Source organism: Plecotus auritus (assembly GCF_963455305.1).
Source record: "Plecotus auritus genome assembly, chromosome: 8".
In the NCBI taxonomy this organism is placed as follows: Eukaryota; Metazoa; Chordata; class Mammalia; order Chiroptera; family Vespertilionidae; genus Plecotus; species Plecotus auritus.
In genome coordinates, this window is record NC_137782.1 from 164,043,651 (window position 1) to 164,164,379 (window position 120,729).

Genomic DNA, 120,729 nt, shown 5'->3' on the forward strand with positions numbered 1-120,729 from the left:
TCATTGCTTTTGGCAGAAACATATCAGTTCAAAAATCATTTGGATCAGGATTCACATGGATTCATGAAAGTTCATTCCAATATCTGCATATTTTCAAAAGGTCCAGAGTTTCTACAGCTGAAGGGTTTCATCACTGTTTCTGTGGAGTGTTGAGCTGCTTGGACTTTGAAATGGAATATCCACTGTTGCAAAGAATTATCTCAAGCTTGCCATATTTCACAGCTAAGTTTCTAGATGAAAAAGACTATGAAATGCTGGCTAGCGGTTAAGGACATTGCCACAGACTAGAGAAGGGACAAACCTAATAAGCTTTTGTTCTACCGTGATGGGGACAAAATAGAATGTCACCATGTTCCAGAGTTTCCAGGACACAGACATTCTGTCATCATTTTGCTGAATGAGCAGTGCTATTTGATAAGGACTTCATCTGCTCATCAACGGCAGAAAGAATACTGTGCATGCTGCTTTGACTAGAGTATTATTTCAGGTAAACTTGAGTAAATTGAGAGAAGAGTTCAGGAAGATGAGCCCATAGAGTTTTATGAACTCTCAAGATCATCTCCCAGTTGTACATGCATGGATCTGACCCTAAATAGCATACCATAGACTTAGAACTGCTCTAAGGAATAGGTCATCCCCCGGGTCGCAGACTGGCCACTGGGTGGCACATATATGCAGTAGATCTGAATAGAACTGTAAAGACTTGAAGAGGGAACTGATGTTGAAAACAATCCACACTAGGTTGGTCAGAACTTGTGACCTGAACCAAAACAAGTCAATTGCCTCCTAAACACAAAAATATCAACATTTTCCATAAGGTTTAAACAACATCCATGGTCTCATATGTCCAGGATATAATCCAAAATTACTTTGCATATGAAGAATCAGGAAATCTCAACTTACATGTGAAAAAAATAAATCAACAAACATCAATGCTCAAATGCCACAGATGCTGGAATTTATCAGAAAAAGACATTAAAGCAACTATTCTAAAAATGTCATTGGTAAATATGAACACTCTTGGAATTAATGAAAAGTTACAGTGATGAAATAGAAAATAAAAAGAACTGAATAAAAATATTAGAACTGAAAAATATAATAACCCAACATTTTTAGACTACTGCCTGGGCTCTGAATTAATTTTCTATTGCTGCTGTAACAAATTACTACAAATATGGCTTAACACAAAGCAAATATAGTATTTTACTGTTCGAGGGTCAGAAGTCTGAAATAAAACTTACAGAGTTAAAATCAAGATGTCATCGGCATTGCATTTTTCTGGAGACTGCAGGGAAGAATCCACCTCCTTGCCTTTTCCAGCTTCTGCATTCCTTGGCTCATGGTCCCTTACTCCATCTTCAAAGCCCATCACTCCAATCTCTGTTGTAGATCTCCTTTTTTTTTTTTTTTTTGTCTCTCATACCTGTCTCCCTTTTATAAGGACCTTGTGATTTTATTGGGCCCACTAAGATAATCCAGGATAATCTCCCATCTCAAACCCTTAACTGAACATCTGTTGTTCACAACAGGGAGAAAAAAAGATAGAAAAACTGAACAAAGTCATGGTGGGGGGTGTCTATGGGAAAATACCAAAAATCCTAAAATTTGTGTCATTTGAGCCCAAGAAAGAGAAGAGAAGGAATATGGGGCAGGAAAAAATATTTGAAAAGATAATGGCTGAAATGCTCAAATTTGAGGGAAAACATAAACCTGTAGAAGAAGCTCAGTGAATCCAAAACAAGATGAGTCTAAAGCAGTGGTGGGCAAACTGCAGCTCGCGAGCCGCGGTTTGCCGCTCTGTTGATTAATGAGTTTGCTGACCACTGGTCTAAAGAATGCCCAACTTAGACACATCATAACTGCTAAAGATAAAGATTAAAAAAAAAAAAATCGCCCTAACTGGTTTGGCTCAGTGGATAGAGCGTCGGCCTGTGGACTCAAGGGTCCCAGGTTCGATTCCGGCCAAGGGCATGTACCTTGGTTGCAGGCACCTACCCAGTAGGGAGTGTGCAGGAGGCAGCTTATCGATGTTTCTCTCTCATCGATGTTTCTAACTCTCTATCCTTCTCCCTTCCTCTCTGTTAAAAATCAATAAAATATATTTAAAAAAAAAATCTTGAAAGCAGCCAAGGAGAAATAATACATCATTTGCAGGGAGGAAATGAATCAAATGACTGGGTTTTGCATCAGAAACCATGAAAGCCAGACACACGTGCAGGCGTGAATCTCAGGTTTTCTTTTTCAGACCTGGGCTTCACAGGCGCACAGCCCCGTGGTCGCTCCCAGGGCTGGGGGTCTCTCTGGACGGTCAAATTACCATCCCTGCCTTCCCAGGACTGGACTCATCAAGACTGATCTCACCCTAGCCGGTTTTTCTCAGTGGGTAGAGCACCAGCCTGTGGGCTGAAGGGGCCTGGGTTCAATTCCAGTCAAGGGCACATCAATGTTTCTCTCTGTGTGTTTCTCCCCCTCCCTTCAACGCTCTCTAAAATTCAATGGAAAAATACCCTCGGGTGAGGATTAACAATATTAATAAAATAAGACGGATCTTACCTGAGAAAGAAACGTAGAAGAAGAGAGAGCGGAGCCAGAAACCGAGAAGAGAACCCAAGGGGTGTGGCCATGGAATTCTCTCAGGAGGAGCGGGAATGCCTGGACCCTGCTCAGAGAACCTTGTCCAGAGACATGATGTTGGAACTACAGGAACCTTCTCTCCTTGCGTAACTTCCTTCCAGAAACTGCAGGGATTCATCATCTTGCACTCATGGTCACTCTTCATTACTGTATTCTTGGCAGTTTCATTGCACCTGCACATGTATGGACAGAGTGAATTCATTCATTCATTCTCCTTTTGATGGTCATTTCCAGAACCATGCTTTTGATGCCTCATAAGAGCATTTTTATACATGTTTCATGGAATATGTATGTAGCACTCGAGTATATGCCTACAAGGATAGAAATCCAAGGATATTAAATTTCAGGGGAAATCCTATATAATAAAAGACTAATATGCTAAGTGGCCAGTTGGCTGTTCAAACAATCAAAGCGAATATGCTAATGATATGCTAAGGCCTCTCAACAGCTCACTATGACATGCACTGACTACCAGGGGGCAGACTCTCCAACCTGTAGGTTAGCTTGCTGCTGGGGTCTGGTCGATTGGGACTGAGAGACAGGCCGGACACGCCCTGGAGCCCTCCTGCGGTCCCTCCCCAGCTGGCCAACCTACCACATCCCTCCCAGGCCCCAGTCCGTGCACCGTGGGGTCCCTTGGCCTGGCCTGTGCTCTCTCACAATCTGGGACCCCCTTGGGGGATATTGGAGAGCCGGTTTCAGCCCGATCCCACAGGCCAGGCCCAGAGACCCCACTGGTGCATGAATTCGTGCACCAGGCCTCTAGTATTATAATAAAGTTAGACCTATATTCCTTTAAAGAAAAGAAAAACCGTGAATGCCAGAAGGAAGTGAAACAACATTTGTAAAGTACTACAAAGGCCATCTAATTTAACTCCTTCATTTTATTGACATGAAACTGAAGTCTAGAAAGATGAAGTGGTTGTCTTGAATCACATGAGACCCTTTAATCCCGTATCTTAAATAATGACCACTTTTCCACCATCACAGCTTCCTTGGCTATTCTGAGCATGTGTCAACACACATTCCTTTAGCTGCAAATAACAGAAACATGGTCTCACTCTCTCAAGCAAAAAGGGAAATTATGAAAAGAAGTTGGGCTCTCTGATGGAATTCAAGATCAGGAGGTTCGAATGAGCATCAGGAATAAAATAAAGTTAAATCAAGGGATTCCATGTTTGTTTGTCTGCACTTTAGCTTCACTTTTCCTTTGAGCTCAGACCATTTCTCCATCCTCATGACAGAAAACCAATAGCTGCTGAGTTTTACATGTTGCGGGTCCAACTTCAGGCTCTCACTAGGTCCCAGTTATAAAATTGCTGCAGTCAGGGGGCTGGGTAACCTGTATAAAATGATTTCCACGGTAAACTGTAATTATGGGTAAAGGACAGTTTCTAGGAAGTGAGTCAGAAAATAAGTGGGGGGGAAAAAAGGAAAGAAAGCAAGTGGAACATAAGCAGAAAGAGCAGGTTTCCCGTACACATACCTACTATTTTTTGCCCTTGACACATACTTTTGTAAGGCTTCTAACAAGGTGTTCAGAAATATTTTCTAGGTTTACCAATTTTATAAAATTTGCCTATTTGTATATTTTGTCATCAGTTAAATGATGTTTTTTCCGCTTTCTCACTAGAATATTAAGTTTTGTTGTAATCACTACTGCATGGTGTTAGCTAGGAATGCTTATTCCTTTTTCTTTTCTCCCTTCCGCAGAGGGGAGGGAACTTCTACTCCCAGAGCGATGGAGACTTTATCCCCTCTCCCTTTTCCCCAAGCAAAATGTGACGTATCTGACGGGGAAGACAAGGAGAATGAACTCTGGGTGCTCCCTCTTTTGAAGGGTCCAGTCCTCCAGGCTCATTGTCAGCTCCCCCTTCCCCAAAAGGGAGGCCTGGAGATGGCCCGCTGTGTCAGTGTCTGGGTAAGTAAATTCAGTTCAGGGTGGAATGACTGGGAGGTGCATCTGGCTGAGATTTAAACCACCTTCTCCTACCCAGCTTTCCAGTAATGACGCTGATTTTGGTCTCCAGCTGGCTGACTCCAGCTTTTCCATTAGTTACATTTTCTCAAACCTGAACCTCTAGTTCTTTGCTCATAGAGGGAAAAAAAATCATTCTTTCATGGAGTAATATTACCATTTTGTAGTCTTTTGTGATTTGTATAAGATATCTCACATTCTTCATACTCAAAGCAGTCATCTTATCCTATATATTTTCAGGATTTCAATTCATGCTAAGCTAAGCCACCTTACACCTCCAAAATTATAAAATTATTTTAATAGATGGGTCTACATAGATAGGGGATGTTGCTTAACAGATACTCAAGCTTATTAAGATTTTGATAGCCTGAATTATACATTAAAATCAGATAGGCCCCTGGTTTAGAGGATTTGAAATTATTTTACCCAGAAGAAAGAATTGTGTTCTGTTCTAATGTCCTGGTCTTCCCCACATCTTGTAGGAATCAAAGATAACATCAGAAATTCCATGAGTTTCTTCAACTTCTCTAAGCTGTGCTTTGGGGCAAATACTTGAACATAAATGCTGACTCAGGGTTTCCTATACTATTCCGGACAGCAAGTATGGGGTCTCATTCTAGGACCAGAGTTAGATGCCGAAGTCATATGAGATCAGGAATTCTTACTGCCCTATCTGAATCATTTTATACCACTTTAAGTTTTTGGTTTTTTTTAGAGTAGATTTATTAAAACGGGGGACAAAAAAACAAGGAAGAGCTTAGGCTAGAAGAAGCAACAGAAGTGCTGAGGTGGGGCTGCTCTGGCTCACTGAAAGGTCAGAGAACAGGAGGCCCTGGAGACAGGTGCACGGGTTTAGCTGCCGCTGCCCATCGCTCCCCTGGTTGCAAGTCTGGTGGGAACCCTGAGTTGAGGAGCTGCACAGAGGGAAGAAAGGCGCGTGCATGCTCTTGAGAGGCAGAGCACTTTAAATTTTTGATGTCATAAGTGTCGTTTTTTTATGAAGAGATATATAGCACCTGGCTTTATGTTAAAGTGCCTCTTGTTGTCACATATTTCACAGATCACGCATTTCATGGCATCAAACAATTTTTTTTCTTTTTCTCTTTTTGGCATCAAACAATCTTTTTTAAAAAAAATATATTTTATTGATTTTTACAGAGAGGAAGGAGAGGAATAGAGTTAGAAACATCGATGAGAGAGAAACATCAATCAGCTGCCTCCTGCACACCCCCTACTGGGGATGTGCCTACAACCAAGGTGCATGCCCTTGACCGGAATCAAACCTGGGACCCTTCAGTCAGCAGGCTGACGCTCTATCCACTGAGCCAAACCGGTTAGGGCTGGCATCAAACAATCTTAAACAAGTACTTTCTATATTAGAACTTTCTGTCTCCCCCCCGCACTGATTAGCTAATTAGCTGTTACTGTAATTGGGTAAACAGCTGTGTACTTTCTGTTCCTCTGCACACTGTCAAAATACCATATTTCATAACTGTCATGATCACTGTGCCCAAATCATATTTTGACAAATGCACCAAGGTACATTCAGTCGTGGGGTCAGTAGTGTGTGTTAAGTGACACGTGTGTGAGAGTTCTCTCTCCTAGCTTCCTGACTCCTTTTTTTAAAAAAAATTAATCTTTATTGTTGAGATTATTACAGATGTCCCTCTTTTTTCCCCCTATTTCCCCTCCATCCAGTTCCCACCCCACCCCAGTCCCTCGCCACCCTATTGTCTGTGTCCATAGGTAATGCATACATGCATATAATATCTTTAATCTCTTCCCACACACACCCACACCCCCTTCCCTCTGAGAATCGTCAGTCTGTTCCATTTCCCTGACTCCTTTTTAAGTGAGGTTTTATTTATTAATTTTCACAAATACAATATGATCTTTTACATATTGCTCTTATATCCTTTTAACTTTGCTGAACTTTAATTAGTACTAATAGTTTTTTGAGTGGATTCCTTGGGATGTTCTAAATATAAGATCATGTTATCTGTGATTAAATATAATTTTACTTTTATTTTCCAATCTGGATGCCTTTTAGTTCTTTTTCTTGCCTAATGGATCCAGCTACACCCTTCAATACAATATCTCTATGGCCTTTGGTTCCTTGTAGATCGCAGCTGTGTTCCAAATGGTCCATTTGCTGAAGTAAGGACTTCTAGATAAGTAAGGTATTCATGAGGTGATTTTCCATACAGCTTTTTGAAGTACTGCCTTCCTTGAGAATCAAATTCTATCTTATATAATTTTTTAATCCATTTTTGAAGCCAGAATTTTTTATTATTCTATCTTTAAAATGCTCTATCTTAATTCCCTCCATCTAGATTCTCTAGACTCCAAGTCAGAAGACCTGGCTTCAGTCTCTCAGTCCTGCCATTTCCTAGCCGTGTGATATCTGACCAGTCAGTTTCCCCTCTTGGCTCCTTTTCCTTTTCTGTGAAGTGAGAGCTGAAGTGGATGGTATCTCAGCTAAGGTCCCGTCCCACTCTAACCATCTATCGTTTAATATTCTAATAACTTAATGCCATAAATAAGAAGTTAGGATTCATATGGGATAAAGGTCGAAGCAACTTTTATTAGTTAGTAGCCTGTTAATAGTTTACATAGTAAAGGAAGTTTAAAGATAACTTGTTCAGATACAGATAAGAGAAGCCTGGATTGCAAACCTTTGCTATCAAAGACCCAGCTGACATGGCCTGAGGATCAAAGCAGAGAAGAATAGAAAGGGGACTGTCTTTGACCAGGGTGCAACTCAGAGCTCAGAGAAGCTGTCAGCAGAGGGAAAAAATTACTGGTTTCCAAATATCATTCTATATGTAGAGAGACAAAGGTCATTAGCCTTACGGTTGACCGTGGACTTGGAAGTAGGTAGGTGGCAGCAATAAGTACCTGTTTGTCTGAACCCCACCCTAGGCCTAAGCCCTGATTCATCCCTGTGGGTACTTCCTGACAACCGGTGACACCTGGGCATAATTGAAGGACTCTGAACTTGGTCGGTGTATGAGAAAGAAGTTGAGACTGTAAAATCTGATATTTTTATTAAGATTTTCCCCATTATGGAACACAAAATTGAAAAATACAGAAAAGTAGAAAAAGATATAAATCCTACCATTTAGTTACAACCACTGTTAATGTCTTGATGGGTTTCATTCATTTAATACAAATATTACTTAAGGTCTCTTACAGCTACTTCCCCCAATGTTCTCTGTTTGGAAATTCCGTATTTACTTAACCTATCCCTTTGGAATGGAGATAACTCATTTGCTTCCACAAACAACTCTGCCTTGAATATCCTTATACACATTTTTGTGCTTATGTGCAAGTACATTTTTGTCAACACTGAATATAATCAATATCTTGTCTTTTGATAATTGGTAGCTGACAATATTTTCTTATTATTTGCATCTTTATATCTTTTTTATAATATACTAGAGGCCTGTTGCACAATATTCGTGCAAGAACAGGCCTTCCTTCCCCTGGCTTCACTCCCAGTTGCCCGGGAGCCGGCACATCCCCACTCCCCCCCTGCCCAGGATCGGCAAATCGTTGCTTCTGTCCAGAGCACCGTTCCTGTAGCTCCCTCCACCACCCCCGCACCAACCTCATAGCAGGCATCCCGCCCCTCCCGGCCGCTCCGTGCCTGCATATGCAAATTAACCTGCCACCTTTGTTGGGTTAATTTGCCTACTCACTCTGATTGGCTATGGGCGTAGCAGAGGTATGGTCAATTTACATGTTTGTCTGTTATTAGGTAAGATTTTTATTGATTTCAGAGAGGAAGGGAGAGAAAGAAAGAAAGATGGAAACATCAATGATGATAGAGAATCATTGATTGGCTGCCTCCTACATGCCCCTTACTGAGGATCGAGCCCGCAACCCGGACATATGCCCTTGACTGGAATCGAATCTGGGAACTTTTAGTCCACAGGCCAATGCTCTATCCACTGAGCCAAACTGGCTAGGGTTACATTTTTGTATCTTAAGTTGGATGTTTTATATGTTTATCAAATTATTTATATTTCTTTTTAAGTAAACTGACTGTTCCTATTTTTTACTTATTTTCTGTCTTTCTGTTGTGTAAAATAAAAATTACCAGGAAGACAGAAGATTAGCCCTTTCAAATGAAACGAAAAAAACAAATGAGACTACATCAAACTAAAAAGTTTTTGCACAGCAAAGGAAACCATGCACAAAACAAAAAGACAACTTACTGAATGGGAGAAGATATTCACCAATGATACATCTGATAAGAAGTTAATATCTAAAATATATAAAGAATTTATACAACTTAACACCAAAACAAACAATCCAATTAAGAAGTGGGCAGAGGAACTGAATAGACACATCTCTGAAGAGGACATATAAATGGCCAACAGACATATTAAAACATTCTCAACATCACTAACCATCAGAGAACTATAAATTAAAACCACAATGAAATAGTGCCTCATAGCTATCAAAATGCCTACCTTCAATAAATCAACAAACAAGTGTTGGTGAGGATGTGGAGAAAAGGGAGCCCTCATGCACTGTTGGTGGGATTACAAATTGGTAGAGATACTGAGGTAAACAGTGTAGAGGTTCCTCAAAAACTTAAAAAATAGAACTACCTTATGACTCAGCAATTTCACTTCTGGGTATTTTATCGGAAGAATTCCAAAACACTAATTCACAAAGATATGTACATCCCTTTGTTCATCACAGCATTATTTACAATAGCCAAGATATGGAAGCAACGTAAGTGTCCATCAGTGAACGATTGGATAAAGAAGAAGTGGTACATATATACAAAGGAATATTACTCGGCTATGAAAAAGAATGAGATCTTACTCTTGTAACAACATGGATGGACCTAGAGGATTGTTATGGTAAGTAAGATAAGTCAGACAGAGAAATACAAATACCATATGATTTATCTTATATGTGGAATCCAAAAAACAAAGTACACAAACAAAACAGAAACAGACTCATAGATACAGAGAACAGGTTGCCAGGTGGGATGAGGGGTAGCAGGGCTGGGTGAAAAAGGTGAAGGGATTAAGAGGTACAAACTGGCAATTAGAAGCTAGACACGTGGATGTAAAGTACAGCATAAGGGATATATTGTACTATGTATGATGCCCGGTGTGTCCCAAACTTAACAGGGAGGTCACTTCGTAAGCTATATAAATGCCTAACCACTCCGCTGTACACCTGAAACTAATATACTATTGAATGTCAACTGTAATTGAAAAATAAAACAAGTAAGATTAGCCCTTATGTAATCATTATGCTAGAAATCTGTTGTCTTTTGCCTTTCTACCTTATCATCCTTTTCAGCCCAAATTGAAATCTTGTTAGACCGTCTAATTTATTCCATTCTGGCTTCTGGGTTTTGTATCTTGTTTAAAAAAGGCTTCTTCACTTCAAAATCATTTTGTGAAATTACTTGATACTTTTTCCTAGTATTTTTCCAGATTTTTTGTTACACTTCAGTTTCTAGTCTATCTGGAAATTATTTGAGGATAACCATCAGCTCTAACGTTTGTCTTTTCTAACCTTGACTCTGTGCTCAATGATCCAGCTTCCTGGGAGTTTCAGAACAACCCAGATCTCCCAGATCCTTGGAGATGTGACCGAACTTGACTTGTCGATACATTGCTGGTTGTGATCTAGAAACCCTAAGTCCTCTCCTACTCACCGAGTCCTTGGCCCTGACCCCAGGGGGAATCTGGACAGACTCCTCTCATGGGGGAATGGGGGCTCCAGGTGGCCCCACAGTGACCTGGGCACCCATTTGTCTCAGTCACGGGCTGTAGCACTTCCTCTGCACAGTCAGCCCTGGCTCCCTTCCACTCTTCCCTCCCTTCCCATCTGCGCACTGTCCGGCCAGCTCTTCTCAGAGGAAATTTGCATCATGCAGCAGAGGGAGGGCTCCTGAGGACTGCTTCACTGAGCCATGGTCTGTTCGGCTGCCCCCGTGCTACTGCTGGCCATGACTCTCCCCCTTGTGGGGCCACCAGTTGCCCGAGCATCCCAACCTGTGAGTAAGATTGGGGTAAGGACCCTGGGAAAGTCTGCAGAGGCAACAATGGGGACCCCTGGTGTGAGAGGCAGTGAGGTGTGGGGTGAAATGATAGGTGGAGGGGAAAGGGTTGGAGATCTGGTTGGTTTTCAGGTCTCTGGGACTTCAGTCTTATACTCTGGAGTGTGGGGATAGCTTTGTTTCTTTATTTGAGTCCCTGTGAACTCCAGTGATGCCTGCCCACTTTGGATAAAGGCTGTTCCAGTCAAGCTTACAATTGTGAAAACGAAAAGAAAAACTTTCCAGATTTGGGACCCACTGGCATAGAGGACAGGAGAGAATCTGGGAAAGATGGCTGAGTCTAGATTCGTACTTTTTCATCTTTGTTTGCTCCCAGGTGGCTGTCTCTGTTTCTGTCTCTATCTCTGTCTCCTTGTCTCTATCTATATCTGTTTTTAGGTAGATATCCACATACATATAAAATTTTGAACAAAGCGGGAGTTGGTGAGGAATAATTTACAGGAACCAGAGACTGAGGGAAGATGCTGCCTCTGCTCACCCCAGTGGCAAATCCTATGGAGGGAATGGAAGCCCAAGCCTCTAGGCCAGCCTTGGGCAAACTAAGGCCCGCGGGCCGGATCCGGCTGTTCTATCCGGTTCTCTTGCTCTCCCCTCCGCTCCTTTACTTTGAATTTATATTAGTTCACACAAACGCTCCATCCATGCTTTTGTTCCAGCCCTCCGGTCCAGTTTAAGAACCCATTGTGGCCCTCGAGTAAAAAAGTTTGCCCACCCCTGCTCTAGGCCCAGCCAGCTCTGCCCAGCCCTCCCCCTGGAGCCCCAGACCCAGCCATTTCAATTAGCCTAGAGGCCCAGGGGCAGGTAAACTCAGGAAAAAATTAAGCAAAGCATGTTGACTCTCTGGGGTGTGCCTGGTTCCTGGGTTCCGGCCCTGGCAGGTCCCTGGGGCTCCATCCCTCACACCTCCTGCCAGCAGCCTACTTTCTCCTCCCAATGTTCCGCTTAATTCCAGGAAAAAGAAGAGGACCTTCAAAGGGACTGTATCCTGCCAGATTAGCCAGGCTGGCCCCTGAGCCACTTGGAGAAGAAAGTGTCCCTCAGAGAGGTGTCAGCCTCTCCTAGGAAGTCTCTCCTCTCTGCTCTGTCCTAGGGACCCAGTCAGGCAGGAGGGGAATCTGGGCAGCAGCTGGACCAAGGGAGTGGAGCAGGTGGTGAGTGGATAGAGGAGGAGGAGGAGAGGGAGCAGGAAATGAGGCAAGAGAGGCCTGGAAGAGGCCATGAAGGGTGGGCAAGGGGGGTCAAAGAGAGAGCACTGGGTCTGAGCTGGTCAGGTAGGTCCCTATGCTGCCTCTCTCGCTGTGAGGCCTGGAGAAAATCATTCATCTTTAAGTGGGGGTTGTTGGGAGGGTGACATAAAACAGATGTTTCATAGCTAGATGAGGCGGTAATATCCCCGAGTCCTGACTGGGCTGTGGGAGGTGTGATCTGCTCCGGGTTCTTGGCAGAGATGAGCTCAGTGTGGGATGCAAAGGGGAGCTGGCCCATGGCCTTGCTGCCTCCTCTCCAGCTGCCCCGCTTCTCCTGCAGAATCAGTCCTGCTCTCGGTCTATGTCCAGCTGGTCTTTTCAAATGGGAGCTGGCCAGCAGCACTCTCCAGGCCCCTGCCTCTGCCCCCTGCCTCCGCTTCCTCTTCCCGGAGAACTCTCACTGGCCTCAGCCTCACTACAGGTAGGGCAAGTTCACGGCCTCCTGCCTCTCACTGCCTCCACTGCACGGGCAGGGGCTCAGAGTAAAGGGAATGTGGGTGCCCAGCCCTCCCGCAGCCAGCTGGCCGATGCCCCCTATTTCCTGGAGTGTCTGCATGGCCCAGCTTCTCCCTCCCCTCCCACCAGACAGACCCTGCCCCTCCTGATCCATCTTCTAAATGGGGGGCCCAAGGCACAGACAGTGGTGGGCCTGGACTTCTCCACCACACCCCTGATGCTTTGAAACCTGGCTGAGGAGGCAGTCCCAGGTGGGTGGGTGTGGCTGAGGGGCCTGTGACTTGGGGATTATTCCGGATACCCAGCCCCAGAGCCTCTCAGGCATCAGGCAGTTGTGGATCCTGTTGAGCAGGCTTCCCCAGACAGCCTGCCCCCTTGCCCTCCCCCTTCCCTCTGTTGCAGAGTGTAATGTCAAGCCGGATGGGTTTACCTATTGTGCCTGCCTGTCTGGATACCAGTGGAATGCCAGCATCTGCTCCCGTCACCAGCTTTGCCAGCCCGCCTACAATCACCGGCCCTGTGGCTGTCTGGTCTTCAGCCCTCCTGGAGCTGGGTACTGCCAGGTGCTGCCACCTGGTGAGGAGAGTTGAGAACTTGAAACTTTCTCTGTTTTTTCCTCTCTGACTCTGCATTTCTGCCAGCTGGCCCAAGCCCAGCGGCCCTCCGGGTGGGAGAAGGCTCCAGCCATCACAGCAGATCAGAGGCCGAGCTTGGGTCCTGAGTAGGGAGGCTCACGAACAGCAGGGCTCTGGAGACAAACCGACACGGAGAGAAAGCTTCCTCGCTGGGAGAGGGGAAGTCATAGGCCAACAAGTTCCCCGTTTGGTTCCCAATGACGGATGGGTCTTCCCGGCAGCAGCCACACTCCTCCAGGAACAAAGCAAAACAAAAAATGCTAGGTGGGGAGGGAGAGAGGAGGGATGGGCTTCAGAAGATGGAGAAGCCAGTAGGCGTCAGGGACAGGAAGAGCTTAACCAAAGAACATAGATGTATATATGCATCACCCATGGACATAGACAATAGTATGGGGAAGGCCTGGGTGAGGCAGGGGTTGGGTGGAGGCGGGCAAAAAGGGAGAAAATAGGAGACATCTGTAATACTGTCAACACAATCAATCAATCAGTCAAATGATGGAGAAGCGTTACAGCTTAGCTGCACGTAAGCCCACAAGTTCCCGCCACAGACCCCTGTCTCCTGCCTCCCTGCAGTCCCGGGCAGCCTGAGCCTGAACACCTGGCTGCAGATGCCTGGCCACACGCTGAACCTGACCCTCCTCACAAGCCAGGAGACCACCAACCTGCACTGGTTCCTGTGGCGGCACACAGGGAGCCCCAGACCCATCCCTCTGCAGCCAGGGACACAGGTGTCCCTGACGTCTAGCCAGGGCCAGGCTGTCCTCAGCATCCGCAACGTCTCCCATGAGTGGGAAGGTAGCCAGCCTGTTCTTCCCTCCTCCTCTCCTCTCCACCTCCTCCTCCCTCTCTCCTCCTCCCTTCTTCTCTTTTCTCCTCCTCTTTTCCCTTTCCATCTTTCCATTTATTCATTCTGGGACATAATGGCGAAGAGGCCTGTTGACATGGACATTTATAAAGGAAGAAAGTAGGGTCTCAGTTTTAACTGAGAACAGATGAGTGCTTTTCTTCCAGCTGTTGAAATGGCAGGGAGGGGGCAGGAAGGGCATCTACTGGAGGGAGGGAGGTGCACTTTAGGATTCTTGGCAACCGGCTCATCAAAAAGGGTCAGGGGCCTCTTCTCCAGACTTCTTCCCTCCTAGGAATCCCTTTGCGGGCAGGGGTCTTTCTTGCTGACGTTAGCAGAAGCTAGACTAAAATGGTCACCCTAGGTTGTAGCTTGGGAAGCAGCAGAGCTTCTGTGGTGCAGGTGGGGGCCAGAGGAGCCCAGAGCCACAGTAGGTGTGTGTGTGTCTGCAGGTGAGTACATGTGCTGCTTCGAGGCCCAGGGATTCCGGTGGGAGCTGTACCAGGTGGTGAGGGTGCCCCTGCAGGCGACAGATGTGGCTCGGCTTCCAGACCAGCTCTCCATCTCCTGTGCCACCTCCCCGGGCTTCCAGCTGAGCTGCTGCATCCCCTACACACCCCTGGGCTACATGGCTTCCTGGAGCCCTGCAGAGGGCAGCGAAGGTACGAAAGGCCCCGGCTGTCAGGGGCAGGGGAGAGGGCAGCTGGTCTCCGCCAGGCAGCCGGCTCTCCACCTCAGCAGAAGCAGAGGCTGCAGTTCCACCTGGGAGTTCTGGGTCCAAGTCCAACACTGTGCTTGCCGACAGAGCAGTGATTTTCAACCTTTTCCATCCCATGGCACATAAACTAGTCCCTAAAATTCTATGGCACACCCAAAAATACATGCTATATTTTGCTGGTCTGATTTAAAAAAAAAAATAGGTATAATTTTTATTCATTCACACCCGGTGGCTATTGTGTTGGTGGTTGTCATTTTTTATTTGACAATCTAAGAGAAAAGAGGTCAGTGCCCCTGATTAAATAGGTATTGCATGTTTTAAAATCCCTGCGGCACACCAGTTGAGAATCTCTGCTATAGAGCAATGCCAATTCTATCAATACAACAATAACCACCACTGCAAAATGCCCTTATCCACACAATCTCCTTACACGCTCGAAGTACACTCTCTGAGGTTCACTTGATGACAGTTCATTTGACAGACGAGGAAACTGTGGCTTCAAGCCCCCGGGCGATTTAGAGATCCCCAGAGTGTCCTTCACCAAAATCCGAGCTCTGTCTTGGGTAATTGGGTGCCCTCGGACTACTCTGCTCTTCCCCTGCTGAATCTACTTCTGAAATTGCTAGAAAGGCTGAAACGACAAATCTGGGCCCGCTGGGTTCTGGGTCTGTTCCTGGCCTGTGACTGCTCCCTTCTCTTGTCTCACCCTCAGCCTCCTTATTCAGCACACCAGGTGACCAGTGCCTTGTGCTGGCCACTCAGCACTGCCCTGCAGCTGACATCACATACACTTGTGACCTGCAGAGCCCAGGACTGACTCCTCTCAGGGTCCCCGTCTCTGTCACCATCATCCAGGGTATGTGGGGCTTAAGGTCCAGCTGGCCGACCTCTCACGTGCTTGCCCTGGGAGCGGCCCCTTGGCATTTCGGGGCCGGGTTCCAGAGCCTGCATGGGTTTCTGCCCAAAGAAAGCCTTGGGCGAGACTGCGGTTGCTGAGCTCTCCCTGATAACATTCTTCAGATGGAGACACTACCTGTCCTGAGGACTCCGCCGTTGTTGCCTGGAATGTCACCAAGGCTGGCCATGTGGCACAGGCCCCCTGTCCTGTGAACAGGACGGGCATGGTGAAGAGGACTTGTGGGCCTGATGGGGCCTGGGGGCCCGTCCACAGCAGCTGCACAGACACAAGGCTCCTGGCCTTGCTTCGGAGAGCCCAGGTAAAGCTTCTGTCCCTGCTGCCCCCATGCCGCAGCCTCCATGAGCCACCCTTCCTCACTCAGGACCCAGCTCTAGAATCCCTCCTCCTGAGGCCCAGCCCAGAGGTTGTTCAGCTTCTCTGAACTGGATCCCTAGCAGAGCCAGGAAGTAGGTGTGGGGGCTTAGAGGGGCCAGGACTCTCATGGCGGGAGTGTGCCATTCTCAAACCTTAATCTATCAAGGGTCCATCCCACTAACATTGGTGTCAGCTCCTTCCACATGGCTTACTCCGCTCTCTGCTTCCTGATCCCCTGGGAAGGGGTGTGGCTACCGGGAGGAAGGACTGGATGGGGGAGGAAGTGGTCCCTTTCTCCTGAGGATTGCCATCCCTCCTCTGCTGTCCTGTCTGGATCAGCTACTGTGGGCAGGCCAGGGCTGGCCTGCTGAAGAGGTGCCACAGAGCCTGGCACAGCTGCTGGAGCAGACAGAGGTGGTGAGCTCACCCTCTGACTTATTGGCACTGCTGGGCACCATGACATTCCTGGCCAAGGTGGTGGCAGACACCGGAACACCGCTTTACCGCAGTGCCCTGGAGGTAAGCTCTCTGAGCCACAGTGGGAGCCAGCTGGGTAGAGGAGGTAGAAGCTCTTCATCGTTGGCACTCTGTCCCTCTGACATCACCATGGGCTGTCACACGACAGACCTTTCTAGAGCGCAAGTGTCTGCTCCTGGGGTCCATCTCTCCTCTTTGGACGCCAGTCTCTAAGGCCATGGAATGTGGAGAAGGTTTGATGCTGGGAGCACCTGGGAGGTGGAGAGAGGGTAGGAAGGGATGTGTAGACATGAGTTCAGAGGCGTACATTCCATTCACATGCAGACATGTGGATGTGATGTGAATCCCCCGTACACACATACGTGCACACACAAGTACCTGCATGAAGAAACTAACACAGTTGGCTTTGCTGGACTCCCCTAAGCCAGCTCTCAGTATAGGCATCAATTGGTGACCCGTAGGCCACAGACAAAAGAATAACTAAGAGTTATGACACTACACACTCTTCATGTCTGGGAATATGTGTTACATGTTGGTATACAGACATGCACATGGCTCTGATTTAAAACATTGTGCCTCTACCACATTCCTAGCTTACAGACTGGTAGGGGTCAAGAAATTAAAGAGGGGCCCCCTTAAGGTCTTGGTGACCTGGTGACCCCAAGGGATGGAGGGGGAAGAAGCGTTGTCAGATGGAGGGATAGAACGTGCTTCAGGAGACACAAAGTTGAAGATTCCCCAGTGGTTAGCTCAACAGCCTCCCCTTCTTCCTGTACAGAAACTCTCCTTTCATAGGCCTGTCTTCTCCCCTTTCTCTCCAACCTTGGGTCTTGCAGTGAACAAGGAAATGTAGGTTTGGGGGTCTGTAGTTCCCAGTGCCCCGGGTCAGTGCTTTGGGTGCTAGCAGCTAGGCCTCATCTCTCTGTTGGGTGCCACAGGCTCTCCTGAAAACCACAGACAAGGTCCTAGACATGGACACCAGTTCTCTGTGGACCCCCACCCAGATCCAGAAGCCCTCGGCAGCCTCAGATCTCCTGCTGGCGGTGGAGACCCTGGCACACAGCCTGTGCCCACAGGATCACCCCTTCTCCTTCATCTTGCCCAATGTGCAGCTGCAGACCCAGCTCCTCACGCCCACACTTCCTGCTGACTACAGAGTCTCCTTCTCCACTCAGCCCCCACTATGGGCACAGATTCCCAGACGCTCACTGGCCCCACTGGTTACTAGCAATAGTAACTTCACGATTACTAGCCTGGTGCTGCGAAAACTGGACCACCTCCTACCCTCAAACTATGGACCAGAGCTGGGGGACTCCATCTACGCCACTCCTGGTCTGGTCCTCTCTATCTCCATCATGGCAGGTGGCCAGGCCTTCAACCAGGGAGAAGTCATCATGGACTTTGGGGACAGAGATGACCCCTTTCACTGTGTCTTCTGGGATCACCATCTTTTCCAGGGCAACGGGGGCTGGTCAGGTGAAGGGTGCCAGGTGCAGGCAGCCAATGCCAGCGCCACCACTCAGTGCATCTGTCGGCATCTCACTGCCTTCTCCATCCTCATGTCCCGACACACTGTCCCAGGAAACCCCACCCTGGAGCTGTTGAGTCAGGTGGGCTTGGGGGCCTCCATTCTGGCACTGCTTGTGTGCCTGTGCGTGTACAGGCTGGTGTGGAGAGTCGTGGTACGGAACAAAGTTGCCTACTTGCGCCACGCAGCCCTGCTCAACGTGGTGCTCTGCCTGCTGGCCGCGGACACCTGCTTCCTGGGAGCCCCCCTGCTTCCTCCAGGGCCCCGAAGCCCACTCTGCCTGGCTGCTGCCTTCCTCTGTCATTTCCTCTACCTGGCCACCTTTTTCTGGATGCTGGCTCAGGCCCTGATGTTGGCCCACCAGTTGCTTTTTGTCTTCCATCAGCTGTCCAAGCGCCGAGTCCTCTCTCTGATGGTGGTTCTCGGCTACCTTTGCCCGATGGGGTTTGCAGGTGCCGCCCTGGGCCTCTATCTACCCCGAGGGCAATACCTGGGGGAGGGGGCATGCTGGTTGGATGGGAAGGGAGGGGCGCTCTACACCTTCGTGGGGCCAGTGCTGGTCATCGTGGGCCTGAACGGGCTGGTACTAGCCATGGCCATGCTGAAGCTGTTGAGACCTTCGCTCTCAGAGGGACCCCAGGTGGAGCAGCGCCAAGCCCTTCTAGGGGTGATCAAAGCCCTGCTCGTTCTCACACCCATCTTCGGCCTCACCTGGGGGCTGGGCCTGGCCACTCTGCTCGAGGAAGTCTCCATCGTCCCTCACTACATCTTCACGATTCTCAACACCTCCCAGGTGGGTGGCTGTGCTTGCTGCCATTTTGCCACTGCCACTCCCTTCTCAAGGTGGCATCATGACGGGGCAGAAGAAACATAGCTGGGAGTTTTAGAAGGCGGAGGTTTGGATCCCAGCTCCTCCTGGGTAACTTTGGACAAACCTTTCTGGGCTTCGGTTTTCTTATCTGTAAAATAATATCTGGTTTTGCCAGAGAAGTCGGGGAATTGTCAGTACCCCATCCTCTTTGCACCGTGCGCAGTAAGAAGAGCACTGGAAGGTCCTGCACACCAATGATGCTGATGTCCAAAACCCGAGGCAGGGCCTCAGCACCAAAATGGACAGGAGGGAGGAGCACGAAGAGGAGAGGAATGTGTTGATTCCTTCCTCCTCGACTCACCCCCATATCCCTCTTTTCAGGGTGTCTTCATTTTGCTGTTTGGTTGCCTGATGGACAAGAAAGTGAGTCTGCCCACTGAATCCCCGCCTGACTCACATCCGAAGGCAGGGACTTTGGCTGCCATAACCAGGCATTTCTCTCTCCTGCAGGTACAAGAGGCTTTACTCAAACGCTTTGGCCGTGCCCACGCCCCCAACTCCACCATCTCCCTGGTGAGTTGCTGCCTTCAAATCCTTAGTTCTCTCCCCCCAACCCCCCCACCGACACACGCACCCACCACCACCGCCCCCGAGAGCAGGTCAGAAGCAGGCGTTCTGCAGCCTTCCTAGAGGAGATGGGCCCAACCAGGAGCTGAGAGAAGATCGGGTTGTTTTCTAGAATGAGCATTGTTCCGGGTTCAAGCTCTCCACAATGCAGATAGCAGCCCTGTCCGAAAAGTCAGGTTCTTGGGTCCCTGATTACAACCTGGACGCCGGGTGACTCTCTTGTCCCTGGTTTGTCCGTCTGAAAATCTGCCTCCCGTCACTATGTGAAGGGGAAAGCTAGGATGGGTACGCATGGGCATCACTGTAGCTGAGAGCAAAGTTCCTAGGATTACCGTGGTCCCGGCAGAAGGGCGGGTGAGGATGTGAAAACGGACACAACCTTGTTAAAGGGGAGTCAACAATCCTAACTATCACCCTGCAATTGGGCCTTTTCACCCCTTCCTAGGCCACAAATGAAAGCCACATCCTGGAACCCAGCAAAGGGAGAAGTGAAAATGCCAGGTGAGGACGAGGTGTTCTTGGGAAGGGCGTGAGCGGCTTCCTGGCGAAGCTCTTGACAGAAAGCCCCCCTACGCCTGCTCCAGCCCAAAGGGTGGATGGAGAACAGACTTGGCCAGGGTAGACATTTCTAGATGAGCCAGGAAGGTGAAGGCCGTAGAGCAGAAATTGTAGCTTCTACTATTGCTTTCCCAGAAAGCTGCAGGGAGTTGGACCACCAACAACCCTCGCCTCAGTTCACCCTGAAGATTCCTTTTCACACTATCAAATGTTTAATTATCCTGAAAAATCCTCGTTTTCAAGGAATTACCATTGGTGAGCTTGGTGTCTAGAAGGGAGGGCAATCTGCAAAGGTGGGGCAAGGTCTCCTCCCAGCAGCCCCTGGCGACAGGGCACGATCTTGTGGGGAAGGCAAGAGCTTTGAGAGACCACACACAGAACCCGTGTTCCCCCAAGGCAGTGAGGGGTGTGTGCTTGAATCCACCAGGAGGGGCCTTGGCCCAATGCCCTGCACCCTTCCCCACTCCCAGAATTCAGCCCTCCCAAAAGTCAGGCTATGCTTCCATTAGTCACACTCATTTCTCTTGCACTCATCTGTCCCCACCCCTACACTACCCAAGCAAGAACAGCAGGAAAAACTAGTTGAAGCTATCAAATGAACAAAGCTGCCTTTGCTGTAAAAATAATGACGATATCAAAGTTCAAAATAATTGCAAGTAAAACTGTCTCAACCAATTTTTAACTAGTCAACTGTTTATGTTACAGATATTGTTGATAAAAAATGGTTTAACTAGTCAGTGATGTCTGATTATTTCTTCTCTACAGTTATGAAGAAAAGATGACTTAATTGACAGGAACTCTGATCTTCCAAACATTGGAGGTGAAGGACAGAATTTGGTTTGCTTATTTTCAAAATTTAGGAAAAGTGAAGTTAATGAGACCTCCTTCTTTAACTTTTAAAAATATCAATATAAATTAAGTTTCGTAGACATACGCATGTATACAAAAAGTCACTGATATGAGCGTATTTGTAAGAAAGCACCAGAAATTTTAAAGTAGAGAGAAAGGTATCCCAGACTGCCACAAATCACGAAGACAAGATGAAACACATTTAAAGTGGTAGGATCAAGCTAAGACTAGACATAGAGAAGAAAGATTTCAGAAAAGCCTCTGGCAGACACCAAGACATCAAGCTGAATTAATTTATGGAATTCACATGCGGTAATGACAGGATTCAGAAAAAATGTTAAACTAGGTAAATGGAAAAATGTTGATAAATGAATGTGTAAATTATAAACTTCATGAATATTTTTATAAAATGGAATAGGGACATTTTCTGTTGAAATAAAAATGAATACCACATGCTGTTGAACACATTTTATTTTTAAAATACATTTTATTGATTTTTTTTTTACAGAGGAAGGGAGAGGGATAGAGAGTTAGAAACATCGATGAGAGGGAAACATCCATCAGCTGCCTCCTGCAAACTCCCCACCCAGTATGTGCCCTCAACCAAGGTACATGCCCTTGACCGGAATCGAACCTGGGACCCTTGAGTCCGCAGGCCGACGCGCTATCCACTGAGCCAAACCAGTTGGGCAGTTGAACACATTTTTTAACAAACATTATTTGTGTGAATTTTTTTTTTGCGTGTGTGAATGTTTTAATTGTGTATAAACTGGCCTAAGTAGATTTGATTATTCTTCCAATAGAAGATAACAATTCACTAGGACAGTTACGGTGTTTCTATGCCTCCGTCTAGTTTCAGCCCCCAGGGAGGCAGGCAGCCACTAAACAGTGAACACTCTGCCTTGCTGGTTTCCTGGGTAACATGTCTCAATGTCACTATCACTTCATTAGTGTTTACAGTCTTGATTTTTTTTTAAATAATTCAAATATTACAATTTAAAAGCAGCAGACTCCTTTTCTGAGTATGCTTTGTAGAAATGTATTTTCATTTTCCTTCTCAAACGATTGCACATACTCAATATATGCTTTGCTATAAAGTGTAAAAACACTTTAGAATCCATAAATGAAATGACATGAAGCCTTTGTTCACTTGGCTCCCTCATTTAAAAAAAAAAAAAAAAGACTGAAAAGAAGGCTCCAGAAGTAACTATAAGTGAGATTTAGCAGCAATTCCATTTCTAGAAAGTTATCTTCTTAGAAGAAATGTCTGTTCAAATTCCTTGCCCATTTTAAGAGTTGTTTTTCAGGTTATTAAATTGTAGGTTTTCTTTATATATTCTGGATATTAACCCCTTATTGAATATATGATTTGCAAATATTTTCTCCTATTCCAAAGGTTGCCTTTTCACTCCATCCTTTGATGCAATTTTTATCTATTTTCTTCCTTTCTTTCCTGTGTTTTTGGTGTCATATCCAACAATTCTGATGTCATGTAGCTTTTCACATTTTCTTTTAAGAGTTTTATAAGTTTAACTCTTACATTTAGGTCTTTGATCCATTTTGAGCTAATTTTTGGATATGGTGAAAGGTAGGAGTCCAACTTCATTCTTTTGCAGGTGGCTATACAATTTTCCCAACATGACTTCCTGACAACTGTTCTTGTTAGTTTTGACAGTCTTGTCAAAAAATAATTTGACCGTACATGTGAGGCTTTTAAAAAAAAACACAACTATTAACTAACTCCAGATTTATTCAGATTTCATCAGCTTTTCCATTAATGTCCTTTTTCTAGTTCAGAATACAGCCCAAGACACGTTACATTTAGTTGTCATGTCTCCTTAGCCCCCTCTGGTGTGTGACCGGTTCTCAGCCTTCTTACTTTTCATGACCTTGGGTCGTTCTGAGTAAGGTCAAGATGTTTTCTCATGATTCAACTGGGTTAGAGGTATTTGGAGAGAATACCACTGAGGTGAAGCGGCCCCTTGATTGCATCATATCAGGAGGTATGTGATAGCCACATGATGGCGCTGATAATGTTGACCCGGGCACTTGGTTAATCTGGTGCTTGCCATGTTTCTCCACTGTGGGGTAACTTGTTTTCCTCTTCACACTCTAGTCACTGGAATTGAGTGACTGAGTCCAGCCCACATTCAAGTGGGGAGGATCATGCTCCCTACTTGAGCATGGTGTCTACATATATTATTTGGAATTCTTTACGAATTAATCCTAGAAATGTACTTAGTTTTGCTTGTTTTTGAAACTTCCCTGTCCATGAACATTATTTACAATATTTTGCTATTAAAGAGCAATGCTGCGATCTCCTGCTACTAGTCATGTGCAAAGTTCTGTAGGAAATATACCTAAGAGTAGAAATGCTGGGTTATAGGCCGTGTTATATTCAAATATACAAGTCAGTGCCACACTGTTTTCCCAAGTGTTGTATCGAGTTGCATTCTCACCAGCAGTGTATAAAAGTTCCTATTGTTCCACATCCTCACTAACATTGGTATTCTTGGTCTTACTCATTTTTGCCGGTCTGGTAGGCATAAAATGATATCTTATTATGATCTTAATTTGGTTTTTCTAAATTACCAATGAGCATCTTTTCATGTTTATTCTCCATTTGTACATTTTCTAAAAAATACCTGTTAATATCTTTTGCCATTTTTTACGAGTTATCTTTCTCCTTATTGATTATAAGAATTCTTTCTAGTGCTTGCTTCAGCAGCACACATACTAAAATTGGAGCAATAGAGATTAGCACGGCCCCTGAGCAAGGATGACACACATGCATGAAGCGTTCCATAAAATAAATTCTCTATCCTGTATCCTTTGTAAGCTACATCTCTATCATATATGATATGTATATATGATAGAGATGTATCTTTCATAAGATACATCCTTCATAAGATACATCATTATCTTTGCCCCACTTCTGGCTTGTCTATTCTATCATATAAAATACAAAAGTTTTCATTTTGACATTTATAGCTCTTTTATGATAGCACTTAAATGTCTTAAGAAATCCTCCAGGGGTGGGAGGGGAGGGCCGAGGGGATCAACAGGGAAAATATCACTAATACTTTTAACAATTAAGATAAATTTAAAAAATAAAAGAGGTCGAATTGTTTTAAACAGAAAAAAAAATCCCAATCTAAGGTCATAATGTTACTTTCTTCTAAATTTTAATACATTTTTATAGTTATTTGTAGTTGATTTTTGTAATATGTATGTAAATATAAAGGTTTTCAGTAATAAAATTTCACATTATGTTGAAATTACCAATGAAATCATGGAGGGAATGATGCTGGAACTCTCAAATGCTCTTTTAAGAGGTTAGCACTTACTCCCTTGCCCAATCCGTCCCTGCACTAGAGGATGATTCTGATTGCCAGTGACTTTCATAGACCTTAGCAACATTCACATAAAGATTGCAATTTAGACTTTTGCTCCTTCAAAGCACTAGTATACAAAATTTCTTTACACTTCATTTAAATTGTGGCAAACAGAAGCATCTCCTAATAGTGAAATAAATTTACTTCAATTCAGCAATGGGGGGGAGGGGTATTAAAGTAGAGTCCTCTTTATGTTCCTAACAGCCTCCTGGTTGACTAAAATAGTTACAAGTTACAAATGAGGAATCAAAGGCAAAAATCTGCCCTTAAGCCAAGAAAACCAACTTCTTTCTCAATAAAAAATAAGGCAAACAGTTCTCCAATACCTCTCCACTTTATTAAGGTTAACCAACATAGTATTTAAAGTACCCAAACATTTACTGTAAGTTTTCAGTCATGTTTATATTCTGAATTATCTTTCCATAATTAAGTCAATACAGGCACATTGGTAATTTATAGAAAACACTTAGCTTTAGGAATAGGAATGAGTATAATTTGCAAATGTTACAAAAATGATTCCAGATCTCAACTAAACTCTTTTCCAAATTACCACTTGTTTAGTCTTTAATGAAAATACGGCCCAAAAACAAATGCTTAAATACATTCCATGTGAGAGTCTGGTGATTAAGAAATCCCTGAAGGAGTATAAGCCATATTATTGGAAAGCTCAGAGCACTGGCAAGGCTTAATTGCAAAGCACTTAACAGAAGGCCACAAATTTTGTTTTCCTAAGAGGAGCTAGGAACTATAGGTGTCATTTAGTAATGCATTGAAATGGCATTGCCTCTTGTTGAGTGTTGCACAAAAACTCCAGGTCGCTGCTTCTTGATCTATTATTTTGGATAAGCTTCCACTATCATAGCATGGCCCTGTGAAGGAAGAATAAGTTCAGTTAGAGAAATGAACAATACATCCAGCCAGTACAGAGGCAGCAGAGAACAACGGGAAAAGTACAGGCGTTGCGAGTTTGAGGTTGGCTCTGCCATTCAAATGCTGGGTGTCTAGTATAGTCTAATTCCTAGTAGATACTCCATAAGTGATTGCCATTAAAACGAGAAGCCACAGGGGTCTTTTTTAGCTGTATAAAAATAAACATAATGCAACTAGAGGCCTGGTGCACGAAATTCATGCATGGGTAGGGTCTCTCTGTCTGGCCGGCGATCAGGGCCAATCAGGGCCTTCCTTCCCTCAGCTGCTGGCTGTTGGCCAGGGCCTTCCTTCATTCCACACTGCCCCTGGTGGTCAGCGCACATTATAGTGGGCAGTCGAACTCCTGGTCGGTCCAACTCCCGAGGGGATAATTTGCATATTAGCCCTTCATTATATAGGATGAATGCCAACAACAGTACATTTCTAGATTAGAAAACTGAGGCTTTGAGAGGTTAAGTTGCTCAACTAGTCTACAATACTGTCCGGCTGGCATGGTCCAGTGGTTGAGTGTCAACCTATGAACCAGGAGGTCAGGGTTTGATTCCCGGTCATGGCATATGCCCAGGTTGCGGGCTCAATCCCCAGTGCGGGTGTGTGCAGGAGGCAGCCAGTCAATGGTTCTCTCTCATCATTGATGTTTCTATCTCTCTCTTCCTCTCCCTTCCTCTCTGAAATAAATAAAAGTATATTTTTTAAAAAATAAATAAATCTACACTATTAAATAACAGGGCCAGGATTTGAAACCAGTTCTAGATGGACCCAAAGCCAAAGACTCTTCTTCCCTAACCCACTCAGGTGAAGAGCCCACAAAGGTAAGAAGGTAGAAAATTCCTTCTCCAGCACTATGCATGGTGCTGTGCACTAGTTACCTCCCTAGTTAAAACCATGCATAGAAACTTATAATTTCATGAGTCTAAATCCGATCTGATAATCACAGCCAGTCTATTTTTCAGACTGGGATCAAACCATTTAATAGCCTAACTACTGGTGGGCTACCTGGTTCAATCCCCATCAATATTTATTAACAAACTATTGTTTCTAAGCTGCACACTATGTGGGTACAAAGCTTTCCTACATGGTGCCTGTCCTCAATTTATTACACACTATAATTCAAACCAAACCAAGTACCTTGATACAGGGACAAGGAAACAAAAAGGAACAGGGATAGAGAGATTTGACCTGTTGGGATTACCCTTGTTGGGCTCATGATAAGGCAGAAATTTCCTTCTCCAGCTTTATTTAAAATGCATTGGTTTCATGTTCCCCATCTTTCAGATTGCTCTAAATCAGTGGTTCTTGACTGGAGGCGTTTTGCTCCTTACCCTCCCCAGAGGACATTTAGCAATGTCTGGAGATGTTTCTGGCTGTCCCAACTGTGTGTACCTATATGGGGCGGGGGGTGTTGCTACTGGTATCTAGTGGGTAGAGACCATGCTCAACATCCTACAACACATAGCATACTTCCCACAACAAAGAATTATCTGGCCCAAAATGTTTCTACGTACTGCTGAAGCCGAAACCCTGCTCTAGATTCACAATGACGGATTTCTTCTCTGATTGAATCATGCTTATCTCACTCATTTGCTCTGGATGAAACAACGCCGAATTTAGTCGAGTTTCTAAGTCATCTTTCTCCTTATTATACTGTAAACTTCTAGAGGGTTTGTTCACCCACAAAAGCATCTAGTATTGTGTTATTCATACTCTATGTGTGAGATAAAAGGTTTGGGGACAAATACTGAAAACCAAAGGACATTAACCTACTTGACTATGCACTACACACAGTGCTGTGCTCTAGCTATCTTCTTCGTTTAAGCCTGGCACGGAAAGATAAGAGGGAGGGCTCGGTCCTAACTGACTATGGCTTTCTGTAAAAAAGTTACACAGATTACAAAACGCTTTTGATCATGAAGTCTAAAATGTTCCAACCTATAAATAACTGACCCCTCGATTCTTCAAAGTCTCGGAGGAAAAGCCATAAATAAAGGCTTGTAAATGTAAAAAGTTTATACTTTTACATATCTTATTTCTTCATCTTGATCAGCAACAGTAAGTTTCTATAATCTGAAGGAAAAGCAAATCTGTTTTGATCATGTTTTAAATAAAAAGATTATAGGCAGCCTTCCTTTTGGGTTTTATTCCCAGAGTGAAATGGTATAGCAGATAGGAAGTTGCCTCTGTACTACAAAAGTAAAGCAGGTAGAAAAAAATCTGTAGAATAATATCATTTCCCCCAGCTAAATAAGAAGTAAATTAATTCTCCAATTAAGGTATTGTTCAGTTCTCAAGATAGTTTGCCTTTGGAGAAATTTTAATTTCTCATATAGAGAAGTGACTAGATAAATAAAATTTTATTATTAAAGAAGAAAACATATCAAAGTGTGAATAATGAATGTCTGATGAGGGAATGATAGGTGATCTAATTTTTTCTATATATTTTCTATATTTTCCATAATTATCATAATGAGCACATACTACTTTTATACACAAAAAAATGTAGACATTACTTTAGGGGAAAAAATAGCTCCTGTTTAATTAGCATCTTCTTTCCAAGGTACTGTCAGAATTAAAGCTGTATCCCCTCCCTGCAAAAACAGCCTGCTTTTTTTCTGGTGGCCTGTCAGCAGAAATACTGTTCTAAGAATGTTTCTAAATAAACTCAGTCAAACAGTCTTAGATGAGCTTGTTTGGTTTTCAAGAAAAGGACTTTCTAGAGCTCCTGTCAGGCTGCTGTGATATACCTGTCCTCCAGCTGCACATGCAGCCACCAAACCAAACTGGCCTCCTTCCTTCCGTAATCTGTTGGCAGCTGCCATGACCAACCGACAGCCAGTGGCTCCAAATGGGTGTCCCAGGGACAGTGATCCACCCCAGTTATTAAACTTCTCCAAGGGAGGCGTTCCAACCTGGTCATATAAAAACAGACACAAATATAATAAAAATGAGTTTACTTAAGATAAGCATTAGGCCAAGCCCTAAGTAAAAAGCAACAGAACTAGAGAGAAATAACTAACAAGATGCATCACAAATTATTTTACTGCAAAAGAAAAATTCTAGGTCAATTCTGAAAGCCAAGAGTACATTTCTTTTTATTATTTTTTTATGGGATGTCTTCATAGATTTCATCTCAGTACTCCCAAATTTATGTATTTCATTTCTTTTTCATCTAACATCAGAATGGGAAGAATGAAAAACAACCTAAAATTTTGCTTTTTATTTTTCCTAAAGAATTTCCAGGAATATTTTGCAGCTAAGAAACATTATTTAATGAACCACTAAATTCTTCATAGGAGAAGCTTTCCACTTCATACTCTTACTGTCAGGTAAATAAGCTCCGAATATTAAAGTGCTTTGGAAATTCAAACATATTTTTATTTACTTTTTAAGCATATTTTTATTTTTAAAATATTTATTGTTGAAAGTATTACATATGTCCCCTTCAAGCATATTTTTAATCAGACTTACCTTGGTTTTTCTACCCATGTAGTTTTGTGCAAACCAATCAGAATCCATGGCTTTAAAATTAGCCAAAATCTGACCCTAGAAGGGAAAAGAATTCAATAGGACCTTGTTATTAATGTCTCTCGAGGCTTTCTTTTACGCATGAGTTATCTAACTTTAAAGCTGAGCAAATTTTTAAATCAGTTTTCACTGAAAATTTTCTAAAGAAAAAATTTGGTACTTTTGAAGGTCCTTTAAGGGATAGCCTCAAAAGGTAGGTCTTTCTGTACATGTGGCCCTGGATTCTCTCCCCTTGCACCTCTGCCAGCAGTGTAAGTTGGTACTGCAGAGATAAAGCTCCACTTCATTTTATTCATACTGTAAACCACACCATGCTATCTCCCACAAGGACCATTTTATTATTACAGTTCTTTAAATGACTTACTGAGAAAGCTTCATGAAATTCAAAAGCATCAATATCCTTCAGTGTTAATCCTGCCTTTTCTAGAACTTTTGGAGTAGCATATGTTGGTCTGAAAAGAAAAAATAAGCAGTATGTTAAAACTTTAACTTTCAACCTAAGAGCTCCTTCATAGTCCCCAAACTGAATTTTACATAGGTATGAGAATGTCTCCACTGGTCCATGAATTCTACTGTACAAATATTAATTAGGTGCTGGAGCTGTAACAGTGCACTGACTAGACATGCCTCTACCCCATGCAGTTTATATTCCAGTCAGGGAGATGGATAATAAGCAAACAATGAAAGAGAAAGATGAACTGAACTAATAATGTGAAGAGCTAGAACAGAGTTCAAAAGGCAAAGCACAGGAAAGGGCATGGCTAGTTTGAAGAACATAATGGAGGCCAATTAGGTAGAGTCTTGTGAGGGAGGGGGTATTCTAAAATGAGGAGGCTTTTCATAAAAGGCTCTTTTGAAGATTGTACAGCACAGTATGTAGCAATATGAAAAAAATACTTATAACTATAAGAAGAAATTATAGGAACAAGTGGAAAAGAATTCAAAACTATAAAGTGATATACCAACATTGCTTCTTGGCTTCTTGTTAAGATCAAGTATAAAATGACATACCAATATAGAGGATTATTATTGTTTTTTAAAATCCAACACACAGTAGCGGAGGGGGGGTTAGAGAGCAAGCAAAGGACTTGTATGCATGCATATTAGCATAACCAATGGACACAGACACTGGGGCGGTGGGGGCTTGCCTGGGGTGGGAATGGCTGGGGAGGGGTGTCAATTGGGGAAAAAGAAGACATATGTAAAACTTTAGACAATAAAAAAAAATCCAACACACAAACCAATTATGAACTCAGCACTTAACATAGTTTAAAATCTGTGTAATAAATATGGGTAATCAAATACTTTTGATTATAGTCCAAAGATTTATACACTGCCACCTACCCAAGTAAAAGTTGATCTTTTGGATCTTGAGACACGTACACAAAATCCCTAGGTAAAAAACAGAGAGGTTAGCTCCAGTAATAACATGAAGAAACCAGAGGTAATTTATTTAAACATTTACTTTACCTCAAATACGCCTTTGGCTTATAACCCATGGCCAGCGCTTTTTCCTCTGCCATAATCAGCATTGCAGATGCACCATCGGTCTAAAATGTTAATGAGAACAATAATGTTAAATTCTTCAGCCTGTCTGGAGGTCTTTGTATAGCTTCTTCTATGTCCTTTTCTGAATCTACCAACTAATTATAGTTATATGGTGATTCTATATAACAAAACCTTTTCATTTTATCCATCATTAAATCACAATTCAAACACCCACATTACAGTGTTTGACCCATTTTTGGAAGATGTTCAAAAAGTACCATAATTACCAAAATAGGCAAAGAAAATAGGTATAAATATATACATATTTAGAAAAATGTATTCATAATAAACTTAAACCAAAAATTTTGCTTTTGGCACAGAATATGAGAAATTTTATGCATTAAAACAATCTCTGATTTACTTATTTATTTTTACATTTTTTGGACTGTTTCTAAGCTGCTTCCTGCCTGTAGCTTCTAGGTGATATTCTTCTACTAATAGTTTCCAAAACAAGCAAACCAATAGGAGAACAAAAACAGGCAGGCTAAGAACATCAGAACCATGGTCTTCTCTCAATGAACACGCCCCATATGCTTTTTCCCAACTGTTAACTGAGAAGTTGGGGAACAAAGAGTAACCACTGAAAAAAGCCCTTTACCATGACTTCAAAAGAGCTTGACTTCAAAAGAGCTAAAAAACAAAAACACCAAAATTCCAGAGAAAAAGAAACTACTCTGTAGAGTTGGCAAAATAAAAACAATTTCTACCACATTCTACCACCTATATATATAAAAGTCTAAGCAATCGTTCGACCGGTAGCTATGACATGCATGGACCAGCAGGGGGCAGATGCTCAATGCACAGGCATGGAAACATGGAACAGACTGACGAATCTCAGAGAAAAGGGGAGAGTGGGAAGGGTGGGAAGAGATTAACCAAAGATCTTATATGCATACTAGAGGCCCGGTGCACACATTCATGCACCAGTGGGGTCCCTCAGCCTGGCCTATGGGGATCGGGCCGAAACTGGCTCTCGGACTTCCCCCGAGGGGTCCTGGATTATGAGAGGGTGCAGGCCAGGCCAAGGGACCCCACCACTGCAGGAATGCGTGCACCAGGTCTGTAGTATTGTTATAACTCTGAAGAGACTATGTAGGCAATATCAATAGGGTAGCCACAGAGTCTGGAAATATAGTTTACTATACATATATAGTTTTTGGACATTACATTAACAATATGTTCAATGCACCACTGGGCAAAATTACAATAAATGTATTACATTAACACATTTCCAGAAACCATCTATGATGTATTATCTCTGATGATTTGTTTTTCTGATTTTCAATAAAGAGACCAGCACACTCCAGAAGTAATCAAGGGGAATCAGATCTGGCAAGAGTGTAGCCCATGCCACATGGCCCTGTCATATCCAATTTGGTTTTGGAAATGACCACCTCACCAGCCCTTCACCACTCAGGCTTAACAGGGTGGTGCACCATCCTGTTGGAACTACCCTCGGTACCCTTTCCCTAGACTAAGCATGTCAAACTCACAGCTTGTAGGTCACACGTGGCCCACAACAAATATTTTTGCAGCCCAGTCAATATAACGGTATGTAAGAAACGTTTTAATAAAAATTTCATAACTTAATTTTTACAATCACCTATTCTTTTATCTCCAGTGCCTAGCATAGGCAATCAACACTTTCTGGTTAAGTGTTTGAAGAGAACAGCTTTTTGTATCAGAATGGTGGCTGGATCAGATGACTTCTAAGGCCTAAAAAATTCTGATTCCATTTTAATACAATCTTTTTAATGAATTTCTTTTAAGCCTCTATTACTAATACAAGCAGATAAGGCCTACTTTCGGCTTTTCTATTGAGAATACACAAATATAAGTCCTGGCTGGCTAACTCTTGGTTGGATTATCATCCCAATGTGCCACGTTCGATCCCCGGTCAGGACACATATAGGACTCAACCGATGAATGCATAAATGGGTGGAACAATGAATCGATTGTTTGGAGATGATTTCTCTCTCTCCAAAAAAAAAAAAAAAGAGAGAGAGAGAGAGAGATACACAAACATAAAAGTCACTGGCAAACACATAAAACACATAGAGCACTCATTTACCAGGAAAGAGGAGTTTGCAGCTGTCACTGTGCCATAGGGCTTGACGAATGCAGGTTTTAGTTTGGCCATCTGCTCCAGGGAGGAAGGTCGGATGCCATTATCTTTGGTAACTGTATCTTTTCCTATAAAAACATAAACTTTTTAACTCTAAGAAACTACAAGCATTAATATCTTCTCTAGAGGAAAATGCTTTAAAAAATTACAAGAACAAATGAAATGCAAACCATACCAATTCACTAAAAAGAAAGCCTTTTATTAGTATAGTTATCAAGATATCAAATTTTAAACTAAATTCTTCAGATATCTGGGGAAAAAAATCTAAATAATTTAACAAAAAGAGACACTCTATTTTCTTAAGATATTCATTCACATTTGGCTATTGTGTACAGAAATCATATGAACAAAGAATTTAAAAAATAGATATGTACATAAGAACTAAAATGTATCAGGAAGATGTCGAAGAAACTCTTATAAAAACTTCTCTTTAAAATGTTTACCTACTCTGAAACATAAATTAAAACTTGAGTCCCTGCTTATGCATAGAAGGGTGAGTATTTTGGACACAGAACCAAAATACTGAAAAGTCACTTGGGGTTTTTGGAGTTTTAAAGCAATTCAGACCACCCTAACAAGTATCTCGAAGCAGTCCCCTTTACATGGAGTTTTAGGAGCCGTTCACACCACCCTGACAAGTATAATGAAGCAGTCCCTTTACAAAGTAGAGCAAACTGTTTTACCTGGTACTTTGAAGGGTACAACATCAGAAAGGAGTCCTTCATCCTGTGCCTTCTTGGCCAGCCTATGCGAGCGCAGTGCATACTCATCCTGCTCCAGCCGAGAAACAGCAAAGGAAGCAGCCAGCCGGTCTGCAGAGTGGCCCATGGTCTCACTGGTGGAGAACTCGGCCACCGCAGGGAGCTGGGAAAGGAGACACACAGAATCAGGTACACTGTTAACAGGTGTTATTCCACACGGATGGTTATTTGGGAACGTTAAAATCTTTCAGTCAAGACCAAGACAAAAGAAGCTCTATGGTTTCAGAGATCTCTAAAGAGGGCTTACAAATTCAAATTCAAATTTTCCAACCACTATCTTCTTTCCCCACCTTAACCAAACAATTAACCATGCCCTGTAACTATTAGAGCATAACTGAACCCAGGCTGTCATACCTAATTCTAAATCTCTGCAGTGGGATGCTTTGGAAACACAAGTCTTTATGTAAAAGTTCGCAAGTCTTACCTCAGGTGTTAGGAAATTCAATCTGAATTTAGAGATTAAAGATAGTCGTTGACCCAGAGTCTTGGCTTTGTTGAGATCAAGCATCATTTTCCTCATTTTCCTTGAATGACGAATAGGGACGTCGGACATTAACTCTACACCACCTGCCACAATCACATCAGACTGGCCAGAAGCAATCAAACCAACACCTACAGGGCACAGGTCAATGTACATGAACATATTTTGCAGAAAGTCACAGGCCATGATAATTTAAGCTTCCTGATTTAAAAGTTGTGACAGTCAACAGCATTGTACAACATCTGTAATTGAGGTTTTTATCTTTTCAGGGGGATTAAGATGATTTTTTAAAAAAATATTTGTATTGATTTTAGAAAGGAAGGGAGAGGGAGAGAAGAGACAGAAATACCGATGAGAGAGAAACATTGATCGACTGCCTCCCACACACCCCCCACCGGGAAATCAAGCCTACACTCAGGCATGTGCCCAAGGATCAAATAAAAGACAAACTTGAATTACCATGTACCCTCTTCTTTCAGAAAAACATACCTGTGGTCATGGCTTGATTGGCAGAGATGCAAGCCATGGTGACAGTGTGAGCAGGAGTCTTGTCAGAGAAGCCAGCTCCAAGGGCAGCCTTCAGAAAACAGTGAGTGACATCATGTTATAGGTAAGTGACATTTTGAGTGTTACTTCTCTGTGTGGTGAACCGGGAAAGGGTTTGAGTTTAATATTCTACACAGTAATATTTAAAATAAAATTAAGCCCATCACAGAAATGTTTTACTCATTTTTCATCTAGCTATTAATTGACAATCACTCTGCAAAATTCTTGGTAGTTAATTTCTAGTATGATGTACAAACCTACATCTCACCCAATTTCTTAGCAATGCTTTGCTCAGAGCCCTTAAAGATATCAATACATAATTTGATTTCAATGTATTTAAATTTTCAAATAAACAAAGTAAACCTGTTAAAAACATATATCATGTCATATGTATCATTGGGTGGGCTCCTCAAACACGAACATAAGTTCTAAAGAACTGACCACTCATAAACGGTTCTCACTACATCCATGCCCATTTTATACTCGTCTCCACTCACTGTCAGCCAGTCCCGCTCACTGACTGATACTTCAGAAGGCACTCTGTAGTTTCAATGCAAAGTCAAATGGAAAAACTTGCCAAATATGCAGGAGTTCAAGTCGATTAAAGGAACTTTGAGAAACTGCCTTAGCCACAGTGAGCCTCTGACAAATAAGGGTAGACCAGTTAATAACTGGAAAAGAGAAAACTGGCCAGGATGATGACACAATAGGTCCTTGAAAAGCAGTTTGAGGGACCTTGAGAAAAACTGAGACCCTCTGTGAATTTCGAAAAAATGGCCTCTGTTATGATGGCACAGTAAAGTTAAACATGAAATGGACTCATATTATTTTATCATACTATTTATTGGGGCTATCAGGCTGCCAATAAACCAATCAATGCCAGATTCCACTGTTTATGTAAAGAATTAATGCATATGTACAACAATAAAATACTTATTTTTATAATTAAAGTTTCATTATAAAAATAACACTCTCAACTCCCCCTGCTCTTCCTACTACCATTTACTATGAAATTCTCATTTCCATTCAGGAAATTCATTTTTAGTGGTCTTTTTCTGAAACTATTTAACGATCATCAGAATCCAAGCTCTCCTATAATTTGGTAAAATAAACATGTTTTCAAAGTCTAGATTAAAGAGGTTCAATGTTACCTTCCTTTATATTTACACTATCTGTACAGTATTTACCATAATCTATCGAAATATAAATATGCTACAGTATTATACATGCAACATGATCTTATTCTGGTCTTCCCAGACAGGCCTGATACTAAGTACCCAACCTATTTTGCTGGAAACTACTCCCTGCCAACTGCACATCAACCTCTCCATGTAAACCAATCCAAAATGAAGAGAGGCAACTCTTCAGGGGGCAGGGGAGAACGCCCTAGTGGGGCAAGTGTAAAGGGCACTCAGGTCACAACAGCCAATGCTCACGAGGTCCTTTCTAGCATGTGTAATACCCTTGGCCCCAGCTGCCTCTCCGGACAGAAGGAGCTGTAAATAGAAGTGGTTGCTGGTGAGCCTTGTCCACATGCTTCTTCTATTTAAAGTTTAAGTAGCTCTGACAGCAAACTTAGGCTCTAGAATAGTACACTAAGGAGAAAGGGGAAAGGTGCCTCCTAGTTAAGTTGGAGAGAGCTTCAGTAAAGTCAGGCTCATGTGAACTCAGCACAGAAGCTTTTTAGGATTTCATATTAATTTTGTTAATACAGACAACAGGTCCTAAAGAAATTCTCTAGCTTGAAGTTATGTTGGCTGTTAGGTTACATATCTCCTCATCTCAATCTTTCCCTGCATCCACGGCAAAAGTTACCCGCAGTGCAATGCAACTGGTGTCAGTATAGGGCAGCGAAAGGGAATCTACCTCATTAATCAATAGCTGAGACCTGCATATGGATATAAAATCTCCAGAAAAATTTCAGGGAAAAACATTATGGCTTTAGAGTTAGGACAAAATAGGAATATTCAGAAATGGGAACAGTTTTAATATTTATTTTTTAAGTGCTCTTATAGGAGTCAGCTTGTTTTTTCAGAATGTAAAAGTTGAAATGTATTATGAATAGCTTGATGTACTAATGAAATTACCATATTCAATACATTTAAAAATGTGAAGGCTGGGAAAAACATAAAAACCAGAGGAGGGGGACAAAACAACCACCTCTTAACCTCTTCCTGTTCTTACTTCTTTCCTGACAACAAACAGTTGATTTTTGTGGGCTGCAGTAACGCCAGGCCCTCCATAGTTACAGCTTTACTGACAGGGGAAAGGTGAGGCAGAACAAACACTGCAGTCCTGCCCATTTTCCCATCTCTGGGCTGACAGTGATGAAGTAATTGGCCTTACAACTATACTGAACACAATAGCATAGCAGGCAGAGCCTAGAAATCAAGAAAATGGTTAGCACACTGAAATGTGCTTTGGAGCCAATGTTACCCAAGTAAGCACTGTCAAATTTGGGAGCTCAAAGACCTGTTAGACATGTCACACAAATTCCATTATCTTGGTTACTCAATAAACACTACATGGAGTCATGCCAACTAGGGCAAAAGCAAACTCCTGTGAAATAGTTTTTTTGTAACCACTCCTACGTATCATCTAGTCAATGGAAAAAAAAAAAAGAGTAAGCAAGGCTCTAACAAAAACCATGTTATCAGATAAGTTATTTGCAAAATGTTAAAACTTTAAGTTAATTAGAAGCTATGCTCTAACATTATTAAAAACTCCCATCAGCCACACTCTGCCATAATATATATTCCCAAACCAGCTCAAATGATTTGATTGTTGTGTAGCATAAATATATACCAGTAGACTACAGTGTACATCATTTGATTTATACACTAACTAGAGGCCCGATGCATGAAATTCATGCAAGGGGCTCGGCCCTCGCAGCCGCGGTGGCTGCCCTCAGCCTTTGCTGCTGCGGCAGCAGCAGCCCCCGCTTCAGCCCCAGCTTCATCCAGAAGGTCATTCGGCTGTCCGGTCTAATTAGCACATTATGCTATTATTATTATAGATTCTTTTAAATATAAGTAACATTCATTATTCAAGTTATAAAATCACATTATAAGTCAAATAAAACTTTACTTAATGGACTTTAATAGCTTTTAAAGAGTAAATTTTATTAGTTGAAATACAAATTGACTCTTGTATCAATCTCTTTAAACAACATAAAGTTTGTTTTACTCACCTCTCTAGCCACATTGCTTGTTTTCACTTCCTGTATAACTGTGCCAAAGATAATATAATCAACAACTTCCTTTGGGACATTGGTCTGATGCAATAAACTCCTGAGAGCAGAATCAGTCCAAAGCAAACAAATAATTAACACATCAAGGTAGTGTGATAGATCATTTAAAACATTGCACTTTTTTCAAAAGATTAACCTTGAATTTAAAAGGGCAGAAATTGTATCTTTTCCTTAATTTGACAAGCACGTGGCTGGCACCTTATCAAAGAAGAAATGAATGAAAGAGCGATTTAAAAAGTCAACATGTGAAAAACCAAGATGGCGGCATAGGTAAGCACCTAAACTGCTGCCTCGCACAACAATTTCAAAACTACAACTAAAAGACAGAACGGACACCATCCAGAACCACAGGAAAGCTGGCTGAGTGAAAATTCTACAACTAGAAGGAAAGAGAAAAGCTCACAGAGAATTGGAGGTACGACAAAGGGTCTTTGTGCACGCAGAGAGGAAGGGTGGCTGAGAGCCTGGCTGACTTTCTCTGGCGGAAGGGGGAAGGAAGCCCCCGACCGCAATGAACCCCAGTTCTGACTGCACTGAACCCCAGTACCGGGCGGAACCCCGTGGACCCAGGCTCATACAGGGGGAGTCTGGACTGTCAGGTAGAGAGAAAGGCACCCGGAGACTCGGAGACCTGGGGGAGAGCCGGGGGAGGCCCGGCAGGCAGGGTTCTGGAGGTGCACGAGCCAGTGTGTACAAAGGCTGCGGAGGTTGCCACAGGCTTTCCCTAGCAGAAGGGAGTCCAAAGCTCCTGACTGCACTGAACCCCAATTCTGACTGCACTGAACCCCAGTTCCAGGCGAGCCCCTGGGGACCCGCGCTCTTATGAGGGGGGATCTGGACTCTCGGGCAGAGACTCGGGAGCCGGGGAAGACAGAGGTCTGCAGGCACGCGCATGCCAGTGCGCACAAAGGCTGCGGAGGTTGCCACAGGCTTTCCCTAGTGGAAGGGAGTCAGAAGCTCCTGACTGCACTGAGCCCCAGTTCTGACTGCACTGAACCCCAGTTCCAGGCGAGCCCCTGGGGACCCACGCTCTTATGGGGGGAATCTAAACTCTCGGGCGGAGACTCGGGAGCCGGGGAAGGCAGAGGTCTGCAGGCACGCACGCGCGCAAGGGCAAGGCTGACTAGAAGCCAAGACTGTCTGCTCCACCCTGAGACTCCACCCCATCCAAGCTGAGCACAGAGGTTATTGCAATTTGGCAAGTCTAATCCTATAAGGCTGTCTCCAGCACCGAACTTCTCCCAGCGTAGACACAGCTGATCCTTACAGCCAACTGGCCTGGGGGTCAATTCCTCCCAGTGATACCAACAACAATCAAGACTTAACTACAACAAGGCTGTACACACAGTCCACAAAGGGGTGCACCAAGAGTGTCCACCTCAGGTTAACTGAGGAGGCCAACCCACTGGGCCATATAGGAAACCTAGCACACAAATCTACCCTACCAACTCAGGGAAGCAGTGAAAATGCGGCGTCAAAGAAACAGATCACAAACGAAAGAAATGGAGGAAAACAAACGACTGGATATAGAATTCAAAACCATGGTTATAAGGCTTTTCAAGAATATCCTAGAAAAGGCCGATAAATATAACGAGATCCTCGAAGATATAAAAAAGGACCAACTAGAAATTAAACATACACTGACTGAAATAAAAAATATTATACAGAGACCCAACAACAGACTAGAGGAACACAAGAATCAAGTCAAAGAATTGAAATACAAAGAAGCAAAAAACACTCAACCGAAAAAGCAAAAAGAAAAAAAAATCCAAAAAGTTGAAGATAGTGTAAGAAGACTCTGGGACAACTTCAAGCATACCAACATCAGAATTATGGGGGTGCCAGAAGAAGAGAGAGAGCAAGATACTGAAAACCTATTTGAAGAAATAATGACCGAAAACTTCCCCCACCTGGTGAAAGAAATAGACTTACAAGTCCAGGAAGCGCACAGAACCCCAAACAAAAGGAATCCAAAGAGGACCACACCAAGATACATCATAATTAAAATGCCAAGAGCAAAAGACAAAGAGAGAATATTAAAAGCAGCAAGAGAAAAACAGTTAATTACCTACAAGGGAGCACCCATATGACTGTCAGCTGATTTCTCAACAGAAACTATGCAGGCCAGACGGGAGTGGCAAGAAATTTTCAATGTGATGAATAGCAAGAACCTACAACCAAGATTACTCTACCCAGCAAAGCTATCATTCAGAATTGAAGGGCAAATAAAGAGCTTCACAGATAAGAAAAAGCTAAAGGAGTTCATCACCACCAAACCAGTATTATATGAAATGCTGAAAGGTATTCTTAAAGAAAAGAAGAAAAAAGTAAAGATAAAAATTATGAACAACAAATACATATCTATCAACAAGTGAACCTAAAAATCAAGTGAATTAAAAACCTGAGGAACAGAATAATCTGGTGAATATAATAGAATCAGGGGCATAGAAAGGGAGTGGACTGATAATTCTCAGGGGGAAAGGGGTATGGGGGCGTTCAGGAAGAGACTGGACAAAAATCATACACCCATGGATGAGGACAGTGTGGGGGAGGTAAGGGCAGAAGGTGGGGTGGGAACCAGGTGGAGGGGAGCTATGGGGGGAAAAAGGAGAAACAATTGTAATAATCTGAATAAAGGTTTATTAAAAAAAAAAGTCAACATGTGATGCTCAACTGGCAATGAGAAGTTATACAAAGAGAATAAAAAATAATATGGAATAAAATAAAACAGATAAGTAAACAAAGTAATGTTGGGAACCAAGTTTTCAGAGAAAAAGAGACAAATATAAAATAAAAAAGAAGTAAAATCCAGGTATGTTAAATTTAAATTTGAAATATCAATATAAATGCAGGATTTAAATAATATATAATAATACAGTTCTTTCAATTTTATTGTGCATTTGACATTTTTTAAAATAAAAAGTTTAGGAAAAGCTTACAAATTCCAGCCTGGGACCATAATAGAAATAGGAAAATAAGCTGGAAAAGATCATTTGATCATTTGAGGAAAAGATCATTTTTATTTTTGCTATGTTTAGCCTGAGGTAGCAAAGAAAGTTAAATTTAGAGATTTGTGAGTCTTCTACATAAAAGAATAAAGATTAAAGAGATGAAATATTTAAGAAAAAACATGTACACAAAGACATGCAAAGCTCTAAGGACTGAAATTTGCAAAACACTTTAAAAAAGAGAGAGGAAGAATTCTAGATTTAAAAAAAAAAATAGAGAAGAATCTGTCAGGAGATGGAAAGGAAATCAAAGACATAACATTAAGACGTCAAAGAAAGACAATTTCAAGTGGTAGTGTCAAACGCTATCCTATATAATGAGAGGAATATGCTGATTATCCATTATGCCGTGAGGCGTAATGACCAGTTTGGGGCAGGGCAGCAAGCAAGCAGGAGGCGGAGAGCTACAGGAGGGGGCAGGGCAGCAAGCTATGGGGGTGGGGGGAGCTACAGGAAGGCTGCTGCGACCTACTGGCGCACGGATTCATGCACAGGGCTACTAGTAGAATATAAAGAGAGTGATGCCTCAGAAAAGACTGGTGCATTTCACGATCACAAAGTCATTAGTATTAAGAGAAGCTTCCAAAGTATAATTACTATAGATTAATGGGAATGGAAATGATTATTATGAGATTAAGGAGAATAAATGGAATAGTAGGAAAAGAGAAGCAACTGTTGCTTTCATTCATTCTTTTATTTTTTTTAATATACTTTTATTGATTTCAGAGGGGAAGGAAGAGGGAAAGAGAAACATCAGTGAGAGGGAACCATTGATAAGCTGCCTCTTGCATGCCCTACACTGAGGATCAAGCCTGTAACCTGGGCATGTGCCCTGATCAAGAACTGAACCCTGAATTCCTGGTATATAGGTTGATGCTCAACCATTGAGCCACACGGACTGGGCACTTTCATTCATCTGAAAGTCTGGCAGGAAGAAAAGAATCAGAACAGATGGGCAGAAAGGTCAAATGAAGGGTGGCTGGCTGAAGACACAAAGGCAAAGCATCAATGGACAATGAATGAGATAATGCCTTACATCCATCAGCTGCTTGAATTTGTGCAGCGCATATGGCTGAAATCAAGAATAAATGAATCTTGTAAAAGCTAATAAGTGTTTTCTATTATGACCACATGAAAGTCAATATATCCTAGATAAGGAAATTCTCTTAAACATGCTATTTCAAGTGTGAAAACTGGAGAAAGGTGCTTTAATGAAACTGCATTTACTTACGAAAGTGCTGCTCTAGCCAAATCATGTGGCATCAGGTCTTTATATCTGGGGAAAGACGATAAATAATTTAAACCCAAAGCCTAGACTTTTACTAATTTGTTTTTCATTTTATTTGAAATATCTAAAGAGATCTTCTAACATATGCCGCTGCAGATGCATTTAACTTTATTATCCTAGGCAGTCCATCACTTCTAATGAAGAAATAGTGTGATTTTTACTACTTGTCATCCTTAAATATTTGGCAAGCCTTAACGCAGACTGAGCTGGCTAAGAATCTAACAAAATTTTACCCAATATCTTATTGTTCAGCATAACATATGTTAAATATTCTTTAAATCCCATCTTTTGAGTTCTCCTTTTTAAAAATATAGAATTTATTGATTGATTGATGCCTAAAGAGACATGAAGGATATATTAGGACATTTTAAGAAACTTTTTATTTTGAAGTAATTTGAGATTTACAAAAAAAAAAAAAAAAAAAAAAATGGAAATAGGAAAGAGGTCCTGTATACCCTTTACTCCTCTTCCACTAATATCCTAAATATATAACCATGAAGCACTTGTCAAAACTAAAAAATTAACATGGGCACGATACAGTCACTAAGCTACTAACTTTATCTGGATCTCACTAGCACCTTTTTACTGTTCTGTCCCAGAATCTAATCCGTGCATTTTGTTTTCATGCCTCCTTAGTCTCCTCCAATCTATGACAGTTTCTCAATCTTTCCTTATCTTTCATGACCTGACACTTGAAGATTAGGGTTATGGATTTGGGGAAAGAATATCACCGAGGTAATGTGCTCTTCTTATTGCTTCATATCAGGGTGTACATACTATCAATATGACTTATTAATGTTGATGTTAACTTGATTACTTGCCTAAAGTGGTCTTTGCCAGTTTCCGGGCTGGTCTAGTACCATTCTGGTTCTATATTCTTGGGGTTGTGCTATTCTGAGGTTTGGACCAGTCCATCGACTTCAATTCTGATAATTTCCAAGAGGCCAAAGCAGTGGATTAAAGGCCCTTCAGAATGCCCATGGTCCCACATCCTCAGTACTCAAATTCTGAAGAGGCACAGAAACAATGTGCTAATCTCCAGACAGGAAAGGATATCTCTGCTAGAAGCAAGGTATCTGGACTCGCACTAGGTTTTCATACTAGGCTTGTTCATGAGAAAGGATGAAAAACAAATTTGCCATATTTTTTTACCAGTGGCTTGACTTATTCTGTATTAATTTCTGAAAATGTTATCCCTATATTAAGTAGTCCACTAACAACAATATTACCTACTGGGTTACATTTACAAAGACCACTTTTTAAAATACATATTTTTTTATTGACTTCAGAGAGGAAGGGAGAGGGAAAGAGAGAGAAACATTGAGGAGAGAATCACTGTTCAGCTGCCTCCTGCATGCCCCACACTGGGGATTGAGCCAACAACCCGGGCATATGCCCTGACTGGGAATTGAACCATGACCTCCTGGTCGACATAGGTTGACAATCACAGAGCCACACTGGCTGGGCAAAGACCACTTTTAAGGAATACATAAACTGTGTGGACTGATAGATGTGTTAATTAACTTGATTGTGGTAATCATTTCACAATGTATATTAAATTATCTCATTGTATACTTTTTAAAAAATCACAACCTAAATTGATACCGTTTTTATGTGTCAATAAAGATCGGGGTAGGGGTGACATAAATTCATTTCATACTTACGAAGTGCCTGACAGCAAAAATGGAATGCGAACACCATCCACCACCACGATATTTCTCACGTTGGGTTTTGCCAAGGTTTTCTTCGTATTAGTCTGAACAGCTTTAAAACAAAGTTCAAAGAACTATTAGTTAACATACATGAAGTCAGATGACTTTTTACATTTTCATTTTTTTATTTTTTAAGGATAGCAGCTGGTTTAATGATGTATTAGTTAGCTTTGCTGTAGTAACAAACCCCCAAATCTCAGTACCATTACCACAAGCATTTATTCCTCATTCATGTTACAATCCGTGGCTGCAGGGCAGCTGCTGCAGCTCTGCTCCACTGTCTTACCCTTCTGGTACCCCAGCTGAAGGAACAGCCCTAATCTGGGAAACATGTTTTCATGGCAAAGGAAAAAGAACATGAACCTTCCACACCATGGCTCTTCAGGGAAGTACACTCCTCGCCAGGGGAAGGGGTGGACACTGCAAGAAGTCCCATGGCTACAGGTAAGGACATATAAAGCCCTCTAGGTACAACTTATGACAGTAACTCAACATGCCAAAAGCTTTTCCAGTTTAAAAGGCACAAAATCCTAAAATGTGAAAAACTGAGGAAGAATGCAGAGTCCACTGTCCAAGTGTATCATAGTCCTCCATAATGCAAAGATCAGGAAAACTGGCAAACCTTTTAGGGGATCTGGAGAATGCCAGATTGTAGGTGTTTACAGATGTAGAAACAGGACCCAGTTTTCCTGGCCCCCTCTTACACCAAGGTATCTTCAGTATCTACACCGAGCAACCCTCCATGCTCATGAAGTAACTAGAGGTCAGTCTCAGCTTTAGTGCCTTAAAATTACATGCATGGTTTGTATATATGCAGTCTGAGGGGTAGCTTCTCCAAAGCCTTTAACTCCACAAAGGTTCAGAACCAGGTCACTAGATCCTGAGTCAGTCCAGTGAGTTCCGTGGGTCAGTTGCTGTGGTAACTGCAACACATGGTCCCTTCAAAGAGGTAGGCTGGTAGTTAGCACAGCTCAGAGTCCTTAAGGATGCCTTGACCAAGGCAGAGAGTTTTGTATCAACAGAGGAGAATGAAGGCTAGCTGAGGCTCAGCACTTTGATCAGAGCGGCTGCAGCTCAAGGAAGTCAGCAGCTCTTCCCCAACCACAATGTGGAAGGACTGTCTCCAGGGTGACAGAAAAAAAAGTGTTGGATTCTAAGAGTATGTCCAGCTGATTCAAGTATGCTGTATTCCAGGCAGAGGCGGGTCTGGGAGGAGATCCAGGTGGCCTGGCTCCGCAGCCTGGCTCAGTCACTTTACCTGGTGCACCTTTCTCCCCCGGAGATAATTTCTACAAAAAGGAGAGGATTCCACAGACCAAAAATGCTGGTTGTCAGGGTTTTTACAAAGTACCTGGGCAGCGTGGCTCAGTGGTTGAGCATCAACCTATGAACCAGGAGGTCATGGTTCGATTCCTGGTCAGGCCACATGCCTGGGCTGCACGTCCAATCCCCGTAGGGGTCGTGCAGGAGGCAGCTGATCAATGACTCATCAATGTTTCTCTCTCTCTCCCTTCCTCTCTGGGGTGCTGTAGCACCTACAGCAAGGTGCTCTTAGGAGGCACCCGGTACAGTTCTGCCCTGTCCTCATCTTCAAAGTAGACCTCTAAATTATCAGGGCAGTATTTTTGCTCTAAGTCCCAAGAGGGTGTTTCACCAAACATCACGATTAGATGATCAATAAACCTGGAGTCCTTATGAAAAGCAGAGATGAAGTCCGACTGGGCATACCCCGGGTACAGAAAGAGCACAGGCCAGCTCAGTCTGCCCTGGTCATCTACACTCAGCCTGGTGCCCTAGGGGTTCTCAAAGCTGAGCCCATCCAGGAATGTACTGAATCTTCATCCTCACTGGCAGCTTCAGAGACTAGCCTGATGTTCCTAGCCTTGATGGCCTGACGTAAAGCCTCATTCTGATTCTGCTCCTTCTCTTTCAGCTTTGCTTTCCTTATATCCCTCTGTTCAGTTCACTTTAGTCTGTCTGCTTTAATCCTCATTTCCAGAAGCTTCTTCTCTTTGGCATCTATCTGCAGCCCCTCATCACACCAGTTCACAGCCTGAGCAAAGTTTTTCAGTTCCAGATGGCATAAGGCACCTCTTACTATTGCTTTGAGGTGGCAGGGTTTTAGCTTTCTGGCAGCCGTCACATCATCGAGAGCAGAACGAAAATTGCCCAGAAAGTACTGTGCTGCTGCCCAGTTGGTATAAAGAACAACGTTCAAATCAGGGTCTGCACGTTTTCTCTTTAAGCCTTCAGTGTATGAAATCACAGCTTTTTCACAGTCTTTTTCTTTAAAGTATTCATTGCCCTCATCTTTAGAGGTCTTGGCCTGTTCTTCTGGAGGTCGCTCGTCATCAAAAATAATTGACTGGAGGCAAGCCAGGTCAGGATTCTCCTTGGGATCAATTTTTGACGGTGCTTTCTTCATAAACAGGGGGATCTTTTCAAATTCCTCTTCCCACCGGTCCTCACGGAAGCGGCCACGGTAAGCTGGCTCTGGAACTTCTCCAGGAAAGAGTCCATGGCGTCCTCAGAGGAGGCGTCCCGTCTCGGGCCACTCCATGGCATCTCCGGGGCCCTACCACCACCACCCCGTGGTCCCCACCCGGCTTCCAGCGGTGCGAGCGCCCTCCCCTAAGTCCTCTGGGAGGCGCCTGTGACTTTTTACATTTTTAAAGATAGACATTCTAAGAAGAAGTACATCATTCAATGTAATTCACTAAAACACGTGCGTGTGTGTGTGTGTGTGTGTGTGTGTGTGTGTGTGTGTGTAAAGGCTAAGAAACTAACATTACAATATATTTAAGGTAAATAAAGTAATTTTTATCATATAAATCCAAATATTTAAGGTAAATACAGAGATTATACCTAATGGTGAGGGTATTTATGCCATTAATAAACTTGTTTCTTTTTATCAAGTGTTTGACAATCTATTACAGTGTAGATTACACTGACAGCAACCAATGTGACACGTAAGCCTGACCTTAATATTGGAAGTCAAAATAAGTGATGTTGTTTCTCTTTACATCCTATCTAATAAAAGGCTAATATGCAAATTGATCATACGGTGGAACAACCAGTCGCTATGACGCACACTGACCACCAGGGGGCAGATGCTCAATGCAGGAGGAGTGCCGCTCAGCCAGAAGCCCTGAGCTGGGCTCACGGCTGGCAAGCACAGCAGCGGTGGCGGGAGCCTCTCCTGCCTCCGCAGCAGCACTAAGCCGGCAGGCAGATATCAACTGAGGGCTTCCTGACTGCAAGGAGGACACAGGCCGGGCTGAGGGACCACCCCAAGTGCATGAATTTCATGCACTGGGCCTCTAGTATCTTAATATTCTTGCTTTTATATGTAGAAACAAAGGCCATTTGGTTGATGACTATTGTCACTCTGCAAAAACCTAAATGCTTCCTGATTCTGTTTGACTCAAATTGTCTAATTATTTTCTATCATCAAAACAGTAACCTTCCTCTAATTTTTTAATTAAAAAATAAAACATGAATATATGCTTGAGGTAAAAAAAGAACAAAAGTGAACCATACTAAAATATGGAGAGTAAAACCTTTTTATGCCCTCCTCCACCAAATTATTTCCTTCCCAGAAGTAAATCCTATTAACTTGGTGTATATTCTTTCAAACTTTTGTTCTTTTAATTCATATACATGTACACACTTGTGTATTATGTATATTTTTCTGACTTACTATAACTTGACAATCTTTTTGTGTTGATCTAAAGCTATCTCATTCTTTCGTTGTTATATTGAAATTTACCTGCTATCATCATTTCTTCATTATCAGAGATAGAGAAAATTTCTAAATTGCTGGGAATAAAATGTTAGCAATCACCTTAACACACCCACTAATATCATAGAGAACTATTTATGATAAATATCTACAACCAAATTGAAGGAAATAGTAGTCAAAACTAAGAGTCGCAAGAAAATGGGGTATAAAGATTCTCCTGACAGCTCTAATGGAGATGTGTTGGTAAGGGAGATAAAGGCAACAGGGAGATGAGTGAGGAGACTATAGGAAATTCAAGCACAGGTACTAATGCCAGGATAAAAGCAATACCAATGTGAATGGAAAGGAAGGGGTCAATACAAGAGATTTTATAAAGGAAGTTACCTTAATGACCAATCAGATATAGAAAGAAAAGAAAACAGGATTGCACATCTTAGAGAGTGAGAAAACCTAGCTATTCTAGAAAGAGTAAGAACTAGTTTTGGAAGAAAGATGATTTTATGTTTAAACATGCTACCTTTAAGGTGATGGAGAGACAGCCAAGTGGATATGTCCCTTTGACAGGTAGCTAGAGATGCAAACTAAAGCTTGAAGCAAAGTGAGGTGTAGATGGGATATTCATGAGCTATTTGCGGTGTAGAACACAGAAGCAAAGCAGAGACCTATTTTGAAGTGCCTGCTCACCCAGTGCCTTCTCTAAAGGGTGCTGTCCTGCTTACAGTCCCTGCCAGGGATAGCCATACACATCATGTCCCTAAGTCCATAGCCAAAGTTGATTAGATTCAGGATGGGTAATGGGCCCATCCACAGAGTAGTCAGCCAGTAAGCCATGTCATCTACCTATAAGTGATAAACTGTGCCAGTCAGGTTCTTTCTCTTAGGAATCTAAGCAAAAAAAGCATAGAGAGAAATGCCAATTAGTTGAAGCTGAAAGGATGCTATGAGGAAGAAGCAGGCTTTTTGCTGCCCCATAACTGTAGCTTACAGTTTACCAGTCTGTTCAAAAGCTGATGATGGACTTCAGCAACTGCATTCAAACTAAATGAAACATTAGTCCTGTTTTTCTGTTCACGAATTGAATAAGCAGTCACTAACTTGAAAACATGCTGGGGAATGTTAGACATCAGCCAAAATAACGAGACTCGGTCAGATTGACAAAAGTAAAATTATTGTTTTTTTAGACAATGAAACTAAAGCACAAGGAAGTAAAGTGACCAGTTCAAGGCCACACTGCCAGAAAGAGGTAGAACTGAAAGAGAGTAGAGATCTCCTGAATTCTGGTAAGGAGCTTTTTCTATTAAGCTATCATCCAAGTAGAAATACCATTACTAAAACCAAAATCAGAAGTCACAGGTTGATACAGAACCTGGCAAGGAGAATATCAGTATGAATTTGTCAGGATGTTTTTTAGCATTGGGTTTACCAAGGGGCTAAATGACCATGTATAATCAACAAATTTTCTTACTTCTTCATTTGATATTGACCAAACAATCTTCTTTTATTAACTAGTTTCCCAGTTACCCCTATTCCAAGAATGGTTCCTCTTGTATATGGGGCAAGAAGATATCCACTAATAGAGAAGCCTGTCACTAATTGCAGATTTAAAATGTTAGCTTTTAGCTCTACAACAGTCTCAAGAGCGTTAGCAAATCATCTCTAGGATGGACAGCCAGTAGGTGAATAAACCAACCAGCAAGGTTCATGGAATCTCCATGACTCCATTAGGTTCGAACCCTAGAAAGCAGCCTCCTGTCAACATCCTTGAACCCAACCCTACACCATGTAATAGCATTATTGATTGGCCTTACATTATTTGAACTGAAAGGCAATGGTGTTAGTCATGTTGCTCATAAAAGAGGGAAATCTAGGAAATTAATTTTGGTTTTCATTAAGAATTCACAAATCTCAAATCTAATATTTAAATTAGAAATGTTTATTTTACAAATTACTATACCTGGGGCAGCTCGTAGCTGGGAGGAGCAGCTCAAGGGTCTTAGAGCTAGAAGACAAAATACAGTGTTTACAAAAAGCAATACAATCCGATTTCTGTGTAAGATACTGATAAATCCAAATCTAATGCTAAAAAAGAAAGAACAAATTAAACTTACAAAATCTGAGGGCCCATGTTGAACTGGGAAGGTTTTTAAAAGTGTAAGTCAAGATGGAAGTCATTTTGAAATCTGAAAAAAAGGACAAAAATATATCCAGGGTTATTTGTTTCTGTATAAAATATCCCTAGAAGTAGAAATAAGATGTTAAAATAAAGGATGGCTGGAAGGAAGGAAACTGAGTAACTAGGGGATCAGGTGTAAGAAAGACTTGCCATCGTATACTTCTCAATTTTGAAACATGTTTTAACCTAGAAAAAGAAAAGAATAAACTGGCAAGTTTTACCTATGAAGGCTGTGGGAGCCAGCCTCTAAGATAGCATGCCCCATAAAACAATCTCCGCATTTTATAATTCAACCCTTGTACAGTCACCTCCCACAGTGCCACAATTGGTCTGTGTAAACAAAAGAATATGTCAGAAGGGATGGTATGCTACTTCTGAGATTAGGCTGCAGTGGTCAGCAAACTGCGGCTCGCGAGCCGCGGTTTGCCGCTCTGTTGACTAATGAGTTTGCCGACCACTGGGCTATAGGAAATACTGCAGCTTCAGTCTCGGTCACTCTCTTAGATCATTGGCTTGGGGGAAGCCAGCTGGCTTGTCTCCCCCTGCACCAGCCCTATGAAGAGGCTCATGTGGTGAGGAACTGCTGCCTCCTGCCAACAGCCATGTGAGTGCGCTTGGAAGTGGATCCTCTAGCACAGGCAAGCTTTCAGATGACAACAGCCTTGGCTGACTACAACCTCATGAGAAACTCTACATTAGAACAATGCAGTTAACTTGCCACCAGAAACCATGAGGTAATACATTTTTATTGTTTTAAGCTGCTAAATTATGGGGTAAATTGTACACCATAATTACCCCAAATATAATAGATAACATAAAAGCCATGTTTAAATTCCCTTGGTTAGACTAAAAAGAGGATACTCTATGGCTTCAAAAATGAATATATATTTTTCCAAATATGTTGGATTGCAAAGAGATGAAGGGATCCAAGCTGTAGGCTCATCAGCCTAGGGATGGATATTCAAGGGACTCTGGCCAGGGAGATACGAATTGGCACCACTGTTTCCAGGAGCTACATATGATGCCACATGAGTCCGATACACAAATTTCCTTAAATAAAGTTCATCATGAAATAAAATTCATAAAAATAGTCAAGAACATGTTGATAAAGAAAAAGGGGGACTTTACACTAATAGATATCAAAACTTTCTATAAAACACCAGTAATTCAGCAGTGCAATTCTGGCACAGGGATAAATAAAACTAGTCAACAGAATGGGCTGTAGCAAGTTTGGAAGCATACTCATGTGCATGAGAATTTAGTTTATAATAGGGATAACATTTCAATAAGTGGGAGATGAATTATTCAATAGATTTGTTGGAGAAATGGTTAACCATTTGGGAAAAAATTTAGGTCCATAAATCACACCTTAAGTACAAATAAATTCCAGATGGACTAATCTAAATATCTATCTATTTTAAACTACAAAAGTACTCAAAGCTATTAGAGAATATTCTTTATAATTTTAGATGGGGAAAGGCTTCCAACATATAGCATAAAACCCAGAGACCATCATAGAGAAGACTAACTACTGGATCTGATTAGATACACATTTACAATATCTACACAGCAAAAGACACTAAAAGTTAAAAGTAGAACAACAGATTCAGAGAAAATATTTGTAACATGTAAAACACAAAAAGGGTTCATACTCATATTCATAACGAATTTTTTAAGTTATAGGAAAAACACTCTATAATGAAATCTCTGATTTTTCACCCCAATATCCACTTCACCCCATTATACTAGTATAGTTGCCATATGTGGTTTACATGGGATTGAATCCAGCCCAACTCCAGGGTTTAAACCAATCAGAATAACTTAATTATCTTTGCCAAGGTCACTGGTTCAGGTAATGAATGTCAAACAATCCTGCATGTTCTGTATCTCTCTTGTCCCTTGCTCTCTGAAATCAATAAAAATTTTAAAAATAAGTTAAAACAACCCTGCATGTATTGCTTTGATCACTGGTATTGATTTGGGAATAGTTAACCTGACATTCAAATCTTCCGCCTGGAATTCTGGAACACAAATCTTTCCTTCTGAGGCATCCAGCTATAGCAGTAAGAAAACATGAAAAAAAGCTATCCTAAGGATAGAAGTGACCACAAAAGAAGACAGAACCAAGAATCTCAGAAAAAGAAACTAGAGCGCTGACTGAGTCATATCTAAAACTCATCCTCCCACTGTGTCAATAAATTCCCTTTAATAAGTCAGTTTGAATAGAATTTACTCTTATTTACATGTGAAAACTCCTTCCTGATATATGACCAAAAGGAAAATGAGCAACTCACAGAAGAAATAAAGTCAAATGAACAAAATTTTAAATGTCCAACCTCACTAACAATAAAAAAATTAAAACAAGGCATCATTTTGAGTTTATCAGATTAGCAAAAATTTTAAATATGGTTAATATACAATTCTAATAAGAATGGATTTGTTTAGGCACTTCTAAATTCAGCTGATAGAAGTGTAAACTGCTAAGGCCTTTTTGGAAGGCAATTTTTAGTTGTCTATCAAAATTTAAATTGTGATTTTCTGAGCCCAATAATTCCTCTTATGGTCTTTAAATTATAGAAATATTCAAGATATATGTGTAGCATACATGGATCTCTAACAATAGAAATACTTAAGATACTCATTGTAACATTGTTTACATTTGTGGAAAACTGAAACTAATCTAAATGCACATCAGTAGGAAATGGTTAAATAAATTATAGTACTGAAACTAATACAAAATAATATTGAATGTAAACTGTAACATAATTTTAAAAATTATATAAATTATATTATAAATTATTTATTTTTAAAAATAAAATTTAGAAAATTATAGTATAAACATAATATGAAATACTGTGCAGCAGCAGTTTGGAAAGAAAATTGAAACATAATGATATACATGTATGTACTGACATGGAAAGATAGCCACAATATATATTAAATGAAAAAGCAAGCTGCAAAGCAGTATGTACAGTAAGACTCGATATGACACACACAGAGAGAGAAGAAAGCCCATAAAGCTGAGTCTAGCCCGACAGGCGTGGCTCAGTGGTTGAGCATCAACCTATGAACCAGATCACGGTTCGGTTTGCAGTCAGGGCACATATCCAGTTAGCAGTTTGTGGGCTCGATCCCCCAGTGTGGGGCGTGTAGGAGGCAGCAGATCAATGATTCTCTCTCATCATTGATGTTTCTACCTGTCTCTGAAATCAATAAAAATGTATTTTTTTTTTAAAAAGCTGAGTCTGTACATGGAGGGGATAAAGCAAGCGGGGCTTTCATTTTTATATTCTTCTGCCTTCTTTAAGTTTTTTATAATGAGAATTTTATTTTTATGTACAGTATAATTTTTATTTAAAATCTATGTATATTAATATTTATCTAGATATGTAAAAATATAGAAATGCATAAAAATGTTCAAAAAATACATATCAAAATGTTACTGTTATCTCTGAGTGGTGGAATTATAAGTGTATTTTTCTTTAGACTTTTCTGTAGTTTCTGAAAAAAATTATATAGAATATATATTCCATCAATAATAAATAAGGAGATATTTTAAAAGAAAGGGACTAAGCAAACTACTCTATGGGAAGACTGACTCTTACTGTCACTTGCTCTAAGGTTTAGGAAATAAACATTCTGACCTGAGGATAAAGTAGGTTCTGCTGAATGTGGAACTATGGGAAGATGCATGAAGTTGCAGGGACCTGGGAACCAGGGAAAGAAGGAGCCTGGCAAGTAATGAAAACAAGATAAATTGGCTCCAACAGCTCATGATTACAATATCATTGAGACACAATGTTCCTGGCCTGTGGGGCTCCATTGGTTGAGCGTCCTTCCACGCACCAAAAGGTCACCAGTTCAATTCCCAGACAAGGCACATGCCCTGGTTTGGGGCTTGATCCCCAGGAGCGCAGGAGTCAGCTGATGGATGTTTCCCTCTCCCTCTCCCTTTCTCTCTCTCTCAAATCAATAAAAGTATATTTTATAATTATAATAATAATAATAATAATAATAAACACACACTGTGATGCCCTGACCTTAAGCAAGTTACTTAACCTTTCCTCTGCTTTAGAATTAAGATACAGAGCCCTAGCCAGTGTGGCTCAGCGGAGCCTGTGCAGGAGGCAACCAATCCATGTTTCTCTTCTCTGTCTCTCCCCTCTTTCTAGAAATTAATGGGAAAATATCCTCAGGTGAGGAGTAACAAAACAAAACAAAACAAAAATCTGTAAAATGAATCTGTAAGATGTAGGTAATTCCAGTACTTACCTCAGAGGATTGTTGAGGAATAACTAAATTAATGCATATAAAGCACTTAGAACAGTACCTGACACATAGTAAGGGGCATCCATGTATTTGCTACTAAAATCAGTGGGTGGTGTAGTTTCCCTCTAAGTACACCATAGTGAGAAACATAACATTTCTGCCTTACTATTTTGTTGCAAATACAGGGAACAAAAAAGTCAAGAGCCAAACTACAATCCATGGGTCTCTAGCTAATAATAGTTGTTACATTTTTAAAGAGATGCAGAACAAAACAAAAATATATACATATGACAAGAGAGCACCGTGGGTTTGCAAAGCTACTCACTATTTGGCCCTTTACAGAAAAAGTTTGCCAGCCCTGATGTAAGCAATAGGTGCTACAGAAATCTTCTGAGTTGGAGGGCCTTTGGAGGTCACCAAGAATCCTTTCTGAAAATTAAACGATCACTGGTCATCCAGTTGCTGCTTAAAGGGCTCAGAGTGATGGAGGGCAGTTTGACCCGAGCTTTAAACAAAAACCTCTCTTCTTTCTTTCCACGCTCATTTCAGTCTCAACTTCCTTGCCCTTTTCCCCTGCTCCTTCTTGCTTCCTCCGTGAGCCTCCGACTTACGTCTTAATCCTGGCTCTGCCGCCTACCAGAAAATTTACATAAACTCAAACTTTTATCTAGAAAATGCAAATAACAATTTGGGGATTGTGAGGATTAAATGAGATGGCGTGAAAGCGCCTAGAGGGCCCTCAATGTTACTTGCTTTGAGAACCCATCAACTACTTTGAGGACTTAAGCCCATCTTTCCAGAACAAAAACCGCTATTATCCAATGCTGAGCTCTTGACTAGAAGTTAGTAAAACATGAAAGCTCTAGTCCTGATTCTACCACCTGCGGCCGTGAGCAAAATTACTCAGGATGTGATTCATGGGCTTGTTTTCTCACCGATAAAATGAAGGGATGAATGACCAGATAAATGGCCAGGTCCCTTCTGGGTTAGAAAATCCTCTGAAACACTGGATTTCCGAACAGGATGGAGGAATGTCTCCTTCCACACTCGAGTCCCAAAGTTCAAAGGACCGAGTCTCACCCATGGTAGCAGGATTCGGGGTATACCGTGGGCCCGTTGTGGCTACCGGCAAAGTAGGTGAAACCGTAACAAATACTGCAACATAGCCCAGCGCTTTAAGCACACACACACACACACACACACACACACACACACACCCCACCCCCGAACAGTTCGTTCACGCGCGGTGATAAATTAACCAGTCCAAGTTACTGCACTAATTGCTTTAGTATAGGGACCTCGTCCGGGAGCTTCCTTCCGCTGGCTGAGCTCCACTCCCCCAGGGAGGGGGGCAGCCGCAGGCACTGGCGCCGCGGGTGGGAAAGAAGTGCGGATTTCGCCGAGGGGGAAAAGGCCGGGCGAAGAGCCCAGCGCGCCCTCCGTCTCACCTGCGTTCGCGTCCGCTAAGGCTCCCGCAGTTGGCAAGGTTCGCACCCTAATGACAGAATTCGGAGGGGCCGAGGGGCGGGTCCAGCCTGGAAAGGACCCCTCACGTCAGCCGGCGGTTCCGAGGGCTTCGCTGGTCTCGCGGCTGCCCGCTGGCCGCCTGACTGGAAAACCCGTCACTGTACCCTCTTCCGATGGGCCGCCTTCCTTCCAGCAAGGAAAGGGTCCTTTTCGTCCCATTATCCGGGAGCGAAGGGCAGGGTTAAGCGGCCCGAGGCAACTTAGCGTCGGGATTTTAGTCAGGCAATGCGTCGGGCGCCTGCCCGGGGCCGGGCTACGGGAAAGAAAAGTCTTCGGCCTGGCCCCCCAGCACTTGAAGCTCTTTCCACTTTCGTCCTCTTCTGCTCAAGATGGTGGCCTCCCGCGCAATCGGTTGCCTCAGACGCTTCACAAATGCCTCCAGGACGCTCCACTGCTCAGGTGAGGCCTGGCTGAGGATGCCCGGACCCCCGGGTATAACGCCTGCGGAGATTAGGGCGGCCTCGGACCCGCGTCTCCCACTCGCTGCCCCCTCCCTGACCCCGCCCGGAGCCCCAGCCCTGCATTAGGGGGGGGCAGGGGAGATGCTGCCCTGCGACCCGGTCTTCTGTGTCCTTGAGAAAGGACTGTCACTTCCTCTCTCATGACCCCGAGTCGTGTATGGATTTCAGGCTTCGTAACCTCTAACGTTTCTGAGTCCTGTGCACCGGTCTGGCACTTGCCGCACGTCTCCCCGTCGCACCGCTGGGCTCACGCCCCTCTTATCTTCCTTAACGATGGCCTTGAACCTGTCCCTGCTAGACCGGGAGTTCCAGGACTGGGACACTCCAGTAGGTCACACCTTTATGCCTCCACGACAACTCGCCCATACCAAGAGCTATCTTAAAAGCTTCTTGGATGGAATTAACCAGCCTTTTTTTTTTTTTTTTTAACCACTTTTTAATAGGGAGCTCCACTGTTGCAGTTCAATAATCCCAGTGTGTTGAATTTCAAGGGGAGGTTCTGCAACTTGCTATAAGAAACATTTTAAAAATACGCCAACACGTGTATCTTATGGAATAAAATGTGATACCCCGTTAAGCTTTCATTAGCTTTATCTTTTTCTCTTCATACTGGTAATGAAAAGAGTGAAAGTGGGTAATTGTGGAAATTCAAGCATTTTCCTTTCATATCAGATCTGTAAGCTGAAATGTTGTAACTTTTTTCATTGTTATACTGAATGCTGATGATTTAACTAGAGATTTAATTTGTAATGTGCCTTCCTCCCTAATCACAGGGGTAGAATGCTGATTTTAGACAGGTAGCAGGAGTTTCCCTTTACTTTAAGGGATTAATTTTGAATGATTGAACTTTTTTTTTTTTCTATTTCCTTATTTCAACCACCATTTTTAGTCTGCACAGGACAGCTCTGTGTGTGTGAGGGTGTGTGTGTGCGCGTGCGTGTGCATGTGTGTGCACAAGCCTGTGTGGGTGCACACCAGTCACAATAACAAAATTGAAATATAAAGATTGGGGAAAGGGATTCAGAAAAAAGAACCACCCATTCTCTTACTATTCACATAGCTACTGTTAGCATTTGGCCATGTTACCTTACAGTTTTGTTTCCTGTTTTCCACATTTATGGCTTAACACTTTAGAAAAATTGAATGTGTATATTTTAACCTGCACTTGCTTTGGTTTTAAGGTACTTCTTATGGATTAGCAGTGGGTATAACACTGAGCTGATAATCAAGTCGTGTGTTTTCTAGTCACTAGCTGTGTGACTGGCCAAATACCTTAATGTAATGGGTTTTATTTTCTTCAACTGTAAAATGAATGATTGAGACTATGGATTTACTTTGAAAGGAGAAAGTATGACACAGGAGTTTGGATTTCAATCTGGCTCTGCCTTTTACGCTCTGATGACCTTGGGCAGTTTCTATCTGTAAAACAGAGAATAATCTCACCTTGTGAGTTTTAAAGGAGTTATTCTAGATGTAAAGCAGTTTTTTATGAAGTACTCAGTAAATGTTAGCTATTAACTAACTTCGGCCCTGAGAAACTAGGATTCTATATATCTGAGAATTTTTAAAATAATTTTTACACTTTACATGTGCAACTGAAAGTTACAAGCTTAGTTTTTTATATTTTAATATAGAAATATATACACATATAAATATTTACATGTTTTCACCAGTAAGAAACTATGGCTCATCCTATATAATAAAAGCCTAATATGCAAATCGACTGAACAGTGGATCGACTGGTGGAACGACCGGTCGCTATGACATGCACTGACCACCAGGGGCAGACGCTCAACACAGGAGCTGCCCGCAAGCCCCAAGCCAGCCGAGGCGAGTGCCAGCAGGAGGCCCCTCTCCCCCTCCCCCGATTGCCCTGCTGGTCACCCCACAGAGGGAAGCAACTGGTGGGGGGGGACGGGTCCAGCGAGCAGGCGGTGCCAGGCCAGCCAAGGCGGGTGCCAGCAGGGACCCCCCCGATCATCCCTCTGGTCGCCCCACAGATCAGCCCTGATCGCTGGCCAGGCCTAGGGACCCTACCCATGCACAAATTTTGTGCACCGGGCCTCTAGTTATAGATAATTCCCCTTTTAACAGCAATTTATAAACTTTGGAAAAACTGTCTAGAAAGTGAATTTAAATTTACCTACACAACGGATTGCCATTTAGACTCTATTGAGTCCTTCATCCTACAAGTCTGTGCAAGTTGTAATGAGATCATGACATTTACTGGTAGGTGATTAAAATCTCTTGAAACTGATTTATAATTCTTGAAGTTTTATTTATTTTTTAAAAATATATTTTTTTTATTGATTTCAGAGAGAAAGGGAAGGAGAGATAAAAACACCAACAATGAGAGAGAATCATTAATTGGCTGTCCTGCATGCCCCCTACTGGGGATCAAGCCTGCAACCTGGGCATGTGTCCCGACCAGGAATTGAACCTGTGACCTCCTGGTTCATAGGCCAATGCTCCATCACTGAGCCACCCCGGCTGCACTAATTCTTGGAGTTTTAAACCCATTCCCTCTCTACAAGTGCTATAATCCTATATAATAAAAGCCTAATAGCAAATCGACCAAACAGTGGAACGACTGGTCAGCGGGGGGTGGGGCCGATGAGTGGGCGACACCAGGCCAGCCAAGGCAGGTGCCAGTGGGCAGAGGGAGGGGACAGCGATTGGCGGGGGGAGGGGGTGGTGAACAGCGACTGTGGAGGGGTGATTGGGGGGCAGGGCCAGCTGCTTGCAGAGGGAGGCCACGGGTGGTAGTGGCCCGATGGGGGGCAGGGCTGGCCGCTCACTGGCCAGCGCCATCCCCTAATCAGCCTGCCAGTCACCTCCCGCAGAGGGAGGCCAGACTGCAGCTTAGGCCTGCTCTCCGCAGGGAGCATCAGTGGGACATCCCCTGAGGGCTCCCAGACTGTAAGAGGGCACAGGCCGGGCTGAGTGACACCCCCCCCCCCAGAACACGAATTTTCATGCACCAGGCCTCTAGTTCTGAATATAACTATCTAATGAAAAAATCACATCTGGACCAGAGTATCTTGTTTAATTTCCACACCTACCCTAAATCTAAATTCCTAATTACATAAATGGTCAAATAATTTCATAGGAAATGGATTAGAGGCAAATACTTTAGAACAGTGGTTCTCAACCTTTCTAATGGCGCGACCCTTTAATACAGTTACTCATGTTGAGACCCACAGGTTGAGAACTGCTAGCAGGGTCGCCTAAGACCATCGGAAAACACAGATATTTACATTACGATTCATTAACAGTAGCAAAATTACAGTTATGAAGTAGCAACGAAAATAATTTTATGGTTGGGGTCACCACAACATGAGGAACTGTATTAAAGGGTCACGGCATTAGAAAGGTTGAGAACCACTGCTTTAGAAGATAGTGTATATTTAAATTTGACTCTCACTTCCTTAGTTCTATCCCTTTTTTTTTTTTTCTATCCCTTTCTTGACCCTATCCCCTTGAATATTGAGAAAACCTGTTGTTACAACCAGTGTAACATTTTCATATTTGAAATTTGTGTTAGCATAATCCAACTTTCTCCACTGCTATAGTTTCAGATCTTGTAGGTATCTTTTTTGTGTGACATTATTAAAATGGTTAAAAAGTAGGACAAAGGTTTCTCTCTCTTTTGCTGGCTTAGTAAATATAGGCTAAAGTTCACCCAGTGGCTCTGACATAAGCTCTGCTGATTAGGTAGTAGGTAAGGCTACATTCCAAAAGCAAAGCTGCCTTGTACTCCAAGTTGATTTAGTTAACTGTGGTTTGGAATTCTTTTCCAGGTTTGTTTGTTTTTTTTAACATGTACTGATTTTTCTCTTTGCTTTTTGTCTGGGTTGATTTAGAGGAGGTTTTATGTATATGCTCATAGGTGTGTGTGCAGCAAAGGTAGATTAGTGGGTAAGAGTTTAAAATGTGTTCATCTATAAGCTAATGAGCACAACCTGTTTTATTTACATATTTGTTTTTTTTTTTTTTTTTTTTGGTCTGTCTGTATTTATCCCTCCCACTGTGCGTTCCCAATCAGTTCGTTCCCACTCTTATCCACTTTACCCTATTTAGCTAGACCTGCCTATTCCTTGGCTCCCCTCCCACTGGAATTTGTACTTTATAGGCAAATTCCTTTTTATGCCAGCCTTATTCTCACCTCTTATTTATCTCTACTGAGTATGAATTAATTCTTCCTAGATATCGTTTCACCTGCTGCCATACAATGTAAAGTCCACAAAGACAGGGATTTTTGTCTTTGTTTACTCCAAGCGCCTAGAATGTCTGGCGTTTGGTAGGCCACAATAAATTTTTTGCTGAATGAAAAATGACCGAGCTGATGGTGGAAGAGATTATGGTTTAGTTGGGGAAGCACCTGCTACAGATGCAATGATTAGAGAACAAAACAAAGTTAATAAAGATAAAAAATTTTAGCAGAGACGAGAAAGATCGTTGTAGACGGAATCTCAAAATAAGGCGTTGTGGAAAAGGTTGGAGCCATGTTATAAATATAAAGAAGGAAGAGTGATAAATACAGATGATACAGATTTCAAATGATAGAAAAGCAAAGAAGGGAAGTGTATCATTAGTGAAGTGGAAGCACAAGGAATTGAGGAGATAGCTGGCTTCTCTTAATTTACTTGGTGTAGCACTTTGACTTACAGGTACTTTTATAATCATTACATCATTTTTACTTCTATCTATAAGAACACTGAAATGCACTGAAAGAGTTGTTCGTGGCCATTCAACTAGTAAATTATAAACCTGATGGTTAAGTCTTTTGACACTCAGGTTCTTTGTCTTTTTTTTTTTTTTTTTTTTTTAACATATTTTATTGATATTTTACAGAGAGGAAGGGAGAGGGATAGAGAGCTAGAAACATCGATGAGAGAGAAACATCGATCAGCTGCCTCCTGCACACCCCCCACTGGGGATGTGCCTGCAACCCAGGTACATGCCCTTGACCGGAATCGAACCCGGGACCCCTCAGTCCGCAGGCCGACGCTCTATCCACTGAGCCAAACCGGTTTTGGCCAGGTTCTTTGTCTTTAGCGGCTGACTTGGATTGCTTAAAGAAGCAATGCAAATGAAATCAGAGATCACCCCATTGTGATTCTGGTACCCTCTACACTGTTTTCTTTTCTTTTTAAATAATATATTGCTTTGCCTTTCAAACCAGCAAGATCCTTGGCCACTATTTATGGTCCTCTCCTAATTTACTCCACCACCAGTGGGTTCAAATCAGTGGTTCCCATGAGCCCATATGTTTGCTGTACTAGTATACCTCAGTTACCTTTTTTAAAAATGCAGATGCTGAGGCTCAGCCCCTTTAAATTCTGATTCCATGATTCCAGGTGGTTTGTCACTCAGGAATTTGTGAGTATACCTAATTCTAATACCCAACATAGTTCTGGAATCACTTTTCAGTACTGCCAAGTGAATCCCACTTCAGCTGGATATTTGAATAGTCTTACGTATAATAGTTCACTCCAGAAGGGTCGCAACCTCCTGGTCAAATTTCTTACTTGGAAACTGAGTATGGTTCTAAAGTTTGTTTGTAAACCATGTAGAAAATATTTTATTTTTAAACCCAGAGAAAACTTTTTCCTAAGATTATTGGACAAAACTTGGAAGATGTAGGTAGGGAGAAGGAGTTAGAGGTGCATAGGAGATATGGTTGGTCATGAATATGAAAACAAGGGAAGAAAGAGCAGAGTGTTGTTTTTTTACATTGAAAGTTGTGCCCTAGCTGGTTTGGCTCAGTGGATAGAGCGTCGGCCTGCAGACCGAAGAGTCCCCGGTTCAATTCCAGTCAAGGGCACGTACCTTGGTTGCAGGCTCCTCCCAGACCCAGGCCCTGGTCCAGGCGCATGCAGGAGGCAGCCAATCAATGTGTTTCTCTCACATCGATATTTCTGTCTTTCCCTCTCTCTTCACTCTCTCTAAAAAATCAGTGGAAAGATACCTTCAGGTGAGGATTAAAAAGAATAAATAAATTGGAAGTTATAATTAAGGGATGTTGAGCCTGTGCTAGCCTCCAGAACAGCTTAGTTACAACCTACAGCAAAGTGTTTGGATGAGAGCAGGGCAAAGGTGAGTGTTTAATGCTAGATTGCCTAGAATTCCCCCAGTGTTCCTTATTTCTATCCAGAGTCCAAATTGAAAGACCCTCTGTTGGGACTTTTGTTGTGATGGCTGTTGCTCAAAAGATCATCTCATCATCATGCTGGAGAGCCACAAGTAGTGAAGTGGTTGGGAAGGAGGAAGAATAGCTGGTCTTTGTTATTCCCAGAGCAGGGGTATTCTTGGTGGAGTGCACTATAGACTTTTTCTGTTAGAAAGGCTTAAAATAACATGTGATGTGGGCTGTTTTATTTATAACTAGAGGCCCAATGCACAAAAATTCGTGCAAGAGTAGGCCTTCCTTCCCCCCCTGCTGCTGGTACCAGCTTCCTTCCAGGACCTGGGCTGCCAGCACCGGCTTCCCTTCGGCACCCGGGGCCCGGGCTGGCTTCCTTCTGGCCCCAGCTTCAACAGTAAGGACGTCCAGAAGAATTCCGGTCTGATTAGCACATTACCCTTCTATTATTATAGACTAGAGGCCCGGTGCACGAAATTCGTGCACGGGGGAGGGGGGTGTCCCTCAGTCAAGTCTGCACCCTCTCCAATCTTGGATCCCTCACAATCCAGGACTGCTGGCTCCCAACTGACTGCTCGCCTGCCTGCCTTCATGATTGCCCCTAACTGCTTTTGCCTGCCAGCCTGATCACCCCCTAACCACTCCCCTGCCAGCCTGATTGATGCCTAACTGCTCCCCTGCCAGCCTGTTTGCCCCTAACTGCCCTCCCCTGCAGGCCTGGTCCCCCCCAACTGCCCTCCCCTGCAGGCCTGGTCCCCCCCAACTGCCCTCCCCTGCAGGCCTGGTCCCCCCCCAACTGCTCTCCCCTGCAGGTCTGGGTCCCCTCCAACTGCCCTTCCCTGCAGGCCAGGTCGCCCACAACGTCCCTTCTCTGCCGGCCTGGTCACCCCTAACTGCCCTCCACTGCAGGCTTGATTGTCCCCAACTGCCCTCCCTGGCAGGCCTGGTCCCTCCCAGTTGCCCTCCTCTGCTGGCCTGATCACCCACAACTGCCCTCCCTTGCAGACCTGGTCCTTCCCAACTGCCCTTCCCTGCTGGCCATCTTGTGGTGGCCATCTTGTGTCCACATGGGGTCAGTCATCTTTGACCACATGGGGCAGCCATCTTGTGTGTTGGAGTGATGGTCAATTTGCATATTATTCTTTTATTAGATAGGATAGAGGCCTGGTGCATGGGTGGGGGCCGACTGGTTTGCCCTGAAGGGTGTCCCGGATCAGGGTGGGGGTTCCAGCGTGGGGCAGTCTGGGCGATGGGCCTGTGGTGGTTTGCAGGCTGGCCACGCCCCCTGGCAACCCAAGCGGAGGCCCTGGTATCTGGGATTTATTTATCTTCTATAATTGAAACTTTGTAGACTTGAGCGGAGCCAATACTCCTGCTTGCTCCGTGGCCGCAGCCATCTTGGTTGGGTTAATTTGCTTACTCGCTCCTGATTGGCTGGTGGGTGTGGCTGGTGGGTGTAGCAGAGATACAGTCAATTTGCATATTACTATTTTATTAGATAGGCTATTCACTAGTGCTCTTTGATTTGATAACATTGGAAACTCCATCTCTCCATAAAAATGAAAGCAGATGTGGCTGAGGAACATGGTTGAGATATATTTGGAATACATTTGGAACTGAGATTACAGATTGTTTTGTAGATAACTTATTTCTTAGTGTATGCATTTTCTATCGTTGCCATAATAAATTTCCACAAACTTAGTGTCTTAAACAATGCAAACACTAATTTATTCTCTTTCAGTTATGTCAGAAATGAGTCTCACTGGGCTAAAACCAATGGTGTTGGCAAGGCTGTGTTCATTCTGGATGCTGTAAGGGAGAATCTGTTTCTTTGCCTTTTCTAGAGGCTGCCTGCATTTCTCGACTTCTTCAAAACCAGCAAAATGGGACCAAGTTCTTTTCATGCTGCCATCTCTCTGGTTCTCTTTGCCTCTCTCTTCCCTTTAGTGATTACATTGGGCCCAACTGGATAACCCAGGATAATCTTCCTATGTTAAGGTCAGCTAATTAGCAACCTTAATTCCATTTGCAGCCTTTATTCCCCTTTGCCATGTAACCTAACATATTCACAGTTACTAGGGATGTGGGCATTTTTGAGGAGCTATTCTTCCACCTCCCACATTTAGTATCCAGATGACCTGGTAATTGAAACAAACAAACAAAAGATATGGTAGTGGTCATAATAATAGCCTAGAACACATTGTTCTAATTTTGTTTTTCTGTTGTTATAAATTCCAGCTTTGTTATATATAACAAGTACTACAGAAATACTGTTTTGTAAAATAATTAATTTTGAAATCCCTTTTTCTTATAGGTTATATTTGCCGCAACTTTACAGGGTCCTCTGCTTTGCTGGGTGAGTTTAATTTCTTGTTAACATGTTTAGATCGCTTTTCAGATTTATTTTGCAATAAAAATGTTTACAAATAAATTTTTCTTCTCTTTTTAGCTAGAACCCATATTAACTATGGAATCAAAGATGATGTGGCAGTTATTCGAATTAACTCACCCAACTCAAAGGTACCTACTTTAACTTGTTGCAGTTTATTTCTACTAACTACATTCATGAATCCAGTCTTGAATGGCAAGGAAATAAATCCACCAATCTGGCAGTAATCTTATCATATAAACTTACACTTTTGATAGTTAAATTAGTTTGACAAGTTGCCCAAGGAATAGAGTTTTCTGAAGCAGAGGTCCTTAATCAAGAATTCCTTCTAGTTGCCCTAGCTGGTTTGGCTCAGTGGATAGAGCATCAGCCTGCGAACTGAAGGGTCCTAGGTTCGATTCCGGTCAAGGCACATGCCCAGGTTGCGGCTTGATCCCCAATAGGGGGCATGCAGGAGGCAGCCGATCAATGATTCTGATAATTGATGTTTCTCTCTCTCCCCTTTTCTCTCTGAAATCAATAAAAATATATTTTTTAAAAAAATTTTTTTTCTAGTTGACCTTAGGTGTCAGATTACAATCAAGGATTAATAAAACTAGCCTTCTGTCATAGTGTAGAATGATAACTTATTAGATAACAACCAAAATATAAGCTTTGTTTATAAGAATCAAACTACCCATCTTAACTATGAGGTTACTGAATCTGGTTTCTTCATTACCTGCTTGACATTAGTTATTACCTATAAGTTAGCTGGGTTAAAAGTGGTTGTTAAGCTTCCTGAGGGACATGAATGACTTGGTACTGTTCACATATTGGAGGTCAAGTTCTGTTCAAAGTGGAGCTTTATTTGTTTTGGGCAACTTCAACAAAGCAGACAGCATTAATCCAGTCTTTTGCCAAGAGGAGCTTTATTGTAGGAGCTCACAGTTTTCCCCCCATCTAAAATTGGTGTAAAGGTTTTACATTCAGAAATCTTGTTACCAGAAGCCCAGATGAACTAGGAAGATCTAGATGGAAGCAATGAACAACTATCACAAATTAAGGATAACATGGGATAGTTCCCATTTCTAGAGTAAATCTTGGCACTCGCTGACCAGTGATTCAAACTTAAGATATTTTTTCAGAATTTTCTAAGTTGAACATTTTTCGTGAACACAATATGGCTATTGTAGGGAATTTTAAAACTATAAAGAAAAAATAATTGTTTATATTCCAAACCCAAAAGTAACTACTTTTTAACATTTCATCCAGTTTCAACAGTGTTTATGAAATTAAGATCATACTGTATATCTAATTTTGATTCTTTTTTTCCTTAATGTTGTATAAATTTTTTCCATGTCAGTAAATGTTTGTAGACTTATCAGCCAGGCTGAGTAGACCTGTTTTTGAAGGGTGGTATGCTTATAGTTGACTGAATAGAAAGCTACAGGGTATTTGTTTTGGTTTTTTCCCCTGCCTCCCTTTCTTGCTTCTAACAGTATATTTCTGGTGGATAAACATATTTTCTACCATCAAAATAGCATCTGATAGTGACTTGCACATCTGGTTCTTCATATTTACACCCTTAGATTTATATGTATTTCTCTTTGACAGGTAAATACACTGAATAAAGAACTACAGTCAGAGTTCATGGAAGTAATGAATGAAATCTGGGCTAGTGATCAAGTCAGAAGTGCTGTCCTTATCTCATCAAAGCCAGGTTGCTTTATTGCAGGTGCTGATATCAAGTAAGTTTTACTAAAGTTGATTTTAAAAGAGGGGCTTTTTGCTTAAGCCATGTAAGACTAAAAATAGCCTTTTCTTAAAGCAATTCAAATTCCTATCTCAGTAGAATAAAAATATTATAAAATTAAGCTAACAGTGAGATGCCATTTAAAAGTTTGAAAATCATCATGTTAGCAAGCCCTTGGAGAGATGAGAAAGTTAATATATTACTAATTGGAATGCCAATTGTACAGCCACTTTGGAGAGCAATTGGCAACATTTAGTAAAATTGAAAATGCATGTACCATAAAATCCAGTGATGCCTCTTCTGGGTATATATGCTAGACAAATCCCACCCTTATGTTTAAGGACCCATGCACAAGGATGTTCATTTCTGTGTAGTTTAAAATAGAATTTGAAATAAGCTGAATGTCAGACATTTGGGAAATGGATAATTAAAATGTGAAATATTCACATGATAAAATACTACAAAACAGTTCAAAGGAATTAACTAGATCCACAACATAATATTAGAGCTCAAAAACATAATATTAAGTTAGAAATAAAAGGCAAGTTATAGAATGTTTCCTACAGCATATGGTTTATGTTAAGGTTTTTAAACCATACATGAAATATTCTTTATATTTTTTTGTGGACACAAGTAGTTGCTCTGGAAGGATACAATACAAACATGAAATGGTTGTTTCAGGGTAAATGAAGTGGCTGGTAGGACTCGAGGAGGTTGTCAAAGGGAACTTGACTGATGCAGCTAATACTTTCTTTTTTTAAGTGGTAGACTATATACCTGTAAAACTTGTTTACAATTCTTTAAGACATATATAAGGAGAAGAAATGATTTCTTAGTGTTAGTTTAATGGGTTAAAATGTTCACAGTTAATTCTGACAGAATAGGGGTATTTGTTATTCTTTGTACTTTGGGCAATGTTGGCCAATATTATAGGCTTAATAATTTGCACTTAAGGTGTTTGTGTATTTTTAAACCTTGCTGTAACATTGTGTACCCACTTTTGTTTGTATAAGTAAAAATTTATAAATATTCTGTTTAATATTTTTTAGAAAAAGATTATGTGTATTGAGTGCTTTGTTTTCTAGTTCAGTTATTTGAGACTACTGAGACACTAGTATACCTGGCAGTAGCTAGCTACATCCATAAGAAAATGCTTTTAGCTTCCATAAGGCTAGTTGAGCAATTTCCAGCATCTAAAATGACAGAAAAATAGTTGTCTTTGGTCAAAAGTACAAAATTCACAACTTAAATGTGATCAGGAACAAAGTAAGTAGAAAATGAAGCAAACTGAAATTAAAGGGTGTGGTTTACGTTACTGCAGTAGACCTTTTTTGATCATTAGGGGATCTGTGTAAGATTTTAGATCCCTCTAAACAACTTGAAAGCTTTTTCCCCCTGCAATTTTGATTGCTGTTTAATCTGAAAGCTACCTCATAGTGGAAATACTTACTAGAAGATGATATTCTCATGTTCAGGCTTTATAATCTAATGATTTGTTATAGAAGCGAAAATAAATTGTGCAACATGTTTTGTTTCATGATCTCTGGATCCAAAAACTTAACACTCTTTATTGAGAGATGTCACTGATATTAGTGCTCTCTGAGGCAGATCCATACGTAAACGTGTGAGTGTTTGAAGATTCACCACCACATACTGATATGTGATAGGGTTGAGGATATAGTAGAGAAGTATTTAACAAAGTAGGCTACAGTTTCATCTTTGATTTGTTTCTGTTCTCCGCTTTCATGTTTACTGCAGCATGATAGCCGCTTGCAAGACCCCTCAGGAGGTAACACGGCTTTCACAAGAAGGACAGAAAATGTTTGAGAAACTTGAGAAGTCTACAAAGCCTATCGTGGCTGCCATCAGTGGATCCTGCTTAGGAGGAGGACTCGAGGTATGGGTTTCTTACAGTCACTGCTTAGCTCAGTGTTAGGCTTCACCCACTGTAAACGTTTAGGCTACTGTTTTGCCAGAGAAAAATTCTCAGAGAATCAGCTTTCTTTTTAGTTATCAAACTTCTGGATCTGTTTTAATCCTTATTCTCATGGCACATAGCATGTGAACCAAGTGTGATGTTTTCATTTTAAATTGAGAAGATTTCAGCTAGATCTCTTAGATGCCTTTCAATTCTTAAAACCTGGTTAAAGTTTGCAGGGCAAAGATTCAGGAGTGTAATAAATGCTCATGAGCTAAAGTCTAGTTGAGACACACAAAGCATAATACATGCTTAAGTGCTTTGTGAGTAGAAAAGGTGGTAAATACTCAAAGATTTGAGAGAAGAGATGCTTATTAGACTAGAGCAGTGATCGGCAAACCACGGCTCTCGAGCCACATGCGGCTCTTTGACCCCTTGAGTGTGGCTCTTCCACAAAATACCACGGCCCGGGCGAGTCTATTTTGAAGAAGTGGCGTTAAAAGAAGTTTAAGTTTAAAAAATTTGGCTCTCAAAAGAAATTTCAATCGTTGTACTGTTGATATTTGGCTCTGTTGACTAATGAGTTTGCCGACCACTGGACTAGAGCATGTAGGGAAAAAGAAAGGAAAAAGAAAATAATATTTATCGAGCATTTCTCACATGCTGGGTTCTATGCTAGCCACTTTCACAACAATTAATTAAGGAAAGCTATGCCTGGTCCTAAAAGATAGGCAAAATTTGATTAACCAGAACGGGGGTTGGGGGGGCAGGCATTCCACATATAGTGAGATGTGAGCAAAGACAAGGGATAAGAGAAGCCTATGAGGACATCACAAGTAGAACTGCTTGATTGAAAAGGAGAGTCTGTAGGGTAACGGGCTTCTTAACCTGGGCTGCATATACAATTGTGTGTGCATTTTTCTATTGAGAGCTTCCATAGCTTTCAGCAGATTTTTAAGGAAATCTTCAGCCCAAAAAGTATTTCATACTTTCCCCTTAACTTAGGGCAGTGGTCGGCAAACTCATTAGTCAACAGAGCCAAATATCAACAGTACAACGATTGAAATTTCTTTTGAGAGCCAAATTTTTTAAACTTAAACTTCTTCTAACACCACTTCTTCAAAATAGACTCGCCCAGGCCATGGTATTTTGTTGAAGAGCCACACTCAAGGGGCCAAAGAGCCGCATGTGGCTTGTGAGCCGCAGTTTGCCAACCACTGAATTAGGGGAAAGTATGAAATAAGGCTGGAAAGGTAAATTGTAGAAAGCATTAATTCTGTGGGCACATTTCTGGTCTAAAGAAGTAATCTTTAGACCCTCACAGATCCTAAGATGTTATAAGATTACATTTTCTAACATTCCAATTTCTTTTCATTTGTTTGAAGCTTGCCATTTCATGCCAATACAGAATAGCAACAAAAGATAAAAAAACAGTATTAGGTGTCCCTGAAGTCTTGCTGGGGATCTTACCAGGAGCAGGAGGCACACAAAGGCTACCCCAAATGGTGAGTTTAAGACTCCCCCCCACCCCCTATGAACTTCAGAACCTTGGTACTTTGGTAATACAAAAGGCATAGTTTTGGGTATTCATTGTAGGATTTAGAAACCAAATAAAATATGAATATTTAGGATCAGTAGCAAATTTTTATTCCTGGTATTTATTTTTTCAATTTATTTTTTCAGTTTCTTGGATTAAAATTATTAATCAAGGTTCTTTGTTATTCCCTGAGGAAGGATAAAGGTAAATAAGAGCCCTAACTGGTTTGGCTCAGTGGATAGAGCATCAGCCTCCGGCCTGAAGGGTCCCCGGTTCGATTCCGGTCAAGGGCATGTACCTTGGTTGCGGGCACATCCCCAGTAGGGGGTGTGCAGGAGGCAGCTGATTGATGTTTCTCTCATTGATGTTTCTAACTCTCTATCCCTCTCGCTTCCTCTCTGTAAAAAATCAATAAAATATATTTTTTTTAAAAGATAAATAAGATACATGTCTTGCCTCTTTGAAGCTTATAGTTTAATCAGCTCCTTCTCTGCACAGTAACATCTTAATCAGTTTTGCAAATTCATGGGTCATATTTCATGATAAATAGAAGAGGCAGACCTTTCCCCTGATTTGGATGATCTCATTGTTGTATTCTATAGAACCAAAGAGGCGGATTGCAGAAGTTACCTAAATGTGTATTAGTATGTAAAATGTAACTGATTGATAAATAGCAGTGGTTTGCCTTTCCTCACTTTAGTATTTATTCTGCTCAGTTGAAGGTTTTGTAAACTTGACAATTTGTAATTGTCAGTCTGATATTTTTTGCCCTATTTTCTGATCCTTGCTTGCATGGTAGGTGGGCGTACCTGCTGCTTTTGACATGATGCTGACTGGTAGAAACATTCGTGCAGACAGAGCAAAGAAAATGGGATTGGTTGACCAATTGGTGGAACCGCTGGGTAAGTGTTAGCATGCCTCAGAGTTGGGCCTTATGAAATTATTTATTTTCTTAAAGAGTTAATATCTTTTTTTTTAAATATATATTTTATTGATTTTTTACAGAGAGGAAGGGAAAGGGATAGAGAGTTAGAAACATCGATGAGAGAGAAACATTGATCAGTTGCCTCCTGCACACCTCCCACTGGGGATGTGCCCGCAACCAAGGTACATGCCCTTGACTGGAATCGAACCCGGGACCCTTCAGTCCGCAGGTTTGACGCTCTATCCACTGAGCCAAACTGGTCAGGGCAAGAGTTAATATCTTGCATATTGGTTAGAGTGGACTCATACTCTTAGGAATGAGTCATCATTCTGAAGAGTGAAGTTTTCTAAAAATTATAATACTGCCTAGCCAGCGTAGCGCTGTGGTTGAGTGTTGACCTATGAACCAGAAGGTCACAGTTCGGTCCCAGTTAGGGCATATGTCTGGGTTGCAAGCTCAATCCCCAGTACAGAGGCGTGCAGGAGGCAGCCGATCAATGATCCTCTCTCATTACTGATGTTTCCATCTCTCCTCCCTTCTTCTCTGAAATTAATAAAAATATACTTAAAGTAATAATAATAAACAGATATCCTCCTGTTGTTGATTTCTAGTTTCATTTTGTTGTGGTGAGAATACAATTAGTCCTTATTTGCAGTTTCCCGTCTGTGAGTGCATAGTTCATGATTCCTCCACCCACCAGTCTCTGATCTGACGTGGAAAGCTGTGCTGAAAGTGGGTGCTAGAGCCTTTGGCTTTGGCATGCCTAAGTTTTGCCTACCTGGGACTGATCTAAACCTGATTTGCATTCCAGTCTCTTGTGTTCATTTTTGTAGGACCAGGAGTAAAACCTCCAGAGGAACGGACAATTGAATACCTAGAAGAAATTGCAGTTACTTTTGCCAAAGGACTAGCTGATAAGAAAATATCTTTAAAGAGAAGCAAGGGATTGATGGAAAGTGAGTGTTGTTATTAAAAAATAAAGGCAAAGCTTCTTTCCAAGGAGTTTAATTTTATTTGCTGTAAATTTTAAGTGAGGATAGGGTAAATGCATTATTTTCTGGAAGCATAAAGTTAACCTTAAGGGATATAACAACTCTGCTCTAGGGTCAAGTTCTGAACCTTATACTCATAAGTTAAAACCATTTTTTTAAACTTTTTATTTTGGAACATTTTAAACATTAATACAAAAGAATTCTGTAACAGTGTATATTAGACCATTACAACGCCCAGCTGTAGCACTTATCACATAATGAAGCTGTTTGAAGATGTGCTTAGGTTGAAATGTAGATTTTGCATGTCAGAGTAAAGAGCAGTTCTTTCAGGTAGCTAGAACTATTGAATTTTTATGGAGTTTACAGAACAAACTAGCAAGAAATGCTTATTGCCAATAAGTATCTAAAAGCTTTTTACCTTACAGAATTGACATCGTACGCCATGGGTATTCCATTTGTCAGGCAACAGGTTTACAAAAAGGTGGAAGAACAAGTACGAAAGCAGACCAAAGGCCTCTATCCTGCACCTCTGAAAATAATTGACGTGAGTCTTTTCCCCACTCAGATTTCTTATGTTTTCCTCCTTCGTATAGCACAACTCTTTAATAGCATAATACTCTTTATTGCCATTCTGGACTATGTATGCCAGTACAGAAGTTCTTAATTCTGCTATTAAAGTACTTACAAAAAATAAGGGAAGGAAATAGCAAGCTGTAAGGATTCCTATAAATTGGTATACTTGGGGATAATTAGTGCCCAGGCATATTTATTAGTTGATGAGTTTAAAACTGTTAATTATAAGCCAGGATGGAACCTATGTCATATCAATATATCAAGGCCAGTAAAATATTGAGCATTTATAAAGAGTTGAAACAAAACTGATGGCTGTAGTCTATCCTTAGTCAAAACCATTGTCAGTACCTACAGTGTCCCATTGACTTTCCCATTGCCATAATTATAAAAGAGATGTAATGATATAGAGAAGTTCTGAAAAGAACAAAGAATAGGTGAAATGATCGTAGGGTTGAAGAAACTTCTATCTAAAGATAGACTTTAAAACAGAACTCTCTGATCTGGAAAGTCTAAGATTAAGAGAGCATGTAATTAAAGACCTCAAAATTGGAGAATGGATTAGCCAACAGATATATTTTGAGCAGAAGACACCAAAGAACATAAAATATGAAACATGATCCCCTACCTCCATTCATCACACAGTCTGGGCTGGGGAGATGAGACATATATATGTGGTAAGGCAGATAACAGTGTGAGGGACATTATAAAGCAGCATAGGCTTATTGCCAGATACATGGGACGGAAGAAAATTGCTAAGTGCACAGAGGAGGGAATAATCACTGTGAACCAAAGAGGTCAGGAAGAGCAGGATTTGACCTGAGCCCTCAATAACGGGTAGAGAGTAGGTGAAGGGAAAGTGGTGCCAGGTCAGGTGGGCATTTTGAGCAGTTTCAGAAGGTGGGAAGCACCATGCTCTTCAAGGAACTGTGTTGAGATTAGGTTTTGTAGGAGGACAGTGACATGTCTGCAGAAAGGCAGATCAAAGCTAGATTTCAGAAGGTTGGTCAGTAATGAATTAAGAAATTTGTTCTGGCCCTGGCCGGTTGCGCAATGGTTAGAGTGTCAGCCTGCACACGAGGGCCACGGGTTTGATTTCTGGTTAATGGCACATACCTGGGTTATGGGTTTGCTCCAATCTAGTCTTTAAAAACTAAGGACACTAGCCCTGTCCAGTGTGGCTCAATTGGTTGGGTGTCATCCTGGTCACTGAAAGGTTGCCCGTTCAATTCCTGGTTGGGGCACATGCCCGGGTTATGGGCTTGATCCCTGGTAGGGGTTGTTCAGGAGCGGCCGATAGATGTTTTGGTCTCACATCAGTGCTTCTCTCTGTCACTCTCCCTTAAAAATCAAATAAACCTTTCTTTAAAATGAGTAAAGAAAGAAGCTAAAAATTAACAACATTAGGCCCAGCTGGCTTGGCTCAGTGGTTGAGCATTGACCTGTGAACCAGGAGGTCACAGTTCGATTCCCGGTCAGGACACCTGCCTGGGTTGCTGGCGCGATCCCCAGTGAGGGGTGTGCAGGAGGCGGCCGATCAATGATTCTCTCTCATCATTGGTGTTTCTATCTCTCTCTCCCTCTCCCTTTCTCTCTGAAATCAATTTAAAATATATATATGTTTAAACAAAAACTAACAACACTAGCAATTTTATACAGCATTCTCGTACCTCTCACCGATCCACTCCAACAGTGAACAAGTATTTTGTATTTTTTTAGGTAGTAAAGACTGGACTTGAGGAAGGGAAAGACGCTGGCTATCTCTCTGAATCGCAGGTAAAGTTTTTTCTTTTGATTTTTGATTATTAGATATAAGAAAACCAAAGATCTGAGGATGTACAAAACTGAAAAAAGAAAAAGTATCCGAAGCCTAGTAAAACATTTCGTCCAGCGGTTACCATTTTTTTCTGATTAATCTCAGTAGGCAAGTAGATGCAAGAAAACCTGATGGTCCCCAACTCTTTGAACTTGCTCTCAGTAACGAAGGTATAGCAAGGAAGAGCAGGGGCAGAGTTTCAATCCTTTCAAATGAATAGTTTGGACATTTTGTTCTGTAGTCAGTCTGACTTTATTGTGATAAAATGAATACACTGATAGAAAAGTATAGTCCTTACTTGTTAGGGCCTAGTGATAAAACTTTGAATTAGAAAATGAAAGGAAGTGTTTTTTTGCACCCACTAAAAAAAGAGAAAAAAATAAATTAATTTTAAAAATAAGTAAATGAAAGAAGAGAAGGGATACAGAAACCAGCCTCGCCCCTTTTACTTTTTGAGTTGGTGATTTGGCAAATTTCAGTGGTTTGGGTTGTTTGTAAGTTCTAAGCCATCATTGAAGAATGATTGCTCTTTGATAGTAGGACAAAGGTCTGGGAAGAGCTTAGGACAAGTTCCAGAGAAAACATGTCTGTACTCACTGCTTGCTGCAGTGCACTTCTGATGTATTCTTTTCCATCAGTAAAATGGAAGCACATTTTATGCATCAGTAATTGTCCCCCCCTGCATGTATTGTACTCGGTATTTCCTGTCTATTCTGCTTAGCACAACCCACTAAATTCATGAACACTGATGGATTTCTACCCACACTCTGAAAATCACTGGTTTATTGAATCACTGCTAAATCAAGATTAGTAAAGCACTGATTCTGTAGAACAGTGCTTCATGTTTTATGAGGACATGATAGCAACTTTATTAGAGGGATTCCTTCTTTGGAATACTATTTGAAACCTTGTAATTATAACAATAAATTCTAGTAATATTGGTGACGACAATAGCTAACATTGAGACCCTCGTCATTTTTCTAGTGTTCTCATTTAATCCCACAGTACTGTTAAAATAGGCATTGTTTTCCCATTTTAAGGATGAAGAAAGCTTCACAGCTGGGAAGTGGCAGAGCCAGGATTCAAACCCAGTTCTGTCAAACGCAGACTCTAAAGCTCATGCTCCTCACCACTAAGTTGAGACTTGTTCTCCATAGTGGTAATATGCTTTTTAAAGTGGTAGGTCCCGTGTGGGCCACCTGCTACAGTGGAAAGGGAACTGGAGTTGAAAGTCATACTGCTTGGGTTTAGGTTCCATTTCTGCCACTCTGAGACAGTGTGACTTTGAGCAAGTTCATTTAATTTTTCTGGGCCTCCTCTTCCCTATCTTTAAACTGAGAGCGTTGCTTGAAATGATCATGAAGATCCATTTTGGCTCTGACATATCTAATGCCATGAAAAAGGTTACCATGACTCTAATGTAGAGAATAAGCTCAGTTATATTTCAGAGCAGTAGTCAGAAAGTGTTGCAGATGGGAAGAGTAAAGAGAAGACACATCCATAGGAGACAGATGCCAGTACCGGCACCACTGAGACCCTGAGGACCTGGGCTTTGCTTGTGTTACTTCTGTTCCCCAGAGAAACCAAACTGAAGGAATCCGTATCACCGAGACTGTGAAGCTCTACTTTGTCTTGTTCTTTTGTACATTTCAGAAATTTGGAGAGCTTGCGATGACCAGAGAATCAAAGGCCTTGATAGGGCTGTATCATGGTCAGGTCCTGTGCAAGAAGAATAAATTTGGAACGCCACAGAAGGAGGTTAAGTAAGTTAAACTCTACCTAGGAAGCCCTTGTGGATTTCCCCACATGGTAAGCTTGTAGATGTCTTTGAAGAAGATCTGCAGAGCTTGATTTATGTCTTCAATCTTGCCATAAACTACCTCTGTCCTGAGCATATTGGATCCCTATTCCTACCAAGAACTTTTTGGCTTTCTTTTCAGTGATCTCGGCATGATTGAAGATCAATATGATTCGATCTTCTTGGGTAGACCCAGTCTGTAGACCTAATGGATTTTTTAATTTAACTTTGAAAATCAGTCATTTATTAAAGGTGTATTTTTATAGATAATTATTTGAAATACCGTATTGTGTCTGCTTTAGTTGGTTTATTGGATGATAACTTGGGCATCCTCCTACTTTTACGGAAATGATTAAAAGTTGTTTACTAGAAGTCATTTTATCCTTGCCTTCCAGGCACATCGCTGTTCTTGGTGCAGGGCTGATGGGAGCTGGCATTGCCCAAGTCTCTGTGGATAAGGGCCTAAAGACTGTACTTAAAGATGCCACGCTAACTGGGCTGAGCCGAGGACAGCAACAAGTGTTCAAAGGGTAAGCCTGCTTTCTGCCATTGCCAGGAGTTAGAATGGTTTTTGTGTTTTTTTGCCATCATAGATTCTTTTTTGCTGAACGTGATGAGTACTAGATGCTCCATAGTTGAGCTATGTTTCCTTTGATCTTGTTGTTGTAGTTGTTAATCCTCACCCAAGGATATTTTTCCATTGATTTTTAGAGAGAGTGGATGGGAGGGGGAGAGACAGAGAGAAACATCAATGTGAGAGAGACACATTGATTGTTGCCTCCCGCAGGGATCGAGCCTGCAACCGAGGTACGTGCCCTTGACTGGGATTGAGCCTGTGACCCTTCAGTCCAACTGTGGAGGCTCTATGCACTGAGCCAAACTGGCTAGGGCTGATTTTTTGAAATGCTAATTTCTTCCTTTACTTCATGTTGTCACAGATATCATAAACCATTAGTATTATCAGACTCTGTAGTCTTTGAGTGCAAAAGAAAAATCTTTATCAGATATTTTTAAATGACATTTATTTTGTACTTTGGTATCAGACTGAAAATTGTGAATTTGGTAGTTTCCATGCAATAGCCTATTGTTATGGACTGTCTTCGTGGAGAGAACTGAGGTTAGGAACGAGGAAATGCGCAGTAACTGCACATTGAAGGTAGCACTGGGACCAGAACTCCTGAGCCTAGTTGACTGGCATGACTGTGGAGAAGCAGTTAATTGATTTGGTTCCGCAGTGTCTGAGGCTTTATAAGACTGTCTCCATCTTACCTCTGAATTAATAAAGAGTAAATACTATTCTCCCTCTGCTCACCTGACCCTCTCCCCACACACACTTGCTGCCTGTTTTGCAGAGGGGAGTAGTGGAGCAGCAGCTTCTCCAGATGGGAATTGGTTTCAGCTCAGTTCTCTGCTCCACTGTAATGGACAAGCTGGCTGCACTTAGATGTCCTGCGTGTGTCTTTTAGCTGAGTGAGCATTTTTTTGTTTCTCAAGTAGATTGTATAGCTTAAAGCATGTTTTTACCCCTCTTCTGCAGAGGTGCTCATATATTGCTACCAGGGACCTGGCAGATTTAATCATTTTGGCAGATTATTTTAAAATAGCAAGGAGTTGGAGCAAAAGAAAGGACGTGTGCTACACATCAGCATCGCTCTGAGACTAGCCTGCAAGCGCCCCACAGCATTTCATAGTCACCTAATGAGAAACTGCCACTCCAGAACAGCTTCCTCCCTGGATCTCTTTTGGGTCCAGGAGTCCTGGTTTCCCTTTTGCCTTAGAAACACCAGACTCCAGTGAATGCCCCTCACCATACTGCTGACTTGGAACCTACATGGATCCTGCCCTCCCTCAGAAATAGTTTCATTAGGCATTGGAATTAGAGCAACTTAATAATATTTTGAACTCTGACAAGTGTATTGTTTGCTGACTGCTGACATGGTTGTCAGAAACCAGGAGGTTTGAACCCATACTTTTAAGACTTGCATATTTCTTTGAACTTATCTTGTGGCTTTAATTTTTCTTTTTGGTTAAGGAAATTAGTGAAGGGGCTTTAGCTTCATTCTTCATTCAGAGGAAAACTCTAGGTCATTTATTCAGAAAATGTGGTCAGATGAAACCCTAAGAGAGCCTGCTTTCCTTGGCAATCTAATAATAAAAGCATAATATGCTAATTAGACCAGACAGCCCAGTGACCTTCCGGATGACCTTCCGGATGAAGATGGGGCTGCAAGGGCCAAACCCCTTGCACGAATTTTGTGCATCAGGCCTCTAGTAAAAAATAATCAGATAAATGTTTGAGTAGCAGAAATCCTTTTAGCTCTCAGTGGGAAAGAAGAAACCTTGAGTTAATATTTTATGTGATCAATACAATATGCTACTAGGTATTGACTGGAAAGTAGGTTAAGAATATAAGAAATAATTCTTGGTCTCTGTCCTCTAGAAGATTATAAACACAGAATAACCAAGTGATATATAAGCAAGTATAAATCCATATGGCCTAGGACAGTGGTCGGCAAACCGCGGCTCGCGAGCCACATGCGGCTCTTTGGCCCCTTGAGTGTGGCTCTTCCACAAAATACCACGGCCTGGGTGAGTCTATTTTGAAGAAGTGGCATTAGAAGAAGTTTAAGTTTAAAAAATTTGGCTCTCAAACGAAATTTCAATCGTTGTACTGTTGATATTTGGCTCTGTTGACTAATGAGTTTGCCGACCACTGAGCTAGGCAAACTGGGCAGCAGAGAGAACCTGTATGCAGAAAGGGATACTTGAAGCTGAGGACTCAAGAGGAGAGAGCGGAAGGAAAATCATTAAATGCCAGGACCACTGTGGCCATCTTGCAATCATGAAGGTGATTCAGCCTAATGACAAAATCAAGAATAGAGAACAGAATGATGAGAAAAATTGGGCTACTGAGATGACTAATTAACCCTGAGGCTTATCCTATCAGTTGACTTCCTGTTTTATAAGCCAATGCTTCTTTATTCAATAAGATTTTAGTTGGGTTTTCCCATTATTTAGAAACTGTAGTATAGTACTATTCAAAGAGAATAGTTTTCATTGCATGTGAACAGATTATTGAGTGAAAGCATTTTTCCCCCTCTAGACATTTCATCAAAGTTGTCCTGTTTGTTGGAATATAGTCATTCATAGTATATTTTTATGATCCGTTTTATTTCTGTGGGGTCAGTTGTTACTTCACCTCTTTCATTTCTGATTTTGTTATTTGGGTCCTCTCTATTTGTTTCTTGATACATCTTGCTAGAGGTTCATCAATCTAGTTTATCTTTTCAAATAACCAGCTCTTGGTTTTATTGATCTTTTTTTTTTTTAGTCTCTATGTGAGTTATTTCAGCTCTGATCTTTAGTTTTTCATTCCTTCTACTTATTCTGGGCTTTTCTTGTTGTTCTCTAATTATTTAAGTTTTAGGGTTAAATAGCTTGTTAAAAGTTTTTTGTTGTTGTTTTAAAGTAGGCCTGTAATTCTATGAACTTCACTCTCAGGACTGCTTTCACTGTGTCCCATAGATTTTGAGTTGTTGTGTGTTCATTTTCATGATTTTTTTTCCTTCCTTCATCTCTTTGGTAACCCATTCAGTGTTCAATAACATGCTGTTTAGCCTCCATATGTTTGAATGGTTTTGAGTGTTTTTATTGTAGTTGATTTATAATTTCATGCCATTGTGATCTGAGAAGATGCTTGATATGATTTCAATCTTCTTAAAATTGTAGAGACTTAGTTTGTTTTTTAACATATGGTCTATCTTTGAAAATGTCCCATGCACACTTGAGAAAAATGTATATTCTATAGTTTTGGTGTGAAATCTTCTGAAAAATATCAATTCCTTCTCATCTAGGGCATCATTTAGGGCAAGGTCTAAGACTAGGATTAAGCCTAGGGTTATCTAAAATATCACTGTTAAAGCTCAGGTTAAGGCTATGGATACTGATAATATAGGGCTGTTTGGGGAGGTAGGGCTTAAGTTTGGAGTAAAATTTAGTGTTGGAAAGGGCTAAGGAGAGTTCTAAGACTAGGATTTACTCTAGGGCTATGATTAGGGTTAGTTATAATATTAATGATAGAGCTTGAGCTAAGGCTGTGCTTAGGGTTAACGTTAAAACAATGGTTGGCAAATCACGGCTTGCGAGCCACATGCGGCTCTTTGGCCTCTTGAGTGTGGCTCTTCCACAAAATACCACGGCCTGGGCAAGTCTATTTTGAAGAAATGGCGTTAGAAGAAGTTTAAGTTTAAAAAATTTGGCTCTCAAAAGAAATTTCAATCGTTGTACTGTTCATATTTGGCTCTGTTGACTAATGAGTTTGCCGACCACGGGTCTAGGACATGGGTTGGCTGAGAGCTGCTCTTAGTTTTGCCCTTCTAGTATCTGTGTTTACTCCTCATGGCAAAACTGTCTTATGAATGATACAGTTTATGTAAGTTGGGGCACTGAGAGGCATCTTGTAAGAGAAAGAATGTGGATTTGGGGGTTACCTGTCTTTGAATCCTTGTGCCCTAGGTACTCTAGTACCTAGCTCTTTGACCACAGTCGCTCTGAGTCTTTTTGAGCAAGTCAGCTCCCTCAAAATGGGAGTAAGACCTCACAGTGTTGGTGGAAAACATAATATACTCTCTGGCCCATGGATAGTCGATAAATGAGTTTCCTACTCTTCCCTTTTGACTAGAATTTTTTTTTTCTAGATTGAATGATAAAGTGAAGAAGAAAGCTCTGTCATCATTTGAAAGAGACTTCATTTTCAACAACTTGACTGGGCAGCTTGATTACCAGGGTTTTGAAAAGGCCGACATGGTGATTGAAGCTGTTTTTGAGGACATTAATCTTAAGCACAAAGTACTGAAAGAAGTAGAAGCGGTAAGTAACGGACCTGTAATACTTGAATCCTAGTATAGTGAGTGGAGGACACAGATATGGGGTTTAAAGGAACTACAGGAAACTCATTGTTCTTTTTATAGGGCTCTTCATTTCCAAACCTAAGTTTTTATGTGCGCTTATGCACACTGTATGTTGTAAATGTCAAATCTAATTCCTATGGTTTAGATGTTTTGAGTAGTGGGCAGTACTCTTAGATGACCGTCTAAACCAGGGGTGGGCAAACTTTTTGACTCGAGGGCCACAATGGGTTCTTAAACTGGACCGGAGGGCCGGAACAAAAGCATGGATGGAGTGTTTGTGTGAACTAATATAAATTCAAAGTAAAGGAGCGGAGGGGAGAGCAAGAGAACTGGATAGAACAGCCGGATCCGGCCCGCGGACCGTAGTTTGCCCAAGGCTGGTCTAAACCCACCCCTTTGATATTCTTCACAGTCCTTCTCTCCAAACTTCTCACTGTCTTGGTTGTCCCCTTTAGTATCTTCGTCATGTCTCAGTGCTCTGTTGCCATATGACAAACCACGTAAAAACAATTCACAGTTCTGCAGTTTGGATAGGGCTTCCTAGAGGCAGCTGGTCCTTAATCATGTGGTTTCACTCAGCCTCACTCATATGACTGCGTTCAACGGAAAGCTTGGTTGGAGCGCCTCCACATGGCCTGCCTCTGCTGGTGGCCTCCCTCACTTAGCAGTCCAGCCAGAACTTCTCTACAGCATGGCTGCTGCCTTCCAAGAGAGCAAAAGCAGAAGTTACTGGGCTTAAGGCTAGACCTGGAACTGGCAGTCACTTCTGCTGCATTTCATTGGTCAAAGCAAGTCACAGGCCAGCTCAGATTCAGGGGAGGGGAAATAGACTCTTCATCTGGATGGGAGGACCAGCAGACATGTACCAGAGGGGAAGAGTTCTTGCCAGCCATCTTTGGAGACATTGGTTTGTTCTTCATGGAGAACTTTGCCACCAGCATTAGACACTGTAACCACCATATTGTAACTGGAGACTGCGGTAGCTTTCTTAGAGTTGTGCTCTGCTGTCAACTCACATTGTACTTTGGATGAACTAAAATCATGGGATCTTTATCACAGGATCACTGCCAATTCAGGTCCTGTTCATCAGGTGCCTAGTTAGTTCTTTTTTTCCCTCTTTAAAAAATATTAATGCAATACTTTTCTTTATCTCATTATAATTTATCTTGTTTTACACTCAGCTTTCCATGTGTTGAATATATCTTGAACCTCGGTTCGCATTTTTGATGTTAGGCTTCTGCCTGTCCCAGATTTACACAAATGCAACAGGTGTGCTTTCCGTGTTTTCATCCAGGCATCTGATACAGACATGAATGATTGGGGATCATGGGCAGAATGCTGAGAAGGGTCTACATTATAGACTATTCTGCAGGTTGATAAAGCTGGTAGTTAATAGTATTCATGGACTGTAGATAGAATTTTAGTGGTGTATCGCTTTTTAGTAGCACAGTGTATAAAATGAGGTAGGCATGCACTTTATGGCTTATTCTGAAAAAGGTGAAGGGTGGGGGTGTCATAAGCTTTCAGACTTGAGGGAGGATCCAAACAAGAAGAGGACTGATACCCATGCTGGATATTGAAACGAGTGAGGTTTGAATCAAGGTCATCTTTTTTCAGTGTTTATCGGAAGTGTCTTATTTACTTAACTGTGGGAGTGTAGTCTCCAGGTTAGGATTAGGTGACCTTAGGATGGGCCGTAACTGGAAGGCTGAATGGAAAAGAGAACAAGGCAACACATACCTCAACACATGCCCTAGGTCATCGTAAATGTCAGGCCAGTTTGTCTACCGTCTGCGGGTTCTGGGTGAGAGGATGGGCTGGGCCTGAGTGTCACTCATTAGCTTTACTTTGGACTCCAGTCACCTCCCAGGCCCATGTGACTCATTCTTAAATGCTTTTGCCCTGCAGGTGATTCCAGCTCATTGTGTTTTTGCCAGTAACACATCGGCTCTCCCAATCAATGAAATTGCTTCTGTCAGCAAAAGACCTGAGAAGGTAAATTTTGAAGAGAGAAAAACCCTGAAATGTCTTACAGCCTCAGACTCATTGAGAAGGGACTGGTGTGGATTATGAAGTGGGTGGGGGTGACAAAGTATTCCCCAAAACTGGGCACTGAAAAGCTAGTACCATGACCAGTGTGTGATGCAGGAACAAGTGAAGTACAACTAAAAATGCTTCTATAGGTGGTTTGCGTCCTCGTGGGGATAATTATTCAGGTTCAGACTATGAAACCCACCTTCATTACAGTTAGATACTGAAAGATAGGCCCTAAGAAGGGATGCTCCCAAATGTCACCTCATCTACATAGCAGGCTCTGGTGACTGTCCAGAACAGCCAGTTTGGTTCCAGTTCCAGACTCAGGAATGAGGGTCAGGGGGTGCGGCAGGATGTCTCTATCTGTGGGGGTTACTTAGACCTTCGACCCAGGACACGAAAGGGGTGGGTGTGGAAGCGCTTTCAGCGATTTGAAATGAGGCCTGCAGATTTATCTTTGGGCTTCTGCTATCCACCAGAGTAAAGTCGAGGGAAAGTGAAAACACTCAAGGATAAATGAAGCACCTCACCTCTTAGGAGGACCCAGTTAGCCTCATCCGACCAGAACCAGCCAGAGGTAGGCAGGAAGTAGAAAAGACTTGAAGGATTTGAAAGATTAACATACTATTCTTATACTAAAAACACAAAAGCCTCTTTATTCCTATTCTAATAGTTTGCTAATTTCCTAACACACAGCAGATTAGGGCCGGATAGAGGCAGGCTCAGTGATGGCAGGAAAAGGTCACAGGGAGAAGTGGCAGCTGATAGTGTGACATTAAAGGAAGACACACACAGTGTAAAGGCAGGTGGACAGTCTGGCATTGTCACAACACTCAGAGCAAAGGAGATCTCTTGTACTTTGATGCCACCTCTCCTTCTCCCCAGTGGAGTAGAACAAGCATCGCGCTCTGCAGTCTAGCCTGCAGGTATCTCAGATGACTCTGATCACCTAATGTCATTCACATACAAGTAAGGCCAAAGGGACCAGCCATCTCAGTTTGCCCAGAACTGACTGCGTTCTGTCTGTCCCTCCTCCCCGCACAAAAAGTAGACCCTCTCCCCCAAACTATCAGCACCATTAATACAGGTGGACCCTCCATTCTTCCCTGATAAATCTAATTTGGCCTTGAGCTATGATTTTGGTACCAGTTGTTGGTAGGACCAATTGCCCTCAGTGAAAAGCCCTAGAAGCAGATGGAGGAGGATCCAGTAAGCTCTCTCTAAACATACTGAACTTTTGATCAGAGAACCATGGACCAAACCAGTTGACGCTGCCAGGCAGTGCCCCTGGATCACAACCGCTTTTCTTTCTAGTGCCTCCCAGCAAAAAGAGAAGCTGCTAAGTTTCCTCCTCAGCGTGAAACCTGTTGGCTTTTTGCTCTCCTTGCCAGGTGATTGGCATGCACTACTTCTCTCCTGTGGACAAGATGCAGCTGCTGGAGATTATCACAACCGAGAAAACGTCTAAGGACACGACTGCGTCCGCGGTAGCAGTTGGTCTCAAGCAGGGGAAGGTCATCATTGTGGTTAAGGTAAGGAGCTGTGGGACAGAGCGGCAGACTTGGATAAGTTTTTTTAAGACTTCTCATACCTCCAGGCTTATTTATTACTCGTCTGGGGCAAATATACCAACTTTTGACAGGACGTCCCCTTGATTGTGTACAGTATGGATAGTGGAGTTGATGGCACCACTGAGTCAGGGTTGGAGCGGGGAGAGTCTGGGACATGGCAGGTTCCCAGCCTTTCGGGTGACCACGAAACCACATGCTGTGCTCTTGGATTCAAGCCCTGCTGCTCCTGGCTGTGGCTTCCCTTGCAATTTCATTTTAAGGATTCTGATTGAGGTTATAATCACCTTGAACTCTGAAATGATATCTGGGAAAGGGAGACTGCTTTCAGACTCGGGTAGTATCTGCAACAGAGGGGCCCCGAGTTCATGTTCTCCCCCTTGGCAGGATGGACCTGGCTTCTATACCACGAGGTGTCTCGCACCCATGATGTCTGAAGTCATCAGAATTCTCCAGGTTGGTATGGCTCTCGGAATGTTTGAGGCCTCTTCTTCCACTCCTTAAACCAGTCCCCGAACTGCTGATGTCAGGATGAGGAACAAGCTTCCTTCTAATCCACTAACTCTTGACACTTCTCCAAGAAAGCCCTTTTGTGGCATCCCTTTCTGCACGGTGGTGGGAGCCTTAGGCGGCAGAATTTTAGCTCTGCTCCCTTAGCCTCCTCTTGGCTCCATTAGTCCACAGGCCTCCCAACATGCTCTTCTGTGCTGTTCTGCATCCCTTTAGAGGCAGGGGCCATCCAGCACAGAGACCAGGTGGTCTGATTGGTGCTGTGTCTGCTTCTGTGCAAGCCGATCCCCCCACCCCCACCCCCACCCCAGGTGGCCATACAGGTCATTCAGAGGCACTTAGACACAGGATCCGGGGCTCTGAAGCACTGCTTCTTGGACTCTCTCTCCCCTCAGTCCTGGAAACCAGCCCTGTCTGCCATGGAATCTTCTGCTTATTGAGATTCAGAATTGCAGACAAGGAAGTGAATTCCTCTTCATCTCTAGACTTCCTTAAAGGTTAGGGAAGGCTCCGACTTTGCCTGTGTGACTCCCAAACCTCTTGTGTTTCCCTAAGTGGAACAGTCCCAGTCCTGGCCTGGCCAGTGGCAGCCAGAAGAGAAGTGGGTGTTGCACAGGCAAGCACAGGGAGCCCTTGTGGGGGGCCAGGGGTGGCCTTCCCCTGAGGTCCCTGCTTTCCTTCCCACTCAGGAAGGAGTTGGCCCTAAGAAGCTGGATTCCCTGACCACAGGCTTTGGCTTTCCTGTGGGTGCTGCCACACTGGTGGATGAAGTCGGTGTGGATGTAGCAAAACACGTAGCAGAAGACCTGGGCAGAGCCTTTGGGGAGAGGTTTGCAGGTGGGAGCCTGGAACTGCTGAAACAGATGGTGGCCAAGGGCTTCCTGGGTGAGTACCCTCAACGAAACATAACCGGCTCCATCAGGCACAACGTTCCGAGCAGCTCTGGAGACCAGGGAGTTACAGAAGGCCCGTGTGTGTTTCCTGATAGCATAGGGAATTTCAAAGATGACTTCATGCCAACCCCTCCTTAGTCTGGGCCTTTGGATTATAGACAACAGGTAAAACCCTGGCCTTCTGAAGCTCTGCCACTACCTGGCCCCCGGGATGCCAGACCGACGAGCATTTTCATCCTGCCCAAGGCCTCGTACATGTGTGACCTGCATTACATGCTGCTGGCCTCCTGTGTGGAGAAAGTAAACCTTCTGCCTACAGTGCACCGTGGAGGCCCACGGAGAGGTGGCTTTCTCTTTTGAACGTACCAGTACCAGCAAGATCAGTGCCAGGACCAGGACACACCTCTGGGCATTAAAACTCACCCAGCTGGCCTTTCCCATTCAGATACAGATTTCCAAACCTAAGACCTTTCTTCCTTCTCTGTGAGCTCTCTGACAAACACCAGACGTCTAGGGTTAGTTAGTTCCGAAACTCAGGAACACAGGACAGGCCTTACCGAAGACCAGCAGGGAGGGAAGTGATTTCTCAGGCCCGAGCTCTAAGAATTTTAACTCTACCTTTTCCTGCTTCTTCTAGGTCGCAAGTCAGGGAAGGGCTTTTACGTCTACAAGGAGGGTGTGAAGAGTAAGGATTTGAATTCTGAAATGGATAGTGTTTTGGCAGGCCTACAGGTGTCTCCTAAGCCTGACGTGTAAGTCAATTTGAATGGCTTATGGCATGGAAACACTTTTCATCAGCCAAAGCTTCTCAGCCCCTCCTCCGTCTTTGTTGTGGTCACCATGCCTGACCAGGAACACCCCGATGCTGGCACAGTGCTTTGTGCCTTTGCCTTCTGCACGCACCTCATTCTCTGCCAGGATTAGGGGAGACCTGCTGCCGAGCCTTGGTAGTCCCCTGCTCCAGCCTTCCCTCTGAAGGTCCCAGAGAGCAGCTAGGAAGACCATTATCCCAGGCCCCTTCCGGCTCCAAACCCGTTAGTTTCATTTGTAATTGACCATTACTGATACCTAGAGGTACTTACCTAGTCTGTTGCAGACCCTGTTCTAGGTGCTGTTTCTGGTTAATCAGGGCAAGTAGTTCTACCCAGTCTTTTTCCCGGGAAAGGCTGGCTCCTCACAGCACCTTCTCTAGAGTTGGAGGCGGGCTCTCATCCCTGTGTGGCTCCTGCATCCCTCCCCTCCTACTCTTCCTCTGCCTGAATGTCCCTCCCCGTTGGCAGCTCCTGTGACGAAGATATCCAGTACCGCCTGGTGACGAGGTTCGTGAATGAGGCCGCCATGTGCCTGCAGGAAGAGATCTTGGCCACACCTGCAGAGGGAGACATCGGAGCGGTCTTTGGACTTGGCTTCCCGCCCTGCCTTGGAGGTGGGCCTTGGAGGTTGGGGTGGTAGCTTGCTTTGTCCTAGAGCTCATATGGCTGTCTCCTTCAACCAAGTCCTGCTTCCCCCGCAGGGCCCTTCCGCTTCGTGGATCTGTATGGTGCTCAGAAGATAGTGGACCGGCTCAGGAGGTACGAGGCTGCCTACGGGAAACAGTTCACCCCGTGCCAGCTGCTGATTGACCAGGCTAGTGCTGGCAAGAAGTTTTACCAGTGAGCAGCTCACACCCTGCTCGCTCCCCACTAACCCACCCACCGCAGTGCTGGTCTCCAACAGAGTGGCACCTAGATTTATCCGTAACCAGAGGGAAGACAAACACTGGCATTGGGTGTGTGCCTTGATTAAAGTGCCTTCGGCTAAGACCGTCTCTTCCTCCGGGTGAAGTCTGGCTGTGTTTGCACTTCCTGTTGGAAGGTGGAACCCACTGTGCTCGTGAATCTATGAGCCCCAAGACCCAAAGTGGCAGCGTTCCTCCCAGGAAGCCAGTGGTGGCCAGTGGTGGCGAGGGCAATCACACACTCAGCCAAACACAGGATAATAAAAACCAAACTTATTTATCAGCCTCCCTGCCTGCTTGTTCCTTTTTCTGCTGTCTTTGCCCTTCTGGTTTAAACCCCTCCTTCAAGGAGTGGGCTGGGAGACAGCCCTGTGCTTTGGGGTAAGAATGTTGAGAGTTCTGAGCGGCACCTGAAGAGAGAGAGACTGTGATGACAGAGGGTGGGACTTCCTGAGGCTAAAGCCTTTTAAACCTATTTAAATGCTTTGGCGGGGTTCTGCTTACACTGGGAAGTGGCCCTGGCTACCCAGGTGTGGAGGACCAGGATGAAAACAAACTTTCCCTAGACTGCATTTCCTCTCGGCAGAGCTTTACCCAGGTTTTTTCTTGGTGTGACACATTCACACATGCTTCTCAGGGTGTTTGTGGGAAGGCTGGCAATATTCAGAGATCCCATTTTCCTGGTCACGGATTCCTGCACCTCTCAGTGCCCCCACAGCATGGGAAATGCCTGCACGATGAGCAGAGGCAGCACTCGTGAGTAGTACAGGGGATGCTGAGTCAGCCCACCACCACCTCCACTCTGCGAGACCCTCCTCTCCTCCCCTACGCCCTGCCCTCTGCTGTGGAAAGTTCCTACGCTCGTGTCCTGGCAGAAGCAGGGTCCAGTCTGGGTAAACAGCATCGAGGCTCTTAGCTCGTTCTGGCAGAAGGATCCACGCTGAGCGTGTGCGGAATCATAATCCATGTCCCATCACTGTGCCTTCTCAACTTCGAGAAGTTACCAGTTCCTCCTGCCTCTGTACCAGTTTGAGGGCACAGGTACTTCCAACATGGCCTGGACCAGTTCTGTTGCTGGGACTGCCAGGCAAGGACCTTAACTCTGGCTCTACTAAACACTGACAGCTGGTTGCTAGGAAGCCAGGCTCTAAAACCAAGTCGTCAGAGTTGGGGTTTTCAGATGACCAGTCGGCAGGTAGAGAACTGATTCTCGCACCACATAGCTGGTTTGGCTCAATGGATAGAACGTCAGCCTGCGGACTGAAGGGTCCCGGGTTGCAGACTCGATCCCCAGTAGGGGGTGTGCAGGAGGCAGCCAATCAATGATTCTCACATCACTGATGTTTCTCCCTCTCCCTTCTCTGATATCAATAAAACATCTTTAAAAAAAAAAACAAACAACAAAAAACAGGCTTTAGAACATGGGGCTCTGAGCGCCTCAAGGCAGGCAGTCTGCCAGCGCAGGAAGTTGAACCTGGGCCCTGGCTGGTAGCATGGAGCTTTGAAGTCTGGTCCTTCCACTGAACAGCACTAGGTAGGTGTGAATTCCGTTGGAACAGTAGTGGGACTTGAAAAGTTCTTAGGGCAGGGGCTGGTGAGGGGCTTTCAGCAGGGAATCGGGGCAGCACTGCCAGCTGTTTCTGGGGACACGTGGATGGGCTGCAGGCACACACGATCCCGAAGTCCTCTCCTGCTGGGGCATGCCCACTGTCCTGCACAGGAAGAAAGCAGCTGACGGCCAGAGTTGCGCTGGCACTGTCCTCAGCGTCTAGCGTTTATTTCACGAGTCCTTAGGGATTCATTACCTGATCAGCAAGGAAACCAAATGTCTCCGCATCAGTTTCTGTGCTGTTTCCTGACTCCCTTCCCTCAGAGCTGAGGAAGCCTGCTTGGGGCACCAGCACCAACATGGCTTTGCTATTTTCAAGACAGGAAATAAATATCTAGGTCGGCTGGGTAAGGCAGAAGGCTGGTACCCCTGGGGCCTGGCACTAGTGAGCATGAGAATTAATGTGGTCCGGGTAGGTGAGACGGGAAGAGCATGGGGGACGGGTAGTTGTACACAACGACCAACCTGCCCTGGGTGCCACGGACCAGCATGCTCGAGATCCAGGGCCCAAAGACGGGCTCTGAATCACGTGAGCAAGGGCAGGTCTTCCCAAGCCACTGTGCTTCCGCCCAGCCATCCCACCTGCGCACTGTTGGCGGGGAACCAGGGAAGGACACCAGGTGTTTGCCAGCGTCCAGTGATGGAGGCAGGAGACCCGTGCAAGTGGGGGTGATTGAAAGCCACTTGTCAGAACCAGGGAGCAGCCGGTCAATCAGCCTGCCCTTCCGTGGAGTCAGAGCCTGTGCAGATCGGACCCACCCTGGCATGGTGAGGGCCAGCTGCACTGAGCTCAGGGGAACCCAGGGCGTCAGCAGGCATCTGCCTCCCTAAGGAGCTGCGTACATCGAACAGCAGCGCTGTGCTCTCCCCAGGCCAAGGCCCGCGAACCAGAACCCGGAGTGGGGCTCCGAGGTGAACGGCACGGGCTTGTCCTTGATACACTTGTGCTCAGGGCCAGGGACCTGCTCGTGGTGCAGCAGACGGGGAGGGAAGGGCATCGCAGAGGTCCTGAAATTGGCACCCCGGCCCTGGGGCAGCTTAGGCCAAAAGTCCCCAGAGCACAGAGGAGAGGGCACTTGGGGGATTTGTGCTTAAATTACGGACTCCCTTCCTGCTAACCGGCACCTACAAACGAGAAGTGCGAGTTGTCTGCGAAGATCTTCAGAGTGTGGGACAACGTTAGGTCACCAAGAAGGCCAGCTTTTGACCCCACCATGGGAGTCACAGCCAGTGCCTCACCAGGTGCAGGTGCGGCCTGGGGCCTCTGCTCCTCTCCCCACGTACTCTGCACACTCAAAGGCAAGCCGTCCCCATGCAGGGGTCTGGTCCCAGAGGACCCCATCTCCAAGTTGGCTCCCCTGGATTCAGAGTGGCTAGCTAGCATCCTCACAGGCAGCACCTGCCTCTGGGAGCACTGTCCCCTGCAGAGCATGGCTGGCCCCGGGCCTCTGTGCCAGCCTTCCAGTTGCACAGCTACAAGCTGGGAAGGTCAGATCTTGGGCCGCCAGCCCTTGATGAACTGCATGATCTTCTTGACCTGAAGCTTGGTGAGGTGGAAGTCGTCAGCCAGGATGTCCTCACTGAGCTGCACAAAGATACTGCCATCGATACGTTCTCGGGCGAAGAAGCTCACCACGTCCTCGGAGAGCCCGATGAAACGCAGACTGCGAGAGACCTCCTCCAGAGAGAGCGCAGACAGGTCGGCGGGGGGCTGCCAGGAGGCCTCCCGGCCTCCCCAGCCTGTGGCGCCCTCCCGGGGACTGGCAGGAGGCCCTTCTCGGCGCCCTTGGGCGAGAAGGAGGCGTGCTCCGCCTGCCTTGGGCCCCTTGGGGGCCGCTGGTGACAGTGGAGTGGGGACCTGCCGGAGCACTAAACCTTCGGGTTCCAAGGCCGTGGGGGGTCCAAGAGGTGAAAGGCGGGGTCCAGGCCCAGGTACCCCCACAGCTCTGTTCTCCTGACAGCGCAGCAACTCAGGCTCTGGAGAACCACCCTGCCCCAGCTCAAAGGGATCAAAGGGCTCCAGGGCCGATTCCTGCCACTCAGAGGAAGAGGAGGAGGACGTGGGACAGGAGGAGGTGGGCGCAGCCGAATAGGCCGGGCCTGGAGAGCCTGGGCCTGGGGAATACGCGGGGCTGGAGGGAGCCAGGGCAGCCGAGACGGTCGTGGGACCCGCAGAGGAGGCCGCTGAAGGGCCTGAGGAGTAGGCAGGCCCCGAAAAGGGGTTGAGGGCTCCAAACGGAGCAAAGCGTTTCTGGGGGTGAGAGGGCTTGAGAAGTGGTGGCGGGCAGCTGTGGTAGGTCTTGACAGGGGTGTCAGCCCCCAAGAGGGAGGCAGCTCGACTGCTCAGAGGCTCTGCGAGGGCCCGTGGGGCCTGGCTGGGCTGCGTGGTGGAGGGCAGGGGTCCCGGCGGTGGGGGGCGGCTAGAGGACTCGCCCACTTTGCAGTCTCCCCAGGTGCACGGGTAGCAATAGAGGGAGTAGGCATCTGGTGATGGGGAGCCACTGCCACTGCGGGAACCCGTGCTGTGGGCAGAGAGACAGACACACATGGAGGGTAAGACAGGTCACACATGGTACTGGAAACCGCCACTGCTGGCCACAGAGGCCGCCACTCCGACCTCAGCAACACAGGCCCGTCCCCCAGCCCTCAGGGCCCGGGACCTCTGGGGTTGCTCTATTCTTTCTTCAGGCATCCCCAACCCCAGGAAAACGTCAATGAAACTGAATTACGTAAAAAATGTTAAATAGCAAGGAACACCATCCTGGGGCAGAGTCCCCGTCTGGAAAGAACCAGCGCAACGTTCCCGCCCAATCCTCACATTTAGGAAAGGAGCAAACTGAAGCAGGGCCGCGGAGAGCAGTGACTGGGCCCCAGCCCCCCACCGAGTGCCCGCTCCTCGGTACTGCTCAGGGACTTGCACCCTTTGAACCCCCAGCCTGCAGTCTTCTCTTCCTCAGCCTGGACTCCCTTCCTCTTTCCCCTGCCTCAGCCCACCACAGGAGAGCCCGGGGCCAAGAGAGCAAAGGGGCTCACCCATCCTGGAGGCCAGAGGAGTAGTAGGAGAGACTGGAGCTGGGCGAGTGGACAGGCTGCAGCTTGGGGAAGCGTGGGGGCACTGGGGGGCTGCCAGGGAGCCAGCCGCTGCCATTGCCACCCCGGGGAGGCACAGGCGGGGCGTTGAGAAGGCGGCACTCCTCCTTCACCTGCAAACAGAGGGCATGACTCCACCCTCTGTCCCCAGGCAGCTGACGCTCCTTCTTTCTCTCCCCGAACAACTGACTCTGAGACTGACACTTTGCCCCACTTTGCCAAGAGGCTGCCTTGCCTTACACCCCACCTCCTCCACCAGCCACCTACCCTACCCACCCCATCCCTCCTCCTCTCTCCAGCCTGCTTCACTTCTCAAGAGCCCACAACATACACAGTCTTCTACTGCCTTGGAGACCTATAAACAATGTCAGAAAAAGAATATAGAAAAGTAGATTAAAAAACAATCAGAAAGCCCTCGCTGGTTTGGCTCAATGGATGGAGCGTCAGCCTGCGGACTGAAGGGTCCCAGGTTCGATTCTGTCAAGGGTGCATGCCCGGATTGCTGTCTCAATTTCCAGTGTGGGGTGTGCAGGAGGCAGCCGATCAATGGTTCTCTCCCATCATTGATGTCTCTCTCTCCCTCCCTCTCTCTTCCTCTCTGAAATCAATAAAAATACATATTTTTTTAAAAAGTGGAGCCCTGTCTTACTCTTTAAAAAAAAAAAATCAGAAAAATGGACATTCCCTCCACACACAAAAAGGAAAGAAGAGGGAAGCGGCATGGTGGGTGGGAGGGGATTAAGGTATCTGTCATCTGCATCTCTGACTTACAGGTCAGATACTAAAGTGGACTCCATGGGATGTGAATAGGCACATTCTGTGCACAAGGAAGTGGGACAATCCTGAGAGAAGCAGGTTTCCTTGGCGCAGGCCTTCTCAGAGCCTTAATATCCCAGTCGCTGTAATTCCGAAGTGGAGAAGAGTAGAAGGCTGGAGGTCCTACACACATTTTCTAAACGTATTTCACCATGGAACCTGCTTTTCACCGGACAACGTAAAGGACTGTTCTGCGAAACCTGCTGGGTGACGCTGTTCTAGACTCATCGCTAGTGTCTGTGGCTGGAGACCTACCGGCATCTTTGTCCCACGGCTCCCAGCCTCCGTCCCTGGTGTCCCGAGGTACAAATGCTCTTGCCACCCTTTCCCCTTTGCCTCCCCTTTCCCTACGCATCGGCCACCCTCTGTCACACGCTCCAAGAGCTGGACACCCAGGAGCATTTGCTTTGAAGGCCCACAGGGAGCCCCCTGGCTGCCCCCGCCCTGGAGGACAGAGCGACAGCGCCCAGCGCCCCGCCTTCCACTCACAGCTTCGGACTTGGGAGGGACAGGAGGCGGCGGCGCCTCGGGCTCCAGGCGAGGCAGTCCGGTCCCGAAGTTGATGAGGTCGGGCCCCGGGGGCGGCCGGGGGCGGCCCTCCGCCAGGCCCTCGGCCGCCTGGTGTGCCCACAGCTCCTCGTAAGGGATCTCGGCGGGCGAGGCTGCGGACTCGGGCGCGCCGGCCCAGTCGGGGCTCATGTACTCCTGGTCGCCGTCGCCGGGCGGGCTGGGGGCGCGGGCGGGGGCGGGGCCCCGCGGGGGCGCGGGCAGGCAGAGGCGCGCGCGGCGCGGGCTGGCGCAGTCCTCGGCCAGCTCGGCGGGCGCCTCGCGCACGGCGGTGGAGTACTCGTCGGGGTCGAAGCGCTCGCGGCAATAGGAGGCGCTGTCGCGCACCAGGCGCTCCACGCGCGGGTCCCCCGCCAGCAGGCCCTGCGGCAGCGCGAAGCGCGGCGTGTCTGTGAGCAGCAGGAAGTGCAGCGGCGCCGGGCCCTCGCGGCGCAGCGCCAGCCCCAGCACCACGGTCTTGGAGATGATGCTGACCAGCTTGTAGCAGTGGCCCTCGCGCACCGGGTGCAGGTCGTAGGGGTTGCGCGGCGGCCGGCTGGGCACCAGCACGTTCACCGGGAGCCGCACGCGCTCGATGATGGCGCGCACCGTGTGCTCGCCCTCCTGCATCTGCAGCTCTAGCGGGCTGCGCGTGCTGAAGCGGCCCTGGCACTGGAAGGGCAGGCTCAGGCTCTCGTTGGTGCGGTGGTTCATGCAGATGAGGCAGGGCATCTTGCCTTTGATGGGCCTGGTGCCCCCGCCCGCGGCCCCTGTGCCTCCCGGCCCGCCCACCCCGGCCAGTGCCCCCGCTCGGCCCAGCTTGCGCAGCAACGTGGTGAAGCGCGAGCGCTCCTTGGTGGTCTTGGCGCACAGGATCTCCGCCTGGCCCATGAGCGTGAGCTCGTCGCCCGCGTGCAGCGTGAAGTTGTACACCTCGCTGTCCTCGCTGAACTCTCCCGATACCACCTGGGGATCCCGAAAATGGTGAGGCCTCAGTCAGGGCCCCAGGGAAAGCCAGCCCTGTGAGGCTCTCCAGGACCCAGGTCGCAGCCCCAGGGTTGAGACCAGATCAAGAGCACTTGACTGGGGGGGGGGGGGGGGGGGGGGGAGGGCGGGAATCAGGGACCCACATTCCACCCTAGAGAGGCCACATGGTTATCTCATCTAATAACTTACTTGGAAAAGTTGCTCTAAGGATTAAATAGACTATATGTATAGTGACATACTTTGAAAATATTCAATATGTGACAACTTTTATCATTATCTTTATAATTTGGGTGATAATGCTCCACCCATTCAACAAGGCTACTGAGAAGAATTAATGGATAAGAAAAGGGTTTATAAAGAGCTATCTGTACACAAGTGGAGGACTGTTTGCACTCTGTCCCCACCCCCACCACCACCCCTACCAGTGGATGCAAGGATAGACTTCCCAAAAAGGTCTCCAAGTCAGGGCACGGCCCTCCACACACTTCCTCCTGCTTCATATCTTTTGCAGGAAGTTTTTCAGCCCGAAGGTCAAACATCCAGCTCATTTGTCATGGCCCCTTTGTGCCAATGGCCCTCAAGAGGCAGTCAGAAGTTACACTGTGACACCTTCTACCTGCTGGACCCTAAGGCAACCCTCCAACCAGGGTCAGAGTTGCTCTGAGGGAAGGGGACAGCATGGGGGCACCATGCCTGGGACCAGAAGGACTGACCTTGACACTGAAGGTGATGGCTTCCATCACAAAGATGCGGTCAGGAAAGACGCTGGCCACCTCCTCCACGCTGCTGAAGTACCGCACTGGCTCCCGCACATCCCGGGCCTGCTCCAGGAGCTTGAACTTCCCTGCACAGGAGGAGATGCAGCTGCTAGGGGTGGGCCCACTTGCAGGGAGCCTGGCAAGAGACCTCGTGGTCCCCACTTATTGCTCCCCTCATCTCAGCCAGCCCCTCTGGAACTCAGGTGGGCAGAAGGGCAGGTTTGTAGCAGCATGGGCCAACTGGCTCAAACCTCATGGGGAGTGAGCAGAGATCTCTAGCAGCTAGATCCCAGCCCTCACCCCACGGAGAGCTGTGGGTGTGTGATGAGGCTAGCAGCTGCCTTCCCAGAGAAACTCAAGTGCAAACTAGAACCCAAATACTTGGACACAGAATTGGCCTCTGACCAAACCTCACTGTGGCACTGGGGATGCTGGCTTCTAGCGTGGTCCCAGCCCCACTCTGGCTTGATATGACCATAGACAAGTCCCTTCTCCTCTCTGGGTCTCCAAGTCCTCATCTGAGGATGTCGGGGCAGATGATATTGGGCCCTACCTGGACCTGCTGATCCACTGGGCAGACCAGGGGCCTAGCCCCAGGCCGTGGAGGCCCAGGAAGAGCCACTCTGACCCCAGCTCTGTTCCCAGACCCTGCCCCAGTCCAACATTCAGCTCGACTGTCCCAGAGGCCTCTCATCTGAGCCCAGCAAAGCCATCTCCTCCCTCCCCCTCCCCCATGAGGCCTTCCCAACTTGCAGTCTAGGGCAGTGCATGTTGGCTGGCTCAGCAGATGTCCCCAGTGGCCTCAGGCTTTAAAGAATGGTGATAATCCATACAGCGACACTCGGTGGAACTATCTCACCTCACTGGCCCCACATGTTTGACGTGCCCACTACATGAGCACAGGCATAGGCTGTGGACCGCCCTGACACCTGGACAGATGGCTTCTTCTCAGGCCTACCACAGGGGAGTGTTGTATAGGTGAGCGGACAACGGCTGAGAGAAGACAAGGTGACTCTTTGGCTTCTGTAGTCTTCCTGGTGGTTGCCTCGGTCACAGTCCATTCATTTGCTCATTCCATAAACACTTACGGAGCACCACTGTGCGCCAGACCCCGGGCTAGGCCCAGCAGAGGCTGCAAATCTGGGTAAAATACAGTCTGCTTTCCAAGATTTCCAGATAGAGTGGGTGTGACAGTGAGGACCCAATGATGGCAGGATATGACAAGTGCTACAACAGACTCGTGACAAAAGAGCTAGAGCAGTGGTCGGCAAACTGCGGCTCTGTTGGCTAATGAGTTTGCCGACCACTGACCTAGACTCTCAATTCCAATAATTACAGGCTGTTGTTGTTCCTTGTGATTAAGCCCCTATCCCAGTGGTCGGCAAACTCATTAGTCAACAGAGCGGCAAACCTCGGCTCGCGAGCCGCAGTTTGCCGACCACTGAGCTAGAGGACCGCTGAGTTGGGGGAAAGGTGCCTGGCAGTGTGAAGGGATCTTAAGAATGAAAAGAGTTTTACCGAATGGACCTGCCATGTGGAGGAAAGAGAGCGAGCAAAAACAGAGCCACCAAAGCAGACTGCCTGCCCCCACGGGGAGTGCCTGGAAGGCAGGGCTTGAGGGAGTGATGACAGGAGGTGACATGGCATCTCGCTGAAAAGGCTCTGAAGGCCAGAGGCCTGTGGAAGGAGACTCATCAGGCCGGAGTGCCTTAGGAGGGTCCGGTGGGAAGGAAGGGACTCGGTTCACCAGCCTGGTCAGGAGTGGAGCCAGCAGAGCCATGAGGCAAAACAAAGCCCAGGGGGTCGGGAACAGGAGGGTGTGGGGGGGGGGATAAATGGTGATGGATGGAGACTTGACCGGGGTGGACACACAATACAGTGTACATACGGATGATGTGTTGTAGAACTGTGCACCTGAAATCTGGGCATCTTTGTGATGGAAGTTAACCAGTGTCACCCTGATAAATTCAATAAAAAGAGAAAAGAAAAGAAAAAAAGCAACTGGAAGAAGCAGGGTGTGGGGCAGGAGCTGGGGGAGCTGGTCAGAAGTACAGACTGAAGGTCACCAGCCTACAGGAGGCAGCTTCAGCTGGGGGCAGGTAAAATGGCTCAGAGAAATGCCTACAGTGCACTCCTAGCACGAATACATACCACTTGGTATACAGTGCAAGGGGTTCCTGGGGCCCCTAAACCCAGAGACAGCCCTCCCCGCACCCCCCGCCCCCCAGAGCAGGGTATGAAAAGCAGAGGGCCAAGGGCAGAGCCTACAGCACCAACACCTAGGCGCAGGAGGAGAAATGAAAGCCAAGGAAAGGAAGGGACAATGCCCAGGAGGAAGTTGGGACAAGACCCCCAGGTCCTGCCCTACCCAGTCTGGGACCCTGGTGGGAAGAGGCCTGGAATGTGCCACAGCCCTAGAGGGCAGAGGGATAAACTGGGGAGGGGACCTGGCCAGGAGCAGTGACCCGGGGTTGGGAAGCAGCAATCAGGGTCTGCTACCATCCAACAGTGAGTGGCCCCCCTCCATCACGCCATCTACTCCCCCATATCCACCACAACCGCCCCCATCCCCCCCCATCACAAGCAGCCAGGCATGGAGAAATGCCCGCTGCCCCTGTGGGGAGAGCTGGAGCCAAGTCAGGGCTGGAGCCAGGGGAGGATGTGGCAGGGAAGATCGATGTAACCATGGCAGCCAACGCCACCCCCGCCTCCCCCACGGCTGCAGCCTGGAGCCCAGCACCGGTCATCGCTGCTGCCGGGAGGAAGGAAGGGCGACCTCCCTCCCAGGAGTGATGCTCCGGCCCCTGGAAGCCTTTTCCTCCCCCTGAAGCCCCTCCGGGGGCGCTTCCTCTCCTGCCTCCCTCTACGTGAGACCCGAGGTCCCCGACTCTGGGGACCTGCTGAACCCCGCCTGCCCCTCCTCCTGGCCGCCCAGAGCAGGATGTCCCTTCCAGCGAGAAGCAGTGTTGCCTATCTCCCTCCTCCCAGACCTGACCCAGGCAGATGCTCCATAAAGAAGGGCAGGTAAAGGCAGAGCGTGGCGTCAGGCCCGGCCAGGCTGCATCCCAGCTCTGCCGCCGCCCAGCTGTGTGACCTGGGCAAACTGGTGACTCTCTCTGGGCTTCGTTTTCCCATCTGTAAAACGAAAGATGCCACTTAGCTCCCAGGGCTCACCTGCCGCTGCTCCACAGGCCCCCGGCCAACGCGGGGAAGCAGCCTGGCCCCAGGCAGGGCCATGGGGGGCTGTCTCAGAGGTACCAGGTACCCCTACTCCCTGGGCAGTGGGCCCCGGCAGCGTCCCAAGCCCCGCAGCCCAACTCCCCTCCCCCGCCATCGTGGCGGTCCGAAGCCGGCTGCTCCCGCCCCACTCGCCCTATTATTAATTCATTAAGAGGAACCAGTGAGCTGTGCACTCAGCTTCCTCATTAACCCACCAGCCGGGCAGGCCCCTCTCCCTCCTAGAGGCCTCGACCTCCCTTCCCCCAGCCGGGCAGGCCGGAGCCGTCCACCAGAAAGACGGAGTTGGGGCTGCGACATCCCTGCAGCCAGCTGTCACCCGGACCAACCCCCCCCCCCCCCCCCCCGCTCCCCTACACACGCACTTAGGGAGCACCAAAGGGCATGGGGAAAGGGCTGGAGCCCCCATAGTTCCCTAGAAGGCTCTATGCCTTGGATTCCCGAATTTCTAACAACACAAACTGAAATGGCACAGTCCTATTACGTCACATGTCAGTCAGTGAGGACTATTTCTAAGCTTTGCTTTTTATCCCAAGAAGACCTGGGACCTCTCCCCGCCTGGAAAGCTTCTGGCTGCAGCGAACCCCCTCCCGGGTTCCAGGCCCAGGCCCAGGTCCGAAAGACACTGGAGAGTTTCCTAATCTCTTAAATGGGGCATGGGATTATGGGGGCACCAACCTCACAGGGTTGTTGTAAAGAGCCAAAGCATGTAAAGGGCTGAGTACTGTCCCACTGGCTCAGGGGAGACCCAGGCAGGGCCAGAGGGGGAACCGTGGTACTCGTGAGGAAGGGGCTGTGAGCCTTCCCAGCCAAAGGGTCCCCAACATTGGTTGGAGGTGGCAGTTAAATCATAGAACTGGGCAAGCTACTGGATCTCCGGGCCTGTTTTCCTTGTGAGTTAAATGGAGTTTATAGGACTTTTTCACAGGTTTGCTGTGAGAGTGAAATGATGAAAGTGCTCAGCCCGGTGTCTGGAATGTTGTGGGATCCTGGATTCCCATGGGGGCACCTCTGGATGAGACCACCAGACCCCCATCCCTCCCACACAGGGGACAACAGCCCTGCATTCCTGGTGTGGTGCAAAATCTTACGTAAGACGTCAACATCATATAGAACACAAATCAAAGTGCGAGTTCATTAGCATAATCTTATTCAAAAGCCTAAAATTTTAACCTTCACTTGTAAAGTCAATCAGTGAAAACAAGTTTAACACTAAAATTGGGGAAATCGAGATTAAAGTTGACAGGTGCAGTCAGATTATCAGCCTGAGCATCTTTGTTTCTGACGATTTTTAAAAATATGTTTTTATTGATTTGAGAGAGAGGAAAAAAGAGAGAAACATTGATGTGAGAGAGACAGCAACTGGTTGCCTCCTGCACACACCCCGGCCTGGGGTGGGGAGTGAACCTGAAACCCAGGTAGGTGCCCTTGACCAGGAATCAAACCCAAGACCCTTCAGTGCAAGGGGGCGATGCTCTAATTGCTTAGCCACATCGGCCGGGCCATTTCTGAAGGTTTTTGGTTGCACAGTACTGAAAAGATGACGGCAGGAAATGTTCTGAGGATCTATGCAAAAAAGGGTTAATGAGCCCGAGCCAGTTTGGCTCAGCGGATAGAGCGTTGGCCTGCGGACTGAAGGGTCCCGGGTTCAATTCTGGCCAAGGGCACATGCCCGGGTTGCGGGCTCGGTCCCCAGTGGGGGGCGTGCAGGAGGCAGCCGATCAATGATTCCTTCTCATCATTGATGTTTCTATCTCTCTCTCCCTCTTCCTTCCTCTCTGAAATCAATAAAGAAAATTTTAAAAAAGGGTTAATGAGGCAGCTGGAGGTACATACCAAAGGTCTCTAGTTAAGGTTAAGGTTAGATTTGTAGCATTTTAAGAGTGTGGATATTTTTCAAATCTGTTTACAATCTATTTTAAAATAAAATGTGAATCAGCGGTTTGCAACCAGAGATCCAGGACTCTACACAAGAGTATAAAAACCACTGGGCCCTAACTCCAACCCTAACCCTAATCACCACCCTGCCAGCCCTGTCCTCACTCATCCCTGGGGCTCTAAGGAAAGGCTAGTCACCAACAGCGTCCCCCAAACCTTCCCTACCCAATACAATACCCTCCAGCCTACCGCCCCCACCGGCTTTACACCACCTGTCCCTGGCTGGCACACCTGGGTACTGCAGGGGGATGTCAATCTTGGGCCCGATGACATAGTGGCCTTCCTCCAGGGTGTGGGCCGTCACTGTTGTCCACTGGCGGCAGGAGTGAATGAGCAGGATGTCGCGCTCACTGACACCCTCAGCATACTCCCCTGGGAGGGAGAGAAGGAGAGAAGGGGAAGGAAAGAAAAGAGAACATGAGGAGGGCCAGAGACAATAGGCAAGATGACCCCCTTACCTTCTCCCTAAGACCCTTCCCCAGCACAGCTCCCCATGGTCCCTGTCCAGGGCAGCAATGCTCTAGGGACAGACGGACTGCCAGCTGTGGCCTCAGCAACCAGCCCAAATGCTGTTCTTCATTCATCATCTGATTGGACTGCCTGCTGTCCCAGGCACTCCTAGCAGATGAGCCCAGTCCCTGCCCTGCAGGACCCCGAAGGCCTGGGGGGAAGTGGAAAGAGATGTGAACAGAGAATATAGGCCAAGTGCGAGGTGCTGAGTGGAGGCTGTCGGGCTCACAGAAGGGAGCCAGCCGCAAACTAGCTGAGGATGGAGTGCGGAAGGGAGATTGCTGAGCAGCAGACGCTTAAGCTGGGCCTCAGAACCACCTGTCCTCACAGGAGCGGAATTCTCAGCCCCCGTGTCAGTGCCCAGTCCAGGCAAGGAGGGTCCGGTTGGTGAATGGAGAGAGTCCAGATGGGACTGCCCAGCTGTGAGGGCTCCCCAGAGCCCCGAGTCACTCAGGCCAGGAGGATGGCAGGGCTTAGAGGAGCTGATTCCTAGGTCTTTTATGGGCAGCCCCTTTGCAGCCACTGCCACAGACAGTCTCCTCCACTCAGGGGACCTCAGAGAAGAGGGGAGCACGTCTCAGACACCTACGAACCCATCTCCGAGAAGCTGCTTCTTGGCTCTCCCTCGGTCAGCCCTTGGTGCTCCCAGCCTTTGGAGCACAGCGGTGGTGGCTGGAGAAGGGGGTGGATTAGGAGCTGGAGGGGGCTAGTCCTGGGGAAGCGGCACTGGGGCAGAGGTGCTGAGAGGGGCCTGGGCTCCCGAGGCTCCAACCCCAGCAACGGTTTCCAGGGGAGCAGAGGGCTGGCCCAGCATCCAGGAGGCGGGTGAGCTGTCTCCTGGCTGCAGCTGGCGGGCAGGGTGGGGGAGGATACCTCCTTCCCAGCCCGCTCAGACACAACTTACTAACTGTCCAACCAAATGGGAAATGATTTACTCTGATGGCTGGGTGCTCCATGAAATCTGTGGATTTGTTGAAAGGAGGGGGAGGGGGTTGAATGTGTTCAGGACTGTGGGGAGACCTGGCTTTCCCACTGTGTGTGGGTGTGGCCAGGATGGGGGGGGGGGGGTCTGAGCCTTCCTTCTGGGCAGAGGAAGCTCTTGCTACTCTGCAGCCCCCTCTTAAAGCTCCCCTAAGCCCCAACCCATCCTTCTGAACACCCACTGCCATGATCATGGTCACCAACAGTTGAGCCAGTACAGCCTCCTGGCCCACACCCCTGTGACACTACTCAATCCCATGGCCCCACTAAGGGGCCCCTTCCAAATGCATAAGGCACACGGGGACCTTCAAGACTTCAGGACACACTTTTGATCCCATTCACACTCAACGGTGACCACAGCCACAGCACCGCGGTCACAGACAGCCGGGCCATCACACGAGTTGCTCATTCACTCATTCATTCACTCATTCATTCAGCAGGTGGGTCAGTTCCCCCCCCCACACACAATCTTTGTTAGGCAGGATGTCCCCCTCAAGGAGCCTGCAGGTCAGCGCGAAAACAACGCACTAACGCTGACACTGGGCGTGCACAGCGGGAGACAAGCCGGGGGTGCGAGAAGCGTCAAGGGAGCGCAAAGGCTCCGGAGCTCACGGCGGAGCTCAGAAAGGGCCCCGCCCCCGGAGAGGGAGATGCCGGAGGGTGTGTGGGCCGTGGCCAGCATATTCCATCCACACGCGGACATACACAGCCTGCTGCCCACAAGGGCTGTCTCGGGATCACAAGCTGAGGATCCGGAGAACCAGGCGTTGGGCTGCGGGGCACCCCTGTCCGACGATTCGGTCCGGTCGCTGCCACGGAGCCCGCTCCCTGTGGCCGCAGGGCAGAGGAGGGGCTGCCGCCCCGCGGAGGGGAGAGGAGAGGAGAGGAGAGGAGCCTGCGGCCGCGGCCCCATTAGCATTCAGGGAAGCGAGTGTGCCAACGCGGGCCAAACCCCTATTCTTCTCACACACAAAACCCCCGGCCTGGCTGCCAGCCCCGGCTCCCGCCCCTCCCCCAGCCGCGCAGCCCTCCTTCCCCAAACAGTCCCCTCGCTCCGCGCAGCCCGCAGGCGTCCCTTCTCGGGCCCCGCGCAAGGTCCCAGCAGCAGAGCAGCCTCGGCCCCAGGCCCCAGGAGAAGTGGGGCCAGCTGTGGAGGGAGGGCCGGGGGTCGGGACACGCCCCGAGGGAGGACTGCTCACCCAGGGACCCCAGGGACTCCCGGGGCGCGAAAGGAGGAGGCGAAGAAGGGCCCCGGGAGGGACCGAGAGGGGCTAGGCGGCGGCGGGCGGAGGGAAGACGGAGACCGAGGCCCCGGGGTGCGGGAGGACGGAGGTGAGAGGTGGGAGACAAAGGGACGGTGGGGGCGCGGCCAGGCGGGGGTCTGAGGGCGACGGGAAAGGGACTGCACCGACGGGGCGGGCGCGGCGGCTGGCTGTGCTCTGGGTCCCAGCTGGACCAGAAGACTCGGTCCCGGGCCCGGCCCGCTCCCTCCCTGTCCAGGTTTCTGTCTCAGCGCGTCTGCAGGGCCAGGACGAGGCGGCCCCCCGGCTAGGGGCACCCCGGTCCCCGCGAAGGTGCGCCAGGAGCTGCGCGGGCCCCCGGGGAGGCGGAGGGCAGGGCCGCTCCTCCGGCCCCGCTGCACCTGCTGGGGAGCCCACGTTCCCTGCGGACCCCGGCGTCCTCCCCGGCACCCCCGATACCTGGCCCGAGGCAGGCGAGCGTGGGCAGACGGCAGCGGCTGACGATGAGGTCCAGCGGGAAGGCGCCCATGCTCCAGCGCAGGCCGGCCAGCCCGGCCGCCAGCTTCTCCATGGCATGCGCGCCCCGACGGCCGGTCCCGCGCGGCCCGGGCTGCGCGCCCGCCGCCACCTCCGGGGGCCGCCGCGCTCCCCGCCTGGCCGCCCGGCCGGGCCGCGAGCATCACGTGGCCGGACTCCCCGCGGGGCGCCGGCCCCCGCCCCTCGCCCCACCCCCTGGCCCGCTCCCGAGCCTCCGCCAAGTCCCGCCTCCCCGCCGGGGCCCGCGGCCCGCCCCTCTGCAAGCGCGCAGGTGACAGCCGGGGACCGAGAATCCAGGCGGGAGTCTGGAGAGAAAAGCGAGATGCGAAGAAGCATCTGCGGGGTCGGGGAGTGGGGATCGGCCTCCCCGACCCGCCGGGTGGGTCTGGACCCCCTTACCCGCCGGGAGCGGCGCCTCTCTTCACCCCCTGGTGCCAGGGCCTCCGGGAGTCGCCGCCCACCCGCTCACGATCCCGCTTCGCTCCCCAAGGCTCCTGCCCCGAATTCACCCGCTGCGGGCCCAGCAGTGGTCGCTGTGTCTGGGACATGGATCATCTGAGCCTCACACAGCCCGGCGAGGCCACCTCACTAACCCCATTTACTGATGGGCAAACTGAGGCTGCTCAGACGTCAAGTGGCAGCCGAGACTTGAACCCCAGGTTCGACTGCTTATCCTCCTGCTTTCCCTGGCCGTCGCCGCCACCTCCGGCCCCGCAGTGCAGCACTTTCCACGTTTGCAGCCCGCCCTGGCCGATTTTCCCAAGTCCTGCGAGCCAGCGAGCTGCAGCACGCACACCGGGATGTGCTGTCGTCCCGAATGGGGAAACAGTGCAGGTGTAACCCGGTGCAGTCCCTCAGGCGGCCCCTTCTCTTAATTGTCTCTTCCTTCTCTGTTCTCCGCACCTCCTCCTTCCAAACCCCTGTTTTCTTGGGCTCCATCCTCTCCGAAAGCCCATCCCAGAAGCTGCGGTGGCCCGGGCCCTACCACCTGGACCGAGGACTCTCTTCCTCCTTGGTGTGTCTGCAGCGCCTTCTGCAGGTGATTGGGGGCTGGTGCAGGCCTGTCGCGGGACCAGCCAACAGCGATGGCTGTGTGTTGCGCAAGAAGCTGAAAGGCTCCAAGGACTAGTCCTCAGCCTCAATACCCTAGGGCAGTGGTCGGCAAACGCATTAGTCATCAGAGCCAAGTAGCAACAGTACAACGATTGAAATTTCTTTTGAGAGCCACATTTTTTAAACTTAAACTTCTTCTAACGCCACTTCTTCAAAATAGACTCGCCCAGGCCGTGGTATTTTGTGGAAGAGCCACGCTCAAGGGGCCAAAGAGCCGCATGTGGCTCGCGAGCCGCGGTTTGCCGACCACAGCCCTAGGGACACACACACACACACACACACACACGCACACACACACACACACACGAGAAATGACACCAGACAAGATGAACACAGCTTCTCAGCAAGAGGAGACACAGTTCAGGTCATTGTTCAGTCTCCATCTTTCGTGGAGGAAAGAAACCAAGACTCCCAAGAGCAGACATGCTTTGCTCGAAGGTCACACACAAGGAAGAAGCCGAGCCTGGATGCCTCCCAGTCAGTGATAACTCCAAACCCGGGACTGGCCCAGAACACCCACAGCAGGAGGGCTGAGTAGCTGCCCTCAGGCTTTCTCCTCCTTCATCCCCACTGAGGTGTGACTTTGGGGTAACCTGGATGGACAATAGACCTAAGCTCGCCTGGGTCTGTGGGTGGTGGACATGGGTTCTTCCTTAGGGAGATGGCCAAAATCAAGACTTTATCCTGTCCTGACCTGTTTGGCTCAGTGGATAGAGCATGGGCCCTCAGACTGAAGGGTCAGGGGCACTTACCTGGGTTGCAGGCTCCTCCCATCAGGGGCTTTTGCAGGAGGCAACCAATCTGTGTTTCTCTCAATCGATGTTTCTCTCTGTTTTTCCCTCTCTCTAAAAAAAAAAAAAAAAAAAAAAAAAATTAGTGGTAAAATATTCTCAGGTGAGGATTTAAAATAATCCTATCTAATAAAAGGGTAATATGCAAATTAACCATCACTCTGCTACACCTACAAGCCACGCCCACCAGCCAATCAGGAGGGAGTATGCAAATTAACCCAACCAAGATGGCTACAGCCATGGAGAGAGAAGGAGGCTTGGGTTTCCCCAGCAATGGAGGAAGCCAAGCTTTCCTCACACCCTGGCAGGCCCAGGCCTCCATTCAAGGCTACAAAGTTTCAATTATAGAAGATAAATAAATCCCAACAAAAATGGCAGCAGCCATGGAGCTGGAGAGAGCAGGAGGCTAGGGTTGCCCCTGGCGATGGAGGAAGCCAAGCTTCCTGCACACCTTGGCCTGCCTTGGCCTTCGCTTAAGGCTACAAAGTTTCAATTATAGAAGATACATAAATCCCAACAAAAATGGCTGCAGCCATGGAGCAAGCAGGAGGCTTGGCTCTGCTCAAAGCTACAAAGTTTTAATTATAGAAGATAAATAAATCCCAGATACCAGGGCCTCCACTTGGGTCGCCCGGGGGGTGTGGCAGGCCTGCAAACCACCACAGGACCCTAGCCCAGGCCGCCCCATGCCCCAAGGAAGCCCCCACCCTGATCCGGGACACCCTTCAGGGCAAACCAGCTGGCCCCCACCCGTGCACCAGGTCTCTATCCTGTCTAATAAAAGAGTCATATGCAAATTGACCATCACTCCAACACACAGGATGGCTGCGTGCCCCCATGTGGACACAAGATGGCCACCACAAGATGGCCAGCAGGGGAGGGCAGTTGGGAGGGACCAGGTCTGTAAGGGAGGGCAGTTGGAGGTGATCAAGCCTGCAGGGGAGGGCAGTTGGGGGGGACCAGGCCTGCAGAGGAGGGAAAGTTGGGGGTGACTGGGCCTGCAGGGAAGGGCCATTGCAGGGGACCCAGGCCTGCAGGGGAGAGCAGTTGGGGGTGACCAGGCCTGCAGGGGAGGGCAGTTAGGGGCAATCAGGCTGGCAGGGGAGCAGTTAGGCATCAATCAGGCTGTCAGGGGAGTGGTTAGGGGGTGATCAGTCTAGCAGGCAGAAGTGGTTAGGGGCAATCAGGAAGGCAGGCAGGCGAGCAGTTGGGAGCCAGCAGTCCTGGATTGTGAGAAGATGCAGGCTGGGCTGAGGAACACCCCCCCCCCCCACCATGCATGAATTTCATGCACCGGGCCTCTAGTAATAATAATAAAAGGAAAAAAAACTACTTAAAAAAAAAGAACAGTTCATTTGAGATTTTTCTTTCTTATTTCTGTGATGTGAATTACAAAATGTCTTAAAATGCTGCAAAGTAGGAAAGAACCACAATTTGACTGACCTTTGTAACGTACCTAATGTAGTCATTATGCAAGAAGATGTAGAAAGGAGCCTATTCAAGAGGATTCTTTTTGTATGTTTATATTTTATCTTAAAAAAAAAAAAAGATAATGTTATGGGGATAAAGAGGAATTGAAGCCCAATCCTTAACCTACAGATTATTCCTGAAATGCACCTTCCTAAAAATAATTCATCAAATATTTATTCAGGAAGCTAGAATTTTAAGTTTTGGTCAGTAGCACTGAACAGTAAATCAAACTATGTCTCTTATAAGTTGGGTATTTTTTCATGGATATGCTTATTTTCAAGTAAATAATACATATTTATATAAACAACACATTTGACTCTAAGTAATATTTTAAGCTTAAAAAAAAGTAAATGACCAACATGTTTCATTATTGTAATTATTCCATATTTTAAATTTTGTAAAATTTCTTCTAATTAAGCTTCAATCCACTAAGACATTTTAAAAACTAAAGCTTCACTATTCTTTTCATCTCTTGCTTTTAAATGGTGTTGTTTATTTTTATACATGGCAAGTTTCATAATCCTTTAAAAATGCCTTTATTCAAATTGTTTTCCAAGACAGAGATTTAAATATATATATATATTATTGATTTCAGAGAGGAAGGAAGAGGGGGAGAGAGATAGAAACATCCATGATGAGAGAGAATCATGGATTGGCTGCCTCTTGCAAGTCCCCCACTGGGGATCGAGCCCACAACCTGGGCATGTGCCCTTGACTGGAATCGAACCTGGGACCTTTCAGTTTGCAGTCCAACACTCTATCCACTGAGCCAAACCAGCCAGGGCAAGACAGAGATTTTTGTGCTGTGTTCCATACCATGCAGAAGCACACTTGCTTGAATAAACATTTCAGATGGACTTGGTGTCATCTGGGCCCAAGTGACAGCAAATGATGAAGCAAAACTGTAAAAATTGTCAATGAATTAACTGAGGATCTAACAGATTTGCCTTGTTTGCCAAGACAGATTGTCCAATAATTTCTATCTTAGCAATAAAGCAATGGAAGAGAATAGAGAACTGAGAAATAGACACACACAAATACAATCAGGTGATCTTTTAAAAATTTTATTTTTCAACTATAGTTACATTCAATATTATTTTGTATTAGTTTCAGGTAATCAGCTGATCTTTGACAAGGGAGCAAAGGCAATTCAATGGTGAAAGACAAAGTCTTTTCAATAGATAGTGCTGGAATAACAGGACATCCACATGCAACGAAAAAGAATCCTAGACACAGACTTAACATCCTTCACAAAAACTATTTCAGAATGGATCATAGATATAAATATAAATACAAAACTATAGAACTTGTAGAAGATAAAGTAAGAGAAAATCTAAACGAATGTGAGTTGGGCAATGACTTTTGAGATACATCGAAAGCACAATCCGTAAAAGAAATTGACAAGTTGGACTTCATTAAAATTAAAAACTCCTGCTTTTCCAATTTGACCAATAGATATAGCTTGGACAATACTCATGGATCTGAGTGTTAGCTTCCTCCCCCAGATTTAAGATCTGAAGCAGAGCATGGCCTGTTAGAGGTCAGAATGGGAATGGGAGCAATAGGGGACATTCTGAGGGCTTTAGTTTTCATTCTGAGTGAGATAGGAAGCCATTGATGTATTTTCAGAAGAACATTGTCCTGATCTAAATGTTTTCAGGATCATTCTGTCTGCTGTGTTGTGAAGAGGCTGTGGGTGAGGGCTCTTTGGTTATTACTTGCTGGAAATGATGGACACGGACTTGGTAGAGCTGTGGCGGTGATGAGATGTGGTGGGTTCTGGGTATGTCTTGAAGGTAGAACCAATGGGATTTGTTGATGAATTGGATGTGAGGTATGGGAGAAAGAGATTTGAAGGTGGGTAGAGCAGTTGGAAGGATGGCACTGCCATTTTTCTGAGGTGGAGAAGGCTGTGGGGAAGCGTTGGGTGGGGGAGTCAAGGGTTTGTTTTAGGCCAGTTGAACCAGCAGTCATCAGGACATACATGGCTTCTACAGACCAGAACTTGGATGAAGTTCCCTGGGGCCTGAGTGTAGACAAAAGGGAGAAGTGGGGGTCTCAGAACTGAGCTCTGAGACACAGCAACACTTAGTGGTCAAGAAGATGAAGAAGGCACCAGCAAGACTGAGGAGGACGAGTGCGGTAGGTCGAAAGCCATGTCCTGGAAGGCAGGTGAAGGAAGTGTTTTAGGATGGAGAGAGATTCAGTGAGCCAGCGTCTCCGATTTAGCGCCACTCTGACCTTGGCAAGAGCTATCCTGATGCGGTGGTGGGGTGAAGCCCTAATTTGAACCAATGGAAGAGGGAATGCAGGGGAAGGATTGCAGATGTGTATATAGACAGCTCTTTCAGGGAGTTTGCTGTAAAAGGGAGCAGAGAGATGGGTGGGAGCTGGGGCATGGGGGAGGTCTGGGATCAAGGGAGAGTGTTTTTATTTTTGGTAAGAAAGGGATTTCAGCCTGTTTCAAGTGATTGTTTCTCCTACTCATGTGTGAAACACTGTGCCCTTAAAAAGATATTTCCCCAGTGATGTATATGGGGGAGAGAGAGAGAGAGAGAGAGAAATTCTAAATGGGGTTTGGAACAACTTCTGTAGAAAGCATTTTCTTTCAGAATTATCCAGTTTTGTCAACACTAAAAATGTACCTGCAGAAACAACTTCCTCTTTAATTGCTGTAGACAGTTCAAAAAAGAAAAAACCAAGGGGCTTTGGCCCTGCTTTCTGCATCTCATCGAGTGTGAGGATGTACCAGAGCCCCGAAGCGAAGGTTTTCATATCACAGGACTCTGCACCTCATTTGCTAGTCCTGCAGCAAGTGCAGAGGCCCGCAGGGAAGCGGAAACAGCCTTGATTGGGCGGAGAGCGGCTGAGCTGCCCCGGCTCAGTTACCATCCGCTCGGATCCTCAGCAGGTCGTGTTGCATCGCTGGGTGTCTGTAAATTAAAGCACTGAAGTATGGTTTCTTTTTTTTTTTTTTTTTTTAATGAATTAAAAAGTTTATTAGCCATAGAAAAAAAATTGATCCTTAAAATCAATTCTCGTTGCCCCAACCGGTTTGGCTCAGTGGATAGAGCGTCGGCCTGCGGACTCAAGGGTCCCAGGTTCGATTCCGGTCAAGGGCATGTACCTTGGTTGTGGGCACATCTCCAGTAGAGGGGGTGTGCAGGAGGCAGTTGATTGATGTTTCTCTCTCATCGATGTTTCTAACTCTCTCTCCCTCTCCCTCCCTCTGTAAAAAATCAATAAAAATATTTTTTTTTAAATCAATTCTCGTTAAGTTCCCTGAAAAACAGTAAGCTTACAGAAAATTTCTTTCTCATGAACAGAAAATCACTCTGCTTTTGGTCCAAGATATATTGATTTTTTTCCTCCTTCTTCAGATGACAGATGGATGTAGCCAAATCTGTGAACGAGTGTACTTGCCCCAAATGTGCAACATAAATACAGAAGCGATGAACAGAAGACTCATAACCAATACTGGAACAGGGCCAACTTCGAGGCCAGGTAGAACCTCCGTGTAGAACCTCCACATCCCCCCAGTGCCTGCTGAGGTCGTGCGGCCTGTGCTCCTTGTTCCACAGCTGGCATTTTCCCTCTGCTGGACCGTGCTACCCGCCACCCGGGCGGCCACTGCTTTACTGGGGGAGCGTCCTGGGGAGCCCACGTTGGTGCCACTGGGGGTCGGGCCAGGCATTCTGGAAACTGGAGGTGGCAGGGGCTGAAGTATGGTTTCTAAGTGACTGTTTGTCCTTGCTTTCTTGAGAACTTGACTATGCATTTTAATTTATACTTATCCTGTATTTTTAGATGTCTGCAGTGGGGAAGGGAAGCTGGTCGGCCTTAAAGCACACATAGGAAGCTTGATCAGCCGTCACTCATTCACTCATTTATCATTATTTATTGGGCACCTGCTCTGTGCCAGGAACAGTTAGGCGGAGGGACCCAGAGGTGAACAAGGCAGGTTTTATCCCTGCTCTCAGAGAGCCTTCTCCCTACCTGGTAAAAAAGCTTCCTCATTATCTGCACATGGCCCATCAGCTGTAACACACATCACTACCACCTCCCCCACTTGTTTTCCTGGAGACCACGGCTCCCAGTTCCTCTCCAGATTGGTTACTTCCCAGGCCAGCTGCACGCTCTCCAGGCCTGGTTGCCTGGGGCCCGGGTCTCCCTCTTCCTCAGAGTCCTTTTCCCTGTTGCAGGAGAATGTCCGCTAATAGATTCCTGCGCAGGGGAGCAAGGGAAGACAGCCTTTATCTGGATACGTCACTTCCTATTTGACAAGTAATTTGAATGAGAATAGAATTTTACAGGGAAAAGTCTTTTCACTCATAATTTTGAAGCTATTGCCCCATTGTTTTCTAGCTCTCTGTATTACTTTAAGAAAATTTATACCGTTTAGGCTCATGATTCTTTGTATGTGACCTATTTTTGTCCCTCTGGGTGCCTTAAAAATTTTTTTTAATCTCTTCTTTTATTCTTGGAGTTCTGAGATGCCATGATAGCATTTCTTGGTGCAGGAACCCTTGTGTGTGTGTGTGTGTGTGTGTGTGTGTGTGTGTGTGTGTGTGTGTGTTGGTGCAGGCAAGGCCCCTTCAATCTGGAGACCAGTATTCCTCAGTTCTGGGAGGTTTCCTTATATTCTCTCGCCGATCATCACGTTCCTTCCGCTTTCTTCTGTTTTCTTTTTCTGGACCTCTAATGAATCAAAAAAAATTTGACCTTTGGATTGGCCCTCTACATTTCTTATCAATTCCTCCTCTTTTCCATCTCCTTTGTTGGTCCGTGTGTTTTACTTTCTGGGACATTTCCTTGACTTTTATCTTCTAATTCTTCTCTTAAATCTTTTATTTCCATTGACAGTTCTTATTTTAGTGAATTCTATCTCATTCTTTGTGTGTGTGTGTGTGTTTTGTACTAAATCCATTAAATATTAAATCCATCCTATTTTTGCCTTATGGATTTAATGTTATAGCATATCCAAGAATATTAATTAAACTGAGTTCAGGGGTTTTCTGCATTTGTTTTTGTTTCCTTTTTTGTTAGTTGTTTTATTCTATCTTTTTTTAAAAAAATATTTTTTTATTGATTTCAAAGAGGAAGGGAGAGGGAGAGAGAAATAGAAACATCAATGATGAGAGAGAATCATTGGTTGGTTGCCTCCTGCACACCCCCTACTGGGGATTGAGCCCGCAACCCAGGCATGTGTCCTTGACCGGAATCAATCCCAGGACCCTTCAGTCCGCAGGCCGATGCTCTATCCACTGAGCCAAACTGGCTAGGGCTTTATTTTCTCTTTTATGTTAAGGTGAAAGCACATGGCCCATCAGCTGTAACACACAGCTGTAAGGTGAAGAACTGAAGGTCTGACTGAATGCAAATATCTGCTAAATCTGAGTGTCAGGTGTGTGGATTTTTCTTAGTTTTTCTATACTTTTCTACATGTTAGGGTGACTTAATATGTTTTAGGGAGAGTGGAAGCTTTATGCGTGTTCATCTGCCTTGATGACTGAAGACCTTCTACACAGAATACTCTACAACGACCTGGCCTTTTAGTTGGTAAAACTCCAGCCAATGGTATTGAGTCTTTTCTCGTAGGCCAGGTTCTCCAGAAGAGACATTCCTAATCTTTTACCTGGATATGTATGCCTGGCTGTCAAAACTCTAGGGAAGGGAGAAGGAACGAATCTGAGGAGGCCACCCCTTGAGATGCCATTGTTTTGAACTCCATGTTTTTGCTCCCTTGCCTCATCCCCACCTTTCCCCATGCCTGGCGTCCTTGAGCCTGGAGGCTCTGTCATTCCATTTCTGCAGATAACAAGCTCCTGGCTGCAAGGGGGAGGAAGGGACATCTGGGGATCCCACTGTTTTATACAAACTTCCTACCCAACCCCATTTTAACCTACTGCCTGCCACATGTCTGACCTCCCCATGATAACCGGTGCCTCTGAATCCAGGAACTCTGGGGATTCGGGGCAAATTTGCTCACTTTTTATTGGCATCCTCCTTTGAGACATGTAGGCTGTAACTTCTGTCCTACAACAGCTCTGTTTTCCATTTCTCATTTTAAAAAGATTTAGTTCAATAGTTGCTAATTCTCACAGATGTGTCTTCTTTGTCTTCATAGTCTTATGCTTTTTAAATTCCTTTTCTTCATTTTAGTGGGGGTTTGGAAAGAGAATTTTTTTTTGTGGCTATATTTACCATAAATCCTTTGTAAAAAATATTTTTATTGATTTCAGAGAGGAAGGGAGAGGGAGAGAGATAGAAACATCAATGATGAGAAAGAATCATTGATCTGCTGACTCCTGCATGCCCTCCACTGGGGACTGAATGAACATGCAACCCAGGCATGTGCCCTTGACTGGAATCAAACCCGGGACCCTTCAGTCCACAGGCCGACACTCTACTCCCTGAGCCAAACCAGCTAGAGCTATCATAAATTCTTGATGGATCTCAGATGGATGGGCTCTGAGGAAGTTTGTGGTGACACACAGGAGACATGCAGTTCCCAGGAATGGTCACAAGGCGGCTCAATGACTCCATATTTAATTCATAGCTGCTCCAAACCCATCCCTGTCAACCCCACAACAATTAGGAGTTTTATAAGTGTTGGTTAATCCAGCAGAGGGGAACCACGGAGTCACCGAATTTTCACACTGGACTGAGTCTCCCAGGGCTTTCTAGTCCACCTCCTAGCAACAGAGAGCCACAGGAGACACCACTTGATCCTGGACCTGGAGATAGTTGGTCGGAATAGACTTGGACTTGAATTTTAAGGTTCTTTTCAAGTTGTAGTAGAAGTTGCTTTTAAATTGGAATACAAATTGAGTGCATGAACGTGAGGGCGGGAACAAGGAGGCTGGTGCCACCTCTGCTGAATCTGCTGGGCAGAAGGAAGCAGAAAAAGTCACCGGTTCACTTACCACATGCGCTCCTGCTGCGTGCGCAGCCGTGCAGAGTGCTGTGCCGACACAGAGCAGACAAGACAGGATCTCTGCCCACCAGAGTGTACAACCTGGTACGCAGACGAGCCAACAGAGGACAACCACCAGGAAGGGACGCTGCCATAAGTGCCCAACACAGATGTAGGTCCAAGTGCCCCTCTCAGTATGGAGGAGGGAGAGAGGCCGCTTCTCTGCTCAGGATGAGGGAACATCCTTGCTGGTGGGTCTTGAACTGGCCTTGGAAAAAGGGTGTGTAACTGCCCTTGTCAAGTTTAAATGTAGATTCTAATTCAGTAGGGCTGTGTGTGTGTGTGTGTGTCCTGAGATTGTGTATTCTTTTTTTTTTTTTAATATATTTTTATTGATTTTTTACAGAGAGGAAGGGAGAGGGATAGAGTTAGAAACATCGATGAGAGAGAAACATCAATCAGCTGCCTCCTACACAGCCCCTACTGGGGATGTGCCTGCAACCAAGGTACATGCCCTTGACCGGAATCGAACCTGGGACCTTTCAGTCTGCAGGCCAACGCTCTATCCACTGAGCCAAACCGGTCAGGGCAAGATTGTGTATTCTTAACACGCTCCCCATTGATTCCAATGTGGCTAATCTGAAGACCACACTTTGCATGGCAAGGGTGCAGGCATCTATATATATAAAAGGCTAAGCGACCATCTGACCGTCCCACCGTCTGGTAGGTATGATGCGCACTGACCACCAGGGGGCAGATGCTCAACGCAGGAGCTGCCGAGCTGCTATGACTTGGCAGCGGTGGTTCTTGGGTGACGCACCCCGGAACCAGAGAGGAGGGAGCTCTTGCATCCAGGACCCCTCAGGGGATGTCGGAGAGCTGGTTTCGGCCTGATCCCCGCAGGCAAGGCCGAGGGACCCCCACCTGCCGAAGGGATCCCACTCACTCCGCAGACGCCCTTTGCTTTGCCGCCAGCCGGGGAGGGACCATGAGAGGTTGGCTCCAGGGTGTGTTTGGCTGTCTTGCCCAGTCCTGCCACCTTCTAATTAATTTCCTTTCAATGTGCACGAATCTGTGCACCAGGTCACGAATTGGTTTAACTTGGCTGCACATGGGAATCACACAGGAAGTAAAAAATAAAAAACCACTAAACAGCCCAGTCTCATCCCAGAGATTCTGTGTTAATTGGCCAGGGTACAACCGTGGCACTGGTATTTTTTAAAGCACTTCCCCGGTGACTCTTATATGCAGTTACATTTAAGCATCAAGGGTGTAGGGGACATTTGTCATTCTTTTCGTCCACCTGAATCCCCCTTAGGATCAGCTCTCACCCCCCACTACTGAATCTCTCTTTCCCCCACACTTCCCTGGCATATGGAACATGGGCACCTACTTTGGGCTTCACCAACCAAACCACCCCAGACTTTGCAGCAGGAACTACTGAGACAAAGAAGCAGAGACCACACAGTATCAACCTTATCGGCAAGGCATTGGGGGCAGCTCTATTGTTTCCAGAGGCGACAGTGACAATTCGTGGGGCATGATGTTCAGCAGCAGGGACTGCAGGACCTCAGCTGACCTCGCCAAGCCTGATTTTGAGCATTGGTCTTGGCTGCACAGACTCTGAAACTCTTTCTGTGGTCCTGGAGATTGTGAACTACCCCATATGATTTTAAACACACAGAGCCTTTTATAAAGTGTAAATGTAATACAAAATTTAAAACCCACATAAAACACATGTGTAGATTAATGACTTGTTATAAGGCAAACACTTTTGTAAACAACAACCATGCCAGAAGATAGGATTAGGTATCCCAGAAACTCCATTTATAACTCTCTGGCCATTTATAGCTCCTCCTTCCCTGCTAAAAATATCCCTATCCTGACTTGGAGGTTAATAATTTTCTTAATTTTCTTTATAGTATATTACCTCTGTATTTCTCTAAACACCGTATGCTTTAGTTTTGCCTGATCTTTTTTTCCTTTCAGCCTTTTGTTAATTTATATTCTCTTTTACTCCCCATTGAAATTTAATTATGGAAAACACTGAATCAATTGCCCTGCAAAATTGATCAATCTGGGTTTTTTAATTGATGTAGTTTAATATGTCCCTCCATCTTCAGGTTTCCTATAAATTGGTAGTTGGATCTAGAACAGAGGTTTGATATTTTTTGGCATTGCCTCACCATAGGAAGGACTGTGCTCGAAACACTAAGGTACATGAATGTCTGGATGTCTCTATTTTGTTGGATCTCTCTCTTTGTGAGTTAGTAGCCATTGATCATGCCTAGATCCATCAATTCATTAGAGGTTGCAAAATATTAAAATTCTAACTATAATTTCTTCATAGAGAATTCTATGGAGAAATGTTACCTTGTTTACTATTGTTGGGGAGAAAAACCCTCCCTGCCCTCTTAGGTGCAGTGTTTGGAGGTTTGCAAATTAAACTGACAAAAGACAGATTAGCAAAAGAAAAGCAGATTTTTATTAACTGTGTATCTGGGAGTTCACAGAAGAATGTGCCTCCTAGAATTGGGGGCTTATGTACCCCCTTAACAGGGGGTGGGGAAGGGCAGAGAGGCACTACTGAAGAACAGATGACTTCTTATCAGGGCTCGGGGCACAAAGGGCACTTAAAATAAAGGACTTTTGGGAGAGAGAAATGGACCCTTAGGAGAACAGATGAGGTAAGGACGTGGAGGCCATGTTTTTGGGTGTGGTACACATCTCTCCAAGAAGAGCTCAGGGTTGCTCCCTAGAGGGTGTTTTATGACAAATGAGTTCTTTTGGGACGTTATGCTTTTAGGCAGATAAGGGATTTGGGGAACTCCAATGCCTCAGCTCACAATAATTTATATACACAATAGCTTATTCCGGTCCCCTTCACTGTTTAGTTACTAGTGGTATAGTCTGTTTAGGAGTGTGGATGAAAAGGGGGTTCTATGGAGAGTAACCTCAAAGGGTTATCTGATCATAAATTCCTAACTGGGCAGGTCATGGTGGAGAGACACACCCCAGGGATATAACTTCTTTAATAAAAGGCTAATTTTTTGCCTTTAAGTAAGCCCTGTCCATTGTTTCTGTGCTTCTAAGACTTAATGGTCGGCAAACTCATTAGTCAACAGAGCCAAATATCAACAGTACAACGACTGAAATTTCTTTTGAGAGCCAGATTTTTTTATTAAGGTATTATATGTGTACATATCTTATCATTGCCCCCCGGAGAGCCAAATTTTTTAAACTTAAACTTCTAACACCACTTCTTCAAAATAGACTCACCCAGGCCGTGGTATTTTGTGGAAGAGCCACACTCAAGGGGCCAAAGAGCCGCATGTGGCTCGCGAGCCGCGGTTTGCCAACCACGGTTCTAAGTGAACAACTTTGAAATGTCTCTTTTGGGACCCCTCAAGCAAAACCACCCTCAAGAAAGCACTTACTCTAATCCAATCCCCACCTTGCCCGACCTGTTCTGAGGCCTACGAACAGCTGAGTGGGTTTGTAGCACTTGGGCTGGAAGTTCAGGCTGTAACAATGGGTTGAGGGCCGGAGAAGGTCCTCAACTTTTGGGTCAGGTTCATGCACTGCTTTACACTTCTCTGGATGCTTGAAGTGACCACCTATGATGGGGCCATAACAGACCCTTGCTGTAGATTCTTGACAGTGGGTATTCGGAGGATTAACACTCCGATCTGTGCAAGACAGCCTGGAGTGTGTGAGGGAGGCCGACACCAGCTGATCACTTAGGAAGTTAACGTGGTGGTGCAGAGGAGAGGGACTAGTACCAAAACTAGGCAGTGGGAATGCCAAGGGGAAGACAGGAGATAATGTAAGAGGGAAGGGTCATCAGTGGTTGAGGTCTGAAAGCTCAGTGATTAGAAAGTAAGTTTAAAAATTTCAATGTAATCTCCTACATGAGTGACCTAGAACTTAAACTGGAAAAGCCATCCCTACCTATCCTAGAATCTTTAAACAGTTTCCTTCAAACAGTTATTTCCTAGGTAACACTCAAGGCCCGTTAGAAGGAAAAACAGAGCTTAGCCTGTGCTGATTAAGAGGACAAGTAGCTCACAGCACCTAGCAACTGGGTCGTGTTCTCACAGCTGCAGGAATGTGGACCGTCGAGAAGGGCACAGAACAGCAGCCCGTGCCCCACAGATTACTTCAGATCTGTCTCTCATCCCAGATGAGAGTGCGGCTCAGGTAGCATCTTCATCCCGGTAGTTTCACTCCAACATCTGTCTTCGAAATCTCCCAGGCCCGAATGGTTTCTGTGATTGATGACGTGAAACTGAAGAGCTTTCATGGAATCCTTCAGGTGCTTCAGAAGAGGCCCAGGTGTTTGAGAAGGGCTCCCCGGTGGGTCCTCTCATTTCCATTGTCATAGCCACTCTGCTCCCTGCACTTCTGGTGTCTAAAGCAAATGGACCCTCCTTTTCATTTAGCGCTGAAACCCTGCACTTCAAGCGCTCACAGGAGAGCTTAATCTTGGATTGACTAGTCTCTAGCTCCAGTCAAAAGAACAACTGAGACCATTTCACCATCTAATGAGAATGTGAATTACCCTTTCTTTCAGAAGCAATAAACTGTATATATCAAGTCAAATCACCATAAAGTTACAAACCTAGACTTTATTATTTAAGCTCCCTGTAGAAATGTCACCACTGATTTACAATCTACTCTTGCATTTTTACTAAAATTCAAAAAAATGATAGAGGCATTCAAGCAATATGTGCATTTTAATGAACTTGCATTAGAGACAATTTCACGTTGTAAATAACCCTTAATGGTAGAAACTTGTGTGTTTTGTGCTAGAGATTTTCTTTCCTTGTCAGCTGTTTTGCTCTCTTTAACTGGCTGCAATAGGAATATACCACCTCTTCTATCTTGAGGCTGGAAATCTCAGACCTAAATTCAGTGTCCCAGAAAAGCTCGGGGCCCTCGTCTCCCCTCCACATTCAATGGAATCAGACTATACCACTGGTCATTTAAACTGTCGCAAATCCATCTGGGAAGCTGGCATACACTATACCCAGTTGCCTTACCCTGCCGCCCCCCACCCCCGCCCTCCTATATTTTGAGTTATTTCACCGCTATTACTCATTCAACAAAGACCCGCTCAAAGTTTCGCCACAAAAGGCCAATTAAGACAATTGTGGAAAGCAACCGCCTTTATTACTTTCGGCCAAAAGATGGTTTGAAGTAGGAGGAAACAGGATTAGCAAGGTGGAGGGGTAATAAGGTTTAAAGCCAAAACAGTAGCAAACTGAGCCTAGTCCTTTGCAAGGGCATTATCTGTTAGAAGGTACCGGTCAGGCTAATGTTTACATTAGATAAGACTACACTCTACCACTCTGCTTGCTGTTGGCTCTGGCCCACGTTTATTACCCCATTATAACCATTATGACCAACCTTAGGACCTTATCCTGAGAAACTATGAGTGGCCACTGGTGTCGGGCTTGGTTTCAAACCCGACTCCAGCACCAACTGGCCGTGCAACCTTAAGTTATTCTGAGTTAATCGTGTGAGTCGGGCACCGCTTCACCAGGCTGCTGACACAAACCAAAGAACCCGAGTGCCACAGCACCTAGCAAGCTTCTAGTCGGAAAGTCTTCCCCTTCACATACCCCCTGAACTTTAGCCCTGCATTGCCCTCTGCCATCATTTTAGATGGGTCCTAATCAAACTGTGTAACTTCGTATGTGACTTCTAGAACCCTTCCGTTTCTCTTCCAACCTATCCAGACTTTTCCTCAAACATGCTGCTCTTGCCCCTTCGAAGGCTTCACAGGTCTCCCACCCCCCTATCACACTATCCGGCTGGACTTCTGCTTTCTCACATACCCTTGTTACTGATTTGCCTTGTTTTATTTAAAATATATTGTATTGATTTTTTACAGAGAAGGGAGAGGGATAGAGTTAGAAACATCGATTAGCTGCCTCCTGCACGCCTCCTACTGGGGATGTGCCTGCAACTGAGACACAGTCCGCAGGCCGATGCTCTATCCACTGAGCTAAACTGGTCAGGGCTGATTTGCCTTCTTACCCTTAGCCAACCAACATCCAGATCTAAGAACCAATTTATGTCCCTCCTCCCTCAAAAGCCATCCCAACTATTCTTGCTCTTTATTCTTTCAACTGCGCTTGCCCAACTGAACTGCTCTTCCTTAACACAGTACTTAAGATCTGGGTCACAACTGTCTGGCTCGTGTATATGCTTAGCTGGTAAATTGCTTTTGCTTTCTAAAAAGTAGACCATACATTTAAGGGTAGAGCCCCAGCCAGTGTGCTCAGTGGACAGAGCGTTGGCTGTGGGCTGAAGGGTCCTGGGTTTGTCTCAGTGAAGGGCACATGCCCTGGTCGCAGGCTGGATCCCGGATGGGGGATGTGCAGGAGGCAGCTGATCAATGATTTTTTTTTCATCATTGATGTTTCTCTCTCCCCCTTCCTCTCTGAAATCTCTCTCTCTCTCTCTATATATATAGAGAGAGACTATGTTCTATTTTCCTATACCAATCTCAAAAGCAGAATCATAGGTCCCACCCTAGACACACAAAACAGGAGTATGTTGGAGGGAACTGAAATGGTGAAGCATTGAAAACGTTCCAGGTGATTGTTATAAACACTGCAGTATGAGAAAACTTCTACGTATCACCCATCCAGCACAGACAATCCTGTCAACAAGTATTTCTCTGCTTATGGACTAATGCCTTTATACAGGGTTTAACATTCCCTTCCACACTATATATAAACAAGATGTTTCCCCCGAACGGGTGGCTCAGCTATTAGAGCATTATTTCAAAAGGTTGTGGGTTGGATTCCCAGTCAGCCCACTTTCCTGGGTTTTGGGTTCTATCCTGGTTGGGGTGCGCACGGGAGGTAACCAATTCTTGTTTCTCTCTAACAACCAATGTGTCTCTCACATCAGTGTTTCTCTCTCTTCCCTCCCTCCCTTTCACTTTGTCTCTGAAAAGCAATGGAAAAAATGTCCTTGGGTGAGGATCAACAACAATCAATGGAAAATATTCTCAGGTGAGGATTTAAAAAAAATGTTTCATACTATAGTTCACAAAAAAAAAAAAAAAAAACTTTTGTTTTTCAGGTAAGGAGTCAATGCTAAGAGGGTTCATCTTCCAGAATAGCAAGCCTGCCTTCGTGCCCATGGGTAATCAGCTGACTTCAGCAGTAGCTGGCCTTTGGTACATTCTAGTATTGCTAGCTGGAAAGTGACTCGAATTGTAGTATCTTTTGACACCAGAATTTTTTAAAAAA

At 45.3% G+C, this 120,729-nt stretch overlaps 5 protein-coding genes and 1 pseudogene across 10 annotated transcripts; 2 read left to right on the top strand and 4 right to left on the bottom strand.

Annotated features, from left to right (window-relative positions):
- Positions 1-10,559: 10,559 nt before the first annotated feature.
- Positions 10,560-20,667, top strand: ADGRF3 (adhesion G protein-coupled receptor F3; the record flags this gene model as incomplete). Of its 2 annotated transcripts, XM_080684590.1 has the most annotated exons (14): positions 10,560-10,643; positions 11,797-11,857; positions 12,234-12,374; positions 12,812-12,985; positions 13,618-13,839; positions 14,341-14,550; positions 15,319-15,462; positions 15,627-15,823; positions 16,219-16,398; positions 17,295-18,677; positions 19,077-19,118; positions 19,206-19,268; positions 19,768-19,823; positions 20,646-20,667. In XM_080684590.1, the coding sequence occupies 14 exons, from the start codon at positions 10,560-10,562 to the stop codon at positions 20,665-20,667; spliced, it is 2,979 nt and encodes a 992-aa protein (XP_080540716.1). The 2 variants fall into 2 exon arrangements, with proteins under 2 accessions (XP_080540716.1, XP_080540715.1); XM_080684589.1 differs by lacking the exon at positions 20,646-20,667 and having other exon boundaries at positions 13,591-13,839; positions 19,768-19,827.
- A 522-nt stretch (positions 20,668-21,189) lies between these two features.
- On the bottom strand, positions 21,190-55,699 carry HADHB (hydroxyacyl-CoA dehydrogenase trifunctional multienzyme complex subunit beta). 4 transcript variants are annotated; one of them, XM_080684291.1, is made up of 16 exons: positions 54,928-55,699; positions 49,146-49,217; positions 48,992-49,036; positions 43,248-43,347; positions 41,527-41,571; positions 37,228-37,327; positions 33,981-34,068; positions 33,435-33,622; positions 32,933-33,113; positions 32,196-32,317; positions 30,047-30,126; positions 29,921-29,968; positions 28,941-29,028; positions 28,520-28,594; positions 27,796-27,960; positions 21,190-24,993 (listed from the first exon to the last, which is right to left on the bottom strand). In XM_080684291.1, exons 2-16 carry the CDS (start codon positions 49,207-49,209, stop codon positions 24,958-24,960), a joined length of 1,425 nt encoding a protein of 474 aa, XP_080540417.1. In that variant the 5' UTR covers positions 49,210-49,217; positions 54,928-55,699; the 3' UTR covers positions 21,190-24,957. The 4 variants fall into 4 exon arrangements, with proteins under 4 accessions (XP_080540417.1, XP_080540418.1, XP_080540420.1 ...); XM_080684292.1 differs by having other exon boundaries at positions 24,251-24,993; positions 54,778-54,946; XM_080684294.1 differs by lacking the exon at positions 54,928-55,699 and adding an exon at positions 54,415-54,820 and having other exon boundaries at positions 24,251-24,993.
- Positions 44,545-45,818, bottom strand: LOC308256212 (tetratricopeptide repeat protein 4-like; annotated as a pseudogene). Its single transcript has 2 exons — positions 44,835-45,818; positions 44,545-44,679 (listed from the first exon to the last, which is right to left on the bottom strand). The product of its transcript is annotated as a tetratricopeptide repeat protein 4-like (transcript).
- Positions 55,069-87,204, top strand: HADHA (hydroxyacyl-CoA dehydrogenase trifunctional multienzyme complex subunit alpha). The gene is made up of 20 exons (XM_080684290.1): positions 55,069-55,405; positions 63,927-63,968; positions 64,062-64,132; positions 65,595-65,728; positions 67,492-67,630; positions 69,037-69,156; positions 69,988-70,090; positions 70,947-71,069; positions 71,531-71,649; positions 73,395-73,451; positions 75,145-75,254; positions 75,685-75,819; positions 79,987-80,158; positions 82,108-82,194; positions 83,625-83,765; positions 84,189-84,257; positions 85,001-85,196; positions 85,842-85,956; positions 86,485-86,630; positions 86,718-87,204. The coding sequence occupies exons 1-20, from the start codon at positions 55,336-55,338 to the stop codon at positions 86,858-86,860; spliced, it is 2,292 nt and encodes a 763-aa protein (XP_080540416.1). The 5' UTR covers positions 55,069-55,335; the 3' UTR covers positions 86,861-87,204.
- Positions 87,205-88,673: 1,469 nt separating this feature from the next.
- Positions 88,674-103,284, bottom strand: GAREM2 (GRB2 associated regulator of MAPK1 subtype 2). Its single transcript, XM_080684289.1, has 6 exons — positions 103,094-103,284; positions 100,134-100,274; positions 94,683-94,813; positions 92,926-93,948; positions 91,564-91,733; positions 88,674-91,052 (listed from the first exon to the last, which is right to left on the bottom strand). Exons 1-6 carry the CDS (start codon positions 103,203-103,205, stop codon positions 90,020-90,022), a joined length of 2,610 nt encoding a protein of 869 aa, XP_080540415.1. The 5' UTR covers positions 103,206-103,284; the 3' UTR covers positions 88,674-90,019.
- A 6,637-nt stretch (positions 103,285-109,921) lies between these two features.
- Positions 109,922-110,239, bottom strand: LOC308256720 (protein transport protein Sec61 subunit beta-like; the record flags this gene model as incomplete). Its single annotated transcript, XM_080684973.1, has 1 exon — positions 109,922-110,239. The coding sequence occupies one exon, from the start codon at positions 110,237-110,239 to the stop codon at positions 109,922-109,924; it is 318 nt and encodes a 105-aa protein (XP_080541099.1).
- Positions 110,240-120,729: the final 10,490 nt, after the last annotated feature.

Coding starts and splice junctions, on each gene's coding strand:
- HADHB (XM_080684291.1), bottom strand. CDS start 49,209: ATGACTTCCATCTTGACTTACACTTTTAAAAACCTTCCCAGTTCAACA. Junction 28,595..28,940: donor AATTTCATGAAGCTTTCTCA/GTAAGTCATTTA, acceptor TTTCCCTTCTAG/GGTCAGATTTTGGCTAATTT. Junction 24,994..27,795: donor CATGTGCAGCTGGAGGACAG/GTATATCACAGC, acceptor CTTCCTTCACAG/GGCCATGCTATGATAGTGGA.
- HADHA (XM_080684290.1), top strand. CDS start 55,336: ATGGTGGCCTCCCGCGCAATCGGTTGCCTCAGACGCTTCACAAATGCC. Junction 64,133..65,594: donor TTAACTCACCCAACTCAAAG/GTACCTACTTTA, acceptor TCTCTTTGACAG/GTAAATACACTGAATAAAGA. Junction 67,631..69,036: donor GCTTAGGAGGAGGACTCGAG/GTATGGGTTTCT, acceptor ATTTGTTTGAAG/CTTGCCATTTCATGCCAATA.
- GAREM2 (XM_080684289.1), bottom strand. CDS start 103,205: ATGGAGAAGCTGGCGGCCGGGCTGGCCGGCCTGCGCTGGAGCATGGGC. Junction 93,949..94,682: donor CCATCACCTTCAGTGTCAAG/GTCAGTCCTTCT, acceptor CGGGATCCCCAG/GTGGTATCGGGAGAGTTCAG. Junction 91,053..91,563: donor TCCTCTGGCCTCCAGGATGG/GTGAGCCCCTTT, acceptor CTCTGCCCACAG/CACGGGTTCCCGCAGTGGCA.